Here is a 123,905-nt window from a genome sequence, read left to right on the forward strand (position 1 = left end):
TTGTAAAGGCTATGTGTTAACATTTTAACTTCTTGTCTGGCAGACATTCTAGTAGGTACAAATAGATATTTGGACAAGACACCTTCTAAGAAAATGTTGTACTGAGCTGGATGAATGCTCTTCGCTATGGAATAGTCATCAGCCCTGGATTTACTGTCAGGGGACTGATCGAATTTTAATATCATCTAGGTTCTCCCGATGGCTAACATGACAGCGTGAGGGATTGCTGCGGAAATGGCTCCCAATATTAATCAGTTGTTTCGCTGTTGTCATTGTTGGCCCTAACTGCGAAAATGTAAAGCCTTAAATGTAAATATCGTTTGTGTATCTTATTTTTAACAGAAATGAAATAAAAGGTCTGACCCAAATGAAGCAATAGTTTAATCGTCAAGGCATAATTCGTATACTTTTTCTCCTTCGTGTGTAGGACCTTACTGCCATATTTCCAGTTTCTCTGGTAAGCGGTCATTTTACTGTAGGCTTTAAGCACCACGGTACGCACAAAAGTGTGTGAGTGCGCATGTGGGCTACTTCTGGGTATTTGAAAAGATACGTGTTAATTATGGCAAAACCATTCACTGCGTAACGTCGCAGGGACTGTCGAGGAGCCGCCCATATCCAATTACGCTGAGTACGAGACATTGAACAGGCGACTCGTTAATTCAAACATACGTTCAATTTTCCCAAAATGATGTGTGAGCTTATCACAGATGGTGTGGAACACATGTGACTATCAAAACGTTGTTATTACGCAAGCTAGTGCAAGCACATTCATTTTACTCTATGGCATATTATGTTTTTATATATATATATATTCTTTACTTTTAAACATTTACCCAGAGTAACAAATCATTAAAGTTGATAAAGCGGGGCAGGTAAATGCTACCTTTAGGACCCTGCGGATCGCGCAAGTATTGAGGCAGAAGACTGCTTCCAATCCCTATATTAGCTCGCATTTGGAGAAGATTGCTTATCTCCCATACATCTCTCCGTACAGTGTTAGGTGTTGGCAATGAAAACCTTAATTTCCTCTGCTATGTCCTTTGTTCTCTAACTTCATGTCCCACTGAGATAGCCATCAGGGCGGTGTGACTAGAGAGGATGCTCTAAAGAAATTAGGTCTGGACGAATCTTTGTGCTGTGTGTTTCATCCAATGGACTCTCCAAATGTGTATCTGTCAACACATCTACATTGCACACTAACACCTCGCACAGAGTAGAGGAATGCGTGGAGGAAGCGTGCTGAGTAAACTATAGAAGATATTCTAGGCACAAGGGCTAATTGGCGCGATTCTTGTCCCAACTGAGTGTCTGAAACGAGTTCTTAAAGACTCAATGGTTGAAAACATTTCCGCTATCAGGAGTTTTTTTTTTATCTTGCGTGTGGATATGGGGAGTAACACAATGAAGAATGCTTGAGAAGGGGGGACCACGCTACGATTTAAAGTTTTACAAGAGCCTTGTTGGGGAAACTGTACAATAGGCTACTGGCGGTATGATGGAGAGGCAAGCAGCGGATTTTTGAACAACATTGTAGGCTACGGAACACACTAACGAAATTCTATATCCCCCATGTCATCGCGCTGACCCTGCTCCCCGGACAGTGATAAGTCATTTATTTGAAGTGGCTGAAATCTCCTCCCCGATCCCGATTTGAAGCTATTTGAAGGTGGCACTGTGATTCAACGAAGATTGACGCGTGTTAAGAAACGGCTTAAATCTGTTCATTTAGTCAGCTCATTAAACTCGAGCATCATCAACTTTTAGCATCACATTTTCCCCGAACTCATCACATTGAGATTAACTCGCGCATCTTAAAGAGGATCCTGTGGTCATTCCGGAACTTGTTGAACACTCACAAAGACTGGACCTTCGTACCACGAACACAGAGGGACTCTTAAAAAATGTAAGTAGTCTAGATTATTGCCGTAAATGTTTCAATTTGTATTTGTAGGCTACTGCAATGCATCCGTTTGACACCCTGTGTGGTGCTGAAAACCCTGCCACTGGTTATGGCAGTAGAACTATTCACTGTAATTGTGTGTTATGAGGGAGTTCCTCGTAACTGGCGTTTTATGTTGTATTGTCTGGATTTCCCCATTTGACACCAACTGACATTAACTTTATTTGACTGCAGAATAAATAAGTATCTCTCAATATAAACGTGCATCCCAAGGACCTGCAAATAGGGAAACAACAATTGTATGGCGCATTCACTGCTTTGCTGATTGAGCCTACTCATTTTGTTAGGACTGTAGTTTATACGCTTACATTTATTTAATTCCACGTTCTTTGGGGTACAGCGTTCATTTAGAAAAGCACATTATAAGGCCGATTTTTACAGCGCCCTCTGGTGGGGATAATCATCCTATTTTATATTGTTATTTGTTGTGCATTTGAAAATATCTTTATTAATACGAATGGAAAAATATTTAACAGTATTACATTTCATTACTTTAAATACAAGAACATAGGTAATAGACTGTATTTAGGTTTTTCTCAGCGCACATAAAGAATGTGACATCGTGGCCAACAAGCTACGAGGCTACATCAGGCTACGATATCGGCTACAGTTTTTAAATGTTATTTTGTTTGGGGTTTGACTGAACGAGATTAACTATTTTTAAGAAGAACAGGCCATAGCAACGCCGATTGCAATCGTAATACATAACGCGCAGTCCTTTTTGTATTGGTTGGTATGAAACTTTGTCCTTGAATATACATTGAATTCTATTTTCTTAGTGGCATTGAAATCATACTAATTGATACGATAATACGAGAAGTTAAGACGGGGTATCTACTTGAGAAAAAGGCGAAAAGTTTTCATTCGAACCATTATGGATGCAGGGCTGCCCTGACTGATGTATTGCAATTTGTCCGTCAGTGTTTTAAGAGTAAATTAAAAGGTATAATGGATGTACTGTAGCAGAAAGGCATATTGGATGTAGCAATAACTAGTTGGCTACTTAAACCGCGGGGAAATAGTTAATATATTATTGCCATGCAACATATTAATGTATGTGATTGAATTGTTTTAAAGTTCTACACCAATTTGTATATGTTTATGAAATATCTGTATTAAAATATGTTTCAAGAGAATATCCAGTATGAAATAATAACAATGTTAATAAACGATAATAAACAAGTAGTCAGCTTAATTATATTTTGAATTGCATTTAATTGAAAGTTATAGTTTGGCATGGATGCGTTGGCCTCAATAATATTCTACAAATCAACTGTAAATTGCATTCTATTATTATTATGATGTCCAATGGTGATAGCTCATTCTTGTAGATCTACAAGATCTACTTGTTATCATCAAGGCAAAATTGTAATGATGATGATAATTAGTGACAAACTAATTTTGCCAGTTACCATTATAATACTCTACGCTGTGAATGGGCCTCCATTTTTATAAAGAGTTAATAACTGGCCTGGAATACTTTCACCTTAACAATAGCCAGTTTACATGAATGTGCATTCTAAGAAACCACCAGCATATTTATAGTTTCTACTTTTAAAAAATCATGGTGAAGTTTGGAATGTCTTGTACTAGTTATTGTGAATGTAGGCATTTATTTCAGAGGAAGCCCTTACATTTTTCCCTCTGAATGCAATATCTCGGGTTTGCTTTCACTGAGTGGATGATGTGAACATTTCAAGCAGTCAGCCAGTGTCACCGTGAAAGCTGAATAATATGGTAGCCTTTTAGGAAAAGCGTTTAAATAATGTATACAGTTTTCCGATGTCACCGGGAAGTGTCTGGCTGGTGGCAGGGACAGTACCTTAGAGAGAAAAGAAGGGGAAGGGAAGCTTTTTCCCATCGCTGCTGTTCATATGTCAGAACGAAAGAGCCAAACACCCCACACACACACACACACACACACACACAGCACACACACGCACCCTCTCCTGAGCAATGGAGACACCAGAAACGGTATCACAAGAGTCCTTCTGTCAAAAGGGCCGGTCGCTCACACATGGTAAACTGCATGTGGCAGCCTCCAAACCGTGTGAGGGGAGAGCCTGAACGCAGCTGTGGGCTGAGTCAGGCATGCCTTGGCAGCTGCACTGAGGGGAATGCTTTATTCAGAGGATCAGGGCTTGTCAGGCTCTCGCGATCAGATTGTGTCTAGAAGGGGCCGGGCGTTCTGAGGTGTACCGGGGGCAGAAACGAGCCTCCGCTCTGATTTCACCACTCACTGCCAGGACAAATCACTGAAACTGTTGTTACAGCTACGGATGTTTCTGAGAAGAATGACCATATACAGTATTTCATATGGTGGCGTTACAGGGAAATGAGTCATATTACATCTGTATAATGTTATATTGTGCGTTATTAGAGAGATGTTTCCTATGCTTTTCCTGTTTTTGGGAGAAATTTACAGTGTACTTATTTGGGGCTACTGACGGTTGTGATTCTGTGGCCAAGTATCCATATGAGCTCAGGGCATGAGCTAGTAGTTACGATACTTAAATCTTTATGTGCCTTTACTTTTTTCATAAAAAGCAAGGAGCGCTCACATCACTGGTTTTGTAAATATAAACAGAGACAGAGATAAAGACAGTGAGTTTCAAAGGGTGGGGCGAGACAGTGAGGAATAAAAATACAGAGCTAAACAGTGTGAGCAAGAAAGAGGAATGGGGCAAAGTAGAAGAACAAGAGGGTGGAGAAAAGGAAGACAAACGTGGAGGGGGGGGGTGAGGAGGAAGACGAGACAGAGACAGAGCGGATAAAGTAAGCAGGGTATATAAACACAACCCTTCCCAGAAGCTACTGAAGTGATGCTAACCAACAGCAGTCAGGCATGTCTGTCTGTGGAGTTTTAAACACTCTGCCATGCTCGAGTGACCCGGGGGAAGATATTGAAGTGGACGCAAGGGGGTGTTTCAGAACTTAAGAGATGGGGGGGGGGAAAGGCTTGTCCTGTAGTGTGTTCTTCCAGGTCATATAGATACCGTGAAACATTTATGGCTTTTAATATAAGATGCGCTCGCATGTTAACTCATTGGTGGAATCCTAACCCAAAAATACACCCCCCATCTGGGTCAGTGAACAGAAAGCACTCAATGTACCAAGATCATTGTGCTGATTCATTTCCATAAAGCGTTAACAAACCAGCGATAGAGTAAAATAGATATATATATTCAATGTTGCTGTCATACAACAGCATGGATCCCTTAATCTAGTAGTGTCCAGCAGTGTCTCCATCTTTCAAGCCTCTTCCAAGTAAGCATGTTGAGTTGACCTTTAGTGATTGTTATCAGCTTCAGCTTTATGGTGTGGAGAGTGGCTTTGGAGTTCTGGATTTTCTCATATGTACTGTGCAAACCAATACAAATGACCCTGGTTATGGCTCAGGAATCATCCAGTCTTAAATATCACAGGTCTCACTCGTAATGTGAGACACACTCGATTCCTCTTTCTGTGACACCAAAATCCGAGAGCTGACTAATGAGAGGAAGGACTTGTGTCTAAATTGTAAAAGTGATAATGACCCAGTGCCTGTGATCTGTAATATGCCCCAACCCTTATCTACCCCGGAATCAGTGTAGTCTCATTACACTTATCTCTCCCTCTCTCAAGCAGTCCTAGCTCCGGATCACTCCCTGGCAAGCTCTGACGTTTTCAACGCATTAATATTATGTCTGTAATGTAATGGGAGACTATTAATCACAACAGGTTCTATGCCAAGAATTCTTACCCGTAATTGGCTTCCCCCTGCCCGGAACGTCTCCGCTCCTTCGACGTGCCGCCATTTAACGGAGAGGGTCCCCTCCCTTCATCTCCGTCACTTCTTATTCAGCATGGTGGATCCAATCAAGGTCTCCATCCATAACTGCTGATAATGGTCATTTTGATGGATGTGATGGTTTTTAATAGAATGGCATTATACTTTCAGATTGATAAAAATATCCCTTTTCTGCCCTGGGTGTATTCATGAGCGCTCTTCCGTAAGGTTAAACATGTAACTCGCACCAAGAGAAGAAGAGAATAAGAAAATAATATGGGAAAATAATAATGTACTCCAAGAAAGAATGACATTATGGCATTTTCGAACGTATTCCTTCCGTAGTTGGAAACCCGAGGTGAAAGGAAGGGAAGGTGAAGGTTAATCAAATGTGCACTGCTGATTTGTTTCCCATAAACAGCAGCAGAATGTGAGTAAGAAAGGTGTTATTACACTCCTCCTATATCATTTCCACAGGTGTACTCAAATGTGAGTAAGAAAAATTAGAGCAGACATTTCATTTTTTCTTTTTCTGTGTCTTGTCATTTTTAATCAGCGTAATTACCCCCATGTAAATTCAATGGTATATATTAAACTTTAAACCTTCTTTAATCTCTCCTTCCAGAGATGGACAAAGGCTTCATTATTTTCTTTTCGATTGCTGTGGTGGTTTTAAAGGGCAAAATTGCTTGTATAGTACAATGCAGCTGACAGCGTTGAGCAGACAAACCTCCAATGAGTTTTGGAGACTAATTGATCACTTAGGAGTAGGTGTGCCAGGTCAGCAGTCCTATTGACTTCCCTGACTGATTAACCAGAACTGAAACGTACAGACGAATTGTATCTGCAGAAGTGTTTGGTGAGTCATCAGCAATTACCCCTCTGGTACCAGAGCTGCCATCAAAAATTAAAACCTTTACATTGTTTCGTTTTTCTCCCAGCAGTATAGTGCTGCCTCTGGACAGCTGGAAGCACAGAGAGCATTTGCCCCTAATATTGATTAAATAATCATGTTTTAGATAAACTGTAGCTCTCAATTTACTTAGACCCAAGTAAGTAGAAGCGAGTAGAGCAAACAATCTATGTGGAAGCTGCATTTTTCATTGGTTTTATGGAATTATGTGAGTATTTTCGGAATGGTGCTTCTTTCAGTATTTCTTGTGCGTGTTTGTTTATGTGTGTGTGTGTGTGTGTGTGTGTGTGCGTGTGTGAGAGAGAAGCAGTTTTATATGTGTGGTCCCATATCCTCTGTTTCACTAGGTTATGCAGGATCTGTAGATGTGGAATGGTTTCTTGACTCCCTGCTGAGTACAAACAAGAAAGATGAAAACAGTGTGAGGAACGCGGCTAGTGTTTGCAAATGCATAAAATAAGGAAATACAAATAAAATGCAATGTAATAGTTGTTATAAAAGCACATGAAATCACAGTCATCTCCTCTAAATGCTGCGTTTATTGCATTTTGGGTATCCTTGGACTTATACCAGGCAGAAGTGTGTGGGCATTCAAACTCTAATCACCTACCGTTCAAACTATGCAACAACAACTCCTGATATATATTCCGCAGAACTCCAAACATTCACAAAAATCCATAGAATTTAAATTGGCCAAAATCAAAGCAGCCACCGTGACAAGCATCCCCTGTTTTGATTTGTTCAAAAATTCACAGTGGTGCTTTCAACTGCGTGACGGGGTCGAACGAAAGCAAGATCTGCCAGCATTTATTGGGGAACAGCCACAGTGTCAGAGGTGAACAGACTAGTGTCTAATGGATTCCACTGCCATGAATTCAGCCCACTGATAAGGGAGAATAAGAAAGACCATTACATTTTCCCATTTGAATTGTTTGAAGGAGGAGCTTCGACCGAGACAAAAGAAAGTCAGAATCATGGTGTTAATTTTGAGCCATAGTGGATTCTGGGTTCTGTGCAGTCTGTATTAAGCCAAAGAAACCAATGGTCTTGCTCTCATAAAATTTTACTCAGAATGCAGCTGCAAGGTGCAATTGGAAACTGAGATCAAGCTCATGTCCCTACCAGTCCCCTTATTATGATTCTGTACAAAAGTGACATTCCAGACAGGAGTTCTCATGGCCTAATTTCATGGTCTTGAATGCTGTACAGAATCACTCTTACAGTTGCACTTTGTCAGCAAGAGAATACCTGTACGTAGCACTAGGCTGCCCTATTTATTCTTGTTTAATGTCTGTACGCTAATTTTTGGTTTGTAACCTTTATTCAGTGAGGAAGATCAGCTCAGACCATTTTGTTTTGAAAATAAAATATGTAACATTGTGTCCTTCATACAATGGTGTCTCTGCTCATGTACTTGGTTGCACTGTTTGTGCTACAATCTAAAACACGGATGTGTTTGCACTGTTGTTAGCGTAGGCCATTTTGGCCAGACAAATATGGGTTGTTGACGGCAGCCCCAGAATTTCCATATTGTGCTATCCTACTTGGAACCCGTCAGTCTTTTGTGATGACCTTGGGAAATAAGGTACTGTAGGTAGTGAATGCCTGGATAAGGTGGCCAGTCAGCTGTGTGTGTGTGTGTGTATATATGTATGTGGAATTTGGGAGTTATTATGCAGACAGACTGAAGGGCCATAGTGAGAATTTGGCCTTTTCAAAATGACTGTAGAATCAGATAGCCCCAATGTGTCAGGACCTCTGTGCTATGTCACATGTGAAAGGCTGATGAGACATAATGCCTGATTGTAATTGCATTGGAAACGCTTTGCATTTCTGTCTGGTGACTCAGAAGTCACATTTTACAAAGCATTTTTCAAATTCCACGATTGCAATTCAAATTCAATGCTTATTTTGTAATGCTGTATTGGAGCTTTTTGTATAGCTGTGGATACTGAAGTAGTTGCATATTCGCAAAGATTTTTGGGTATAAATATCAAGAAGCACAAACAATTTGAGGGATATGTAGCCCAAGTCTGTGGAGGATATGACTTGGATATATGATATTTATTTGTGATGTACACAAGACATCTACATAGCATATCTGCATAGGTTGCACATCCTTCTCACCTTGCATATAAATTCTCACTCACTGTCAAAATATACATTGTCATTATACCCCTGTAACATATTCATCTCCTCTAATTGTTTCTTGCAGAACACGGGTGCGAAGTGAACAGCGATGACTGACAGGAAGCAAACCTGAGACGGCTGTCACTCATCACCCGGGGCCAAGTGAGCGGATCACCTGAGTGTCACAGACGGCATTTAATGACCCCGCGCTCTCCTCTCCCCTCTCCCGTTATCACCTCAACAGCCGGGGACCCCCCCCCCCCCTCCTGCCCCTCTCTCCCCTGCTCCACCCCACCGACCTGTCAGCTGAGACACTGGCTCTAACCGCAGAACTTGGGAGACGAGACTTAGCGCAGAATTAGGCAGAGCTAGCAGCCCCCCCGCCCCCCTCCCCTCTGAAGCAGCTAACACAAAGCTGGCATGCCGGCACGGTTCCAAAGCTCTCCACTCAACAGAAGTTGGATTATTTTATAAGATTGCCCGGGCTACTCTCTCTCTCTTTCGTTTGGGGAGCGGGGTAACGTATTTAGAGAGGCATTTAGAGAAGGCTCACAAAGGAAGCAGCAATGCGTCTGCCCGTGCTGTTGACACTGCAGGCCGTGTGGGCCGGCCTGTGCCACGCCATGCAGAACTACCCCGCGGCCTGGGGACACTACGACGTCTGCAAGTCGCAGGTCTACACCGAGGAAGGCCTGACCTGGGATTACATGGCCTGCCAGCCCGAGGCAGCCGACATGACCAAACACCTGAAAGTAACACTCGACCCTCCCAACATCACATGCGGAGACCCGCCCGAGACATACTGCGCTTTGGTGAGTCTAGAATGTTCTTGGATATGGATGGGCTTATTTGGCACTTCTGTTTGATTTATGACATGCGGCTTTTTCACTCTATATGACCTTTAAAGTTCAAAGATTTCACTATTGCTTAAATACTAATGCATTATTGTTGTCGGGGTGTAGTTGCACACACACACACAAATACGCACATGCTTTTCCCCTCTGCATAAATGTAGTGAATACAGAAATGTTGGCAGTTGGCCTCACACCACTATTCATATTTTTTAAATATGGGATGGATTTTATTTTAATATGCACTCAAGAAAAGGGAAAATTAACTTGTTTGTGAATTGCGTAAGCTAGGGGGCTTTTAATAATGAATAATTTTCTAGCCTGTTTTGTATTGAGAAACACCAAATGCATTTTTGTTCATTACTATGCATCACTACATTACTACATAGTTCTATGTTTGTCTACAGGGAGAGGTGCCTAATAACCTAAAATCACATAAAAGTAGAATTGTGTGGAGCATTTCAGTCAAGGCAAAGCCAAAACATTTGAATTAATTCATTTAATTTTGTACAATGATAGAATGATATCTACTGTGCCATTAAAACAGTATTTGCCCCTTCCTAATTTCCTCTATTATTGCATATTCATCATGCTGAATGGTTTCAGATCTCTAGACAAAATGAGATAATAGAAAGAGGTAACCTGGCTAAACGCAAAACATTTAAGTTATTATTTTATGTATTTAATGAAAGAAGTTACCAAACAGGCCCCTTGAGGTTAATAATTGGTTAAACATTTAGCAGCAATAACCAAATGCTTCCTATAATTTGGCATCAGTTTTTTGCATTGCTGGGGAGGAATTTTAGCCCACTGTTCTTTGCAGAGCTGCTTTACTTCAGACAAATTAGTAGTTTCTTGAGCATGAACTACTTGTTTCAGATCCTGTAGAACTTGACTAGGCCCCTCCAAAACTTTAATTTAGTTTCTTTTCAGCCAGATGTTGACTTGCTTTTGTTTTGGATCATTGTCTAGCTGTATTACCTAATTACGCTTCAGCTTCAGCTCACAGACAGATGACCAGACATTTTCTGGAATAATTTTCTTGTACAGGGCAGAATTCACCACGTTTGACTGTTGGGATGATGTTCTTACTTTGAAATGCTGTGTTTGCTTTATATCAGACATAATGGTCATCCAAATGGTCGTCCAAGAAGTTCCACCTTTGGCTCATCTGCCCATAGAACATTATTAAAAGGGTTGGCAATCATCGAGGTGCTTTTTTGCAAATGTGAGATGAGCATTGATGTTTCTCTTGGTTAGCAGTGGTTTCCACCTTGCTACTCTTCCACCCATCCGATTTAACCCCACTCCAAGCCCCCAACCCTCATTTCTACACGTAATTTTGGAGATTTTGGAAGGGATAAAGGGCCATTGCTTCAGTCTCTCTCTCAGCCTAGTCTCTTTCTTTTGTGTGGTGCCATCAACACTGACCTTAGCAGAGGCCTGCAGGTCTTTGGATGTTCTTCTGGGATCTTTTGCGGTGTCCTGAATAAGTGGTTGCTGTGCCCGTGGACAAATTTTGACAGGCCAGCCACTCCTGAGAAGATTCAAAACCATTTGGAGATAATCGCTCTTACTGTGGTTCGGTGGAGTCTGATGGTAACATTCAATATGAGTGAGGCTTAGATTCAGTAGGGCTGGCTGCAGTCTTGCCTGGCTGTGTTCAGTCAGCTAAATCTAATTATCATTTAAATTAGCTTAATTACTTGATTGGTTGAGAAATGTATTTTTTCATTAAATACATGCAATAACCATTTAAGTAAATGAGTTTTGTGTTTTCTCAGTTTCTGTCTAATGTCACATTCTGACAAAGGATCTGAAATCATTCAGTGTGACAAATATACAATAATAAAGGGAATCAGGAAGGGGGCAAATACTTTCTTTCACAGCACTGTATGTTTCTGTAATGGTCATGATTGGAATCTTGTAAAATACACGTTTGCTCAAAGGTATTCCTGTCGGTTTTGAACAAGGCCATTATGATCAGCATAGCATGCTTTATTTGCAGCAGAACAGTGACAGTAAGTACAAGTAAAGCAAAGATTAGGTGTGCAGCTTGTTTTTGAAAAAGAGGTCAAGTTGGTAAAGCATTAATGTAGCTGCTCCATGTTTTGGCTTTGTACTTTCAAAGCCACAGTTAGTTGTCCACATTAAGTGACACATAGACATGAAAGCTGAATATGTCTTCAGTTTCTGTACTGTTCTGTCGAACAATGTATCAGAACGAATGTGCTCTTAAAAATTTCAAAAGCTTTTCAGAAAAATAAAGGAACTACTGTACTACTTGAGTAATAAAAAAAGACAGCAAGCATTGGCACAAGGATAAAAATATGGAGAGCGACCCAAGACCTAATATCTCATGTACAGGGGCTTTGAAAAGTGAATTATTCAATATGTTTGTAGCTAATGTGTTTTATTCATAGGTTACATTATTCAAACTTGCTTCTCAGGAGCACTTTTGAAATCGCTGACTCTCTGTGATAGGTTTTCAAGGTTAGAAAAAGGGTGAACTGGTATTTTTGAGGGTCAGCGTCACACTTGCATTCAGCCTCCTGGTCTCCAAGGACAGTGAACATCATATAAGCTAATGCGAACTGAAGCCAGTGTCTTTATTGGATGGAGGGAAAAAAGCCACCCATAACTGAGTGATTTTTGCTCTTGACCGAAGCGTGAAAAAGGGCTTCAGTCATCCATCAATAATCTCCTAGGCAGTTGTTCAATAATTTTACATTCTGTAAAAATGCTTTCCAGACAAAGAAAGTGCACTCAAAGGACCCTTATCCTTTACCAACAATCACAGCAATCGAGTTGCATTTTCACTCTTTACACCTGAGGAAGAGACTGCAGCAATGAGGAGGTGGCTCTTTATCCCTCCTACCAAAATCTCCAAAAAGAAGAACAGAGAAAACTGTTTTCATAGGTTCTGCAGAAACAGTATTGAGACCTTGATTTATGTTTGTTGATAAATTATGTTTTTTTTTTTTTTTGTCAAAATAACGTCTAGTTAATACATAAATAGTGTTACTTGACAGACATTTTATACTTTTAATTCAGTCTGGTCTGTCAATGATCCTAAGCTACTAACTGATAAATGTGATTTTTATTTTAGTTGTTAATAATTATTTTGCATATTAAAGCAACCAGAAAGAAAGAAAAAACACTCTCTTCACTATTGATTTATTTTCATTCTTTTTTGCACCCAAGTTCTCAGCAGAAGAGATCAATTTTTGAGCAATTAGCTGTGAAATGGCAACTAAAACAATACCAATATCACGATTATGTCAATAGCATTTTTTATCATAAGTACCGCAGTTATTTATGCAGGCAATTACCAAGTCCTTACACTGTGCCCTGTCTGAGAATTCAATCTGGTTAAATTGATTTCTGTCCATTGACCCTCAGGGCATATGGCTCTTTCTGCTGCCTCCGATTGCTTCCTGCGGTTGAGGCCGTATCAGGCATCTCTGCCTGCAGACAGGCAGGTAGGCTTATCTTAGGTCAAGTGCAAACCTTATAAATGCATGATCCCTGTTTCAGCTCAGCTGCCTGGGCCCATGACTCATACGTACAGCACAATCCATCCAGTGGACCTAAAGTTCCTCTGGGCTGTTGGGCTGGGCGGTTGCTGTGTTGATAGGAGCTGTGCTGCTCTGCCGTTTTCCTGAACAAGGCAGGATTCCCCCCTGTTTCTTAGCCGTTGTTCTTGATAGCCGCTGTAGTTAAGTAGTTAGGCTGCACGGGGGACCCTGGAAATGGCGGTTATGTGTTATGTGTCACTGTGGGGGTTCCAGGGCCTTCAGACAGGTCCAACAGTACTCCAGGTTTTTGGGTGCACAGTGAAGCACCGAGACACTGGGTGGCCTTCAGCAGTTCATGCATTGCCTGTGTAATCAACATGATTTGTTTTTGTACATTTTCTTTGTGACGTATTAGACTGATAGAGTTTAATATTACGTAAAATGGAAAAAACCAGCAACATTTACAGAAACGATGCATGTATGATCAGATAGTCTTGAACAAATGCTGAAAAAATATGTATGACTAGAAAGCTTAGGCTGTCTCTAACTATTAACTATTAACTATTAACATTTATTAGTGTTTTATTTATCATAGGAATTTGCTGTTTGTGAAAGCGTGACCCGTTTGTCCGCTCAGTACAATTCAGGCAGGTGGTTTCTAGGAAGAACTCTGTTGTGTGTTAAAAACCCCAGCAGAGATACCTCTTGGAATGGGGCATGAGCAGGCCTGGGCATTGTGGTCTCCAGACGTCAGATTGGGGCAGAGGCAGGGGGCTCCTGTGAAATTATCTGCAGTTAGCTTTATCCCGGCCGCAGTGAACAGCCAGGGGGAGGTTGAACAGAAGACCTGAAAAAGAGCCCCCGGACGGAAGTGCTTGTTTGCGCGACTGTACGGTTTATGGCCAAGAAGTGCTGATGACGGGTGAAATGCGAGCCCTTGAGTGCTGCTATGGATTTCATAGCCAATCAAAACTAAATTAGGAAACAAAGAGATTATTAAAAAGTCCTCCGTGCACCAGCACTGGCATAATATTATGAGACAGTCATTAAACGCATTCCGCAGAGACTCGGCTGATCACTAATGCAACATTGTCTTAATTAAAGGTTCATCTTGCCATGTGAGGACATGCTACGCCTCCCTCTGTGTGCGACGCCGTTTAAATGTTTCCCCCTCGTTTCATTTATTTAACCATGTTAAATGAAGAATTAGAGGATAAAATGACTCTATTAAATAAATGTGCTTGGAGCTTGGTGTCTTCTCTGAAATATACAGAGGAAGGAAACGTATGGAAGGAAACTGAAATGTATGGGTTTCGCGACAGGGCCTTGATGGCTTCGCGGGACAATATTTGAATCTGTTTAAGAGAGTTTTCGCAAATAACACAACTAATAAGACTCATTGTTCTTCTGCTTTTTCATATTTTGATATTCCATTTTGACCTTTCATAATGCCATCTCCTAATATTATACTGCACTGACTGGCAGAGAATATTTCAGCTCATCGCACCTTCCTCGAAGAACCGATATTCCTCAGGTGGTTGCAAGTTGACATTTGAGGGAAATTAGACTGCTTTCAGCAACAATACGGCTTGTTTCACATTTAAATACGCATTTAAATTCAGGAATAAAGTGAAGTTTCTTTTTTAAGATAGTGTTGTTTCAGACAAACAAATGGTGACATTTCATTTTAATCAAATAGTTTATTCATACTGTATTCATGTGGAAATTTTCGAAATAAGCTAGTAGGCAGCTTTGGAAAACTGCTGACTTCTCTGAATAAGAGTGGACTCACGAAAATATTTGCATTTTAACTATATTGAAACGTAATTATGTATTCAGTGGACGTTCACAATGTAATAGCCTAATGTATGCTGTCTGTACCAAACTCATTCCTTTTCTCTTGTCTCATCAGCAGTTCTTCATTTTGAAAATGCAGACAAATGTATAGTTAGGAAACGTAATATGAAAATGAATGAAAATAAAGCAAAACAACAATTACGAGAACCTAAGCGGACATAGTAGTTATGATGCTCTTTTCAGGAATTTCATATTTAATGTGCGGGCCATATAAAATGCTTCATGACAACAACCAGCCCAGAAGGAAATCCTGTTTACACTGGAATATCACATTCAATGAGATGTCTTTATGAAATATAATGTCCTACATTGCACTTGAAACGTCAAGATGTCAGTATCAGGCGTATTACCAGCAATCAGATGCTTGTATTTCACACTAAATTAAAATATATATATAAGAAAGGGGAACACAGTGTGATAGTCCATAAATAAACCCGGCTGTCAAAGATAGTTGATGCTGATCACAGACTTGACAGAGGCGGTGCTGTCGGCGTTTGAGTGCACAGCGATAAAGCTTGCATGAGCGCAAGGCAGTAGACTGGTGTTTCTTTTATATATATTTATAAAACCTCCATCTTGAGCCCGGGCTCTCTTGTCCATCTGCTCTGCCAGGCACTAGAGGAACCCATTAACACGGTGACAGGAAATTTCCACATTTTAATTTTAATGGCGTGTCCCTGCCCGGCCGCGCTCGGACACACACCTCGGCATCTGCGCCGAGGCGGGAGCTGCCAGTCCGCGCGGCACCGGAGAGGCTGCGGCCACTGACCGCCGCGCTCCGCCCCCGACAACGAAAGGTGACCGCAGAGTCACGGCAGATTGGCCGCCGATGACATCACGCCGGCTATTTACAGGACACGCTCATTACGAAAAATCCGTCAGCCGCCGTTGCCGGGGTCGGGGGCGCGGGGTGCGGTGGGGGTGGAGGCGGCGTCAGCTACTCGCTACCGGAGAGCCACCCACCGGACAGGTGTTCTGTCACGTAGATTTCAGCGCCCGGCGACATTAACTGAGCGCTCAAATTTATCTGCGCCGCAAGCGCTGGCAGGAAGTTGTATTTCCATTGTACCTGCAGAGCGTGTCTAGCAGATATCCATCAGGGCATAGGCTGGGCGCCATTCAGTATATTCTGCGACAGTAAGATTAGAAAGTAGTTTCTCAGGTCAGTGTCCCATGGCGTGTTCGTGACACGTTTTGTCAGTGTTTTTTTCTCCTTGTGGACATACCAGCACGATGACGAAGGTGACGGAATCAAACTGTGGAAAGAAGCATTATCTGACCCACACATTGCCATTTTTTACAAGGTGGGCAGAGAAGGTATTTGAACCTGAAAATAGCAGAAAACAATGAAAAACTGGCAGCAGCTGCCACCTTTATACTCCAGCTATTTGCCTTTATACTTCCTATTAAACATATGCAGTTAAAGAAAGTGGTTTCTCCCGCGTCTTAACTTTCCCAGTATTCCTTAATGGTGCCTTCGAGTTACTGTGACTACTCAACTGTGACATTCGTTGCTATTATGAAGCATATCACCTTTACTGAAATGCTCACAAATTATTCCCTTTGCTATTATGCGCACATGGCACTGAATCAGCAGTGTTACACAGTATTTTGCTTTCCGTGTTATTTCTTAGACACAGGAGATATTTAACCTAATTCCATTTGGCCAAGGTTTTCTTTTTACGCCCCCCCACACTGGTTCTCCCTTGCTGTAATTCAGAATGAACTCGGATCCCCCTCCTGGCAGTAGGGCTTTTGTTACATTTCACAGTTCATCACGCATGGAAAATTATTGGTTGAAACCATTTCTGTATACAGCTTCCAAGAATAGCTGTAATACAGAAGTAGCACTTCTTAAATAGGGCTTAGGGATCCATCGGCCTTAATTGCTGCTACTCCTATCAGGCATCCCTATCCTTCTTTGACAGTGCTATTATATGTACTGCCTTTCGATAGAGACAAGGGCTTGGACTTGTCATCAACTGAACTAATATGTCTTACATAACGTACCGGAGCTAAACCCAGACACATTCACGCACTCACACGTACTTACTCTGCTGCAGTGGATGACAAATTGGGATAAGGGGGTCCTTTGTTTGATTTATTTTCGGTGGCATGTTAATTCGCTCATGAAAAGATTAATGCCTGCATTTTAAATGGAGACATCACTGATCACATTCTTCATTCAGATCAATGCTCCGGGGTCACGGAGTGCATTTGAGGAGATGCGGGCTGCGGTGGTCGGGGGGGGTGGGGGGTGGGGTGGGGCTCTTTGATTCTGCATCGGACTACACGCCGCTCGATCTCAGTCACATTAACTACCCATTGGAGGAACGGCACAGGAGGAAAGATTAATGATTGTGTGTGGTCACTGGATGTCAAAACAAACCCATTTACTAAATGGAGAAAGGGAAAATGTATGGGTCACTTCGTTCAAGCGAAGGAACGATCTTATTGATAAACAAATTGATTCCTTTAAATGGGCAGTGGACTGCAACCTGGTGCCGTGCCCATCTGAGGTAGATGCAAAAAGTGAAAATAACAAATGAACAGGATGTAAGCTGTGTTTTCCCTGCTGATGGTGGAGGGCAGAGTAGAATTAATGGGCCTGTCCATTTTGGGGGCAAAAGCAGAAAACAAGTCTCTTTGAGGATGCAGTGCTAGCTTTCAAAGGGTGAAGAAGCCTTTTTCAGGGGGGAAGTTAGCACCTCACTCTTGGCCTGAAGGCCTTGCGCTCCCTCTGGGACTTCAGAAGGGAATAAGAAAGAGCCTGCCTGATGCTGTCAGTTCCCAGACAGCTCTGGATTACTGTGATTGACAGTTCAAAAAATACAATGATCTGTTGTGTCTGGCCTATGCAGTGTTAGGGAAATTTTAAATCAATAACAATGCTATCGGAACCTGAAATCAAATGCAAAATAATTCCCCCGGACTTCCTGTGCATAATGACATTTGCTTCTTTGATGAATTGCTAATGTGTTTTTTTATTGACAGAAACCATAGTCAAGTGTAAGAGCTAGATGGCGGACGGAACTGTGGTTCTCTCCTATCAAAGTCTATCAGAGATAGAATTGCAATACATTTCAGTGCAGAGAAGCACAAATATAAAATGGGATATTAAAGGGATGTGTCTGCGAAAAAAAATAGGATCAATCACATTCAGTTGTTTACAAACTTATGTGTGTGATAGAGGGATAGAAGATATATTTTGCTATTCTTCATACATAAAAGTTGTAGCTAATGCCGAAAAAATCTTTTAGTACTTCAGAACAATTTTTGTAGTCCTGCCTCATTGTGTTTTACAGTACATTATGTGGGAAGTGGGATGGTAGATGCTTTCGAGAGGTGCTTTCATTGACATGGCATTAATTCTTGGAATTGTGCAAACAAGTTCATTATCTCTAGTGGGTGGAGAATAGAATATCAAGCAGCTTGTGTGTTTTTCTGACACTGATATTATATCTGTACACTGGATGACTCAACATCTTCTTCACAGATTTAACTGAAAGCTTTTTGAAGTAATGCACATCTGCACTACATTGTAGACATTGTATCTGATTTCTGACTGAAGAGATTGCTAGGTTTAGTGTAGAGGTCTTTTAAGTAGTGCACTTACAGTATGACAGATGTACTGTATGCAACACTGACACTGGTTGCTTCATTTTTGCTGGCAGATTAATTGTGCTTGGGTATTTTTAGCTTGGTATAATTATTGCATTCACGTTTAAAAAAGGATTCACACTCAACAATTTTGAGTGAATAGAGGTTGATCCTGTGTTCACACAGCGAGCAACTTTTTGGCTCAATATAATTATAGCATTCACGTTTTAAAAAGGATTCACACTGAACAATTTTTAGTAAATAGAGGTTCACACAGTGAATAACTTCAATGGATCACTGAAGTGTACTAGGCTGAGGGAGGGGCAAAAATTATCCTCTTAGTGGTCTCGTCTACATTTTTCTTTTTTGGCATACAGTCAGCTTCAGATTTATTGGCACCCTTCATGAAAATGAAGAAAAAAGGCTACATATCATATACAACACAGGTAATAATCTGTATAGTATGCTATGTTCAAACATATGGGTAAGCAGTGTATCTACTTTTTTTCAATACATTAACTCTCATGTTTCAATGTTTTTTATTAATGTAATCTATTCTTTTCTGACAAGCATAGGCATCAGAATTATTGGCACCCCTAGCAATTATAACATATATAAAATCAAACAAATCAAGTTAAATTGGCAATACAAGTTTTTATCTAATTTAGGTATTCTCTATATCAGTATAAAAATTGGGTTATAAGCACTGTCAATTCAAAAGAGACAGATGGTAATTGACCATCACAAGTCTGGTAATGGGTACAAAAAACACATAAACAGGTATACATACCATTTAGCAATGTAAGGGCAATGTAAAATGTAAATCACATGTAATGCAGGGACAGCTCTAGAAGATGGCCAATGGTGGCCACAGCCACCCCTGTTAAATGCTTGTCACCCCTGTTCTCTTTTAAGGGAGAAGTTTGAATATCCTTAAAGTGATAACGCCACCTTCAATATGTCATGTCAAAACTAGCGTAAAATATCCAATAATTGCCGTGCCATTCATTTCCTTCAACAAGCAAATGCAGCAGGCACTTGGTTATTTTTCAAATAGTGCGACACTGGCCACATCATGCATATAAGACCCCTGCATCCCCAAAGTTGCACAGTGAAAATATAGGCTACATATATGATATGTTTTATGACTAGTGTTTTTCAGATATTTCTGCTCTTTCTGTAATTCTGCGTAGCCTATTAGGATTTGTCTAATAACTAAAATCAGCAGTTAATTTTCTGACTCACTCCATGAAGAGAAATGAGCAAGCTAGTTTTTACCTAGCTACTTAGCTAGCTAGGTCTGCCATGTGCAGTTAAAATGGATATGGATAGCTGTCTAGTTCAAGGAAGCGGCCATTAGCAAGAATATGATCGGATCACACAGTGCAATGGTTGGATAACTTTCTTTCTTTCACGTCATATACCGATACTTCAGATAGCTTAATGTGTGTGTGCTTTACAGGGTCTGTATGCACTGGTCAGAGTTAACGTTACATTATTATTTTAATTTCTTGTGGCTTTCTTAAATGTTTGTCTGCTTGATGCTTCTGTTGGGTGTCAACATTTATTGGCTTTAGGTAAACTCTCTTTGACCTGGAGCTTAGGCTATATGCAAAAATGTGACTTCCCTCCTGGAAGAGATGAGCGTTAATTTTAGGTTTCATGGTATTAGCTTCCAAACTATATGTTTGTATAGTATGCTCGGTGGTGCAAGACAAAACAAAAACGTAAGCTATTGAACACTAACAGAGAGGACACTTACCTTTATACTATGTGCCACCCTCGATCTATGAGAGATACAACAAGAATAGTTTCTCCTGACTAATTTTCCTGTTGAACTCAATGGAATGAATATTCAGGAGAAAAATATTGTTGTATCTACTGCATATAGTATCTGGCACCAGCACAGTGGTTTGAAGCACATTTGATATCTTGGACCCTTGATGACTAAAAGCCATTTAGTCAACAAATGTGTTCCATAATGTATCAGCATAGTTTACCGCTGAATCTTGTCCCATTCCCTAATTCCCAAAGAGATAAACTCTCAGGACAACCTGAAAAGGAGATATCCAGACTCTGATGATGTTGATGGGTCACAAACATAAGGAAGTCACGGCATGCAAAGGATATGCAACCGAATACAAAACATGACTCATATTTGACTGTCTCAAACATTGAAATGGGGGACTACAAATAAACAGTGCTGTAATTAATACAAAATTGAATGCAACCAAAATGATATAAAATATTGTCCTTCAGGGTCCCATATTGTGGAAAATGAATTTTATCTTGCTATGAGGACTATAAAAGAGATGGAGTCATAAAAACACTGAAAGTATCAAAATCCAGTCCCCAAATAAATCCACACAATCCATATAAAGAAAATGTGCATTTAAACGAGCTGTTTGGAGTTCCGTGAATTAGTGACATCATAACGATACACTTCAGCACGGCCCACCTGGTAGTCAGAATCCAAGCCTCTGCACAGACTGCATTCAGTTAGCTGGAGCCAGCCATCCAATCAGAACAGAGGTTCGTTGAGGTCAATGAGCCTTAAAGACACAGTCACTAAAACAGCATGTTCTTGGTAAAGCTCATGAGAGGCGCTGGAGAATGGAATTTAAAACTGGATTTAGTACGTAAAAACCACACAAACACCTTCTTATGGATAACACTTGAAAATGCACAATATGGGACATTTCAAATAAGCCCTGAGTGCGTTTTGAACACGTGTGAATTGTTTGATTACAAACAGAGAAAATCTAATATTAAATCAGAAAAAGCTGAATAAAGGCAAGGTAATTCCACTCTTTTGAGCAGGGGTGTACGTACTACGATTTCATGGATGTGACTATTGAACTCAAACCATTCGAGTAATCATGAAGGCTGATAATCTAAGATAAATACATTCTCTCATTTGTTACCTACTTCCCATGAAAAAATCTGTTTGATGAAAAGTATGAACAAGTTATTTCAAGCTTTACTGTCTGTGTAAAGAGTGAGAGCAAGTGCTGAGCAATTCATTTTGTAAACAAAATCAGCATTCTACAAAATTTTGTACTGAAAATAATTTTTTTTGTATTTTTTTGTATTTTTTAAAAAGTGATTTTTGTTTAAAATTTTATTCATTTACATATGGTGAATAAACATATTTATAAAATATAGTTCTTAATATAATAATTCATAGAACATAATAACTTTTAATATAATGTTTTATAAAAAGAAACTACACAAAACAAAAAGGTAAACCAATTACGGTTAAGTACAATGTCAAGGGTACAAATGTAGTTCCCCAACTGGGATTTCAGCTTTCATGCTTCTTCGTGGGCTAGTGAGAGTTTGCACCATGCGATACAGTAATAATACGTATTTTATTTATAAGGCAATAGTAATGCGCATTGCTGTTCCATAGTGGTGGAATCATTTGCCAGAGCAGCACTTACTTAAATGCATGTTGTTTAATTAAAGAGACAAAAACAAGAGGCTCTCATTAATACTAATTTGAATATAAATTTTCATTGACGGTATAAGTGAAACCACTGCCAGACCAATATACCCCCCAGAGCCTCCCTTTAATAATTAAGACTTATTGATTAGCTGCATTTCTTGTGGGAAATGCAACAAAGGCAAAAAAAAAAAAAAAATGTGAACGTGCCAAGGTGTAGTTACAGAATTGCTACCCACTGATTGCAATCTTTAACAATTTATAAGTTTGAGACTCATCTATATATGGAGTCCACTTGAGGATGGACTGCAGTGTCTGCAGGTCTACCTCCTGGAGGCTGAACCCTTGCATGTCTGGCATTTGAACCAACAACCTTAATCATGCTAGTCCTCAGGACATGAAGTCCGTTTTTTTAATTAGCAGTCACTTTTATGGTTCAAATTAATGAAGCTTCTAAATCAGCTACATAGCCTCCAATGTTTCTTTGTTTTCTATTTGGTTAGAAACTTTTTGGCTTCACTAATTAATCTGAATTTAAGTGATCTCCTCACCCTCTACCACTCCCCTCTTCTGTAAGTGTATGCTGGCACTGTTCATATTTTAAAGGTGCCACAAAAAAAGGGGAAAAGGAAAATCTGGATTTATCAATGTGATGCAGGCCTACCTTCAAATGTTGTGCACACAAAGGCCTGTACTCAATCAACATTTGTCCCTAAGATTGACAAAAAAAATACACTCAAGGGCTGCTTTTATCAATGCATAATTCACTAAAGTTGCAAAGCCATTGGGGAACTTTGTACTGGCATGTAATTGTGAGTCAAAGATAAGGGCCAATGCTCATTGAATCCTGCAAGTATGTTACACATGAGTAGGCACAATAGGTGACTAGGGAAAGAAAAGTTCAGTCTGCAAATCTCAATTGTAAACCTGTTGTAGATTTAGCATTGTGCAAAACTAAACTCTCTCTCTCTCTCTCTCTCCCTCTCTCTCTCTCTCTCTCATTCTACTTAACTGAAGCACATCAAACAGATTAAAAGTGGTACTCATGGATGGGCTCATTCATATATGTTACAGTGGTGTGCAAAAATGTGGGTGCCCCTGGTCAAAAAGCCTTTTACAAATAGTATCTAGGTGAGCAGAAGCGAACCTGACTTCTAAATGGTCAAAGTTAAACATGACACAGTTCTTTACATTTTAAAGCAAGATAATAATGTAAAAAAAAGGGAAAGGGCCCTGAGCAAAAGTTTGGGAACCCTGTCAGTTAGTTCTTTGCAACTCCTCCTCAGGCAAATATAACAGCTTGTAAATGCTTCCTGTAGCTAGCTAAGAGTCTTTCTATTCTCACTTTTTCCCCATTCTTCCTGCCAGAACACCTCTAGCTCAGAAATATTCTTTGGCCTTCTTGCATACATGGCATGTTTCAGATCTGTCCACAGATTTGCAGAAAGGTCTCATGTTTAACTTTTTACCATTTAGAGTTCAGGTTTGCTTTCAGTCACGTGCAGATTCATTGTTAAAGACATTTAAACCAGGGCTGCCAAAACTTGCTGCAATTTGCTGTTTATATTCTCTCTATTATTAGAGGGGCAGTTCTTCCAAAAATGAAATTAAGGTACAGTATCTTTCCACTAACCCAGAGTACTGTCTATTCATCCAGATAGTTTTGCTGTGAGGATATACATTGAAGTACTTAATTGAAGTATTTTCAATAAATTAAGTTCTGTGGTTGTCCGTGTGTAACTGTTGTGTTGTATTTGGGAAAGAGACGTTGTTGATTTTTTCACATGTACATTTTCGGGTCTTTGAGGCCACAAAAGCTAGGTCTGAGCTGAGCTACAGCAACTATACACAAAACCCATCAATTCTCAGTGGAACTATCTGGATGAATAGATCATACTCTGGGTAATAAAGGTAAACATACCTTAATTTCATTTTTGGGTGAACTGCCCCTAAGTGATATAAAACCAGTTTAGAGCCAAATGCTAATCTAATGTAGAACACTCCTTATATAGTACCATTTATTTCCTCTTTAGATGTGTCTTAGAAACCACTGAAGTGATTAGTTTTATTCTCAATTTAATGAATTATACCCAACTAATAATCCTAATTGGTTCTTCTAAAGCATTTTTTCACAAGCCATTCCTCTGGTGTATGTAGAGAGGACAGAAAGCGTTTTTTTTGTGTGCAGTCCGTCCATATATAGCCTTTTAGTGCAATCAGCTCATCTAACATGGAGTGTTTTTTGACCCTGGGGCCTTCATTAGCGTTCCACTAGAGAGATGTGTGTGTGTGTGTGTGGTGCTGGCAATTACTGTGCACGAAGCAGAGGAAAGCTAAAGGAAGAAAATCATTTAATGACTCTAATCAAAAATTAATTTAGAAAGTCTTACTGTTGTTTTACCTTCTACTCCTTTGGCCCTGTGTGGGCACACTCAAATCTTTCTCAGACACTTGTAAAATAAAACTAGTCTATTGATTCATATATCATATGTTGATTTATTGTGTAATATAGATGGCCCAATTAGCCAATGCCCCTGTGTTGCTTATGTGTATTATGCTGATGGTGTACAAATTATAAAGTGTTAAAGAGGGAACATGAATTATATTTTTATTTACTTGTATCAGTGCAACTTCTGCCTTTTTGTTGCTAAATTTTAAATAACGCAAAGCTGTGAAAGTAAATAATATACTGTAAGTGAACAAAGCAATGCTTGTTTCTAACATCTATTTTCATTAATACAGTGTTATAGTACTGTAAACTGAAACTATCTTGTCAGTTTATTTGGTACTGTATAATACTTTATATCCAATGAAATGGTACAAATGAACTATTTCTCTGAAGTAATTTTGTAATTTCACAGCAATTAAACAATACTGGCTGATAAACCTGTCCGGTGTAAAAATACAATTTGTTCGCATGGTTTATGTCCTCAAATTAGTCTGACCAGTTTCCATTCATTTCCCTAATTTTGCATCATTGTTTCCCTGTCCTGTTCTGACCCTAATCAAGATTTCATTGGCGGATTTAAAATAATAAATTAATTACACATACATATATTAGTGAACCTATTAGTCAAAATAAATATAATGTTATGTTGTATTGTTTTTGTGGTTGAAAAATAACATTTGTTAAGTAACATATTTTGTGTCCTCTTTACTGATAATGGGAAAGCCACATAATTGGCTCATTAGGTTCCACATTAAACCAATCATGTTTCAAAAAGCTTTAGACCTTTTGTTTTTCTTCATTGAAGTGTTTCAAGACCTCTGAAGCAGAAGACAGAGGGCATTTCAAATGTTATTGCAAACCTCTCCTTTAAGAAACAACAGTGATTAAAACACTACCCTTTCCATCTTAACATTTTTGGAATAGCAATAATATTTTCTAGATTTTTTTAGAATTAGACCCGCTGTGCTCATACACTGAATTAATGTGATTATTGTTAGGGTAACTGTACTGTAGGTAACTCCACACTATGAATGAAGAGCGGGGGCGACATGGCTCAGGCAGTAAGAGCAGTCGTATGGCAGTTGAGGGGTTGCCGGTTCGATCCCCCGCCCGGGCTGTGTCGAAGTGTCCCTGAGCAAGACACCAAACCCCAAATGCTCCTGACGAGCTGGTCGGGGCCTTGCATGGCAGCCAATCGCTGTCGGTGTGTGAGTGTGTGTATGAATGGGTGAATGGAGAAGCATCAATTGTACAGTGCTTTGGATAAAGGCGCTATATAAATGCCTGCCATTTACCATTCTGTCTGTTGTAACTGCTCCTACGAAAACGTGCTCAGTCATTTGTACCTAGTGTTGGTGGTAGGACTTATCTCGAGGATACGAGAGGTGTCCTTGAGGGCCATGGGGTGGTAGCCTTTTAATGGTATCACCATTGCTTTTTTACTCTTCATATATGATTCATCCACTGAATCTTTCATACTTTCAGTGCAGTACAATTCCCTGTTGCTTCACACGAACAAACAAAAAAATGTATTTCGCAATTGCTATGTCTATAATGCAGTTTTTTTCCTATGTCTATAATTGCATTATATTGAACTTCAGAAAAAGTGGATGAGGTGTTCTTTCATCTTAGCCTGAATCCCGTGTATTTGTGGTCATGTTGTCATTTTTGCCCTTGAATTGTTTAAGGACAAGTAGTGACATTTCACACACAATGACACACATTTGCAGTGCTTTGCTTGATATGGAGCATAGCATAGCCCCAAACAATCAACCCAAATGCTGTGATATACTGTATGTGATATATGTGACAGCACTGACACATCTGCCCTCTTGTAGCCATTTTACACTACACTATCTATATCTACTGTATGCCATGTCCAAGTTTTGTAAAATATTTTGGACGTAGTCAATAAAATATACTGAGGTCCAAGAAGAGAGCAAACAATGAACTGAGCCGTAACTGTCACCATGATAATAATAATAATAATAATAATAATAATAATAATAATAATAATAATAATAATAATAATAATAATATACTTTATTTAAACTCGGTAGCATCATAGGTCAAGACATTAAACTGAAAAGAAAACATTACATGGCAGACCTCTTTTCTGTGATAGTCAAGTGGTGATAAACAACAGTGCTTCACTCTTAACTGGAGAGCTTTTATAGGCAGTGTAGCTAATTACTGCAGCTGAAATAGAGTTTTTTACCTGGTGTATAGTCTAATTTGATGACCATGGCATAATGTAGATTTCTGAAAGAATTTCTGTCTGTAATTTGCCATTTTAAAAGTATATTAATGCAGAAACCAAGCTTGCACTGTGTTTTGGTGGATTGGCTGGCTTTACTTCGATGCGAAAGAGAAACTCCCAGCCAGTAAAATCTTGGCACAAAAGGCTTGGAGGCTGCTGGGGCATGGAAAAGGAGTTTGTGCATTGGGGTTTGTGAAGGGTGGTGTCTGTGGTATTAGCATGGCAGTACGATCACACTCATTTGTGTACACATACTTTTTATTTTTCCCAGTGAAACTCTGAATTCTTTCATTTATTTTATTTAATTTGGGGACCGGATGGATCAATTAGAGAATATTCTGTCTTTTAAGACATTATCCCCCCCCCCCACACTTCACCCAGACAGGGTTGCCTTCGACACTTTTAAGAAATGCCCATGGCTGTCAAAGCACAGCTCTAATGCACTTGGCAGTTAGCATCAGATGTCATCTGATCTTCATATTCACAGAGATGGAATTGAGCTACATACATTACTGCTTATCCAATATGTTCCTTATCTCTCTTTGTTTTCATGCTTCCAATATGTTAACATCCTGCCTTTCAAACCAATAGTTACAGTGAGCTCCATGTTTGGGACATGGACATACTTTTTCATGATTCAAGGCACTGTACTCATTTTTAGTTAAGTAATCAAACAATTCACACGTGGTTAAATGCAGATTTTCAGCTGTCTTCAGTTGCTTCCTTAATGCAGGTATAAGAGATATTTCAGTATCGAGTCATGATTCTGGGACTTTAATTGCCTTTTGATTCTGTTATTGGGATATGTCAACAGGAGGACCAGAGTTGTGCCAATGAATGTCAAGGAATCCATTATGAGACTGGGAAATATAGTTAGAGACATATGCCAAACCATAGGCGGTGAGTGCATTTTCAGCTAGGGAAGGCTACCGCTTGTTGACTCTACCCCCCGACACAAAAGCCTGTTTGTCAATTAATACTCTGCCAATTTTAATTTAATTTAATGGCCCAAGGCTTATGCTGCATTCACATTGATCACAGTAGATGGCAGACCAGCACTTTTGGGATGGTATGGGAAAAAATGGCAGAATGGAACAACAACTAATACAGTTTACGATGATGATTTTGCTTGGTAATTGTCCTATAATACAGGCAGTTTCCAACATGGAAAGGAATTGCGTTTGGTATCGCTCTTTTTTCAGTTTTGCTTGTCCATTTGGTTTTTGTTTTATTTTGTTGTGTCACATCCTGTTTGGAATTCTGTTGAATATAATGGTGAAAAGTGAAAACATTTTCTACTTCAATGGCAAGTGCAATCTGTTGTTCTTTGCCATTCTAGTCATATTTTACAGTTTTTGCTCCTGTCCACTATAATGACATCTGGTTTTCACAAACGGTCAGTTCTTCAGTTATCAACTGTACAGGTCTTCCTTGGCCTACGAAGCCCTGTACAGTTGATAACCGAAGAATTGACCGTTTGTAAAATCTCTGCAAGTCCTGCCCTCTTAAAACAATTGCTGCTACGGTCCAACAAAAGAAGGTGGATTCAGCTGGCAGTATCCGCTTTTGAATTACCCCAACAAATTACAGATGGTTTTTAGAATTAACAATTATAATTCAATATCTTTGAAAAGTACCCTTGTTTGATAGAATCGTAAATTATGTATATAAACAGTAAAAAGTTTGTTTTACAGTGTGGCAATCTTACTCCTTACATTCACATTGTGGGTGAATTCCATCGAATGGTGCTGGAAAAGGTAATCTGCCATGATGGAATAAAAATACTACTGCAAGTTTTGCAAAAAGTACTAGTTAGCCCAGTGCTCCCTAATGTAAAATAGCCTTCTAAAGCTAGTTTGACCTAGCTAGCTAATGTTAGTCCTACTGTTTTGGGGTATTGAAACTGCACAGTGTAACTTTGTGCAATTTTGGGCAGTTTTATTTACACTTTATTCAGTGGTTTCTTGTATCATTTCTACTAGGTTCTCCGCCGCATACACAAGGACGCTCTCAGGCTGACATTTCATTGTCGGCACAACTGCATGTAGTAATGTTAACTGTGCATTTGACAAATTAACTTTATGTGATTTAAGCACTCGGCTAAATGCAGTTCATAGACTAAACATGTTATCTGTTGTTATTAATAGGCAGAGTAGTGTATAAATGTGTGTCCATCTAACATTACAGTATGGGCATTAGTCTGTGAGTAGTCTTATCCATAAGACACCTTTCCCAGTGTGTCTTCAGCTTGGGTAATGCAATAAAAATAACACATCCCCCTTCAGACATTCAGGATAATGTTTTTATTATGTTTTACAAGATGCATTTCAACCACTTTGCTTTATTTCAACTGTTTGTTTGCTTGAGTATAGAGTGAAAACCACAAAAATTGTCAGTGTCCAAATACTAACAGATTAACAAACATTATGGTGCCCTGAAACGGGGGGATACGTATAAGTAGTGATGTCATTTAAATAAAAATAAAAATACCCTTAAATAAACCCTGAGATGTGTACTTTAACCACATGCAAATTGTTTGATTATATATAAATTGTGGAGTACAGGGCCAAATCAAGGAAATAAATATGTCTTTGTCCCAAAGATTATGGAGCTCACTTTATATAGGTTGTTTATTTATTTTTTTACTTATTGAAAGAAGCATAAAGCCCTAAAATGCTCATAATTTGCATCATTAGTTTTCATTGAACTTAAGTTGAAGGTGGACAGTTGAGAAATTGGTGATCCTAACAAACAGTGGAAAGACTATCAACAATGTTGCCTGTGCCTATTGCAGCCTGCAACAAAGCAAGTTGTTGACATTCCCCAATACACGGTCAGTGAATACAATTTTACATATTAGTGAAGATGTACATTAGTACAGATTTACATGTATATTTTGGCAGTGCAGTAGACAATGGCAAATCACAATCTCTGGCAAGCACTTTTAAAAATGTATAAAAATACAAAATAAATCATTGGAAAGGTCATGAGGTATTTATTCATTTAATATATACAGTATACCATATTATTAACTTACATTGGACGCTATGTGTGATACTTGGACCAGACTGTGAAAAAGGCTGGAGGAAATCAAGTAATGAATCCAATCTTGGCAAAGGTGAGAAAATAGATGATAATTACGGGTTGTCAGTGCCTCAGCAGCAGCTGGGATGATAGGGCACTAGGAATATCCAAAAGGAAGAGGGTGCTTGTTATTCATGAAATGCGACCTTTGCTATGTTTTCCTCACTTGTTTTGATTATACGTTGTATTTCTTTTCATCTCACAGGCCAAAGTGATCTGTCACGGATCATATTTTCTGCATCTGACCCAAACAGTTGCATGATAGCTGTTTATCCTGCAATTATATTTTTATTGTTCATTTGAAGGTCCTTTAAAGTGTCAGGCCAGAGTCACACAGGAGTCGAAGATCCCACAGCAACCTTAGATTACCTGTAGGTCAGAATATTATTTTTTTTCTTTCCCAAATCGCTCAACAGCTCTTCTCGCAACTGTATACAAACCAAACCAACCAATTTAAAAAAAATAAACATCTCGCAGGTGCTAATAAACACACCGCTTGGGCATAGCCATTTTGATAAAATAGCCAATGGCATACATTTATTTTATATTAAGCACCAGCTAATAAATATTTAATACTGTGTACTTGAAGGTCTCATGAAATGCTGAAGATATGGTGACTGGCAGCTACAAAACATCTTCAATAAACCCCACCCGGATGTCTCCAGCCTCCAGCATGACAATTAAAAATTCACCAGATAATAACACTGTTATTGATTGTGACAGCTGTCACGGAGTCAGCTCTGGTTTTTAATTAATAAAGATGAATGCTCTGAATTCCTATACAAATTAGTTTTGATATATACTTTTTGAAGTCTTTTGGGAAGTTCAAGAAAGCTTTAGCCCATCTCTCTTTAATTGCATTGTACGGATATTCTGATTTGCCTGCACAATTTTTACTGATATGCTCATTATGTCTTATAACCTTTTCCTGGGCTGGATTGTTACATTAACCCCTTGAAAAAGCAATGCAAATCACCTTATCCTTGTTTGCACGAGGCTGTTCATAACACACTAATTTGCAAAGTCAGATTAAGAGATCCTCATGAGGGAAACTGGTAATATTAAGTGGAGGGATTTAATTGGTCTTGTGAAAATGTTTTAACTTCAAAAACAAAGTTTAATTCAATATGTATTTATTTGGAGGACCAGTAGCATGGCAATCCAGTTACACTTAGGTTAAATCAAGACTGCTTTGATTGTGGGAGCAGTTGGGGGGGGGGGACTTTTTATTCAGAGCACAGTGTATTTTGGCTTTGTACTCCACCACCTTGAATTTGAAATGACAATAACTATAAGGTTACAGTGCAAACTGTTAGCTCTGATTTGATATTTACATCCATATTGTGTGATATGTGCATACATTACAGGATTATTTTATATGTAAGACCTTCCCTCCCCTTTGTGCAGTAATAATAGGCATGTAACGATTTATATACAGGTGTAATTCTACTTTCTATTTCATGGAAATAGTTACATATGGTAGGCTACTAGAAAATGTAGTTAACCTAGCTCAGCCCTGCACTAGGTATACAACAACACACAAAAATATGGATCGGATAGTGGTTGCACGTAATGCTATTAAGTAGACTTGGATTGGCTTAAAGAATAGCTAGAAATCAGTGGTCACGCTGGCCAATAGAATATTATGATCAATAAATAATACAGATTACAGACACAGAAGATGATTGACTTAAAGAAACAGGAGTCATTATTTTGCTATGGTTCATGTTTGGGTCATTGTCTATTGTAATCTTTCCGGCATTTTGGTTCTTTCTCTATGTGAAAAAAGCAGATTTCTGCATTATTTATTTAATAAATAAATTGTGCCCTACATTACATAATATATCTATTGCGTCACCTACCTCCATCCCAACAAAAAATTAAATAAATCACAGTTCAATTATAGGGTAAAATTCCCTTTATTATAAATAGGGAAAGATAGGGAAAATCCTGCCATCAGTCCCTGCTGGCCACTTTTACAGGGACTACTTCACAGCCATGCATTATAATGTTCATTTGTACAGGTTATTGCAACATGATCAACATCATCTAAACCAATTTGAATCAAGTATATACGTATGTATTTATTTAACCAAGCTGTGATATTAATTATTATAGTTCATTCTATAATGCTATGGCTATGTTCACCTTCTGATTCAGGGTGTTATTGAAGTATGATAGTAATTGCAGTATGTGATCTGTATTTTTACAGTATGACAAACCATATGCATGACTTATTATTTTAGCCATTATTACAGTATCTTCAAAGTCCGTTTTTTTGAGTGAGATAGTTAGTATTATATTTTCATCAAATAATAGCCTTAGGAAGTAAATGGCTGCAGTAATGGGTCTGAACAACATTGTAGTGTACTATAGAAACCGAGTAGTGCCAGATCCACAATCCTGTGAAGTAGAGTTCAGGAGTAGGAGAAGAGCGGACTGTTAACAAGGGTCATGACCTTTAAACTCAGACCTCTCAGAGCTGACTGCCGGCTGACGAGACCGCTGCCGCTAAGTGGATAAATGTCAGTGCATCTGGAGGAATCATTGCAGCTGTATAACTACCTATCAGGGAAAATGGGACAAATGGCAGTCTGCTTGGGGGAGAGGTATGGCGGAGTCTGTTACAAAATCCAGCAAACGGGTTTGATTAGGCTCTCTCCCCCAATGGAAAATCTGGGTATCGGTATCATGAGACAGGTCTATTTTACCTCCAATTTTACATATATGCCGTGTGCATACTCATAATCAGTCTCCCTCTCCCTTTCTTTCTATCTTCCTCTCTTCCTCTCTCTCTCGCACACACCCTCCATCCCTCCCCCCTCTCTCTCCCTCCCTCCCTCTCTCTCTCCACTCCATCTGCCTTCTCTCTCCCTCTCCGAATCCCCAGGGTGTGAAACACACACTGAACCACTGCTATCAGGGCAAGCACCACTAGCTTTTTGTGGAGGTCTGAGCCTTCAGAAAGTAATCACTTGCTGTGGTATTCTACCGTTTGTTACAGGCATTGTCTCACATTCACAGTTTAAAAAATGATCATGGGCAAAGATCATCATTGATTATCAATTGAGATATGATCCTACCATATTTGATCCAACCATTTCTGTTGCAATAGGCTTCTAACTGTAGGTTGTCTATCTGGTTCTGCTCTCCCACCGTATTATCATACAGATGGATTCAGCCGTAGAATATAAAATATTAGCTTAACATGACGAGAAATTACTTATAGTACTTTCTCTATTCAAACAAAAACTCTCAAATGTCCTTCTGGCAAATGACAATGGGGGAGATTGCAGGTAGATACAGTAAGAAAAACGAGTGCCAACAAAGCATGGTATTGATCTAAGATTCAGCATAATGCAGTGTGTATATCAATTACAGGGACCATGTGATTTGCGATTATCAAACAACACATCGGTACAAGTTTTTTCAATATTCCATATATGCATGATACTGTATGTCCATTGTTGTTGCATGTTACTCTATGACAGAAGCCCAAATTATAGAATAAAATATACTAATTATAGAGATAAAATTTTAAGAAAAATAGGGATAGGCTATGGGGGGTGAAGTTACTTACTGGAAGTATCAGAAAAAAACTGCGACAAAAGCAATACATTTTTCAAATGCTGAAGTCAATTTTTTCGTCTTTACTTTTCGTCGTACACAGAACAAACAGTACAGAGTAAGCAGTCTTCCCGTAAATTCAGTTGGCGAACTTGCAGGTTACTGATCTAGCTAGAATACTTGCCATTCCACTGTGACATATCATTACCTCGTAACATAGCTGGGTAGCCTTGATGCCAGTCTCACAGTGCACTTATGTCAAGCCATACATCTGACTCAAGACAACTAGCTAGTTAGCAAGGTAGTTTCTGTTTGTTGAAAATCAAAGGTTAGGTAGCTGATACTGTAAGTAAAATTAGGCAGCAACTGCATAACAAATTAGCTTGTTGTTACACTTCAAAGTAGAACTGCAACAAGCTGGGTTCGCAGAGTTTTCTGGGAAAATCAACGTGATGTTATCTAGCAAACAAACCTAAACAACCCAGAAGTATGACACAGCATGTCTTAAGCTCTAAAACCGTTCAGCATCACAAATATGCACGGCACTCTCTAAAGGGTGTACAATATTATTAATTGTTATACCAGTGCACTTGACAAAGGTTTCTTACCTATTATACAGAACTGTGCAGAAGTCTTAGGCACCCTAGGCTTTATTATATATATATATATATATATATATATATGTTTCCTTTTTGGGTGTGTTAGTATAAAAGAACATATTTGAGATTTCCAAATATTCATTTTCCAGAAGATTTAATTTTACAGAGACATTTGTGTATTTAATTTTAAAAAGTAACATATTACTGTAAGCAATTGACTACAAGGAGCCAACCAAAATCTGCAGAAGAACTGTGGCAAGTTCTCTAACATGCTTGGAACAACCTCCCTGCTGATTGTCTTATAGAACTGCAGGACAGGGTTAGCTAAAGGGTGGTCACAAAAAATATTTAATACTGAAAACTATTAACCTTTAATTGAATTATTTTTTTAAAGAATCTTATCTGTACAGAATGTTATACAGGTGCCTAAGACTTTTTCACAGTATTGTAAATAAAATCTTTCTTCAACTCTTGACCAGACAATAATTCCTGGATGCCCCCATGCTTTAGTCTGTAGTCTACTGTACACATCTGATATTGCACCACCAATGTCTGTAAGCAAGGTACATACAAATCCTTGACTCATCGGTAAAGGACACTTCGATGTGGCATCCGATTGCTGGCCAGTCCACCACATGATCAGTCCTTGATCCCATTTCATTATGTTGCATTGATGAGCATAGGTGAGCACTGCTCCTGTGTGGTCCAGTAACTGTACTGCCTCTTCACCACTGCTGATGCTCATGTTTTTGCAGTGTGCATGGCAGAGAAAAGATCATCGCAAATAATAAGGATGTCATATCTTAGTGGCTTGTGACTTGCATTCTCTGGACCTTGAAGCTCAGCTGTAATATCTTGACACATAGGTAATTGCTGAATGGAACTGAATACTATTGATTGTGGTGGTGTGGCAGTTTGGTCCAGCTTCCAACATGCCGATTGCCCAAAAGAGTTCCCTTGAAAAATGTCACCAGGCTTGATATAAATTGGTTAATTGACCTTTTCACCTGTAGCTAAGTCATCACTCTGACCACAATCAGGTTTTCATTGCAAATGTAACACCTTTTCTGGAGCACCAGCGCTGGAAAGAATACATTTTAACTAGTATTACATTTGGGCACGTTGATTGGACAAGTAGGGCCCAAAAGCTGCACTGATCTTATTGTCGCCACACTGGGGCTTGAACCATCAACCATCCCTGGCCCAGTAAAGCAACTTAGCCACCTTAGCCACTAGGCTATAGGCTGATCCCCATTCACATACAATAACACAACACAAAACATAGTTCTGTGAAACACAAATGCACATGAATAGAAATAAAGAGAGAGAGGGAAGGAGAGCAGTTATGAGTATGCATATATATGTTCAATTATTCTAAATGTACTATATCCACAGAGTTAAAAAAAAGCAGCTTGGTGTGCTGTGTATAACCATAAAATCTGACTCAGAAAAGGGCTTGCCCTCAAAAAAACTAAATCCTATGCACATACAGTCTCTTCATTCATTTATGTATTTATCAGTTTGAAGCAGTCAAAAAGATATTTTGGCTTTCATCTGTCCCTTAAATAGACACAAATCGCATGATTACAAATACATAAAGAACCCACATCATGAGGGTAATCAAGTATTTAAATGTGGCAAACTTGTGAATTGTAGCATGTCACACACATGATGTACATAGCACAAGTGTTTATAGGTGCATGTGTGTTGTGTGTGTGAGGGTCTTTTCTGTGAGACTGAGAGCTTGGAGTGAGATCATCCAGGGAGTGCCATCTGATCTGTGTACCTGATGTGTCTGAGGGGTTAAGATTGCCAGGGCAAACAGAGTGATATTTTCTCTGCCAAAAAATGACAGGCTAAGCTCCTTTTGTCGATATCAGTGTGACACAATGTCACAAAGAAATCAATGAACCACAGCATCTAAATTTATTATAAATGTATTTAAAGAACAACAATGTTGCTCATACAGTGCCCTCCATAATGTTTGGGACAAAGACCCATTTTGTCTTTATTTGCCTCTCATTTGCCACGATTTTAGATTTGGAATCACACAATTAACATGTGGTTAAAGTGTACATTCTTCAATTTTATTAAAGGGTATTTTTATACATTTTGGTTTCACTATATAGAAATTACAGCAGTGTTTATACATAGTCCCCCCATTTCAGGGCTCCAAAACGTTTGGGACACATACCTTGACAGGTATTTCTAAGGTCTCAACACCTAGTTCCACTTTTGATTAATCTGTCCATAGAACATTATCCCAAAAGGCTTGGGGATTATTCAGGGTTTTTTTTTTTTTTTGCAAATGTGAGATGAATCCCATTTTTGTCTCTTCCTTATTTTGGAATCATGAGCAGTGATCTTAGCTGAGGCTAGAGAGGCCTGCCATTCTTTGGATGTTCTTCTGGGATCAGTTGTGATTTCCTGGATGAGTTGTCGCTGTGCCCTTGGAGAAATTTTAGCAGGCTGGCCACTTCTGAGAAGATTTGCTACTGTTTCTAGTGTTCTCCTTTTGGAGATAATAGCTCTCTCTGTGGTTCTGTGTAGTCCCACAGCCTTAGAAATGGCTTTGGAGTGGCCTCATCAAAGTCTTCACTTGAGGCAGGACTTGAAGTGAGCAGTTCATGCAGTTCATGCATTTGTCTGAATTAAAGCAGTTCTGCCAAGAATACTGAGCTAAAATTCCTCCACAGCAATTTGAAAGACTGATGTCAAATTATAGGAATGGTTTGGAAAGTATTGTGACTAAAAGGGATGCAACTAGTTATTATGTTTAAGGTGATTACTAGCTAACAGGGGTGATTTGGTTGTTTAATAACTTTTTTCATTCAATATTTATTCACTCGGGTTCCTTTTGTGTAATATTAGCTACATTTTAGCTACATTTTGTCTACTTGGAACCAATAATAAAGGAAATCAGGAAGGGGGAAACACTTTTTTCACAGCACTGAATGTGTGCCTGTATGTATGTGTGTGTGCGCGTGTGTGTGTGTGTGTGTGTGTGTGTGTGCATGCGCATGTGTGTGCATGTGTGTTGTATAGAAGTACTTGCGGTAGAATTTAATGCCCCAAGTGAATGCCTCCATGCCTCCTGGAAAGAAAAGGCTATTAATCTGCCTTTAAAAGCTGTTTGTAATTGTGCAGAAGCTTACATTTATGTATACTATATGAGCAAGAACACAAAAACCACACTTACAGGATTACCGCTTTTATAGCAATCAACATATATTATTAATTTGGGCCGGCCTGGCTTGCTGCCCATTTGCTGCAGTGGATGAAATGTGTTTTGATGCTTGTCATTATCCTAATGTATCTAGTTGCTGAAATTGGAGTGAAGGAAGCTAGGGAACACGATCCATCATCACTGCCAGCTGGGAAAGTGAAGCAGCTTGAATCACGTGATAATATTAGAAACCTAGATCATTCTTGATTACAAAACACACCTCTCCATTATGCAGACGGCCATGTTCTTTGCATGCCGTTTTCTGCATGGATACCCACACAGGTACATCTACACACGTGTACATGTGAAAACATAAAGTTTGAGTTGTTTTTCTGACTGAAAAGCTTGTTGTCAATTCTTAAAAACAAAGGTAAAAGCATAGGATGTTTTTTTTGTGCTGCTCCAAGCTTGTCAAGCCTGTTGGGGTATTGGAATACCACATTAACATTTTACCATTAGTCCTTACGTATTTATTGAGTGTGTGCAGGCTGTTTATATTTTTTCAGTCTTGCTTAATGAATGAAAGTGGTGAGAAAGAGGGAGAGAGAGAAAAAAAAAAAAGCAAAAACTGGCTAGAATATATTTTATTTCTTTGGGTTGAAGAGAAATCTGTGAAGGGTGAGTTTTCCGAGGAGATGAGAATGGTTAAAAACCACAAACTCTTTGTGCACTTCAGTCATTGCTGTCAGAATGATCGATCTCGAGCAGGAGTGTGTCAATCTGAAACGAAAACAAGCGGGTTCTGGGAGCTGAGATCCTCCAAATAACAGACATAGTAGCAGAAAGGAAATGGGAGACTGTACGGAATACAGCCACAGCTAGTTAATGTACGTCTTAAAGAATGTTTGTTTTTTTATTTTATTTCGGCAAGCTGTGTTTTTCTGTGGAATTTCAGGTTTAACTTCATTTTGAATTATTTATCTGTCAGCCATGAAAGATAGACAACCCAGAATAAGAAAAAAACCCTGTAGAGAATCCTTTATTTCCCAGAGTCCTTCTCATACCTCTGGAAAATACGGAGTAGAAATGGACTTAAACCGTGAAATGATTTTTATTTCGATATACAGTCTTACCATAAGCCATGACTAGGCTGTGTAATCAGTTAAAAAGTAATCAATTGAACCATGTTTGAAAATAAAGGGTTAAGCAGTTGTTTCTATTGTAATTAAATTTTAGCATGTAAGCAGCCTTGGCTAACTAACTGATTTTTAGTTCTGTCAGCCATTTCACTTCACATTTCAGTCAGACATGTACATTAGAGGCAGATCATGGTCAGTTTTCTGAAATGCACCTTCTGTGCTTGGTTTGTTTTTTCTTCTTTGGGGCTTGTGCCAACCAGCAAATTAACAAATAGATCAAAGGTCTGTTTACCAATTGCCATCAAAGCAGCAATCAAGCACAAGTCTAAACACACGTTTGTGCAGTGAAATGAGAATTGCCATCTTTGAAGTATCAATTAATCTCTCCTGTTGCTGGCTGAAATACATAGACAACTGGCTCATGGTTCAAGAAATAAATCTCATTTCTATTTTTTACTGCCCTGACTACTAAAAACAGATCATCAAGTGTAGAAGACAGATGTAACCCATGATTTTACCATATTATACCATCTGCAGGTTTTTTCCTTTGTATTATAATTATATTTTCATCCCGAAGGCTCACGTGGGGATTATTACAAGGTACCAGATGCAAGCCACTGATTAAGTACTCACACAATAGGGTCTCCTTGACACAACACTTACCACCACGAGGGCTGAGTAGAACCCTAGCAGCCTAACGCTGAACAATTTGACGTAGGGCGGCCCCCAACACAACAAATGTGTCAGAGGTGCTAATGAAGGCCTTGAGCTCTCCTCTGTCCAGATGACATTGATCAACACCAGTGACACTCTGATGGATTTCTGGACTTCAGTTCTCCCGGGCTTAAACCCCACTGGAAGTCAAAACAGATGCACTTTCTGTTTTTCACTTCCAGAAAGCCAACCCACCATTGGCAGATAAAATGATATATCCAGAGGTGATTTTGTGCTCTGATTTTCATTAAGGGTGTTATTAAGGAAACTGAACTGGGGTGAGTTTCCTGATAGTGGTGTGTCTTGAAAATGCAAAACTTACTTCAGGCCCAATTTCAAGACATCGCTTGGAAATTTCACAATTTCCCCAAAAGAGAATTCTTGTACCCCTTCCAAAACACAAAATATGCATGGGATACTGAGCACAGGTTTTACATGGGATACTGACCATTCACACCGCACGATGGTCACGGGAAAGTTCTTGGGTCCTTGCTGTTTACACTAGATTTGGGACTTCCCCTGGTCTGCAAGAGGAACACCAACATTTTGAGAAATATACCATTTTTCTGTCTTACCCAGACGAGATATTCAATTTCATTTTCACTTTCGTGCATTCACTGGCTCGGTTTCCATGTTAGCATAACGTGTTAGCTTAGCATAAAGACTTTAAGACTTAGAGCCTATAGGAGACAGTAGCCTACCTCCTTCAAAGTGAAGAAATACACCTTACAACAACTCCAAAGCTGTCTTATTTACACAAGGTATAATGTGTATTTGAAATACACGTGCGGGGAAAAAAAAAAACGAGAGATGTTGTTTTCGGAGAAGTTAGATGGTTGGAACTATAACTGAACTGAACTGAAGCTGAACACACATGTATCCTCTTCCGTCTTCTGCTGGTTGAGTGCACTGATCCATGCACCTTCTGAAGGTAGAGCTAGATACATGTGTGTTCAGGAAGGATACATTTGTATTCAGCAATTTCACAGAAACGATTTTCAACGGCAGTTGTCTTGGGCCACACATTACACAACTACATCACACAATTTAGCCAACATAGCCAGGTTCTTGCTATTTTTTGCTATTTTTTGCCACTAAAGGAAAAGATAATGGCTAATTGAGAGTTGTCCGTTTACAAACAACCATTTCAGGTAAACCATTTCAGGATGTCACATAGCAATGCTGGCAATCTAGTCTAACAAAACATTACAGAGCTTACGGCTATTAATATCTTAGCATAACATTATTGTACTTCACAAAACCACTCACAGTTATATCAGATGCCATTTCACAATTTTGACATGCATAGATTTATTAGCATGACAACATTGTGTTCAATAAAAAACACCTTTTAGCTCATATAACACTGCTGGATTTTGCTCTCTCCTTGCAGCAAACAGACAGCATATGAATTTAGAACGGTGATTAGCCTTGACCTGGACTACCTGCCAAACGTTGAAGGATTATACAAATTTAATCACCACCTAGCATCCAATAAAAATCGTGTATTTACCCAGACCATTGGAATACATTTTTATATGACATTCTTTGTGAATTCAGCAAAATGACTTTTTCTATAAGAATCAGTAACATGTTTCATGGCAAACTACAGAAATCTTTGTGACGTTAACTTGGGTCAACTTAATATCTAAAATAATTCATATAATCAGTATGGGTTCTATGTCTTTTGTGAAAGTGGTTAAGTTACTGCCATTGGGATTGAATATATGTTCAATGGGTTGGATTTGAAATACACGATTACATCCCAACTTTTTAAGGCTCTTATTTAGAAACCACTGTGTTTTGACAACTCATTAAAAAAAATGTGTGATCGGTTCAAATAAAAAGCCTGCTATTTTGCTGTGTGATCTCATTAATTGGGTTTCATGGCTTAATTCACCAGTATTGGAGTAGTTGATTCATCTTTTATGTTTATGGAGTGGAGTTGATTAGAGGAACAGTTCCCTGTAGCCTTTTAAGATTTTAATGGCTGCTCATCAACAAAAGAGACAATCAGCTCCCAAAGTGCCCTCGACACACCATTAGGACTTTGATTATGCAGAAGGAGGGTCACCATGCCTGTAAAATACACACAGTGCTCTCAAAATGTCTTGATACTTTGAGCAGTGTTATCATTGCTCAGTGTTATCATGGCTTCCACACTCACAGCAATGAGAGATCCTGCTGTGTCTTAATTTGGAATTTCATTCGGAAAAGGAGGCAGAGTGACTGGAAATCTTAGTCCATTAACTGCTATTCCCAAACTGAACTGGGCTGGAATTTGACTGCTTAAGCACCTTTTAGAACAGTCAATAATAAAAATGATTGTTTTGGAATACTAATGTTTAACTGCCAGCAAAAAAAAACAAAAAAAACATCATATGTCAATATGCCCTTGAGCTGTTGCAGAATGCTAAGATTTATTTTTGTGTGTATGTGTGTGTGTGTATGTGTGGTATGAGTGCAGCGTGCTTGGCATGGGGATAGTGTGTGTTTCTGTGTGTGGTGAGAGGGATGTGTTTGTCTGTTGGTCTCTGTCAGAACATGTATATGTGTGTCTTCATTTTTCAATTCTCAGAAAGGAAAGGACTGAAGTCAGGCTCGAGCGCTATTCCCTGAAGTCATCTGTCAATCACACTTCTGATTTAGCTCCCCACACCCCTGTAAATTCCCCTGTGGAATACCCAAAGAGGACCTCCTGACATCTGTCAGCAGCGCCAAGGCCAGAATTTCAAGTCATATGTTCATACTTTTAATGACCTCATATATACTCATTATCCTTTTTATTAGATTTTTTTAAGTCAGTCGTTTGAAAAGCTAGGAGGTGTTGGTCACGGAGGAAGGAAAAAGCAAAGGAAAAATGTTACTGAGAGCAGCTGATCTTTTTACGCCTCCATCCCCCAGCCTTAGCTAAATCCCCAAGATAATGAAATGGTGCTAAATGTGCCCGAAACTCGACATGGGATAAATAATGATGCCAGTAAAGGCTTTTTCTAGATCTGCTCTTGCCGTGTGAATTCTAATTAAGGCATAGCAATATGACATGCACATCAAAGCTCTGATGAGTTGTAGATTACACAAGGAGCCTTACGTGTCGAGACCTTTACACCAAAGGGCGATATACGTGTCAGCAACAGTATGTACGCATACTGAATTAAGTGTTTTGAAGGCTTTTTAATAAAATAACATTCTGGGACATGACGAATCTGATAAATGGATGCAGTATATCTGATTAGATGTTGAGATATTTACTCAAGAAAATGGCTTACAAAAGGAAAAAAATAGTAACATAAAATTAAATTAATTTCCCCAGTGATCGAAACAGATGCATTCAACTTCCATTCAAAAACACCACGTATATGAATAGTGTTTGTGTGCTGAATGTTATTACTTGTATACCCAATACAAACTGCCTAGCTCAACTCCAGGAAATCACAGCTCATTTTATCAATTTATCAATAGGAATCATGGGGATCGTATCTGTTTCTGTCATATTTTGAATCCGATTTTCGTAATGGAAAATAAAACCCGATAAATTTTAAATATACAATAAACACAGAGAATGATGAGCCTTATGTATACCGAAGTATCTTTCCTCATGACTACAGGTAATGTAACGGCACACTAATGATGTGAAGGGCCACGTGGAAGCTTGTTTCCTAAGAGGTGACTCGCTGCCACAGCAGCCATCTCAGTACTGTGGGTCAGGTTTCTGTTTGGCCCAAGGTGACTGCAAGTCATGCCCACTTGGCAGGCTTTCAGGATCTATATCTTTTTTTTATTACTCAGGTGAGGGAGCAGAAGTCAAGCTTCTCACTAGGAGCCAAATCACTGCAAAGTTATTCCTTAAAAGACCTTTACAGAGTGTTGTTTCTGCAGCTGTTTAAGCTAGCAGGACACAGCTAATGCATTAGCAACAGGCCAGCCTGCACCGCATGAACCGAAGCATGACTGAAGCATCCCCTGCCAGGTCAGGCCGCAGATTGATTTCAGATTCCCCACATTGAAATGCTGTGTGTACATCTCCATCACTAACATCCTATTGTGACAGTAGATGTCAGTACAGCATGCCATAGGATAATGCACACAGCAGTCAGTCTTTACATGGGCCAGGGTTTGATGTCCTTCATGGGGTTCATTAGTTGCGGAAGGAAATTAGCTGGGAAGGTGACAATTTTTAGTTTAGAAACGCATACTCTTTCTTGTGTGGAGAAAATTGATTAAATATCCCTGCCCTGAAAATGATGTGCACTTAAGTGTGGGTAGTACTTGATAGCAGAAAATCTCTCAATCACGAGGAAAATAATAATAATCGTATGTTCTGTCAAACTCACTTACACTATTCGTCATTTGTATCAGGTGGAAGGCTCCGTTTTACTCGCCTTTCTGAGCTCCTCGAGACGCGAGTGGAGTAAACCCTGGGGTTAAGACTCCTGCTCTCAGTTATCGTTAACTGCTCTAAGAAGGAAAGTGAGGATTGAACCAATGACCCTGTTATTACAAAAAATTGCACCAGACAGCAACGCCTCTGTCAGTCTGGAAGACTGACTCACTGCTCCCCACCCACAGTGTATTGACAGAAACATTGGCTTACTCTGTGTCTGTAACCATTAACCAAGCATAAGCCTTCACATGTGAGGTTTTACATCCGTGTACTGCAGTTATTTTAATGTTAGTATTGCAGTATAGCGACGCAGGTCCTGTGTGTCACTGTGATCCAATGAGGTTTGTAATACCGTAGATGCATTCTAGGAGCCACGCAGTTTTGTGTTGTTTTGACAGAAATTTGACAGATGCTCAGTGGAATACAGTGTTACTTTGTTTACTGTAATGTGTTGGTCTTTTTTCTTTGCATCATAATAACAGGTGCTACACCCTGCTTTCAGGTGCCAAATTCTGCATCTTAAAGTTTCCCCTCAATGTTTCCTCTACTGACAACAAAATATTATTGTGGATTCGGTCTCAGTAGATATCTAAAGACTATCTGACTATTTGCACACTCTGCATTATGGCCAAGTGCCACATTAACTCAATGCTGTTTTCAGTGTAGTGTGGTACAGAGATTGAAATGAAATGGTGTGTGGTTAGATATGTTTAAGTGTCCCATATGCGTTAAATGTCCCATACCAGAAATATTCCCTCACTTTCCAGTGAGCAGCAGTAGGGTCTCCAATCCATATTAACATTTTCTCTCAATGGGCTCTTCAATTGTGTTTAAGGGTAATACAGTATCATAATATTTCTCTTTTTACAAGCACGATGAGGGGCTTCTGATGTCCCTAAACTGTTTTAAGCTTCAAGCATCCCACAAATCACGGAAGCTGCGTGTCACAGCCTTTAACAGCTTGAATGTACAAGTCGTCCTGCATCATAACTTCTGAGGTCAGAAGGTAGCCCGCAATGCAGTAAAACACATCTAGACATACGTGGCATTAGAGTGCTATTGAATTTTTGCTGAACCGCCAGCACCCTCAATATTTCATCAACTCACCTATGAGACATCTCTTTTTTTCAGTCCACGTAGGCCATCAGAAGGGTCGGTATCATCACGGTAACTACGGTCGGGCCGGAATTATGAAAACCTGCCTGTAGGGACGGGGAGGTGTGGCTGGGGGCTCCTGAGCTGCCGGCCACTCTCTAAACGACCCCTGGGTGACCCACAGCAGTTTGAAAATGTAACAGTAATCCTCAATGGGATTTAGTCTGGTGTCTATCACCAGTTCTAATCTGTGGTACAGCTTCCAATATTCACGCCACATAGAGGTTAAGCCTGCAGGCCTTTGTTGCTGAGCGAGGGAAGAGAATCCACAAGGAGTTAACGTGAGCAGGGAGAGATTGAAACCGGCAACAGCTTCAATCACGTCCCATGGCAGGCAGAAATCTCTCCTTGCAGACAAGGCCTCATTTAAGCAGGAGCTATGGGTTTAACCCTCGCCTTGCTGGAGAGAGAAAAAAATACTCTTTTTTTCACCAATTCCCACACGGGAACAGAGAATTGAATCTGGTTTTGTCACCAGGATGGTTTCGGTAAACAACAACATAGAGAAGTTTCTCATCTGGTGACACCTGCAAATGTTGTCAAATATGCCTCGCAAACAAATGTCATATCAAGATGTCTCCAACACTGCATGCCTGCTCCTCATCTGCCCACGAAAGAAAAGAGATAAATGAAACCCATTGAACAAAATGAAACTGACTGTCATGTTCCCAAGATGATCCCTCTCTCAGTGGTCCAGGTATATGAATTATAGACTAAGCAGAGCCATCATTAAAATCCCAGTTTTTTTGACAGATGGGAAGTAAATCATGATTATATGGATGCCAAACCTCCCAAAGCCTGTTTGTTTGTGTGTACCATCTCCAAGAAAATGTATGCATCTGCACAACAGGGGATGGCTAATGCATACATTTCTGAGCTGTATTTAAATGTACTTACTGACTACGTGGGGCATTTAAAGCAATGCGGAGGTGGTTGGTTGCCTCTTTCTTTCGGTGGTTTTATTTAGATGTATATGCACGCACAGAGGACGTGTGTGAGAGGGGGTGGGGGTGCCAGGAGTGGGTAGTGCGAGGAGCAATCTGTGATCTGGGTTACAAGTCAGAAACATCTGTCACACAAAAGGATTTGTTTGATTGGTTCGACCCATATATCAGCCATTCCTGTCAGTGGACGGTAAATTTATATTCCCTATCCACATCCACTATCAGTGAATCGGGAGGCAAATGCTGTCATTCTGAAAGGGTATATCTTCTTCCCTTTAAAACTCGGCAGCACTGCACGCATTGGGAAAGGTATCATACCTGTATACATTTCAAGTTTCTGTTAATTCCGTTAAACTGTGGGTCGGGACCCCGTGTCGGGTCGTCTGATTTCAGTATGTGGTCGACTGAAAATCTTTCAAAATATAAAATGTCAATTTTGTCTCTTTAAAATATGTGAATGTAGGCCACTACATGTTTAACATTAGAACAACCCAACTATAATAAAGCAATGAGGCAGGAGAACTTGTGGTATATTTCCAGTATAGTTGGCAAAAAGGTGTTGTTAGGTGCAAGAAGTGTGTGGGTGGGGTGTTGGGGTCATGTAAGTTTGAGAACATTCAAATTGGGGTCACATCAGAAAAATTACCTTTGTTTTATCTGTTGTTTCAGGGTAATTATATGTGTTACTATTTATGGAAAATATGCTATTCACTAAAACATATATGCTTATAGAATATCTCCTATAGGTATAGGGCTAAGCATTAAAGAAGCAGTAATAGTCTAAAACAAGACAAAGCAAATTAAGAAATAACAACACCTCTTGTCTCACTCATTGTGAGGATTAGCTCTATATTTGTTTCTTTATGTGAAGTTACATGGCTAAGCCAATGCTTTAGGAGGCTAGCTGTTATGAAAATGCTTTTAAAACTCACCAGGAATGCAAATAATATCTGTGTCGATAGGGAGAGAAAACAACAAGCATTTAATAGGGCAAGAATGTCATAGTTTGTTATATTACTTGTGTAGCCAGCTGGTGAAATTACCTAGAACGCTTTCAATGGGCTGGACAGTCGCAAGATTAGTGCGGCTGACTGCCTTTCTGAGAAATACCGCACTCACAGAACAGCTCTTTCTCACTTCATCAATGACACAGGATATTGGATTAACCTCGCCTGTTTTGGGGGGAAGACATCATTAGCAGCAATTTAGCATGACCTCTCTGATCAAGCGACTCTCATCATCTGTGAAATACACGGCTTCATCTGATTCCTTGTCTCTGATGATCAGATTAGGATTAATAGAAACATCTTCTATAATTACAGATCTGGTCTACAGCGGTAGTGATGTCAATTATTTTAATGTGTGCCAAACCATTAATCCCGTAATAGAGCACTCAGCGCCGTAAAATAAAACGGAGCATTCCCATTGATTTTCAATGGCTGTGTTCAGCACTTTTCCGTGGGCGCTGGTTTGGAATGACCAGAGAGGGTATCGATCTTCATAAGGCAGTATTTTGTTGTTAAATGAGCACCAGAGGAGACTGTAATGAAAGGTTTTAACGTAATTCTTAGTGTCACAAAAGTGTGTATGTATGTGTGCATGTGCATGTGTGTATGCATGTGTGGACAATATGCGTGTTCATGTGTGCATGTGTGAGTGTGTGTGTGAGGCACTACCACAAAGATAATTTACAGAATTTACTAGAAAAATTGGGCCAAAACCATTTGTAAACCCAGTTGAGAAAACAGTTGAGGTAAAAACCCCAGTGGGAGGGAAACGGTGGCAAGAAAAAACTTCCAAATGGGAAGAAATCTTGGGAGGAATCCAACAATAGAGGAGGGGCTCATATTCCACTGGCCGGCCTGGTGCGATATTCAGAGGTATCTGCACTCACTGGTAAAATAGGCAGTCCAATCGAAGAAATGTATGCAATATAGACGGGGAGGGTCATGCATATAAGCCTTCAGGCTACATGAGCTTGAACCATGAGTGTAAAGGGCTGGAGCAGTCTGTGAACGCAGGGTGGAGAAGGGGAAGAAGCCTCAGGGAAGAAAATTGAGAAGCAAGAGGTTATGACTCGTACGAGCGATTTAAGAACAAATCCGTTCGTATGTGTAGTTCTTGCATGAGGCCCATTGCCCTGCTGAAAAATCTACCTGCGACTATGTCTCAACTTCCTAGCAGAGACAACCAGATTTTCTGCCAACATTTCCTGGTACTTAGTTGAATTCTTTATGCCATTCATCTTAAATAGTGCACCTGGGGCCTGTTCCACAAAGCAGGATTACACAGTTAGTACCTGGCGCAGTTAACTAGCTAACAAATCCTGCTTTGTCGAACAGGCCCCTGGACTACTGGCAGAAAAAACATCCCCAAGTCATCAATGACCCACTGCCACATTTGACAGTAGGTATGAGATGCTTCTCCTTGCATTCCTATTTTGCTGCCATACATGTCGATGTTGTGTATGGCCAAAAAGTTTAATTTTGGTCTCATCTGACCATAGCAATTATGACTCTTCCTGTCATAATTCCAATTAAGTTTGGCAAAATCCACCTCCAAACTGCCACCTTTCCAAAGAGTTTGCTGGTAGGTACAGTAATGTTTCATGGATCTTGGTGACCCCAAGATGCAACCAGTCTCTGCAATTCTTAAACCATGTGCCCAGGGTTCTTTATGGCTTCCCTCATCATCTTCCTCACCGTGCGTGGGGACAACATGCACTTGCATCCTCTTCTTGGCACTCATTTGCAATTATTCCATATTTTTAAAAATATTATTATGATTACCCGTATAGGTCTATGTGGTATGTTCAATATGTATTTTTGGGCCCATTAGATTACTATCTTTGTTCTGTATTATATGCAGTTATATATAATTATTACATATAATTATTATCAAGGGTGCCAATAATTTGGGAGTTTACTGTATATATGTGCACCCTGTGATTACTTTATTAGGTATTTATTGGGTATTAGACTTATTTTTTAGACTTACAGGTCTTCCACTGCTGTAGCCCAACCACTTTGAGGTTTGATGTGTTGTGTGTTCAGAGATGCTCTTCTGCATGCCAGTGTTGTAGTGCTTGGTTATTTGAGTCACTGTCACCTTCCTGTCAGCTTGAATTGTCTGGCAATTCACCTCTGACCTCTCTCATTAACAAGGTGCCCATAGGACTGCAGCTCACTGGATGTTTTTATGTTTTGCACCATCCTCTTACTGTATACATGCACTACCATTCAAAAAGTTTTGAATTATTATTCGTTTCTGAAAGAAATTCATACTTTTCACCAATGTAACATTCAATTGAATACAGCCATGACATTGATAATGTTACAAATTGCTTTTACTGTTTGAAATATGTTTTTAATTCAATATTTACATACAGTATGATTGCAAAGCCCTATTTTCAGCAGCTATATTGCTCCAGTTACTAACAACACACTGTTCGCTCATCCTATACACTCAGTGAGCACTTTGTTAGGTATTTATTAGACTTATTTTTTAGACTTAAATCTTCTGCTGCTGTATCCTATCCACGTAGAGTTTTGATGTGTTGTGTGTTCAGACCAGTCTGGCCCTTCTCCCCTGACCTCTCTCATTAACAAGTCATTTTTGTGCGTGAAAATCCCCTGTTAAGACGTAAACCACCCTGTCTGGCACCAACAATCATTCCATGATCAAAGTCACTTAGATTACATTTTCTCCCCATTCTGACAGTTGTTGTAAACATTGTATGAAGCTGCTAACACGTATCTGTATGATTTTATGTATTGCACTGCTGCCACAGGATTGGCTGATTAGATAATCGCATGAGTAAATAGGTGTACAGGGGTTCCTAATAAAGTGCTCAGTGAGTGTATTAATAATTAAAATGACAGATTTTTTTAAAATGAACAAGAAATTTTAGAATATATACTGCTGATATAGAAGAGGGTAAATCATGGCTATCATAACCTTAATTAAGGTAAACTCAAATGCAGACCCAGACATGGACATTTCTGCCTGTAGTGCGCTGTACATGTAGCTTATTCACAGACTCTCCGTCCAAACAGACTTTGGGGAATTGTTGAATAGGGATATTAATGTAAGTCTCAACAAGCTGGAAGGTTAAATGGCTGGCAGTGCAGCATTTCATTTTCACCTTGCCTTGGAGGACAAGGTAAAGTAAAAGCTTATTAGTGGGAACATATTCCCCCCTTTTTGTCTTCTCCCCACTAGCTCGTACCCTTTTATATCACAGCTAACAACTCCAATCACCATGGCCACAAGTCCCACAAAGACGCTGACATCTCTCGCCTCATCAAGTGGCGGATTATCCTGTCCTGATAAATTGGGCCGACTATCTCATGAAAGGCCTCTCCTTGAAGTGCTTCCCGTAGCCCACAGCTAATAGGCCAGCAGATGTCGGTATGAAGCCCCAGAGGTTGTTGTACAATGTGGTGTAATGATTTGTGGCAAAATGTACAAATGTTTTAAAGAGGACATGTCAGGGGCTTGATACATCCGACAAAAGCTGAGTCTAAAACTTGCAGGTTATGCTTAGAGTTGTTCTCAGCTGTTTCTGTCCACTGCAAGAGAAAGGCTGACAGTATATTTGTATTTTTTCAGAACATACCCTGTAAATACTCTATGTTGAGCTGTGGATATGCCACTAATTTTGCCATAATGATGCAGACAAAATAATTGATTTCTGTCTCAGACAACGTCTTTCATTAATTTCACTGACTGCTAGAGTATGCTATGGGGGAAAAGAAGTAACAATTTATTAAATCTGTTGCTTAAATTGAAATTAAATTTGTATTGTAATGATTATAATATAATAAATGCCTTGTTTTCCCACAAACAGATTAAATGAATGCAACGTGTAGTTAAATTTGTTTTAAATTATGTCAGGGGGATCCACTGTAAAGTCGATGTGATGAAAATGTGAGGCCTTGGTTTGGCTTTACTGTGTCTGGTTGTGCTTTCATGGGAAATGACTCCATAAAAAATAGATGTGGCGTTGGGTATTTTATAACACCTCCTCCTCTGGAGCTCCTCCTTCCACAGCTGGTGCACAAGCCCAGTAAGCACATCAATTTTGGTTACAATCATGTCACTTTCTCAACCCCACTCTGAACATGTGGAGGCCTCCACTGTTTTACTGGAACTCTTCCCTTGAACACCACTGATATCTTTAATCCTAAAAGAAGACTAAACGGCTCATAAAATGAGTATGCAGCTAAATTATTGTCATCTTATAATTCCTCCTTTCTGTGTCTCTTTCCCTCTCCAGGAAAATCCTTACATGTGCAATAATGAGTGTGATGCCAGCACCGAGGAACTAGCACACCCTCCTGAACTCATGTTCGACTTCGAAGGCCGAAATCCAACAACATTTTGGCAGTCCTCCTCTTGGAAAAAATACCCAAAGTTGCTTCTGGTCAACATCACCCTGTCCTGGAACAAAACTATAGAGCTGACAGACGACATCGTAATAACATTTGAGTCTGGTCGCCCGGAGCAAATGGTCCTGGAGAAGTCCCTGGACTACGGTCGAACTTGGCAGCCATACCAGTTCTACGCCACAGACTGCTTGGATGCCTTCATCATGGAGCCCAAGACGGTTCAGGATCTTACTCAGCAGACCTTGCTGGACATCATCTGCACAGAGGACTACTCCCGGGGCTATGTTTGGAAGTATGACAAAACGGTCCGCTTTGAGATCAAGGACAGGTTTGCGCTTTTCGCTGGCCCCCGGCTCCACAATATGGCCTCCCTGTATGGGCAGCTGGACACCACAAAGAACTTGAGGGACTTCTTCACCATCACAGACCTGAGAATTAAACTCCTCAGGCCAGCCACCGGGGCCACCATGGTGGATGAGAACAACCTGTCCAGATACTTCTACGCCATATCTGACATCAAAGTGCAAGGAAGGTAAGATCTTGTGAAAAGGTTTTTCCAGTGTCATATTTTATAGATTCAAGCCTATTTGAAGCCAGACCTTTGATCCATCAGAAATGGCTTTCTTCTGAATGAAATGTATGAACATCCCATCAGTTCCCTCAAAAGAAAAACAGGAAACTTCAAACAACATGAGGCACGTGCTTACTGCTAGGCTAGGCTTTAGTCACTGAAGGTTGCTGTGAGCTTGATTGAGGTACAGTATTCTACATGTGGCTGTTGAACATGCTCACATTTTTACTGCTTCTGATCCAACACTGTTGCAGTGATTTCCATTTGTTTTATAGTCATGCTTGGTGGAATGCCATTTCAAAACAATATGAATTTTAAAGCAGATAAATCGAAAGTGAGGTATCTGTTATTTATTGCAAAAACACATATTTATATTTGTCTGTTTGTATGTGTGCGTGTGTGCATGCATGCGTGCATGCATGTGTGTTTTAGTAATTGAATACTAGATACCAAAGGAGAGGTGGGCTAACACGGTTAGAACTACAGTGTCAATTTATTTTAAAGCAAAGGTAATCCAGTTAACTGCTAGAGAGAAAATGGCAATCAAATGTATTAAGCTTAATGACTCCTTGGGGGACAAACAAATTAATTAGGAAAGATATTAAACATTTTGATAACTCTAAGGATAGATCTATTACCATATTAATGAAAGAGAGCACATATGCTGTAGAACCACTGAGAGCACAAATACACTTTTATTTTAGCCTAGAAAGGATATCCCAGTAAGACTGCTTTATGTTTCTCACTTTGGCTCTTGAATTGAATTGAATTTGATAAAATATTAATTTTGTCTTTCACTTGTAAATGTGTTACATGTATTCATATGAACCACTAAGATACTAAGGTGTGGCATGAAATATATACAAGGCTTTCACAATTTTGACATATCCTTATGTTTGACATTCACTATTGAGATGTATGGACTATTTCTGGGCAATATTGACAATGGCATTACTGTGACATTGTTTCAGATTGATCCCAAGAAACCCAAAGCTTGTGTATTTAAACACTGGGGTTAATTCAGTTCAAACTGCAAAGCAAAAGATTTCTAATAAGCATCGAAATGAAAAAAATGAATGAAAAAATGAACTGATTTCAACTGCCAGGGGCAGAAGTCTAAAATATCCATTTACATTCTTCACCTATCCACAAGGGCTCATTATTAAGCGGACCTCCAAGGGTAGGGCTCACTACAACCGATGGCTCACCACAGGTACTGCCATTTGGGCTGTCGAGCTGCAGTTGTATAGTCTTATTAGTGCAAAGATTTAATAGCCCATTGAACAGATTTTTTTTTCATACCATCCTCTTTGCCAGTCAGGGAATCCCTCCTCTAATCATTTACACAACTCCACTCTTGGCAGGATCCTTAATTAAAGTAATTCCTTTTGACTATATATCTTGCTTTAATTTAGAAACTATGTCATTTTGTAATTTGTTATCTGGCATAAGGCACATAAGATTGCAGAAAAAACATCAGGGCATGCCACTTCTATCCTAACTGATACCTTGCTGACAACGACTCATGAGGCCAGCAAAAATATCCTTAATAATGTACTGTATTTAATAGCATTCAGGAGTTCCTTGGTTTCTTAATAAAGCATTAATATGCTACAAACATGCAACATAAATAATAGAATTCTGTGCAAGCCAAGTTACTATTTCAAAATTAATTAAAAAAAATGTCCCCTCGGTTTCTGCACTTCAGGCTCCAGCTGGTTCATGGTGGGATCACTAGTCACGTTGCCAGTGATGATAGCTTCTCAGCTCAGACATGACGCATCAAAAGTTGAATTCAGAATACAGTAGTGGATTAGAACAATTAGAATTGTGCTTGATCAGAAGGGAACTAATCTCTTGACTGGAAGAGTCTGCTGCAGATCTCATCACTAAAGCAGAGACTAAGTTATTATGGGCTGCAGGGATACAGCACTCCAAATGTCAGACAGAGATCAAAATTCTTGAGCAGTAATTCTACACTTTCCTTGAATATATTTATGCCTACAAAGAGGTATTTCACCTAGGTTGTGGGTATATGACAATCCTTTTGGGGTCAGACGAGGCCACAGAAGTGGATATTTTCGGAGCAGACAGCCTGTTCTGCCTAATTAATTCTTATCTAGAACAAAGTAAAAGGTTGTACTGGGTTGTGGTTATTACTGTTAGCCATCCCACAGAATTGGTAATGTCCCCAATGCTGTAAAACAGGGCTGTGCTTATCCAACTGTTTAGTTGCTGGTTGTAAAAATAGTTGTTGTTATTGATCTGTTGCCATTTTCAAGCGGTCTCGTGGTAAGAGTGTCTTATCTGTCCATTTAAATTCAAGTACAAATGGCTACTGCTGAAGCGAGACACTTAATAACGGGGAGATAATAATGATAATAACGCATTTAAAGCAAAATAGTAAATACAATAGAAATATTATAACCCATTTAGGTATAACCATGCTGGCTCAAAGTCATTTCAGGACAACCTCAGAATTCAATTTGCATCACTGCTAATGAGTTCAGTACTCACTAGGAGTGAAGGTAATGTTATAGTTATATTTTGCATTTTATCATTTTTTCTTAAGTGAGTAACTGTGCATCCATTCCTCCCCATACCTCATGCATTGCAGGAAAAGGTAAACTTGTTAACCTGACATTCTAATCTGCCTGATACTGTGAAAGCAATTTCCCATGGGGGAGGGGGGAGGGGAAGGTGGGAATTCAGCATGAGTCACTAGACCCCTATATCCTTTCTAGTAGGTTTGCATAATACAAGCTGTTCCAACAGTGTGTTGCTGTAACCGTCTACAGCATTTCATTTTTTATCAGTCCTGTATATTGCCGATTTAACCATATTGTGGCTTCCATTATCTCTATTACTGTATGAATAATGATTCCCTTGCATGTTGTGGAATATTTATGAAATTATTTCCCTTCTGGACATGAGCAAACACTGTGTATTTACGCAATGAACAGAACATGGAATGATGAATCAAATACTACACATGTACAGTATGCTGCTAAACATATTCACAAATTAACCCCTTAAGTATTGCCCATTTTCTTGACACAAAATTAAAAATGTTATACTGAAATAGAGAAAGGTTACTGTTCTTGAACCCTTTTGACTACAGGCATAATCCTGGTCTCTTCGGAAAGGTAACAGTTTGGTGTTTGTTTGCCATGAATCAAAATTACTCTACATATTACTATATTACTATAGTAACTTTTATAGCAAAGTTACTAAAGCCCAAACACAGTGAAAGAGGAAGCTTTTATTCTCTATTTTCAGTTTTTGCATGGCTACAGATTATTGTGGCTGTGGCTAATGCAGTTAGAAACACAATGTAGCCACAGACACAACACTGGACAAATCCCTTTTCAGATTTGATGACTATATCACCAAGAATTAGCATTCTGTATAGTTTTTTCTAAGCCATGTCTAGGCGGTTTTCCAAAAAGGATATGTGGAGACTCCAAAAGGACATATGGATATTATGGGCAACCGGTTGAGAAGATTATAAAAAATAAGTACAATAATCACAATAATAACATCTTCTATACTAATATAATAATTGAGGTCCATTGATTGAAATTTCTGTTGAATACCCAACCCCCATCAACAAATCAAACACAATTTCACACATTATTTATTATTCAAAAGCAGGCTGGTTCCTTATTTATAAGCATACTGAAAAATAATAATACATTTTGAGAATGTATTTAGATGCTCCCCCTATGTAAAATGGGTTCACGTCACTGAAAATGTCCTCTATTGTGGAGTCAAAGGTGTTTTCACTGTCTTCCTCAGAAATATTCATTCAGACAAGAGATTCCTTGCAAGTCCTCTATTTAGACGTAGAAATCTCAAGAGCTGTTTTTGCCGAAGCACAATAGTCTCTGCGTGCATTTTGAAAGTGCTACGGTATCGTTACGCAGGCAAAAAAATGCTGTGTTGTTTTAGGCAAGCCTAAAAAACTATACACCCTTGGAAATGTAATGCTTTTCAGTTGTCACTTCAATAACATGCACGTAATCAGTTCTTTGCTGGATAGAAGTTGATTGCGCACCTATACTTAGCAACTGTATTCTGGCTACTGGTCAGAGAAGCTCATACTGTTTTTAGAATTAGAAACTATTATGCATTTGGTTCGCTAGACCCTTGCCATGAAAAGGATACTGACATTACCATATTTATTTTAGTATGTGGATTTCCAAAGTACAACGAAAGTGAGGTCCCCCCACACTTGTTTTGCTACGCACATAAAATAAGGTACTGTTGTCGCTAAAGCAATGGCATCTTAAATTAGGTTACACAGATGGAACCGTTTAGTGATTGAAAATTGCACCGTGAAAAAAGGAACAAATGCAAAAAACCCACACCGGTTCAATCCTGCCAGTGAGACATTAGTAGTTTGGTCAATTAAATATGACTACTAATACCTTTTGTATTTTAGTATATTTGGGTCTATTCTAATCAGTAGATAAAATGCCAACACATGGTTTGGCACTGTTGTTCAGCTGAATGCATATACAGGATGTTCTCTATTATTATTATTATTATTATTATTATTGTTATTATTATTATTATTATTATTATTATTATTATTATTATTATTATTATTTTGCAAAGCGGGTATTCAAAAAAAATAAATTCTCAAACACAATTATCATTCATCTGAATTCCTTCAAAATTAGTTATTTTTATTCCATGGCTGTCCATAGGGCCCTCTCCAAGTCCAGAGAATGTTAAAACCAACCTTTTAAATTCAGGGTTATTCAGAATATTTTGTCATGAGTATTGCAGAAGAGGTTTCCTTCTTTCAAAGGTGGGTCCAAGCCTACTAAGTTTCTCAGTTCATCACATGGGCAAGGCTTTTTGCTTTGGAAAGAAATTCATAAGCAGCCATATTAACATACATTCATATATTTCTGTGGCCATTGATGTTGTTAGGAAACAGAGAAAAGCATGGAAATCTTTCTAGGAACGATCAAAGTAAACAACTACAGTATTTTACCATTTTGGCTTCCTTCAGAATATTGTAGACTAAGTTAATGACGTGAAAAAAATGCATTTACATTATCATCAGTCAGAAATATTTTTCAAGCATGTGGATTTGGAAATGTGTGACTGATTGTGTGTGAGAAAGAATGGGACCAATGTTTCAGTACATTAGTATATCGGTCAAACTTCTTAGTTGGGCAGATGGCAATTATGTGTAATTGTCCTAGCAGTGTTTTTTTTATCTTTTGCCTTTTTGTTGGTTTGTTTTGCCTGCTTATTGAATTCATTGAGAACATGCAAATGTTAAAGTTGTAAAAAATGTTTTACTAGTTTTTGCTATGGTATGGGTTATGCACTCTGCATGAAAGCATGTCCTTGCAATTAGTTACATAACCCTAAAAACAATGGGGAAATTGTTTTGTCTATGAATTGAAACAAAAACTAAACTTGTATGAGATACTGTACATTTTGCTTTTAATTTTTTAAAAGTTATTTTTTACATATCTCAAGAGAACCAATAATACTCTTAAGTGTATTAAAATTAAAATGGAAGTATACAAAAATGTTTCAACTGTACAAGTGTAGCCTGCTTATAAAAAGTATACTTTGGTTTAAGTCATGCCTTAGTGTACTTCAAATAAGTATACCGAATTGCAAATATTTTACTGAAAGATTATGTAGGAGAAGCAGTCAGTATAAGGTTGCAATATCTACTTTCCATAGGTAAATCTGTTCAAATATATGTACACCTGGAGAGAATGTGCTAAAACATGGTGGATATTATGTAAATTAGGCTATACATATTCTGTGTGATTTGCTAAAACATGCATTAATTGCAACTCCCATCTTCGCATGATCATTTTTAGAACTCCTGAAAGCAGACGTTAATTAGCCTTATATTATGAGCCTAGTTATTTTCATCATTTCGAATTTGGCAGATAGCATTTGTCTTTGTAAGGACACATGAAGTCATCAGCAAGCAGTTTGTATAAATATGCAGTACAGAGTTTTACATTCAGATGCTCCGTGGCCTTCTCCCGTTACAAGATAATCTGTGTCTATTCCTTCCAGCCCCAGTATGACTTGCTCATTTTTTATGATTTTTCCACCTATTATTCTATCCATGTTAATATTATTCACTCAGTTACAGCAGTAAAGTATTGGGATATTAGGACTCCCAGTTTCAATGGATTGTGTTATTTGAACATTTTGTTTGGAAGCCAAAATTCCGAATATGAAAGTAAGTTTACCACAGTTTCTTACTTTCCCCACCACTGTGTCTGTTGCTGTTGTTTTGCCAAAGTTTTTGTAGCTAGCTACTGTACCTACTGGAATATTATAGGCTACTTACAGTGCTGTATATTTCCTGACCTGTACATTTTATTTTGTTTCCCTCACAACTTGTGCCTAGTTGCCTCACATCCATTTCTCATGTTTTGAAGTTTGAACCTTTTTTATGGGAATCTCATACTGCAAAATTCCGAATGAGCGTGTCTTGTTTATATGACTTTGTAAGTAGAAACACTGTTTTATAAACTGGCCATTAATATGTCTGTATCTGCGATCGTAAACAGACCAAAAACAGTGTTTTTGCACTGTGACTATTTCCTTAGTAAATATGATCCTTAAAGGAGCACTGTCACTCTTTTTTCAGGTGAGCTTATTCGGATTAAATGCTTAAGTTATGTTTGTAGGCATTTTTAAAATCACCGTCAGTGGACATGTTTGACTTGAATCTCCAGCCTGTTTTACCCATAAGGTTATGGGCGCTCAAACTCCACCCTTGAATGCAGAAACTAGTTTATGGATGGCCACCCATCCAGGCGATCACATGACACTCCAACAAAAATACGGCAACGGTAGCATACCACGGAACCTATCTTGGGTAGCCTGAGCAAGTGTTATGGCATGGCTCCACTGCAGTCATCAACGTCAGCAATCGCTATCAGCCATCATTTCGCCATTCTACCGGCTCCATTGCAGCCATCAATAAATCTGACAGCCTACTGTTGTGTTTTGCTAGTTCACTTTACATTGGATGTCGACAGCTATGATGTTTTCATTAATTATGTTAAGCAAGGATGCTCTGGTTCAGTTGTAACCAGCTAATTTAGCTAGCTAACTAGCTAGCTCCAATCTCTCATAATTCTGTTGAGAGCTCCAATCTCTCAAAATCCTTTTGAGTTGGAGGTGTCCTCAGTCCACCGCCAGACTCGCCTAGATGGTTGGCCATACATAAACCAGTCTCTGCATTCAAGGGTGGAGTTTGAGTGCCTTCTGAGTAACACTGGCTGGAGATTCACGCCAAACACCTTCCAGGACGTGTTTGTTTTGAAAGATTTTGCCCCATATTTAGGAAACGGCTACACTGACGGTGATTTAAAAAATGCCTACACATAATTTAAGCATCCAAATAAGCTCAACTGAAAAATTTGTGATAGTGCTCCTTTAAAGTGGCAATTTTTTTTCTTCCTAGGATATCAAATTACTAGTATACTTTCTTAACTTCACTTATCTAAAAGTGTTTTTGCATATTTGTCACACTGAATAGTTTCAGATCTTTAGACAAAATGTAATATTAGACAAATGTATCTTGAGTAAACACAAAACAAACTCAAACTCGCTGCTGATGTCAAAACAGAATCCCATTCGTAATTTGATTAAGTAGAGAAAAGTCCCCACTTTCCTCTGTTCTGTCTCGATGTTTTCCTTATGCAGCCTCCACTGCAGCTCAAAGAAAATGAATGGAGCTAGGCGCTCATAGTATGTATGGAATCCTAGCTATGCTACTGCTTTAGTTGGCAATCATTCAGAAAAATGTTTGCATTGATATTGGCAGTACTGGTAGTGTGTGCTTTCCAAAATTCCTGGTCTCGTGCAATCTTCACTTTGAGTTTTTGCAGCTCCATCGCAGTCACTGGCTTTGCTAAAAAAAGAGCAGCGTGTTCGCTTACTGATGAGAATGTGAACAACACAAAAAAATGGTGTTGTTAACCATCTGTGCCAACACAATCTTTGGTAGCTTATGGAATATGTAGTCATATACGCATACGTATAGCCTATTAAGCTTTATCTCTCCCAACTTTGTTGTTCTCTGCATAATTTAAACATTGTACAGTTTAAAGATTGAACAGTTATTGTATGAATACATTGAAATTAATTTTTGAATAGAGGTAGGATCACTTTCATCATCCAGCTCCACAGACAGCGATATGTCAGTCACTCAGTCTCAGATGTGCATCCTCAGAGGCAGCATCTCACAAGATGATGTAGGCCTACAGACACAGGCAGCACAGCCAGTAAAATCATATCTCCAGCTGAAGAGCTTCATTTTATTAAACTTGATGAAAACTAAGCTCCTTACACTGTCAGTTAAGCTGACGGGGCAGCCTATGCCCTTATGGTTAACGTACAGGGCCCCGGAAGATTGGTGGTTCAAGGCCTGGTGTAGCCACAATATCTGCACAGCTGTTGAGCCCTTGAGCAAAGCCCTTAACCCCACAGTGCTCCAGGGAGGATTGTCCCCTGGTTAGTCTAATCAACTGTAAATCGCTTTGGATTATTATTTTATGATGATGCGCAATGCATTACATGAATGGAATTTGGCAGACGCTCTTATCCAGACCGACGTACATTTGATTAGACTAAGCAGGAGACAATCCTCTGCTGGAGCAGTGCAGGGTTAAGGGCCTTGCTCAAGGGCCCAACGGCTGTGCGGATCTTATTGTGGCTGGTTCATTGAACCACCGACCTTGCGGGTCCCAGTCATGTACCTTAACCACTACACTACAGGCCACCTATAATACATAATACATGCATAATACAATGGCCATACAGAATTTTAGACCATTAGAAAATGAGAAAGTCAAAAGGGACAGCAGACATCCATTCATGAAATGCTGCAAATTTGTACAGAGCCCAACCCCACCCCCCAGGCTGCCTACCTTTCAGTTGTGGCTGACTACTTCGGAACTTGGAGAACTCTCTGGAATAATGTTGCATGTCACAAAGCATGCATAATTTCAAGCTGGCTCCACAAGCATGCCAGTAGCTTCAGATATACAGTGAGCTTCATAAGTCCTGAGACAAATAGATATATATCTTTAGTTGGCTCTGTACTCCATAATATTAGATATGTAATCAAACAATTCACATGTGGTTAAGGTGCACATTTTCAGTGTTTATTAAATAGTGGTTTTGTAAAACTTGGTATTACCATTCAGAAATTGCCACACTTTTTATACACAGTCCCCCAGTTTCAGGGCACCATAATATTTGGGACAAATAGCTTTGCTGGTGTTTCTGGTGTCAGGTGTGGTTGATCACTTCCTTAGTCAGGTAAAAGAGAGCTTTCGATTTCTAGACTTAATTCTAGGCTTTTGATTACTTCTGGAGTCTGTTTTTGGCATTTGTCAACATGTGGACCAGAGTTTTGGCAATTAAAGTCATTATGAGGCTGAGAACTAAGAAAAAACTGTCAGAGACATAGGCCAAACAATAGGCTTACCAAAATTCTGTTTGGAACATCATTGAGATGCCATTGTTTTGAGCGGACTGCTCCTTTTAGTCTATACAATGTACGTTTTGGTCATTCTTCTCAAACATGTTTTCCCAAAAAGATGAAAACAAAATACTCTTCTGAAAATGAAAGTCTGCACACATTCAGTATTGGCTCAATAATGATCAATCCTGGTACTGATCATATTTCATCACTGTCTGCTATTTTAGATGCATGCTTATTTCTTGCTTTCACCCACACTGCATTTCTACAAACATATTCTTGATGCTATGTTGAGTGTGTCTAGTCCAAAATGAATGAAAATATCAACTTGGAGATTTTACAGTTCATGTGGAAGCACATTTTAAAACATACTGGGATAGCCGTTATGTACTGCTCCTCCTTTTTCTTATTTTTTGGCTTTTGAGAAACCACTTGATTTCATATAAAAATGTAGATTCTTAGAATTACATTGTGACATTAGTTTTATTTTTGTACTGCTATTTCAGCCCATGAAAATCTCGATTACATCATGCTACATAAGTGGCAATTCTGCAGTTGATGCTACCCTTCCAAAAGTTAAGTCTGGAAAAACACCTACAAAGTGGAATTTTTCCTCATTGCAGTACCAGGGATAAGATAACTGCTGTGTTTATTTAACATGTGGTTTTTATATCCACAGCATTGTGATTTTCTTACCTGATGCAAGAGGCATTTTTGCATTGAATAATATGCCAGGAGAAAAAAAGGTTGATTCTGTGGTGCAGAGCTACACTAGTAGGGGAGACTGGGGCACAAACCAACACTGGGCATGTTGAAACATGGGGATGTTGCCTACTTGCATTTGTGCAAGAATGATGGGTTTGCTTTCACCGATGTACTTTAGCAAGGCGCTTCTCAGGTGTGAGTGACTAGACGATTTGAAAACTTCATCAAGAGTTATTAATCAATATGTGTTTTAGCACCATTAAAGTAATGTTTTTTCACCAAGTATTTTTAGAATAACCGAAGATATGTGACCGGCACAGACAAATATACCTAATTTGAATCACTGTCTTGTGGGTTATAAGACTGAATGCTGTGTTCCTGTATGCCCCCCTGCCTGTTATAAATGCATCAGCCACAATAACTTTAATGCAACATTGTTTATTCCATGTAAACCAAGCATTTATTCAGTCTGATTTAGCACTCGCTCTTATCAATTTCATATAAATGGTGTCATATGTGGTTAGTACAGACATCATTATGAACAATTTCTACAAGACAATTTTCAGATGAAAAATGTAAATGGTACGAAATGTTGGATTCACAAGCTTTTGACTTAGATTTTTTTGTGACCGTTTTGTGACATTTCGGAACTTGCCCCATAGCCTGGGCATGTTGGAACAGCTTCACTCCCACTGCTTTCTACTGAACTGTAATCTACAAGAATGTCCTAGAACTGTACCAATGGTCTTTAGTCATAGCAGACATGTATTTTCTTTCTGGATTAAACATATTTGCTCTATGTGTATATAGTTTTTAATTTGGCAAAAACCTAAAAGTGTTTGGGTCTAATCCCTGGACATTTCACAGAGGGTGTGGAATAAAAATGGTTAATCAGTGGCTCAATAATGTGTGCTATTAGTTCTATAAATTTGATAAAGGAACAGCAATTCTTGAAATTTGAAAATTTGAAATGTACACCGTATTGCCACATACTATCATATATGTTGATTTGATTAAATTTCCACTCATACATTATGTAACAGTGTTCAGATAGCCTTCAGTGATACAGGATTTACTGTAAAACAAAGGACTAACTGATCATTTTCACAGTGTGATCAAAAATACTATTATTTTGATGTGACAAAGAAAATAGTTGCAATGTATACATGCATTAATTTCCCTTTCTGACCACATAGTCATTATTTTAGAGGTCATTCATGATTTAAATAAAATGTCTAGGATTGTTGGTGAACATACAGAAGAATAGTTCAACACTTACAGTGAATGCCATTATTAAATACTAAGTAAATACTAATAAAAGAGTATGGAAAGTAAAATGATTTTGTCCTTTTAAATATTCTATATTTGTCTCAATAACTTAATAATGTAAATGATTCGTCAAATTTGTCTTTTCTGTTTTGATCTCATAGTCTTTATTAGAGAGGTCCTCCATTAAAGAACAAAAAGGAAAGTTTGAGCATTCTTGTTTGAAGTACACAGAAAAAATAGTCTGTTCAGCACTTACAAATAGACTCACAGAGCAACTGCGTGCACAATTGGTACTACGATAAATCATTTAGTCCTGAAATGTTCCATTTTTCATGGTGTCACTGCCACACATGCTATCCAAACATTGATTCTTACACAAACAGACAGCCAGGTATTGCCGTTTATTATTTTGCTACACACCTCATAGTTTTCAACTATAGTTTTCAGTCACATTTTATTCAAGATTGACAATCAGATTATCACAGAGCCCCTCGTAGTGGAGATGTAGAAGATCTGATAATATCGAATGCCTATACGGTAGGAAACCATTCACGTACCTATATTTCCAAATACAGGTACCCCCCCGAAAGTTAGGAAACCCCATGAAGAACATAATCTTTGCAGCATAGTGACTGTAAATGTAAAGCAATGACAAACTGTTTTGTTTATTTGCTCTGACTAAAGACCCACGACACTTCTGCTTTAAATGCATTTTTTCTGATTGAATGGTGATAAAATGATTAATTGTTCAACCTGAATTCCCACTTGACTGAGCTGGAAGGGCTTCAGAAGTCAATTTGTTATTTTATTTCTTCTTTGATGGTTGTGCTTGGGCAGGGGAGCAGAGGACATATAATCCATTTGTACTAATTCCAGAATCCCCCCCCCCACATGTGAATAAGCCATTTTGCTTTTCTCCTCAGTCTCCATTTCTTCCATATTTGCGCTTTTTTTTAATCAGTGTTTTTATCGGTTATCAGTTACTTCATTATATCTAATGCTGTGATACACAACCAGCAGGTTAAGCAGATAATTACACAGCATGTTGCTATCAGATTATTAATGATGATTATATGTTTTATTTCAAGCAGAATCTTTATCTACTTACAGTACACTCACTGAGCACTTTATTAGGTAGACCTGAACACCAGCTTGTTAATGCAAATATTTAATCAGCCAATCATGTGGCAGCAACTAAATGCATGAAAGCATGCAGATGTGGTCAAGAGGTTCAGCTGTTTTTCAGACCAAATGCCACAATAGGGAAAAAAGTGATCAAAGAGACTTTGACCGTGGAATGATTGTTGGTGCCAGGTTTGAGTATTTCAGAAATAGCTGATCTCCTGGGATTTTCTTGTCTCTAGAGTTTGCAGAGATAAAAAAAAAACTTCTAGTGAGCAGCAGTTCTGTGGGCAAAAATTTGTTGTTAATGAGAGAGTTCAGAGGAGAAGGGCCAGACTGGTTGAAGCTGACAGGAAGGTGACAGTAACGCAAATAACCACGCATTACAACGGTGGTATGCAGAAGAGCATCTCTGAACACACAACACTTCAAACCTGGATAGGCTACAGCAGCAGAAGACTTGATAGATCTAAAAAATAAGTCTAAGAAATACCTAATAAAGTGCTCACTGATTGTATAATGGGCCTTGGTTAAAATAAGTACACAAAGTGAGCTGTTTAAATGTATGTTACCTTCAATTTACAGTAGATGTTACCTACCTTAAATGACCTTCTCTGGATTTTAAGAGACATCCTCTCTAACCTACTATATTTATAGAAGAGCATCCATGCCTGTATGTGTCATTATATCTCATTCACATCACACTGAGTCATTTTGTCACACAATTTTAGCAACCTTTAAACTGTTAATATTCCACTGGGGTAGCACACAATTACACACCCAATTGATTCCGGCATCAAATTCATCATTCTGCCATCTCATTATCTACAAAGAGTATTTTCTTACATAATCTTAGCTGAGAAAACAATTGAATCTGTAAAAATGTACACTTGCCCGATCAGTTATTCTCAAGATCTGTGAAATTCCATCCCTCGGAGGAAAAAAGATCCAACATCAGTTCCACTGGCCCGAATCTACCTTCTAAATCTGAACTCTTCCCTTGCCGTCTCTAAACTAAAGCCTCCAACTCTTCAAAGAATGCATTAAAAGATTTTAGGATTTGAGTTGTTAACGAAACTTCAGTGAAGGATTTACCTTCATAACTGCAGTAGTCCTCAGTAGGCCGACTCGAGGATTTATTTTTTCTGCTTTGTGATGGATAGTTTTCAACCAGTCAATCTGCACCTCCTCTGTTGACACAAATCTCAAGGAGACATTATGTCCGTTTCCTCCGCATTGAGATTTGAAATTTCTGTCCTTGACTCCCCTGTGACTTTAGCACAGTGATTGCTGTAGCTTCCCGCACTCACCGATGGTTCACTTTGATCTCCCCGCACGTATTTCAACTGCTTCCCTGTAGCTGGCATGGAAGCAATGTCTGGAAAAGAGCTCAAAATATGGCAGATGGTTTTTAATAATCACCGTTTTAGAGTGTGAGGTGTTGCGTGGAAATGTATCGTTTAATTTGGCATCCGCATGCGAGGAAATGACCTGGTGAAAAAATACTCATAAAGGAGCCCTTGTTTGTAAATATTTCTTGTAGGTGGCAGAAAAAACACTCTAGAATAACGGCATAGAAAACATTGTGTCATAAGAAATTAATACAGCATTATACATCCTGAAAATATGTTGTTGATGGTTTGCCAGCTACACAAAAACATTAACATAGTGAATGGTGGCTAGGGTAGCCAGATTGAGAGAATTGCACGCAACATGCACTGCTGAGATGGGAATTTCAGTAATGTAGTCATGATACTGTAACACTGTGTGAAGTTTCTCATTACGGCAACCCAGAACTTAAACTCATATGTACAAATAGTTATTGCTGGACTAATATAAATGGTTTAGTTACGGTAAATTGATAGGATATAGTACAGATATAAGGAGCTGTATCCTATGAAATGGAAGCCATTTGACTTTTCATCCGTCACACTGCTTGCCCGGAAGGTACCATTAATTACAGGGCTTGAACAAGGAGCAAAACTGTATTTCTTTGCATGCAACTGATTTTATCTATCAATATTCAGTTGTTTTACGTCTGTAGCACCCCACACACAAGACCTCTACCTCCCAGATAACTGACAAAAACCTCAGCACACGGGAGTCAAGTAGCTGATGGGGAATTTGTGGGACGAAAATGTCGATTTTCAAGCAACGGAGTGGCGGTATTGAGGTCGAACAGTGTGGCCCACATCCGATTTCGCCTTCCTCTAATTGGATATTCCCTGCACTGAAACCTCCTCAAGCGCTACACCTGTGAACCGTGAAGGTAAAAAAGGAAGAAAATTCCCACCTCTGTGGGTTGGCAGCACTGGAGTATGACGTGCTGTATCTAGAAGACCCAGCTGCCAGATTCCAGTCGTTTGCATATGGCGCCTGGCAGCGTCGGGCCAGCGCGCCTCTTTCTTATCGTGAATTGAAGGGACAGGTTTATTTCTGCTTGTTCAACGAGACGCATGTCACATGCAGACATGTTCCCTGCCAATCATGACTCTGCTCAGATGTTTAATTAGTTCTCATTAGAAGCTTTGCATTTTGGTAAATAATAAATGACTGACTTGATACACTACACACATAAATTCTCCCAGAGGTAAAATCACAAGCATGAATATCAATGCCTCTCGCAGCTCCAAAAATAATTTTGCTTGAAAAAATAAGCCTGTCTCCTCTCTTGCCATCAACAAAAATATTTTGTTACATACAATTGGAATTAACAGATTAGCTGTAGAAATGCTGACACTCTCTCTCAGAGAGAGAAATACTGTCTTTCTAAAATGAGGATTCATCTCACCAATAGTGATACAGAAACACATCGTTCAACACCTCACATCAATAAACTCAACAATCATCACTGTTAAACACAAATGTATTGCCAGTGATTGTTTACTTTTGGTGATTTTCAACATCTATTTGTATTTTTTTCCCCTTAAACTGAGGATTCACTGGCTTCACTTCAGTTTCACTGTATGGTTTCCATCAGTTGCCAACGAGTTTCAAGAGCTTGCTGTTGACACCTTTCATCCCATTTCCTTTTCATGCTTCTTTTTCATGTCACTCTAGTCATTACTCATGCAAGCAGATTTGCTCTAAAATATTTGCTAGGAAAGTTGTTAAATGCGTATTGTTCATTGGGTGAATACAAACGTTTTGCCTGTCAAGAAAAATGGGTTGAAGGAGCAATAAATAGGAAGTTATCTTAAGACGATACAAAGTTACAAACACTTTGTACAATATCTCTTCACTGGTTCTCCGTTGCCCTGTTGAGTTACTTACATTGTTAATATTCATGTACAGTAACTGAAGAAGGTATCCTGTGCTTAGAGCAGACTTCCTCACTGAACCGTTTCAATTGTGATTTTCATTCTCTGAAGCAGTTATTTCGAAAAATTAAGGAAAAGCAGCCATTGTCCGTTACATTAAAAGACCATGGTTACAATTTATTACAAGTGGCAAGTCCGTGGTTAGCTTGCTAAGTGACGGATATTTAATTTCCCTCCCTGGTTTTAAGATGGGCGGTGTATAGGCTAGCTACATACAAGTTCCACAGATACATAGTTTGTGAGGAATGAGACACACTACCGTTCAAGTGTGGGGTTTCTTTTCTTTTCCTGCTTTTTCTCATTGAATCAGAATATTTTTTTAATTTAATATTCTGATAATATTCTAATGATTTAAAATACTTTTTTTTTAACTTTCCCTGATATTTCCCTGGTAATTACCTGCTAAGGGTTGCAATTATTACTTAGGAACAAGCAAATATGTTATGATGTATGACATCATGTCCAGGTGTATAAAAATATTGTCTGGAATGCTGGAAATAAACACATTATACAGGCAAGAAATTACTAATGTAATACATCAACCCATGCACTGAACATGCATTTTTCAAAAGTAGTTTTTTCTTTCTCTGAATGAAGGCTGAAAGGATAAAGAGTCAAATGTTAGTGTGGTTGTCTCCTTGCTGCACAGAAGAAAGGGATAATTCCCCAGCATATCAGAGATTCGTGTTTAGCTCTTGCAGCCAGGTTCGGAAATAATCACGTTCTCCAGAGGAGTCTGTTTGAAATGTACCTCAAAGAGGTGATGCTGACAGAGCACAAAATCATAATACACAATTGTAGTCCGACCACACTTGTTTGCGAACACTTAAATTGCGATAAAATATTATAGTATAATGCTTCCCCGGCTTTTCTGAATTCATTCATGATGCCAATTACACCGCATCTCATTTATTTCACATCTTCTCTATCACAAATAGATGTTAAGTGGCAGAGCAGAGGGAGACATCTCCACCCATGTATGGATACGACCTACAAATTAACCTTTACACATTGGGAAGAATGTTAAGCCACTGGAAAATAGGAGAATAAGAGGAAGGGGGAGCTTTTTATCAGCCCGACCTATTGGAACAGTGCCACATCTGTGTCTTCGGGGAAAGGGTGTCAGATGCAAGTCGCTTGGCGGAAACACTCTGTTTCGGAGTCCTTGGAGATCGGAGTCTGAGGTCCCAGATTAGCGCGGTGAATTCACAGCCTCGCCTTGACAGATAGCAACCTTTCGACAGGAGTTGCAGCCTCAACTCTCGCAGGCTGGATAAATTCAGGTGCTCTCACCGCGTCACCCCATTTACATTCAGCTCACTCATCGAGCCGTTCCCCCCCCTTCTCCTCTGATCAATCTCGCATACAAATGGCAGGTACTGTAGGCTCCCAGCCGTACGCTGCGCGCTTCTTCCTGCCTACAGGCGAACGGAGACACAGGCGCACAAACATACACCCCACGCCTGAAACCGCAGTCACATCACAAGTATCACTAATTGTCTCATTTGAGAAACAGTGGAGTCGATAACAGGGCTCTGATTTTATACATTGATTTTTTTATAGCATCCCACTGTGAAATTAGCAGCGCTCACAGACATTGTAATTGAATTTTTATGTTGTGGGTTTGGGGCTTGAGACTCGATGTGCCCTGAATGACAAGTCTCCCCACACGGAGAATTGGAATCCTCACGCTGGCAAGTAAACAGGAACTGAAAATAGCTGGGGAGGGAAGTCTCTCCCAGCCTAAAGTCAAATAAAACCTTTGAGACCGACAGATTTCATTCAGAACTGCAACAAAAGACAGCCTCCCAGTTTCAGGAAGATTTTGGCAGAAACAAAACTACACAGTATAGATGTTCCATGTTTGATGCTGTTGGAACTATTCGTTTCTATTGAAATTCATGTATAAAGTTTTAATTTTTATGAAAAAGCTTGTTCTGTGAGGGAATTCAGTCAGCTGCTGGCTCATTTTTATAATGTCCTTTAGTCTCTCATTAAAATTGAGCACTTCTCATCCATTGTTCTCCAGCAGGCTAAAGAGAGGGACCAGTCATATTAAAAGAAGCATCACTTTTTTTTTCTTTTTTTGGGACTACATTCAAGATTCATGGAGGGACCCATATAATTAATGGAGAGCACTTTTAGACATGTAGCAGCGCTTTTCCCAGCCATTTCTCGTCCTGTTTCAGACTACATAATGTTCCTTCTTGTCACATATTCATGACTAATCTTCCCATTGACCTCACCTTCACTTTGCCTGCCTTCCCTTCCTCCCAGTAATACACACACACACACACACACACACACATATATATAGTAAGTGCACACAAATACATACACTTACTGTACATTCACAATCCACACACACACTCACATGCGCACGCACACAAATACACACACGCAAACCTGTGCCCATTAAGCCACGTCCTGCCATCACCGTGGCCTCTTGGGAAGATATAGAGTGAGCCACACCAGAAGGCAGGAGAGTGCTGATAATGCGACACAGGCCTGCTCCCTCTGCCCTGGTGCAACACGACAGGCTTTTCTTCTGTTCTCCAATTTACACCTTTATCCAGGCCATCATGTCCTTTTTGGATCAAAAAAATACACAATCACTGAACGAGGAATCGATACATGTACCCGATGATAAATGATTAAATGAACCTTTCGTTTTTAACCAAAGGTCTTTACGCTTCGGTATCGTAAGCTAACCGGATGTAATTGTTCTTGTTCTGGTTTCCGTGCGAAAACAGAATGAAGTGGAGTTTATGAGTAAACTTGTGGCTTGGGGGCAATGGGATGTTAGAGACCAAGTTCTCATTGGCACATGATGCTCTGGGCATCTAACAGAGCTCCAGGGTCCTGTGCATATCTTACAGGTTTTGTGATGGATTTAGTGCTTTTAATCAGAAGAAACGCAGAGACTTGGCTATAGCTGTGTGGCCGAACCAGCTTCCAAGTACATAAACATGACACGGATCTCATGAGATATTATCTTTTATCAGATACAAGTGGAGATACGGCCGTATGTCAACATCTTTACCACTATTTCCAAAGTAATATTCAAATCAGGGGAAGCTAAGAATGATGCTACAATTTTCACATTCTGTTATTTTCCTGGTACACAGGAACTTCTTGATTCAAAGAAGGTTCTATATCATAAAACAGCCACTGCCCTTGAAAATAAGCCATGTATGAAATTATGGTTAAATATCAAACTGCACCCAAATGCATGGTTTAATGCTTACTAAGACACTTTCGTATTTTGCTACCCGCTTTTTTTAAAGTCAAATGACAAAGAAAGCACAATACTTCAATCACATAGTTTACTACACCAAACTAAGTATCCATCAACACAATAAAATGACCAATTTGAGAAGCCAGTTGGCGCACAATGCATTGCAATAACTGTCAGTCACCCTGGCAGAAAATTGCTGTAGAGAAGGAGTTTTTCCCTCCATTGCAGCATTATAACTATGATCACCGGTACCATAGGGATTTATGCCTCCTGCCTTATTTTTAAGAGCTATGTGCTTTTTATGACTCCAGTAAAGCGCCATTTCTTTGTTTTGACACCTCGCAGAAAATCCCTATTTGGCAGGAGTGTGACAGCGAGATTCTTGCCTACCTGAACTATGCAAAGCAATTCCAAAGGAAAACAGAGCCATCTGCATTACAGATCAGTTCACTCGTCTCAGGAAATTAGCAAATTGCTGCCTGACAGCTCCAGGAGATATCAGCTGGAACACAAAGTGGATGCTGCTTGCAGTTCTTCTTAACAAATGAGGAGTTAAGACATGGGGTTCAATGAGAACACTGCTATTTTGACATGATTTAAAGTACTATTCCGCGTTTGCTTTATCATTGTGATAAACTGGAGGTCACGAATATGGAAAATGACGTAATTATGTTCTGGATCAAAAGGTTTCCAATGGTTATTATTGTTGACTTCATTTATAATTTAATGTAGTTGATTATACAGTTGACTAAGATGAAAACAAAAACCAGCAGACCATGTGGCTCTCCAGGACCAGGGTTGCAGACCTGTAGTTATAATGCAAAATTGCCATATTAATAGTTTTTTAAAGCTTCCTGCATCTCTGATACATTTATTATCTGCATTTATATTTTCAGCAGGATGAGTATTTAACCAGCGGTTAACAATCAGCAAGCAAAGAAAGAAGCAAATGGAAGCGCCTTATATGATCATTTCAGTCGCATATTTTTTTTAATATCCAAAAGAAGAACACACTGTAATATTAACCCCCGCCCAGTGTGCATACAGTACAGTTCTAGTTTTAACACAAAATATCAACAATATCTTGAATACGAACAATATGGCACTGACATACTGTAGCAGTGGGGAAAGGAAGCTTAACAAAGACGCTTGCTGTAGAATCGTAAAAACCCCTCCGATGCTCTGTCTGATGTTTGAAGGTTGGACACATAATGAAAATGTGCAGCGTGGTCAGTTGTCACCCAGTATTCAGGGTCTTTAAATCCGGTTCTGTGGTGCCAGTCCGTCTCCCTGATATATGGAGCCGAGAGACTCCTTTTTTCAATCTGTTACCTCTGGCATTGACCTCATTAATCTTGTCACGAGGAGGGCTCCCTGTGTTTTACTCAACAGGACTCGTGCCCCCGGCCCTTCATTTCCTCTTATGAGCTGGAATACGGCTTTAAAGTATCGCCGCCACGGGGAATAGCGGGTGTCGAGACCGCTCCTCCACCATCGCTCGTTCCGAACGATAAGCGCGGCGCTCTGGCCCCGCCGCCTTACCCTCGCGGCGTAACGTGACGCGCGTCGGCGTTTTCCCGGGTGAAGACGCAGCCGTGGCTACAGACTCCCGCGTCCCACCCCAAACTGATCGATGCCCCCCCCCCCCCCCCCTTCAACATGGCAGCCTTACGAAGCCCCGGTGAGACTCACCCTCCAGCTGCGAAAAGCATCGACTTCCTCCGCACTGTTTCCTCTTGCTTAAAAAAAAATAGAATCACAGGTGAAAGCATATAGGTGGCTTACTGTGCCGTTGCTGTGTCCTTCGTTAAAAAATCCAAGAGGTTATTTAACCCCCCAGGTTGTGCAGGCTGTCCCAGGGGGCCATCGGGGAAAGAGGAGACATTGATCTCTTCAACGGTGGAATTGAGCCTCTGTCTCGGTTTGCTTCTCCTGTTAAAGAGCAATACATACAGTATAACGCCATACATTAAAAGTAGTCTGTTTAATGCATTCACATTTAAAATGTATGGGCTAGAATTTTTCATTTGATCCTATCATATTACATTACATTAATTTAGCAGATGCCCTTACCCAGAGTGACTTACGGTGTATGAGAACATAGAGTATGTGCATTCACCTGATTTACGTGAGAGATGTAGTAACATTTGTATATCAGCCAGTATACACACAGTGAACACTTTATTAGGTATTTATTCGACTTATTTTTTAGACTTATTGGTCTTCTGCTGCTGTAGCCTATCCACTTAAGGGGTTAGATGTGTTGGGTGTTCAGAGATGCTCTATATACCACTGCTGTAATGTGTGGTTATTTGTGTTCCTTTCAGCTTTGACTAGTCTGGCCCTTTTCCACTGACCTCCCTCATTAGCAAGGCATTTTTATGTGCACTGAACTTCTGCTCACTGGATTTTCTGTTTTTCACACCATTCTCTGCAAACTCAAGAGACTGTTGTGCATGAAAATTCCAGATCTTCCCCATTCTGACAATTGGTCTGAAAAACAGCTGAACCTCTTGACCATGTCTGCATGCTTGTATGCACTTAGTTGCTGCGACATGATTGCAGATTAAATATTTGCATTAACAAGCTGGTGTACAGGTCTACCTAATAAAGTACCCAGTGAATTTATATGTAACATCATTAAAACACTAATGCAAATTAACCTATTGAATCATGTTTCAATTCAAGATTGATTTGAGGTCTTGCATTGCCTTTGTTTTTATATATAGATCTCTTTTATATATAGTTCTTTTTGTCTTATATTGTATATGGTATTCCACTGAATTATGATATAATCCATAATAATACAGAAACATTTTGCACACGTTCTCTATTTATTTTCCCCTTTAATCATTAACTGCTGAATCCAAAGAGTGGAAAAGCTTAGGCAAGGAGCCACGAAAGTTAAGCTTCATGGTCAACCTTTTATTCCACATGAGATCTCAATTGACTAATTCATTGGACAAGATTTCCAATAAAGCAAATGTAATATTCTTCAAACGTATTAGCTTGTAAATGCTCTCCTGATACTGGTGTGCGCACGTGTGTGTGTGTGTGTGTGTGTGTGTGTGTGTATACATACAGTATATGCATGTGTTTGTGTGTCTCTGCATGTCTCTGCATATTTTTTCACCCAGCCTCAAATCTTCAGATTCAATTCAGTACACCGGAAATCACAGGACAGATCACAAAGGTACCTGAAACAATTACTGTTGCGGTTGGTAATGAGGTTTGAAATGGTTCAGGCTTCACTTTTTCCCTTATTTGAATTGGGAATGAGAGTTGTGAATCTGCAGTCCTCTGGAGATTCTCATGGACTATAACTGCAGCACTCCCTCTGTCAGTCTCACTCTGCAGGGCTGTTTTACCAAATAAATCAACTGTTTTTCACATCCGATCGTACAGGCCACAGGACTGTTCCCAGGAAAGAATTAAGGCTTAACAAAGACTTGTTTATTGTTAATGCTAGCTGAAGTGAGGAAGTGTATGTGTGCATACATGTGTGTGTGTGTGTGTGTGTGTGTGTGTGTGTGCATGTGTTGGGGTGATTGCTGCTGTGTGTGACAAAGCTATAAATATGAAACTTGTTTCAGGGGTTGCCCTGGTAATCACTGAGTTTCTCCACCTCAGTGATCAGCAAACCAAACATCTGAATCAACCCTCAGGATGTGACAAAGCCTTTTAACATTAGCTTTTTACAGTTAATTGTAATGCAGCTGACACTTTTGTTTTCCATTTGCCGGATTATTTTCATGGTGACATGAACAAACATTTAGTTACAGGATATTTGACCTAATTTGATGTCACTAGCTTGATTACAATAACACCTGCATGTATGATTAATTTTAATTGCCAACCACTTAGCTAATTTAAGGACCACATTACATTCACTCTGCTGAATCTGTGGGGGTGGGGGCACCGGGGGCTGTACAGGTATTGATGCAATTTTATGAGTCATTATGTTCATTATGTTCTATAGTGGTAGTGAACTATTTGAGTGTTTTATTAGTCAATGACATCAATCACATTTTAACAAAAATTATTTGTTATCTGTCAGACAAGCTGCAAAGTATTTGTAAGGGAGCGGGGGTCGGAGGACCAAACGCGACCAAGTTGGGTACTAAAAGTTATCCACAAGATGTGAGATAACCACTAATATTTTCTGGGGGGCATACCTAGAGACAAGGATACACTCAAGAAGAGGAAGGGGAAAACAAGAAAGGGATTAAATAACTCCCAGGCAATTAGCCAACCAATAAAACAACCTTTCAAAACGGTCAAGAAGTCTAATCTGACTTGGGCAAGGAAATAACAAACTCAACCTCACGTCCAACTGATTACGGCGGTAGGAAAAATGAGCCGAGCAATAACTGCAGTAACTGCAGCAGTGCCAGGGAGAAAACTATGCAGGCTTCAAACTGCATTATAGCCCACCTAGGACGAGGAACGGCTAACTGATAACGAAAGACACACTAGACAACCTCTCTCTAAATCCACTGACCCAGCAGGAATACTAACCCAAATACTAGCATACACAAAAAACATTAACACTCTAATTCAACTGACGAAACAGGATGGTTTATACATAGGCGCAAAGTGTACCCAAACAGCGACAGGGTCACAGGGGTCTCAGACACAGAACCCCAAGCTTATGGGCGAGTTTGCAAAAGCTCTCCTCTGAGAGGTACGATTCTCCAGTGACCTTCTACACCACTTGACTTTAGGAAAGTCAGCAACTTTGGATATTCACCAGACGCTCACCTAGGCTCAACCGACTGCAGGAGACTTACTAATGTGCCAACTAAATGCACCTACTGCAGGGATATTCAACACAAACCCCCAGGCCGGTCATCAAGTTATGCAAGGCTCTTCAATGAGAAGGTCTCCAATGACCGTGCATTTAGTCTTTCTTCGGAGTTTGTATTAGTACAACATGTTGTACATTGTGAGGTTTGAGTCTTTAATGGAGCACCTGTGTCACTGACGGTGTTACTGTAAAGAGGGAAGGAACTCTGGGATTGGAATCGTTGCACACATTTCTCACATTTCTCACATTATTTGGCAATATTGTTTGAATGCGTAGACCTGCAGTATACACATAAAGCTGTTGGCCATGTTAAGGTTGATAGATACCATCCAAAATCTGAGACAGTACTAAAATTGGGGAAGTCACAGAACTGCTGAAAAAATGATGAAAATCATGGAATCCATGACACCCATGAATTCCTTGGTAGACACCCGGTCTTAATTGTAGGATATCAACTGCCAACAGCTTTTTTGTGCACAGAGAAATTTTGAAACAGAGAAACAGTCTTGAAGTGGCCCATCAAGTTACTGTATATTACTTGAACATGCATTAATCTCCATTTCTAGGGCTTGCATGGCACATTATACCCAATATTAGTATTTACATTATTACCATAGACATAACTTCATACCTACTGTAGTCTGATCAGTGAGGTTTGCATAGATTACCCAGTGCAGCATTATAAAGTGGTTTCAGAATTTAAACCCCTTGCCCTCTCGATCCCCTCCCAAGCACATTTTTTTTAAACGTCTTTGAAGATAAATAATTCTGATAGTTGTTGACTGTTCTTGACTGTTGTTAGGAACTACCAGCCCTTATCACATCTTCCCTTTTTAGAAAAATAGTTTTTTAATCAGCTGAATGAGTTCCTCTGTAGTAGTGATGTGCTTGACACATTGCAGTCTGGTTTTAGGGCGAACCATAGCACAGAGACTGTACTACGTAAGATCATAAATGATCTCAGAATGAACACCGATGCCAATAAACTTCTCCTTGACCTCAGTGCAGCCTTTGACACTATCGATCATGATACCCTTTCAGACTGACTTGAAAAACACATTGGTCTGTCTGGCACAGTTCTACAATGGTTCAGGTCATACTTGAAGGGTCAATATTTCTTTGTTGCATTAGGTGACCATTTCCCTGGAAAAATAAGCATAACATGTGGCCTTCCACAGGGATCTATCTTGGGTCCACCCTTTATTTTTATTAATTTAATTTATATATGCTACCACTGGGCAGTGACATCAGAAAACACAACATTAATTTTCACTGCTATGCTGATGACACTCAGCTCTATATTTCTGTATCCCCAGATGATTTTAGCCCCATCAACACCTTAGTTAGTGTCTGAAAACTTCTTCCAGTTGAACCAAGACAAAACTGAGATTTTAGTCCTTCAGGCAAAAACCCAGAGAGAAGGTACTTGTACTTGCCCTCAACACCAAGGACCAGGTCAAGAACCTTGGCGTCATAATTGACTCACATCAGAAATGTGACAATGTTATCTTTTAACCATCTCAAAAATATTGCCAAGGTTTGGCTGTTTCTCTCTCAGGCTGATAGTGCATGGATTTATTACCAGCAGGCTTGATTATTGCAATGCTGTCTTGTCTGGTCTACAGAAAAAAACAATTAGTCTGTTACAGTGTGTACAGAATGCAGCAGCACGCAAAGACCAGACGGAGAGCACACATCACCACCATTTTAAAGTGCCTGCACTTGTTACCGGTCAGTTTTAGAATCGATTTTCAGATCATTTTATTGGTTTTTAAGTGACTAAATAGCAGTACAACCACTTATTTATCAAAAATGCATTTTAGGTATGTCCCTGACAGAGCCCTTAGGCCCTCTTTTAACTCCAAAGTCCAGAGCTAAAAGGTGAGGAGAGGCAGCTTTTAGCTATTGTGGCCCAATAATTTGGAACAGCCTGCCAGGTCTCTGAGGCCATGGTCTCTGAGGTCTCTGAGTCCATGGACATTTTTTAAAGAAATCTTAAGACACCTTTTTAGCATAGCTTTCACTTGGGTTTTATATTTATATTAATATTTATACATATATACACTCACTGAGCACTTTATTAGAAACAACTGTACTCCTACTTAATCATGCGATTATCTAATCAGCCAATCGTGTGGCAGCTGTCAATGCATACAATCATGCAAATATGGGTCAGGAGATTCAATTAATGTTGGCATCAACCATCAGTATGGGGGAAAATGTGATCTTAGTGATTGCTGGTGCCAGATGGGCTGGTTTGAGTACTTCTGTAACTGTAAAAGTTCATTCAGAATGAACTCCACTGGAAGTTTTGCAGACGGAAATGGCTTTTAGCAAAGGGGCGGTCAATGGAGAATGGCCGACTGGTTCAAGCTGACTCAAAGGCTATGGTAACTCAGATAACCACTCGGCACAATTGTGGTGTGCAAAAAGCATCTCAGAATGCAAAACTGAGATGCAACAGCAGAAGAGCATGTCAGGTTCCAACCAAGAACAGAAAGCTGAGGTTGCAGTGGGCACAGGCTCACCAAAACTGGACAGTTGAATACTGGAAAAACTTAGTCTTGTCTGTTGAATCTCGATTTCTGCTGTGACATACAGATGGTATAGTCAGCCAACAGCATGAATCCGTGGACCCAACCTGCCTTATGTCAACAGTCCAGGCTAGTGACGTTGGTCTAATGGTGTGGGGAATGTGTTCTTGGCATACTTTGGGCCCCTTACTATCAATCAATCATTGCTTGAATGCCACAGCCTGTTTGAGTATTGTTGCCTGCACATATTGTTGCATGTGCATCCCTTCATGGCTACAATGTACCCATCTTCTAGTGTCACAAAGCAAAAGTCGTCTTAAACTGCTTTCGTGAACATGACAATGAGTTCAATGTTCTTCAGTGGCCTTTCCAGGATCCAATAGAACACCTTTGGGATGTGATAGAAAGGGAGATTCACAACATGAATGTGCAGCTGACAAATCTGCAGAAATTGTGTGATGCAATCATGTCAACATGGAACAGAATCTCAAAGGAATGTTTTCAACATCTTGTGGAATCCATACCACAAAGAATTGAGGCTGTCCTGAGAGCAAAAAGAGGCCCTACCCAGTATTAGTATTAGTGTTCAGTGAGTGTATATTATTCTTATTTATTTTATTTATTTTTGTCATTACAATTACCACTTTATTATTATTATTATTATTATTATTATTATTATTATTATTATTATTATTAATGGGGTTTTTTTCTTATTTTGTTTTGTTTTGTTTCCTACCCTCTCTGATTTACTTTTTATATATATATTTTATTTATTTGTACTACTTCTGCTTTTATACATTTTTATTTTATCTGGCCTTGTTTGTCTGTTGTGTTTGTTGTTGCACCACTTTTACTACTGCAGCTGTTTGCCATCATTTTTATCATTCTTATCTTGATTTCAGTTCTGTCCTCTGGTCTTAAATGTTTTTTTGTATCTTTCAATCACCCTATTTGCATTCTGTCTTTTATGTACAGCGCATTGTGTTGTACCCGCTGTAGGAAATGTGCTTTATGAATACATTTTTATGGATTGATTGTTTGATAATACCCTTTTGATGATGACAGTTTACACTATGTTGAATAACAAGCCTGGGCTCTTCTAATATTGCCAAAAAAAAAATTATAAAAAATATATATAAAAAATAAACAAATAAAATGAGCATGAATTCATGTTGCTGTTCATCAACTCTGTTGCTTAGAGTTGCTGTTCTCCAAGGAAGTCCAGAATCCGGAATTCACCAACATTTGTGCGGTTTGTTTTATCTGTTACTTTTCTTACCTTATGTGGGGAAAGTGCAATAATGCTTCCTGCTCTCTCATTGCCAATCAGAATTCCATTACTGTGGAGGTCACAGCCTCCTGCTCCGGGCGAGCGGGGTGTAGGCGTCCTGGCACAGCACTTCAATTTCTAAATAAGTATATAAATAAATAAATCACGCTTTAACAATTTGTATTCCTTTTTCTACTGCATACTGAGGAGGTCTTCTGACAGATATAAAAGCAACATTTATTTAATACTATTTGCTAGGAAGTATTCATGCATTTTTAGAGCCAACAAGGTAACTCATCTTTAGTTTACAGCACACATATTTATGCACTGTGTGTGTGTGTGTGTGTGTGTGCGTGCATATATATATATATATATATATATATATATATATAGTTTATATATTTATATATACAGTATACACTTGATACTATGAGTTAATTGTCCCAACTATTTTGGGGAGGGGAGGGGGGGCAGTGACTCCTCACAGCAATTATTGAGAGGTCATGTGACCCTTTGACCTCCTTACTCATCATAGTTGAAACCATCACAGAAAAAGTTTTATGTCCACAATAAATGTTAGGCTAAGGACAGAGTGGATCTGCATGTGGCACATTCTATTTAACTGGCAGAGGTAGCAGTCTGTATTAATTAAAGACGGGCATTCATTGTTGTAGAACCCATGAGAGGAAAATGCCATTAAAGCCATATTAAATACAGTTTTACAGCGTTACCCATTAAGTTGTTGCTGAGCTGTACCTCCCCTGGCGATAAGAGTGAAATGAGAGCATTTGGTTGCTGGGCTCGGTACAAACATGCCGACGGCAAAGACCTTAGGCCCAAGCCTGCGCGCTGTCATCATTCCGCGTGTATTCCGCTGCATCATCTTGGCCTGATAATTAAAATGTTCCAGGCGTTCAGGGAAAATGTTAAAACAAAAGAGAACTTTGTGGAAATGAATACCTCCCAGCTAGATAAAAGAAATTGCAAGAGCTTTCTGTATTCTGCATCTCCTATGCAAAACTGCTGTTGATTCTTTATTTAGCTGTGGTTTCCACCGGTTGTTAGTGGCTTTCGTTTCTAATTGACAAGATGACTGACATTTCAAAATGCTAATTCTGACTAAAAAGAAAAGGAGAGCACAAGTTGATTACATAGTAGTAAATGATCCTATTAGATTTTGTTGTTCCTTTCAAAATCTCTTTCAAAGACTAGGTACAGTAAGGTTATGGTGACAATGTGAGGGTTTTGTGTTGTGTGGTCTTACTTCATATATTTTATCAAATATATGAACCAATACTGCTTATGACCAGTAGGGACAGTATCTTATTTATAAAAATACAAAAATAAAATGCATTTTGAAACTTTATTTCAGCCATCTTAAGTAGTTCAAATTAAATTTCAACAATTGCATCTGATAATTGCCTAATTGGCTAATCAAAAGAAACATTAACATTGACTCCGGATGTCCAGCAGTTGGTATTATTTTAAAGCCTCGTAATTTATTTTAGCGAGCTTGCACTTTTCAGCGGCAGTCATTATATGATTTCTCTAGCCAGTCTGTCAAGGAAAATGAGAACATTTTTTGGAAACATTTACTAAATGTTCCAGCTTCAAAATCATAGTCACTTTGAGAAGCTTATAAAGAGTGGTCTTTTGTAGGAAAACCCTTGTTGCCTTCTAAGAAGATCTTGTGCTTGATACAGCCTCCTGGAAAACCTTTTGATAATGAGATGCAAATCAGCCCCTCTGGAGAATAATGACCCATCATTTATGCCGTCCATGTATACCTGCAGGGAGACCGGAGTCATTTGTCACCGAAGAGCAGTTCAGTGCATCATGCACATCAATTTCTACACGCTCATCCTTCCACACGGCGCGATAATAGGTTTAATAATGGGCCCATATTCATGCTGTGTGAATTTTACATGCATGGATGAAATGAAATACATCAAGCAACCGGTTATGCTTATAATCAGCGTTGAGCCTGAATCAAGTGTGTCCCAGATAACTGGGATACTAGATCAAAGTCAATTGATTTGGTTTAGGAGAGCTGCTCCTTAAATTGTTGTTGGGATCAGTCTAAGCATTTAAAGCTGGAAGCTAGCAGGGCCGAGCACGTAAACAACACCAGCTGTCACCAAATTTCAACCAAGGAACTTCTGATGATTTAATTCCATCCTTACGTTTCTCCGCTCAGTCTCCTCTCTGACAAAGATATACAGTGGGCTCCAGAATTATTGGCAAGAATGGAGAAAAAAGGTTGCATATACTGTATTAAACAACATGGATAATTAGTTATATTTTATGTTCAGGCTTATGGGAAAACAATATACTTTTGTTTCAATACATTTACTCTCATGTTTCAATATTTTTTATTTAGTAATCTATTTTTTTTTGTTGAAAACTAACAATTGTAAATTAAATCAAACAAAGTGAAATTGGCAAAACAATTTTACTTCATTTAGTTAATCTCAGTTTAAAGGAACTATATTGTATCATTCTATCACTCTATAAAAATGAGGTTACAAGCATGCATGGAAAAAACTAAAGAATTGTTCATTCATAAGACACAGATGGTAATTGACCATAACAAGTCTGGTTATGGGTATGAAAAATACATAAATGGTTAAATACACCACTTAGCACTGTAAGGGCAATAAGAAAAAAGGCATAAAACGTATGGAATGGTTACAGACTTGCCAGGGAAGAGGACGCAAGAGGACATAAGTAATCCAATGATTGCAGTTTAAGAATTGCAGAGATTGGTTGTGTTTTGGGGTCACCAAGTAAAAAAAACTTTAAATGGCACCTCCATACCAACAAACTATTTGGAAGGGTGGCACAAATACAACAATTACTGAGCACAATAAACGAAACCATGCATCTTGAGTTTGCCAGACCTCATTGGGATTATGACTGGAAGAGAGTACTATAGTCAGAAGAGACCAAAATGGAATGTTTTGGCCATACACACCATCAATATGTTTGCTGCAAAATTAAATGCATACAGTGAGAATACCTATTGTCAAATCTGTTGGTGGGTCATTGACATTTTGGAGTTGTTTTGCTGCTAGTGGTCGAGGGGCACTACTTAATTCAACAAAGTACCAGAAAATCTGATTGCCTCTGCTAGGAAGCTGAGATTTGGGCATAGGCAGCTTGTCGACTCCAAAAATACATAATCCACACAGAAATGGTCAAGTTAAAACAACAACCATGTTCTGCAATGGCCATCTCAGTCTCCAGACTTAAATCCCATGATCCCTGTGGTCCGAAGAGGAGGGTACCCCAAGGATATCAATGATTCTGAAAATGTCTGCCTGGAGGAATGGTCAAACATCCCTCCAAATGTATTCTCTAACCTTATCACAAATTGTCTAATGGCTGCCATCATTCCTAAGGGTGTTTCCATATAGTATAAAACCAGGGGTGCCAATAACGCTGATATGTATGGGTCACAGCACAGAAATTAAAAACACTCATGCCCAGAAGAGGCCTGAGTGGATTTTTTGAATAACAAATATAAGTAAACATGTAAGGTATTGCACAGAAGTGAATATAGACACATGTTGCCAGTGTATTATAGCAATGATTTGGTATGTATTTGGCATGTATTTTCAAGGTGAAAATCCTGCATAGTATGTATGCCATTAAGATTATGTTAATATGTCCAATTACTTTTGGTCCCCTAAAAGGGGGGGGGGGGCTCGTTATCAGAAGGGCTGTATGTGACCATATGACCTGATACGGATGTAAAAAAATAAATTCTCCAGGAGTGCTATTCTCATATTTTCTTCCTTCTGGAAATTGGGAATTATTCATCTCTTCTGAAAAATGGCACAAAGGGTAGGTGGTCCATTAAAATGAATTTACCTCCCACTGTGTCTTTAATGTGTCTGTCTCATGTTCACAGTGGGGTGTTGGTTGCAGGTCCATAGTGAGTTAGACCTTCTCTCATCTCCAGTAAGAGACAGGACCTCTATATGTGCTCCATAAACCCCAGTACATACGTTATATTAAACTGTACACAAATTCCCATCAGGAGAGTATGATTACTGATACTGCCAATAATACCGCAGCCACCTCGATTCCTCTTTCTCGTGTGAGTACGTTTGGTTGTATGCAGCAATTGTAACATTAAAATAAAATCAATGGCATGGTTTTATATTTAGAAAGCCAGCATTTGGAATACAAGACCTCTCTAACGTGTCTTTAGGATTTTAGAGAAATACATGGGGTTGTTTTTCTGACCCTAGTAGAATTGCACAGAATAGGAATGTGTCAACAAACAAGAGCTATTTTGTAGGAAGACAATTAAAAAATGCAGAAAAATACAAATACATGTATTATGTTAAATAATGGGAAACAAATTTTCATTACTTTTTTTATTTACATAGAAAACCAATCTACTTTTCAAAACATTTTTTTATCTTTCATGGAAATACAATTTTGGAGGAGTTGAAGAGAAGTTCTCGAGAGACATTCATTTGTCCTATTTTTTACACCTTCCAGTGTTTAGATATTGAAGTAATTTTTTACAAGCATCATTATGTTTTAATTTCTCATAAGGCTCTGACGGCACTAATCTCAGGATCCTCTGCTGAGTTCTTAGGGAACTCAGAAATGACTATGAAGACGCCTTTTCCTGTGCTCTCAGAGTATTTACTGTAACAGTTGCACTGAGCTTGTTTCATTTTGTTTCTCACCCCAAACGTGACCTTACCACAATTATGCCTTCTCCACAGGGACAATTATAAATTAATTATATTTCCCAGTAGAAGAGAATAATGAAGCAAAAACGTCTCCCCCAAGTTACTGTGCGTCCTGTTTGAAGCTATGTAAGGAAACTAGAGTACGCCGCATGCAAATATATGTCCTGTTAAAATGTAAATAACATTGAAGGTCACTGCGGCCTTGAAGTGCATTTGAGACTCCAGTTTTTTCCACTTCCCCTCGTCGAAATCCGTGATACAAAATTCACCAGCGTTGATGCGTTTCTCCTTTTCCTTGACAGGTGCAAGTGCAACCTTCACGCCAACAGCTGCGTCTTTGACAAAGAGAAACTGAGTTGTGAGTGCGAGCACAACACCACGGGCCCCGACTGCGGGAGATGTAAGAAAAATTACCAGGGCCGAGCGTGGAGTGCGGGCTCCTACCTTCCCATCCCGAAGGGAACAGCAAATATCTGTGAGTATCTAGTGTGTCTACCGCCATGATGCAGTCGGCATGCCTGGAAGCCCGTGCTTAAACGGGCTGCTAATGACAGAGGGGGCTGCGTAATCCGCCGGGGCTTTCCCCCCCATTTGCACACTGAGAGGACCCTTACCTCTTCCCATTTTTCATCTGTAGGAAAAAAACATGTACTAAATGAACAACCTTTTCCCACTGCGGTGGATTCCAGCAGACACTGCATGCTCATTCTTCCTGTTTGCTTTTTTCTCTTGTATTCGGACTTGTTTTTCTCGTGTTTTGTTGTCGTATTTTTGCTTATTTCCACCCAACAGTCTTTGTAACACAGCTAAAGGGTTTGGTCCTTATCCCTGTCCTAATCTTGGTGGAGACCAGGGCCACATCTGTCAAATCTGTGGATTCAGGCAGGGGGGCTCACCGCCTTTATAAATCTAATGCGTTCAGGATCCCCAGTGCAGGGACTTTGTGCGTGTGGCCCAGTACTGTCCAGATGGTGGCAAGTGGGCACTATGCCGCCCTGACTGCAGAGTCTTCTCAGAAGTAAGCCATGAAATGACTGCTGTATGCATCTTCATCTAGCACCACAGAGCAATTTGAAGTTTGAGGACAATGATAGAATGTGCCCCCTCCAAACACTACCCTTCACCATCCTCAAAAAGAAAAAAACCCCAACATTTCTATTTAATTATCATAAAGTAAGACCTTGGTTATATGAGGTAATGTATGTCAATTGCTAATTGCATTGCTAAATGCATCTTTTGTTACTTAAATTATCCAGAGTATCTTAGATGTATTTTTGCTTTCATTGTTAACACAGCTTTACAGGATCACATCTTGGTTAGTTTTTTTTCTTCTGCCCGGTAGCATATATATTTCTTCGAGAGGCAGTAGGATGAAGGTTATGGTGCTCAGATTGACAGCACGTTATTAAAAACCCAGCATTTAGTCACATCTGCACCCAGGTGATGAAGCCTAGTCCCATTGCAGGCTGTTATTAGCTTTCTGTCAGAAGTTTATAATGCAATAATGCTGTAAAAAAGCTATCAATGTAATTCCACCTCTAAGGGGAAAAAGTGAACACATGTGTTTGATGGGCGAATATTACTAATGCAATTTTTTTCATTGCAAAACAGATCAGCCAGTTCTGCAAAGCTTTTCCATTTGCTCAGAGGATATTAAACATATGGCACCCGTATAGAGACAAATTAGTCAAAAGTACAAATCTAATTAGGATTTAATGCATTTTTGAGTTACACATCAAGTCATCTGATACGATTATGGGTGCAATAAATCACCTATGTAGAGACAATATCCAATAATTGAAGAGGAAGGAAATGCCCTCCTGTAGAAGTGCGAAAACGTATGAGAGCTAGGGAATAAGGAGAGCGAGGCAGAGGAGGAGAAATTGCTCTCTGTCACGGTGAAAGCTTCCTTCTGCGATGCTGGAATTTTCCTTGACTGTCAGTGCGCCGAAGAAGAAGGATCAGTTTTGGAATCATCTTTGACAGCCCACTTTGCAGGGGCAATGTGGGAGCAAGCAGCTCAGCCGCAGCGGAGCCCGTCTCCCCAGCGGAGGATGCCGGGAGCCGGGAGGCCGAGCTCCCTGAGCTAGCCGAGAATTCTCTGTTTTCCAACACTTTGATTTAATGTGTCATCTGTGAGTTTGTCCGACTGTCTCTCTAGGAGCTCCTCGCAATTCCCTGTGGCTTTTCTGCTTTACTGCGAAACTTCCGGCTGGATGAAAATATGTTAGAGCGTGTTGACTATTTTGAAGATTTAACTGGTCTGGTGTGTTTAGACAGACGGGCGTTTGAATGGCTACGCTAACCAAAACTAGCACAGACGCGTGCTGCACCCTGGAGTTTTCCCATGTCTGTTAAAGGTTGTTATGTGCTTGTGCAAAATACCGCTAACAACCCTCTATGGTGTTTACATAGTGTTAAATACCCTGCCTTTTTCCTGTCATGTAAATTTATGTGACACTTTCTTGGCAGTGTTATAATTGGTCCCCCAGACTAATAAAAATGACTCATTGTAGATTATATCATGGTCATTCGCACTATTGAAGTGTTTCAAAGATCTTATTATCATACAATGAGCTAATGCCTCATGCCTGAACAGGGCAGTGAAGATTAATTATTCTAATGTGTAAATGTGTGTCCTAAAGGGTTGTTGCTTTATTTTAAAAATCATTCCGTTTCCTCTGTGTGGCAATAAACATCTTAGTCCATTTAGGTAGGAGGTGTGTGTATTGAACACAAATCCATTCATTAAATCCCTTTGTCCAAGCGGGATTAAACACCACATGTAGAACACCAAATCAACCAGATTTAACTTCTGAATTACTACAAATAAAAAGTATAAAGACGAGACATGCCCTAGTGAGGATTTTGCAAAGGTTTAATACTCCTCATTGACCTTTACTCCTATCTGCGGGGATAAGAGCTGAACATGATATAAGCTTTTATGTGACTTATTGATTTTACAGCTTTTTAACATTTAATTATTCTCTGTTATGGTATTATTTTTCCACATAAAGTAGAGCTAACAGGATCTATGAAGATTTTTGCTTTCTAATGTGATTCATCACAGGAATATGACCTGTAAGGTTTTGCAGGGTAGGCGAAGGTCATCTTGCCTGTTTGGACACAAGGATATCTCACAAGCTCGTGCACACAAATACAAATCATCGCAACGTTAGCCCCGGCTAAGCGGGACAGGTTTCCTGAAAAGCAGACAGACGCACATCTGCAGAAGACAGCGCGAGCTTGTGCCAAGGATTATGTGCGCTACTATTTTCCGTGGCTGGTAAATCGCTGATTTTGATTAGAGCACGACTACCAGATGTCTTGCAAATTCTCAGCTATTATTATCCCCAGCTCCCCCACCTCCACCCCAGGATCAAGCAGTGCGGATCTGTCACCAACACATACATACATACACACACTGTGGCATATAACCTCTCCCCCAGTTTCACCTGGATGCATTGTAATAATCATCCATATTATTGTATTCATATCATATTGTTCATTGAAATAATATCTTGTGAGGGGGGTGGACAAACACCCACATCATCAGTAAAAAACGCTGTCATACCTGTGTGTTTAAGTCACAATGCACCTTTGAGAATATTTCAGTGCCTTAAACCCTTTTCATATTTTTTTCCTCCCCAAGTATATTTCAGCCGCTACATCCTTTAGTTAACATTATACAGAATTTTCATATAAAGGCATGAACATTCGTATGCCCTTTCCCCTTAAAACCGTTACTTAGTGACAGGTTAACACAATAATTTACCCATTGGACAGTATATGCTTCTAGGGTGAGATCAGGTGTAATTAAGTCAGACTTCAGAGTGGTTTCCTGAGTGACCATAGGGCTCTGTAATTACTATGATGTAAAGGGCAGGTGGTCACCCCGACCAGAGTGAAGAAAATCCAAGTTATTTCCTTTATTAAAGTTGCTAATTATTCCGCTCGCTATTATACAAACAGATGCCGGTCGGCGGCTCATTGTTTATGCTCCTGTCTTCAGAATGCTATTTGCATTTCTCTCCTCCCAGTTCTGATCCTGTGCTCACACCTTTATTATCATGCCATTCTCTTTTTGTTTTGTTTTTTGCTCTTGTTATTGGCCCCATGAGACCTGCCTTGTTTACTTTGTCTTTTGCACATCTCTCCTTCTGCAGCTGAGCCAGTAATCTCTCTTTCAAATATTTGTTTTGCTTCTTTTTTTTTTTGCTTTTTTTTTTTTTACATCTCAGGATATTCCACTCAGAACCTTAGCCGTGTGTCTTACTCTGCAGACCCGTTTCAACACTTGCCACCTTCAATAAAATTTTACCCCCCGCCCCCTCCCCCCCTATCTCAAGACATTTGAACCAAGCCATTTGGTATTCAGGCTAAGGAGAATAGAAGCTGTGCTGAATATGAATTCCATATATAAATTGAAATTTTCAGCACACATCTCCCCAAAAAGTATAGCGGAATAGCAGAATTCCAATAAAACATAGTATTGTATCCTGAGCCTGTTTATTCGGATGTCTGAAAATGAATGAGGGATATGTCCGGAGGTGCAATTTCTCAATGTTCCTGTCGTGAAAAAACCAGCAGACACTTCTCTGGGTGAGAAGACCAGACATAGTGGCCAGACAAGACCCTAAAAAATGAGACAAAGTGAAGGTCTGATCATTTCAGTCGAGACGTGATAAGGCCGTCTGATCCTTTGCAATTAATGCTAATGCCACAGCAAGAACAACCCACTGCTTAAAGATGACCTAGATTCAATTAAATCAACAGCTGCAGTTATAGGTAGTAAAACTACTTTTAAGGGCACTGAACTACATAAACAGAGGATTTGTCATAAAGAAATGCTAAGCATGTGTGTAATGCCTGCCTACATACTGTGTAGGACACGTTGTATATGTATACAGTGAACTTGCAGGTTGAAACACCAGGATAATATAAACCAATGAAGTACATGATGAACACAAACAGCATAATGTGTTCCTGCGTTATTCTGCACAATTAGATTTCGATTATGGAGTTTAATGGAGATAACTGGCAGGTGAAGAGGACTGAAAATGATGGTGATTGAAAATTAATCTAATGAAGTGGCACATGATCTTCAACAGCTGGCCTGACTGCATGTAGTCCATTAAGAAAATAAATATAGAAGTGAGCACTGTATGAGAATGATAGCTGGGGAAAAACAGGTAAAAACATACTTCAAATTGATTGTAAAGCTGTATGCAAGTAAAAATCTAGAAATCTACATTTCAAGTGAAACCAATGTTGCAGAAGTATGCAGTACCCCCTGAAACGTGCTTTTCCCTAAACATAGCGATGATGAAGTACAGTAGGAGCTTTCCTGCACCATTTCTGAAACTATTGATATTGATAAATACAATATAATTTTGAGACCTGTGTTAAATATCTTATTGACATACTATTTGGATGCCAATAAATAATTGTATAATAATAATTTACTGGTGTCTACAGGTGAAAACATTTGAAATATGTATTTAACCAGGTCACAATATCACTTTACCCTTATTCAACTCTAGTGTTCAGTGTCCAGATACACATTTATGATGGCAGTGACCCATAACCAAGTAATAAAAGCTAACGTAAGTAGGGCACTGTGGCCATCAATTCCCATGAATTCAATTAATTGTCAATGTCACAATGAGTAAGTCCAGTATTATTTTTTATGGTGCTAAAATGTGCTATAATGAATCTCTCTCTCTCTCTCTCTCTCTCTCTCTCTCTCTCTCTCTCTCTCTCTCTCTCTCTCTCTCTCTCTCTCTCTCTCTCTCTCTCTCTCTCTCTCTCTCTCTGTAAGTGATTAATTATGACTCCTTTTAGTTGGGAACAGCACACATGGTTTGACTATTAGACCTCCTCATTATGCTTGGACGTGGTCAGATGATACATGGTCCAGGACGTACAGCACTGTACATTTCCAGGTTCTGGGAGGCAGGCAGTGCAGCTGTACATCTTCTGGTTTCTATTAGATTTTGTACAGTTGGCAGTTCCATATTCATCTCTTGCCTATTAGTCCATCTGTGGTAATCATACTTCACATGTCCAGCCCTGTGTGAAACTTCGTCTTGAAAACTCCCAAGGGTTTCTGCTTTTATGAGTCTTTTTAAGCTCATGGAAGCTGTGAGTTTTTTATCAAAAAACAGCTCCTTAGAACTGCTTCGTAGCATAATATTTACTATACCATTAATGCCTATCTATGCTCCAAACCACCTGAACAATTTAAAAGCCGAACAAAGTCAAATCCCACTAGTCTCTTTTTACTGAGCCCAAAGAGAGTAATGATTGGATTCTATCAACACTTGTCCTTAACTTTGGCTAAAATTCAAAGTGTTGCTTTTTTCTTCAAAACCTAGTTTGGAAAGGTCAATAATAATTAACCACTTGATAACAGAGCCCTGTGTTCACTATTTTGAGGAAGCTAAAAATGTAATGCAGTATTTCGAAAGTATGTGTCATGCTGAAGGAAAAATTAAATGGAAAACATAGATATTCATAACATGACACTGCAGCTCACGACAGATGATGGCAAACTAAACTTCTGGCCTCCACAAGAATGAATAATAAATCTCTGTCAAATTCTGAAAGTGGAGTTAAATAAGCTTGCTTCTGAATATATTTGAGCAAATTTCATAAGCCTTGTTATTAGTGGTTGACAAAATTAGTGTAATTACTATTACTGATTTATCATTTTGCATTTAAAAAACTGTTCATTGAAGGCTGACGGTAGTGTAGGACAGACTGAATTCCTTCTTCAGCTAAACCTGTAGTGTTCCTCTTCTTCTGTAGAGATCTTATGTTTGTTTCCTGTGTATGATGTGCCCTAAGATGGATACAGTTATGTAAAGGTAATTTATTCAAATTCATATAACCTCAAATACCTCCTTTAATACTGAAATGATTAGCCCCTCTCTCCTTAAAGTATTATTGCCCACATGTTTATCCTTGGTAATGTATTAATGTTGATATACTGAATTATTTTTCATTTTGATAATACGATCAAGGATACTTATTCAAATTAAGTTTCTGAATTATGCCAACTGACAATCTGACTATTGGGTTGGTTTTCTCCACGGTATATATTTATAAATGAAGGACTCCTACGATAATGTGTTCAGTATTCCTTCCGGTTAACAAAGGATGAAATCAGCCCAGTCTCCTGGAACATATGTACCTCAGCACTTATTATCAGAAGCACGATTACATTTGCACAGGTACACTTTGCTGCAGTTTCACAATGAAATGTCCACTGGGGGTGCTAACCACTGCACTAAATCAGCGGACTGGTTAAGCCTGTCTCCCGAGAAAAAAAATCTGCTCTATGACTCGTGCATATATGTATGGCATGTTTTTTTTTTGTGTTTTTTTGTCATTTTCCTTCCCTTTTAAAAAATGTTTTGTTTTATAATCATAATTTTACCCCCCACCTGTGGGTTTCACCCAGACTAGTTTCACATTCAGTTTTGTTTTCCATTCATATTCACCTAAGTTAATCAAACTCTCAAATCAGATTCATGAAATATTGAGCGAGGCTGCATATGTTTAAAGGACAGTGTTAGATTTTCTGTTGACCATTTAAATATAAACCGCTGTGCTTCCATAAAATTATCATGTACAGGTATGTCAAACCAAAGATCTGTCACATTCTCTTCTCTGGAGGGTTTTGTTCTTCTCTCAGATGGTCTTCACACAAGAAGTTAAATTTGAGCTCTGCAGATCTGTCATCGCTGACAGTTAAGCTGGTACGCCAAGGGAAGTGGCAGTTCCAAAAATAGATGGACAAGTTCAATCTTTGTTCATTTTTGGGGAGGCTCAGTTAAAGCTTACTGCCCGTCCATTCTGAAACCTAAAAGTTCCAGGAGCTTCAAAATATTCACTGCCATCTTTTCAGCTTGTTTGTGCTTGTCTGGGAATGTGGAGAGTAAACTAAACCAAACACATGATCCATCAACTGTGCATGAGAAATGCAACTGTACTAGCTACGTACTGTGTATTCAAATTTACATGGTTACATACAGCTATGGTGTACACTATTGGCAATTCTGCCACCATAGCTGGGTCCATTTTTGTAGCAATGTAGTACTGTTGATGACTTTACACAAGTGTGATTGTAAGGTCTACTAGTTTGAAAAAACGTATAGGCAGAAAAATCTTTTTCAGCATATTCATTTTTCAAGCAAAACTTTTGTATGTGTCTCTTTTAAAGAGAAGAATCTGTCATTATGGGTCATTGGCAGAGTTAATTGATAAACCTTCCCCACGGTTCTTTCAGGAAGTGCAGTTCCTCCATGGTCTCAGAGGAGTTGCATTTGAGTGAGGCCAGAAATAGCATTTCTGCATACTTTCTTTGCCTCGTCTGTTTCGTCTTCCTGCCCATGCCTTCACACTCGACAGTGCACACCGAAGCATCAGTCTTGCAGCGCCCCATTCGTTTTCTTTCCCAAAGGTCATAAATTTGGTTCCCAACCATCTCTGTCAAGCTAGGATCAGAAGGAGAGATTAGCTGATGGGGAAGAAGTGTGTGTGTGTGGTGTGTGTGTGTGTGTGTGTGTATGTGTGTGGTGGGGGTGGGGGGGAGGTGGGCATATTGACTGTGCATGGCAGGGAGCTCTTGCATCTCTGATGATTGTGCACGAGAGCGACAGAGAAGGGGAAGAATTATTGCGAAATCCGCCAAGCCCCAAGTGCTGTCGACTGAACGCCCTGTTTGATGAAAACATTGCACAGATGCCTGCATATCTTCAGTCCTCTCTCTCTTCTCTCTCTCTCTCTCTTTCTCTCTATCTCTCTCTCTCCCAGGGAGAGAGGAAAAGAAAATCCAGAGTTATTTATTTAATTTCTTCCATTTTTTTTCATGTGCTGGTCTCAACAGGCCTCCCATTGCTAGGTGTCATCATACTGTTTCTCTTATTTATTTGGCAGACGCCCTCATGCACATTGACTTGCAAGTGCAGAATACAATTCAAAGCAAGAAAACATCAACATATTTCACAATTACAAGCGGGTGACAGATTCAAAGGCAGTTTTACTAAACTGCTATTAAAACAATTGAAAATGATTAAAGTCTATCTATCTATCATTTGTAATGCCTGTGTGAAAAATACCCTATTTAATTGAGTAGAGTCCCACTGTCTCCATTTTGTCTTTGTTCTGTGATGAAAATGGTCAATGTGTGGCATGCGCTTTGGCAGAGTGCACACTTCACATGTGGCTCACTGCAGGGGGTACAGCAGTAACTCAAGAGACAATTGGTGATTTCAAGTTGCGAAAACATCATAAGTTATTTTGGGTATGTAAGATTGATTTGCCCTGAAGAAAAGTAGGTAAGTCAATTAAGCATTGAAGAGAATGAAACTGTTCTGTATTAAAACATAAACCAGATAACCCCTTCATCTTGAAATGATTTAGCTGAATTAATTTTGCACTTTCTTCCATAACATGTTATTTTCTTTGTTTGGCTGGAGAAAATTGGAGAAATAGGTTAATAATGATGACTTGATAAACAAAGCATGTGCCCTTGTTTAAAGTTCCATTTTATAAGACTGCCTTTCCACTGCGCATGGAGACAACATCCTGCTGTGCAGAATCAATGAGAAAATGAGAAACCAGACAGTCCACATCTGAAATAGCTTCCAAAATGTGTTCTGTATACCTTCACCAGACTTGGTACAGAAGCACCAAGAAGAAGCACTCAGAAGATGGAGAAACAAATGTCGGCTATATGAGGCTGGTTTTATCCTTTGGATAGAAATGATTTTGTTCATACTGTCTGTGTGTGTGTGTGTGTGTGTGTGTGTGTGTGTGTGTGTGTGGGTGTGTGCATTATCCACATTCATGCAGTAATTTGTTAAATAATTCTTCTTGTTTTTTTCTCTTTTGCAGGTATTCCCAATAATGTTGGTCCAGTTAGTAAGTAAATGAAAACAAAGCAAAACATAATAAAATGCAAGGCTTTGCTCTGCTTATTAAAAGTACTGAAAGTCCACTTGGTATTCAAGTTCATTTCTGATTTAAAATTTTTAACATTTTTTAAAGATAGTGATCTCCAACAGTAATGGAACCAAATAAGCAGCTGGTGGAGTTTTTTACCCCAGTAATGGGCTACAGTGTACATGATAATTCATACCTTGACAAAAAGGTCAAGCATGTGTATAATTATGTACATAGTTACAAAATAGTTGTACGAGTAAAGATTTCTTCATCAAATGTAATGACATTGAAAATACCCGTAATTGGTTTATATACATGAAACACAAATTGCAAGTATCCTTATTACAGTCCGAGACCTTTCCACAAGCACAATGCTGTAAAGGTCACCGTAATAGAAATGACACAGTATTATCTTCTCTGGCCAGCACCCCCCGGAGCTGTGCGATGTATAAAGTTACAGTTGCTGGGAGGCTGAATAGAGAGAAGAACCACAGAAGTATTGAACAAGTCAAAGTGCATTTAAAGCCTGGACATTTTTAAATCAATCCGCTTCTCTGGCTTAATCAGAACTTCCTCAACTGGGAAAACAAACAGATTCAGTGGACTGCTGTAGTTGCTGGCTTTCCAGTGATTCGAAGGTGCAATCTGCCTGCACGCCTTTCGGGATTTAAGAGGCATAATGTTTATTTTTCTGTTTGTCTCTGAAGAACTCTGTATACAGATGTTGGTCTCTATACAGAATCAACCAAATTTACTCACTTTGTTCTCAGACCGTGGTGGTGTCCAGTCAACTTTATTTTAACTCATTAGATAGTCACAAAATTTTTAATGTAAGTTTTGACTAGCAATTGCAACAGACAAACAATCGTCAAATTGAATTTCAGCAATGGGCATTGGACTAAGTGGATCTTTTAATCTGCAACACTGCTGTTCTCACTGTTCACTTGCATGAGCTTGTGTTGTACTGCATGCTTTCAATCCCACTCATCATCAGACCATCACCGAATTGTGTCACAAATTCCGCATTGGAATTCCTAATGGGAGTCTCAATTAAACACATTCACGTGTTTTCCAGAAAGGACACAATGCCAGTACACCGTACACAGCTGTTGGTGATTTTGTCAGAAAGCATTTCACAACTGTGCCCCTAGTCCCACACGATGAAATCTTATCCAACTTCTTCGACCACATTCGGAAAAAAAAGTTGGAGGTGGAAAAAGAACGCTTACATGTCTCTAGTCTAGACAATTTTTTTCTTAACTTCAATTAAAAGACAAAGCATTCATAACAGGAAAGAGAACAATGCCCTTCAGGCCAGCAAACCTATACCTAACCTTATATAGAATACCCAGAAAAAGAAAATGCTGCAGTTTTTATTCTGTTGTTTGAAGGTAATTGAATTCTTTATTGACTTTGCTCAATTCGATTTCAAGTTTATTAAGCCAGATAGAATAGCCTAATGCAGCCATTAAGACAAAATTAATATTAAAAAGGATTCTAGCTGTGTAAGATTGCATTGCATTATGGGAATGTCATTGATTAAAATCTGTCACTTCTCATTTCACTTCGCCGACCTGAATTTTCATGGAAAAAATAATTAATAGGTAACAGCTGTGATGTGAATTGAAACCAATCATTCACAAATGTAAAATTAATGATTTTAATTCTAATCAGATCCTGATTGCGTACCATTGAAGAAAATATACCTCACATCCCCAGGTTATCAAATGAAAATGAAAAATCACTTTCTCATTTTAGAATTCAGAAGTGACATGGTTGCTTTCCCTTTCATTATGAATTTGATGGGAGCTGTGTCCTGTGTCAGGTTGGTTCTGTCCTGGCTGTAATATTGAGATACCCATTAAGGTCATGGCTTATTTACTACTCAATATCATAAAACTATGGCAGTGTTCAACATTTCTTCCCCATTTATTCATAAACACCTCTAATTCTACCACTACCGAAACTACAATTAATGGTACTTTGGCACTGGAGCTTGAACTGAGAACCCAGAGATACAACAATATCAGTGAATGGATTGTATTGGAATAAATGACATCCAAAACAAAACATTTAAAAAATGTTCATTCACAATATTTGACATAAATTATTGTTTCTGGTTGACAGCACAACATAAATCAAAAGGAATAAGTTAGCTGACATACACTTTTACAGTTTTTATTTAATTTGTTAAGTTTCCAACCAACTCAAATGTTCAATATACTAACCTGTATTCTTAGAATACTAAGATCAACACCTATTATCATATTATCATCATGTTTTACTGTAACTACTTTCTAACATGAAGTATTATTTATGGGCTTTACAAAAAAAAATAGAAATACAATTGTTCAATGAATGTTTGTATGCACTATTCCAAATACTGCACAATCATCTCACAAAATGTAAAATATATTTCAATTTCTTGGACATAATATTCAAATATCTGAATTTTATCGTCTCGTCACTTGCATAAACATTTTGGCCTGGATTCAATACATATTTATCCTTAAATTTGACTCACAATTAAAAATAAGTGTCTTGTCACAAAAACAGTTTCTGGATTTCACAAAAATGTCACTTGCCCAACTGTGTTTGTGAAGAAAGAAAAAAATACTTGTATTTTGACTGTAAGCCAAAGTTAAGAGCAAATTTTGATTAAATCCAGGCCTTGAAAAAAGAGGCAGCACCCACAGAGTGTGAGGGATATATTTTTTAGGTAGATGGGGACTCACTTTTATCCCTGTTTTTATAACTCTTCAATGCTGCCTCTGCTTGACATGACATTGAGAAGACTCCATCTCAGGCTATTTAGCACTGCCACTATTTCCCATCAAGGAAATAAAGAATTGTATGTAATTATGAGGTTATTCAATAAATCAATCACCGTTTTCCCGAATACACATTATTATCATTATTATTATTATTATTATTATTATTATTATTATTATTATTATTATTATTATTATCCCTGTTCCTGAAAGTTTAAGAGAATCTCAATAAGCAAATTGTAATTCAATGTAAATAACTCGGTTTTAATACAGATGTAAAATCAATGCACTTAAGTTCATGAGAGAAAAATCACAGATTGTTGTTTGATTCATCATCACCATCAACGTGAAGACTCCCATGAAACTGCACAATTACATACAATGTTTAAGAGTGTTACTGGTCTTGGGATGCATCAATTGCTTGTCTTCGTCAGGCTTGGCATCACATGTTGTTATGCAAGAGAAATAGAAGAAAGTCCAGCTAGAGGTGAATGTCTAGCTGTCTGTGTCCACTAGTTCACCCTAGACCCCTGAGAGCCAATGTAGACAGTGCTTTTAATAACTCCTGATTTCTCTCGATTGCATGCAGTTCGGCCGAATGTTTCATCCCTAGGGGTTGCTAACCGAAATCAAGGTAGGATATCCCAAGCTAAAATTAAGTGTTTATACAGGTATAATTACAATAATAGCCTTGAGAGTGGAATGATAGTAATTACAAAACTTTATAAAACTACATATTTAGATTTGAGATTTTATGTTTGTTAGACATGATATGTGTTTTCCTTGAAACCGACATCTTCTGGATATATTTAGAAAAACTGTTACAAATTAGATTGTACACGTGCCCCTTTCCCATAGATGGGTAATTCTGTACCCGCAGATAAATTAAAATACCTTGTGCATTTCACAGCCGTAGAATGCACCACGCATGTGATTTCTGTGCAATTCAGTGTGGACTACATCCACGAAACGGGAAAGATTTAGATGAATGCTTCCGCCAATTACGACAGCCTTTGATTATCTCTTCCATTTGGATTCAGGCTCCATCGACAAGTTGCCACGGAGGTTTTGTGTAGATTGATTTCAGGCAATCTCTAGTTAATCCATCGTGCAGATGTGCCATGCAAACAATTTGAATTTCGCTGGCGGATTTCTCCATCCTTTCCGGCTGAGAGGATTCTTGTCCTCCCTGTTAGGAGTTTTCGCGAGAGCGGGCAGGTGGTTTACATATAATTATCCCATTTTTTCTTTGTTGGAGTTGAGGGAATAGCTGGTGGTGCATTGTGGGGGTCTGTTGTGTGCTGCCTTGTTAGATCGCCTTTGTGGACGCTGTTTACTGACTCAAGGGAAATGATCTGTGGCTGAGTCATGGAGACAGTCTTGGCTTTTAGAGAGCTGTTCCACCAGGGGCTGGCCAGACCAGATGACAGTGCAGCCTGTCATTAGGAGTCAGTCTTCCTGGGGCTCTCGCCGATAGCACAGGGGCATTACTTGCTCACAAGGAAGTAGGCGTACTAATGAAACGGATGCAACAGAACCTGAAAATCAAACATTGGGTGAGTGCATTCATGGCCGTACCGTCTCAGAGGAACCATATTCGCAAAGGACCGGGGTCAAGTACATTCTAAATCATGCCTTCGGTCCTTGTCAAGCTTGAGCTGAGACAAATGGAATTAAATAGATTTTGAAGAAATCGGCGCTTCAGGAATTCAGTGTATTGGTCCAGTACAGTCAAATATCATTTCACGGCTAAAATTGTATTTTACGTTTCATTTAAGTGCATGATCAGGAACACCTATTACTGTTTTAGTGAAACAGTCCCTGCATCCCTGATTTTTTTATTTGACTCTGTACTCCACAATTTTAGACTTGTAAGCAAACAATTCACAAGTGGATAAGGCACAGATTATTAGCATTTACTGAATATTGAGTATTTCTCTACATTTTGGATTCACAATGTAGATATTACAGCTCATTTCATACATAGTCCCTCCAACATAATGACAAATAGCTCCACAGGTGTTTCTGATGAGTCTGGTGTGTATAAGAGAGCAGGTATAGGAGATAAGAGAGCTGTCAGTATCTAATCTTCTAGGTGTGATGGCATGAGCAAAGTTTGGCAGAGAAAAGGAACTGCCAAATATCCAAAGCACCCCCCCCCCCCCATCAACATGTTGGTGGGGTGTTGTGGTTTGAGCATGTATGGCCGCCACAGGTACTGGCTCACTTCATTGATGATGTAACTGCTGACAGCAGCAGCAGAATTAATTCTGAAGTGTATAGACGCATCTTCTCTACTCAAGTTCAACTAAATGCCTACATCCTACAGCAAGACAAGGATCCCAAAAATACTGCTAAAGCAACAAAGGAGGTTTTTAGAGCCAAATACTAGGAAATTCCTGACTGGCAACGTCATTCACCCAAACTGAATCCAATTGAACATGTGTTTCTTATGCTGAAGAGAAAACTTAAGGCGACTAGCCCCTGAAACAATGGGTCACAGACTTCAAACAGTCATTGTATAAACGGATATATGTAAGTACTCTCATTTATCTCATCTTCATCCCTCAAATACAGTCTGTTAATGTGTACTTTAACCACTTGTGAATTGTTTGAATACAAATCTAAAATTGTGGAGTACAGAGCCACTATTTATGAAAGGCCTTTTTTTCTTGAAATCACTGATGTTCATATAGACATTTAACAGAACAGATGCGGTCTTGTCATTATTCTTATTTACTGTTGTTTTGCAGTGTCTCGACTATCGTGATAAATAGACCACCTGCACCATGTTCAAAAGTAACTATGACTTTGTGAACCAATAGGCTGTTACGAGAATATACTGCCTATCTTAATTTATGTTTAGAGCTTTAATATTTTTTTGTTTGTTTGTTACTATGGCCTGGATTCAATCAACATCTGTCCTTAATTTTGATTCAGAATCAGTGATTCTGTGTTTCTTTTTTTATCCCAAAAGTAATTAGGCTGTTTCAGAAATCACATGTATCCATTGGCTGTACTGAAAAAAGAAACATTTGCATCTGCTTAATGTCAAAGTTAAGGACAGATATTGACTGAATAAGGGTATATATTTATTTTCTGTTGCTTTGTTTTAGGTTGTGTGTGTGTGTGTGTTGGGGGGATGTATTGAAATGCAAGCAGATAGCAGTTATTCAGGGCAGGAGAGTCTGGGTTTCCTCTTCAACAAAGCCAGTGGGGCCCCATTTTGTCAGTTTAATGGACATAATATATCATTTGTTTTCTTCTAACTCTAGTTTTTCCACAAGTTGCTTTGTCAACTGTCCCTTCTGTTCAGCTTGCAAACAGCAAGAAAGGTAGGAATTCTACGATTCATACAGTGTCCCCCTCAATCTAAGTAGTTGAAACTCCCACTGTATGAATCTAGAATCACTTGTATTTTGTGGTAGACACCCAACCCATGCCTCACCCTTTTTATAATTACCCACAGCTATACCATAGATTGTATCTTCCTGAGAAATGTGTGCTCTGTCCTCATACTCAGGAGAAGGGATTTGGGAGTTTACTATCGTGCATGTCTAGTTTGTAGTTAACTGTATATAAACACAGGAAACAAATTAAACACGAACAGAACTTACAAAGTGATGAACTTTATGTAGAGTAAGCTCTATTGGGTGTTTTGTTCTACATTCATTTCACCTAGTTGCAATTTCGTGACTCAATATCTATTGTAAGCATAATGGATATGATCTTGACTACTCAGTCCAACACTGGTAACCTTTCATTAAGGAAGTGAAAAATATCCCATTGCAAACATGATTACTAAACTAATGTCACACTTATAAAATATAAAATTGTAAACTCACATTAATATGAAATAGTGATACAAATGGTCTACAAAATCTACAAAAACAAATAGAAAGGGACAAAGTAAACATTAATACTGTTGTAAAAATTAAACTTTCAATCTAAATGTTGCATGAATATAAAATTTATTTTAATCCTCAGCATATTTTTCTGAGTCGTTTATTTAAAGAAACATTTTCTTTAATGAATCTATAATTATGATGGCCCTCATTTCTATTTTCTGGAACCTGTGAGTATCAATTCTCATATTCACATTTTCATTATTAATGTCACTTTGAGACTAAGCACCAGTCAGATTTCTCAGTCACACTGTGAGCTGTGCTTAAAGCATAGTTGCATATTTGCACCTTCTAAAAAAGTGTTACATATACTGACATGGTGGTATTTTTTTCCACATCGACAAAACCTGAAAAAAAGGGATACAGATACAGTAATGTAAAACTTAACGCAGGGCATTGGATGAATATGGCACTGTCCCTATTTCTTAAACAGTCAAATCCAGACCTTGCTCTGAGGTCTCCATTTTGATGGACTCACCAGATAGCCACTCATTTTCAGAGTATCTTTTGAGGTGACTGTGAATCGCACGAAACAGGCCTGACCTCAATCCCGGGTCTGAACCGTCCAAATATTTTCAGAAAGCGGGCCGAATCTGGCCTGAGCTCAGAGAGGCACGTGAGGCTTTAATGCGTGCCTGGCTCTGGGACGTGTGGCAGCCGTTGTTCGCAAAGACAGATTTGACACAATTCACCGCTTGATCTGGGTCTGTCAGCTGTTGTGTGTGTGCTATAGGAGACTAGTGTGTTGTGATTATCGCAGCCTCGTCTCTATCCATAGTAAATCAGTCCTGACACTTGCCCTCGGATGAGATGTGCTGAATCCTTCCAGGATTGAAGAAATCGGCCTCCTGTAAAAGAAAAATACTGCCATCTAGGATGGCTGCAAACTAATTTCAAATAGTCCTAAAGCTTTACTTGTCTACTGTATCTATTCACAGTTAGTCTGGTACATCAACACATCATTTGTAATATTTATAATATATGATTCACATTCATAATGTGCTCATAGTTTATTTATCATCGATGTAGGTTAAAGGCAGTTACACTCTTTAGGATTCAGAGGTGTTTGAAAGTTCTAGCTCCTTACAATCCATTATCTTTGGTAAAGCTATTGAATTGGACTAGCAGTATCTGTGCAATGAACTGTCCAAATTCATATCGATGTAAATTTCAAACTGTGTGGTATGCACATGCCTTTCAGAGGTTGAAAATTACATCCCCCCCCCCCCCCCCCCCGCCCCAGAAATGTAACTGTTTCTGTTTTGTGGTTGCTTTTTTGCCGTGTTTCCATGTAACACTGCTTTTTGTGTTGTTCTGGACCGTGTGGGCCCCCCTCTCCCCTTTCCATTGTTCTATGCCTGTTGCAAAAAAAAAAGCTTTTAACAACATGCTGTCCATGAGTACAAGGTGATCTGACATCTAAAACCACTGCCTGACTCTGTGCCAACATCCCGTCATCTCTCACGCAGCAACTAGGCCGACCCTCCCATCCTAACCACGCATGCGAGTCCGCTCTCCACCGTTCTGCTTTCTTACTGCGCACCCTGTCACACCCACGTCTCTGTTCTTCTTTGCAAGACTGCGAATGCTCCGGCCACTCCAACCGCTGCAGCTACATCGAGCTGCTAAACACGGTCATTTGCGTCAGCTGTAAGCACAACACTAGAGGGCAGCACTGCCAGTTGTGCAAGCTGGGCTACTACAGAAACGTCTCAGCAGAGCTGGACGATGAGAATGTTTGCGTAGGTCAGTCCCGTCATTGTAATTGACGTCGCGACTTGTGACGGTCACCAGCCCCTCCCCCCGCCACACTCCCACCCCGTCAGCCATCAGCCGTCTGTCTGATTCATCTTCCACAGCCTCATCCCTCATTTTTATTTGTGTGCTCTTTTGCCTCAGTCCATTTACCCACCACCTGACACAGTCATGAACATTCGTCCATTACACATCCATTCAAGAGAATGGGAAAAGGCCACTAAAACCACAAGCGAAGCGATCTATTGCGCACACATATTTCTGCATTTTTGCATTCACATCTACGCTTCGCATTGGCTCACCGGGCTAAATGGATTACCGTCAAAGGATATCATTTTTAATGTTATTTTGGAGCACGAACGTAGAGCTACAGGGCATGTGCCACGCGGAGAGCGGCTTTTCAAAGGCTGCGTTCCGGTTTGCTTGGACGTGGTGTCGTCACCTGTTGGAGGTTCTCAGTTGTTCAGCCTGTGAGCAGACCAGCGCTGTTTGCTGTGCCATTTCGCCTGAAGAGACATCTCCCTTCACAAGAATTTCCCAGCGTGTTGAGATAAAACATCGCACCTTGAGAAGGTGCCATGTTGCACATACACTATGTCTTCCGGCCAGTTTGTCTGGGTAAAGATAGTGCTCGGAGACCCGTTCGCAGAGATCGGGGTAGAATGATGATGTACTGTGTCCCAATGTAAATCCACTGCAGTTCCTACAGAATGTAAATATCACACGGTAACATCAAAATAGAAATGGGAGAAAAAGCAGATGCAAAATACAAAATGGATGAAATGAATCTACCAGAGCCCATCAGAAAGAATCTCTCCACTATCTGTTTCATTTTCCCTCATATTTTGCAAAAGATGGTAACCTACTGTGGTAGAATGGCTCTGACAATGGTCAGGCGAAGTCTACAGAAATTCACACCAGCAATTAACCTAATTGTGAACCTTCATTGAGAAAGTCATGTTTATGCATGAAGCAAAATATGGAGAAACAAAAACTCATAGCAAGTCAATGTTTTTTGACAATAGAAACCCTGTGCAAGTCTAATCACAATGTCCCTATTCATTAAGTTTGAGAAAACACATTGTAATGAGTGTTGTAGTTCATTTTGTGCACTCACTTCCTTCATTAATTTCAGTGACCACCAAAGTAATGCAATGTATGTAAAGGAATGTACCTTCAAAATCGGGTCATTGTGACAAAAATATTAACATAAATCATATTGGCAACTGTTGTGCTTTCTTTCTTTTTGCTGACTGCTGTGTTAGATAAATAATAGGATTTACATTTGGTTTACACAGTCATGGTAGATTCTGCTGTTGAGAAAGAGCTGTCTGAAATAGGCCAGGATTGCACAGGAAACTGCCAGGTTTTCCCATACCTGATATAGGGATCATTATCCATTTTCTAACCTAAATAAGGCTTGTGCCAAGGTCTCTTCAGCCAATCAGGAAGCAAAGTGTTAGGGGGTGTGCATGTGTGTTGGGGGGAGGGGGAGGGGGTGTCATTACAGTGTCATTTTCTCTCAGTTCACTTTCCCCCCTCATACCCATAAAGTTAATTGGACAGATGTCAGCGGAGATAAACTTGTGGTTTATTGGCCTGGCTTTCTTCAGACCCAGTTTCTCTCCTGACTCTCCAATGTTTCTGTTCTATTTGTGTCAGTCTGGAAAAGCCAGCAAGTGACAGTACAAAATGTAGTACTAAGAAATACAATTCCAACCTTTCATTTTGCACTCCAGCTAATACTCATCATAAAGGTGAATGCACTATTATCTTCTTGTTACCACAGTCTTCAAATTAATATTGAGCTTCAGATTGTGTTTCATTTTATATTCCATTTTCCATATCCCCTTCATAACCCATACATATATACATGACCACACTGTCCTGTTAGTTTGACTTATTGATATTACAGTGACAAAATTCTGCATTAGGGCCTGATTATCAACATCTGTCCTTAACCGACAATTAAATGAAATTATGTGTTTTTCCTTCAGAAACAGTTTGGCAAGTTGAACAATTGCTAAAAGTAACATGCCAAACTAGAAAACAAGAAAACAAGAAAACTTAGAAGTATACTTAGTATTTCCCATGAATTTACTTGTAACACACATAAGGACAAATGCTGATTGAATGAATAAAACACATTTTATAAATGTAATGTAATATAATTAATGAGGTGCTGTATAATATTATATAAGATGCTTAACCTGACAGAAACTATCATTCATGTTGGTTACCATCTTCAGCAAAACCAGTAATATCAAATGAACTGTTGATGCATTTATATTTAGCATTTATATTGATTACAAATTTCAACTAAAAATGAAAATTAGCTTGATAATGTTAACATAATCTGTGCTATGGTCATACTTAAATATGTATCTCATTATATGTGATGAGTCTTGCTCATGATTATTACGATTGTTATTATTATTCATGGATTCACGAGACATCGGTGCTCTTGGAACCAACCTAGTTCCTTAGAAACAATAGAAACAGCAGCCATTATTTATTTATACGTGCTTTTTAAACTGGTAAACTAGTCTCCAGTGTCTATCTGTATGTGTCTTGTTTCTACAGACTGTAATTGTAATCCCTTTGGCTCAGACAGTGATCGCTGTAATGGCACAGGATTTTGTAAATGTAAGGAGGGAACAACAGGGGCTAAGTGCCATGACTGTCTTCCGGGATATTTGTGGGACAATGGCTGCAAATGTAAGTAGAACCTCTCCCTTGCAGCGCCTGTGCCCGCATTTTACGCCTCTGATCCTATTGGCTGAAACTGCTTCACCAGCCTACCCCACTGCTTCAAGCGCCCTCAACAACAAACAGTCAACCTGCAATACCTTAAAGCTACTAACAGGCTGAGGAACGATTTGTCTAATTCCAAATTGTCAGAATTCCATTACTTTTCTCTTTTTTTGAGATTTAATGGACCTTTTTTGATATGCGAAGCGAAGCTTTTCATTTTCTTTAGTTCTCATTTGCTGTGTCCAGAACTAGGCCGTATAGTAACCTCTGCATGCACACTGTTCCTTTTTATCCAAATTATTCAGCAGTTTGATGTAGGGAGAGCATAACAGCTGACCAAATATTTACTGCCTGCAGCATGCTGTTGATGAGTGGCAGCGACAGGATTATTTATTCAGTGCCAAGTCTATTTTGTTCCCTCTGCCTAAATGTCTAGATAATGGTGTTCAAAATACCAGGTTTTTTATGATTATTCTTTTTTTTTTTTTTTGCAATTCCTCTATTTTTAATTTTAATTAAAATTATGTCATTGTGTTATCACATTGTTTTATATTAAGCAGCAGAAAGCACATCAAAGACCTGGACATCAGGTTTGTATTGGCATTCTGAGCGAATGCAGTGGATAAAGTAATAGATGTAAATATAATGTAGATAAAATGCAGTAAAATATTGATCTTATTCCAGCTGAGAACTAATGCCAGCATACAGTATTACAGATCCCATTACCCAATACAGTTTCCCCGTATGGATATGATTGATAGGCATACGCACCATAGCAACTGTAGAGGTTGATGCAAAGGTACATTCCCATCTCAAAAACAATGCATTTAAAACGTATCAGCGCAAACCTCACTGCTCATTATTAACACGCTACCATTACATTCTGACACACTGGCCTAAATGGATTGCAGATAGCCCTGTTTAACTGACTGTTGACAATTGAGAGCTCCAATGTCAAAGTCGGTGCGGTAGTGCCAGCACATCCATTCGGGTGTGCTTTAAAATCCATTTCCCTGGAGCCTGCTCACCCTGCGTACCAATAACACCTTTAATAAGACAAATCATGTTGATGCTCTTCTAGAGGACAGTGCACACCAGCATAATCCTTCAAAGCGAACGAGGAAAGCTCAAAGTGTACTTTGTAGTTTAATGTTGGGAGTGGGAATCCGAGCCAGTCGAATCAAGCATTAAAGGGATCAGGTCCAATCTAGCCGCAGCTGGTCTGCAGAAACATTGTTTTTCGGCGAACTGGATTTTTTTGCTCTCAATATAGCACTGTGAATGGGAGATATTTTTAAACCGCCAGTTTTTGTCACTGATGCTCAACACCTCAAAAAATATAATAAACACAATGTAAAAAATGCAGAATAATAAAATATTGATATAAGTAGGGAAAGACATTTTTGGAAAAACAAAAATGAAGACGCAAACAACATTGTGCTGTCATGACAATCGCAATCGCAAGTTGTCGCTCTGCGAATACTATCAGCCAATCAAAATGCAGGGGGTGGTTAACTGGACAGTGCAGGCAAGATATTCATGAGCTCCTTTAACCTCAATTTTCTTGGGCTGTGCCCTATGAAAATTCAGTGCTGTCTCAGTAGACATAATCCCATGAAAGCCCTTGCAGAGAGAAGAGATATCTGTCCTTACCACCCACTCTGCGTGTTATCCCTGGCCTTCCATTGGTAAACAAGCCGTTGTAGAATCAAGGTGGCGCAATCTCGAAGCCAGTCCGATTGTGCTCACTCAATATTGGATCAATATGAAACCCATCGCCATGTATTTAGAAACTGTGTAATGTTCGCCATATGACTGATGGATAAGAAGGGCTAAGAAAACATTGGATTTCCGCACATGTGATGGCTACAAGATCAAATCTGTTTATTGAATGAGCAGTATGTGGCATCTGGGCCTGATACAGGGTGTGGGAAAAGAAATGTGGAAACTGATGCTGGTGACAGGGAATGATAAGTGAAGTGTTTCTTTGCCGCTTTTGCGTGCGTGGAATTCTTGTATTAAAAGATCAATTCATAGCCTTAAAAGTGTTTTTTTGTAAACATCTATTGAAATACACCGTGGAATAAGTCAGATTTATGCAGAGCGTCTGGAAGTGACTGACGGGTGATGTCGTTGATCTCGTACACTCAGGTTGCCAAACATGCATGAAAATAAGAACCCAGTAGAGCACCACAAACCAAACGGAAGAAAAAAAAAACATGGTCCATTGAAGGGCATAGTAAAGATGTGCCTCAGAAACATGCAGAATAATGTAACTGAGCTGTTGATTCCATTTATATTAAACATTTCAGATTCCGTAAAAGTGCAAAAGTGAAATAAAAAGTTTGACTTAGAACCTTACACTGGTATAGCGACAACTTAATGCAAAGTACCATTGTCAATAATCTGACAATATTTTTTTATATAAATACTATTAAACGCAGAACACAGGGAGCTTTGTTATGTTATGTAAATGTTTGAAAAGTGTCTCATTTTAAAACACATGATGTTCCTTTTTAAATCTAATACTGATAATGTTACACTACAATGTACAATGCAGAATACCCTAAAATGGCCGCTCTTATAATCCCTTCTATGCTCAGCAGATTGTCATTTAAAACATGTTGGACCTTATGTCTTGTTTTTTTGTTGTCCCCAACTCGATGATATATAGAATATAGTGAAGTCCATAAGTATTTGGACATTGGTACAATTTCTGTTCTTTCGGCTCTGTATTCCAGCACATTGGATTTTAATGAAACAAATAATGATGATCCATGTAAGAATTACATCCCAATTTTAGAGGACCAAAATGAATTGGACAGTTGGCTCAGCTGTTTCTGACTAGTCAGGTGTACCTAGTGTGGGTATAAGAAAGCTTTCAGTATCTAGCCTTGATTGTACCTTTGGAATCTGTTATTGGTGTTTTTCAATATGAGGACCATAGTTGTGCCAATTACAGTCAAGGAAGCCATTATGAGGTTGAGAAATAAATACTGAACAGGGGCATCTATAATTTATATGTAGCCATTTAATCGAAAATGTGGGGATTTCAGATTATATATATATATATATATATATACACACACATATATCCCCACATTTTCGATTAGATGGCTTGAAATGAGAAACAGTAGGTGGCTTACCAGCCAACTGTATGCTGGTCAATGGCAGCAAAAACTAGCTGGAACCAGTCAGATTGAGGAAACCAATTTCACAAACCATAACTTCCCTTTCCAGTTGCAAAATGATACAGTATCTGGAAGTGATGAAAGTAATATATTATAGGTTGTCATATTCCCCAGCCCTTTACTGTATCTGGGGAATATGAAGAACCATAATAGACATGGTGTCCATGTTTATGCACAGACCACCAAGCACTTTGGGCTAGTGTTATTTCTGTGCAATACAATTTTAAAATATTGTCTTGGAAAAATGCTACAATTTTATATATGCTTGGATTTTTATAGAGCTTAGGCTATTGCCTTTTACCTAGACAACAACTAGATGAGTGCATTTGTGTAACTCTGCAGTGGAACCTATTCACCCTATACTCTTAACCTTTTTGAACAGTTTGTTCAAATATTACACATTCTGTACTTAATTTGAAATTAGAAAACATAATTTTACTGCACCCACAATGGCAATCATTGTGGCTGAATGCCATTAACCATGTATTAGGACTAAGAATTTAGTTAATTTTATCTCCTGGTTGTACGACAGGGCAAATTATATCACATTACATGACCATGCTTTAACATATTCCATAAAATCCTGCAAAACTCTCAATATGTACTATTTCATACGTAGACAACTAGGGTAAAGTTCTGACATACAGTATAATGCATACTTTTGGTGAAAATAAACCATTTTCTAATGTATGTCAAATTGCATTAAACACAAATAATTTAATCCTGGTGATACGTTTGCATTATTCTATCCAGTGATCAAAAAGCAAGAATTCGAATAAAACCTGACTCAGAAGAAATGCAACATCTGGTATGTTCCAACATGAACTATTTTTTCAAATAAGTTTGGGCAGTGATAAAATAAAAATGCTTCAAAAATAAGAAATGCTTTTACCTCTGTATGGGTGATGCTCTTACCTCATTACTAGCCATTGAGTACATCCAATACTTTAAAACTACTTTAAAACTGATCTCTCAGCTTTTTTAAAGACTCTGATCTGTCAGTATATAACTCTGATAGAGCAGAGAATGGAATTCATCTGTATGCAGATAGGAATAGGCAATTAAAACAGAAATCTCTCCTCAAACAATCCTCACTCACCTGGATGCAACAACTACTCTCTTCCTTACTTGATAAATATTATTTCTCATAGCAAAAGTAAACCTAATAAATCTCGCAATCTATTTTTTTATTGTGTCTGTTTACGCTAGGGAAATTGTGAACGTGAGCAACGGCAAATTACTCCCTTACATGGTTCAATCCATTCCAAGTTCCATTGTTCTGGGATATTCCGTAAAATAGAATGTACAATTAGGACAAAGGTATGCAGGAACCTTGGTAAAATATATTAAAGTTGTTTAGAGCTAATGTTCTCATATGCACCGTGTTGACCCCTTTCCTGATGTTTTTTCGCACACAAACTGGCTAAGACAACATTCTTGGCCTGAAATATGAAACTTGTGTTGGGGGAATATTGTGTGCTTTGAATATTATGATAAGTGGCAGTGAAGCACACTTTTACTTAAATTGAACAGCTAGTCTTTAACAAGAGGAGGGAATAAAAACAAAAATACAAATAAATACTGGTCTGCAATAATAGCTAGATAATACATCACCGTGGTAACAGGGCCACAGTTTGTCAAGGTCTCTTAACCAATTTAAATGAGATTCAATCGCGTAACATATTTTTTTGGAACATGTGAGTGGAATAGTAGAAGTGGTTTGGAATAGATCACAAGAAGGCACAAACACAAAGGGTAAAAGAAAAAAGTTTATAACCTATTCTGTAGCCCAAACAACTAAAATTATATTCTGCTTCATATTGATGTTACAGGTGTGTGAATGAAAATTTGCTGTCCATTAGAGAGAGTAATGCACTTTAATAAATACATTTTCAGGTCTCCTAGTCTTTTATCATATCGGTCATCCAATTTAAAAAGTTGTCTTGGAAAATGTAAGTGATATAGGCCAACTGGCAGTTTCAATACCAGTAACCTTGTTTTTGAATGAAGTGTATCCTAACCGCTTGTGAGAAACAGCAATAGATTCCAGTCTCCGACAAATACTAGGGGTCGACTCAATTTAATATGAACCTAAATAAAACGATATGGAGTTATTTATTTAAAAATTAAGCTAAGGTGTTTCAGGTGCATGACAAAGGCAACAAATTGGGTGAAAACCAACCATCCAACACCTTTCACTGCTGCAGTGGAGTTTCTTTTGTTTGTAAATGTTTCTAAAAAATGTTATAGACTTCTACTATACACATACTAAAACATGGCTGCTTGATGTATATACACTGGGCAGCAATATTGATTGCAGTCTTGGTTCTGGTGTTATCATACATATACATGTACAGTATATACCATAACTTTACACAACTAGGTTCATGACTAAACACATAGCTTGGCTACAACAATATAACGTAGCTATATTAGATGAAAATGTTGGAAGATGTGTTAGAGCCAAAATGTGGATAGTTTTGTTGGTTACAACAGTACATCCCTCCTGGTACTGCTCAAATCTTCAGCTCATCAGAATGCATGCTTTGGTTGCATGCCCACATTCAAAGCAAGCAGAGTGAAACTTTAAATCAATTTTTTTAATCAACACTGCTGTTCTTGTAGGCTTGAGTTTTGTATTTAGGATAAGTTTATGCAACAAAAACTTGTGTAATATTAAAATATATATTTATGAAATCATGCTGACAGCCATATGCTACTGTAGCTCTTAGCAATATCAGTATCAGTATCAGTATCAGTATCAGTATCAGTACAGTCATAGCCAGTGACTAGGAGCTTAGCTAACCTAATTAACTTTTTGAAAATAACATTTTAAAAGAGCATGTACTCAGCCACACAGCTCTGGGTCTGATTTACTCAGACCTGTAAAAAGCTTTTAGCACATGCAAATCAAAGAACACAAGCCATGATTGATGCAAAACAAATGATCAATGAACAAATGAATGGTCATGACCAATCATTGATCATGTTATTGGTTTTGTATGCTCAAGTTTTACACATGCGTAAGATCTTAGGACATCGGGCCAATTATTAATTCTGTCAATAAAGTAAATCATTGTTAATGATTCAATCAATAATCTACTGAATCTAACTATTGTCAGCCAGCATATCCTATTGACAGCCAAGCTGGTCATAAAGCTAGTATAGCTCAGTTTGAGCTGGTCAACCAGCTAGCGCTGGTAGCTTGTCTGAGCTGGTAGCTGGTCAACCAGCCAGCTGTTTCAAAATATTTCTTGAGCTGGTCAAACCATGTCAAGCTGGGAACCGGTGTGAACCGGTCAACCAGCTGCCAGCTGTTTCAAAACCCAGCTTCAGCTGTTTATTTTTCAGCGGGGCACACACACATACACATACACACACACGACAGCAGATGGATTCAAAGTCTGTTTCTTTTTGAAAGGCCCGCATCAAAATGCATTGTGTGCACTCTGTGCGAGGACCGGGAGTCCAGGGACGACTCTCTAGGGTAATGTGTCATGCTTTACCTGAGCTCAGCAGTCTCACGGTGAGGCCAGGGGACACAACACAGCGGGCGGGGCCGGGGTGGGGGCAGACGAGACGCCGACTGTGACCTGGAAAACAGTACAACCCCCCCTCCCCCTACCCGCTGGCTCTCTCTTACCACATCGCCTCACCGTCATCTGTTCCAACAGGGCTGAAAGATCAATGCAGGCTGATAATCTATCCATCAGGTCCCTGGTCCCGGAGTTAGGTCTAAAACTATCATGATTGAGCTATCTCTCTCCTTTCCTTTACATTTTGCCTTTCTTATTTTACTTCCCCTCAGTAACACGTTGATAACTGGCAATATTGATGTTTCACTTTAAGAAATCAATATCCCCCTTTTCCAGCATAGTTTGCTGCTTAGTGCAAACCTCAGAACTAGACCAATGTAATTCTACACATCCATGCACAGAGACCAAATTACTCAGTATATTAGCATTAAGCATGATCTATTAGGCAAAAATGGCACATCCATCAAATCCAAAAATCTAATTTAATTATATTTATTGTTATATATAAGTATATTTTATCTGTGAATTTTGGTAGCAGTAATGTTCAGTCAGTTTTGCTCATTTATGAATAATAATTCATAACTAGTAGGAAAGAAAATATATTTATTATTGTGCTGTCTACTGTATAAGAAAATTAAACCATCAATTTAAAAACATTTTACTTGCATATAATTTTGTGGAGGCAATTTAGGTATTGTATTAGGTCACATACACTCAGTGAGCACTTTATTAGGTATTTATTACACTTATTTTTTTAGACTTATTGGTCGTCGACTGCTGTAGTCTATCCACTTAGAGGTATGACATGTTGTGTGTTCAGAGATGCTCTTCTGCCTACCACTGTCAGATTTGACTAGTCTAGCCCTCCTCTGACCTCTTTCATTATCAAGGCATTTTTGCCCCCAAAACTGCTGGTCACTTTACGTTTTTTGTTTTCTGCAAACTCTAAAGACTGTTGTGCATGAAAATCCCAGGAGATCAGCTGTGTTTGGGATACTCAAACCACCCTGTCTGGCCCCAACAATCATTCCACGGTCATTTTTTCCCCATTCTGATGGTTGATGTGAACATTAACTGAAGCTCCTGACCCGTATCTGCATGAGTTTTTGCATTGCATTGCTGCCACACGATTGGCTGATTAGATAATTGCATGAATAAGAAGGTGTACAATCAACTGCTCAGTGGTGTACATTTCTTCATAATTCAGTCTTTAATATTTAAAATATTCTTTAATGATTAGATCTATTCAATATAGTCACATTTTAATCACACTGTTCCGTTATCTATATTATAGTGATCGCCTCAATAGAAAAGTTAAGGAGTATTATTTAATAAATGATGAATGTAATTTTAAGTGTACCTGTTTCTCACGCTAGCAAACAAATATCAGCCTGCCACTTAAAAAATGTCAGCGTTTTGTCAGCATGCATAATGAGAGTTTGTGATCTTACATTTGCCTGTTCCTCATATTTGAAAAAATGAAATGTCAGCATAGCACTTGGTAAATGTTTTATTTGTTTTGTGCCAGTAATCAGTCATTGGGTAAATACAAGTAAGGCACCTTTGCCGAATTAAGCCTGTATCACTCACCAGTAAAGGTGCTATATATGCAGCACATTTTGAGTATCCTCCAGTAGCTTAGAAAATAAAATATTTTTGACTTTTGATTATTTCTATATTATAACACATTTATACACTATATTATACAAAACATTTGTGCTCATTATCCTCATTGTTTAAATATGAAAAGGTTACTTGGTCCTAATTCTTATCAACGGTAATAATAAGATGACATTTAAAAAACGTTATAAATGAATACCCATACGTCCATTTATTTCTGAATTAAGTTCATAGTTTAAATGAGTGCAATCAATATGTGATGAGATTTTTCATCTTATAAATGTTTTTAGTAGTCAAATAACAAGATATAACATATTTTAGATATATTTAATACGCTAGTATTTCTTTCTGCATAGGATAGGGACTGTATATTCAGTTGGACTGAATTAATTCCATGTAGGGTTGTGCTGGCATCATTCTCACACGTCTCCTCTGACTATTAATATTGTATTTTGTAAGTAAAGAAAGCTTAGTATACAAAGTGATTACCAGATTAGTTGAATTGAGCTCGATTTCTTCAAAAGGAATGTATTATCATCCATCTGTCAGTATCCGGGGTAATGTCGTTCACATTAGTGTCTTATTCTCCTGTTATGATCTCATGCATATCCCCCAAAAATAGCCCTGTGAGGCTTTAAGCTAGGCATAATTTCACAGTGCTGGGTTGCACTGGGTAAGACAGACTGTTAGTTCCAAAGGTAATTTTTATCATGAATGTTGTGCTAATATGCCACATTCTTTCTTGTCAAGGAAAACAGCAGTAGCTCTTTTGTTTGTTTTGTTATGTGTGCATTGTTCACCTACAGCTTGCTTGTCAGCATGCTTGCGGGAGAAATAACACTGGCCTTGGTCTATGCATTGCAATATATATTTTGTTTGGATGACTTCTATGCCGGTAGTACTCTCTTTCTTGAACAGTTTCTCTCCTCCTCCACATGAGTTAAGGACTTTAATATAATGTCATGATTTATGAAGTGTAATTCTTCAGCCGAAAGGAAGAACTAAACGAATGAGTCTAAAACAAAACCTAGCCGTATACTCAGATTCTTATAACTGTGTCTGAAACAAAAACAGTTTGTAAATAATTGTCAACAAACAGTAATGATCAAGTGCAAATGCATTGTTAACGACTTCCTTTGAAAATGTGCCCATAACGGTGCTTGAAGCTGTACTGAGAAGTTTGTTTGGGGAAGGGGGGGGGGGGGATAAGATAAGGTGCAGGTGGATATTTAAATCTGCATTTGGCTGAAAGCTTTCCCCCCAAGAGACTTCATTTGTTATGTGCAGCCAGAAGAGGATTATAAACTGTCTTTTAGTCAGACTGGAAATTAAGATACAGCCTCAACATTTTTGTCAACATTTTATCCATTGCGTTCTCGTGATCTATGTCAGTTATAGATGAACTCTGACCTTTCCCTGTTATCATACTCCTCACATACTTTCCTATTAACCCTTACCGTTTTGTTTACAAACCTATTTTCCTTACATCCTACTGTATATAATATGCTACTTTACATTAGTTTCCATCAGGTTGTGCAGTCTTCACCTCACAGATTCCTAAACTGTCAATCATAGGGTGAAACTGACCTTTTTTGAACCCTGTTCATTTTGACAAAGAAACACCTAACCTCATCTAGTCACAAACAATATGTTCATGAACATCATGATTGTATCACTAGAGTAGAATTTGCTTTGTAGGCCTTTTTGTTTACTCAGACAAACCCTACTGAAAAATGATTTTAACAATGCACCCTGTGACAATTACATTTTGTGAGCATTATTACTGTATCATGATTAATATTTCTAGAACTTAGGCTAGCAGCTTATCCAGTCATAAGAAAGTGTTAAACCGTATAGCCTCGAGTAACCGAATGCAGTTGATGTCAGAGGTGGCGTTCGACCCTGGTTCTCACCCTCTGCCCCCCCCCCCCCCCCCCCTCTCTGCTTGACCCCCTCCCCCCTCTCCTCCTCTTCCTCCCCCCGCAGCCCAAGTGTGCAACAACGAGCTGATGCGCTGTCAGAACGGCGGCGTCTGCCACAACAACCTGCGCTGCCAGTGCCCGTCGGCCTTCACCGGACTGCTGTGCGAGAAGCGTCGGTGCGAGGCCGAGGCCGGGGGCTGCGGGGGCCCCGACTCCAGCCGGGCCTCGCTCCCCCGGCCCCCGCGCCTCCTCCTGCTGCTGCTCCTGCCCCTCGGCCCCGCCCTGTTGAGAGCCGCCTGCTGGCCGGCGGCGCTCTGAAGCCGCAGCGATGGAGGAACCCCCCGAAAAACACCACGAGCGTACGAGCGGCCCACCCGACCCAGGCTGTCAATGTCAATACGGAATGTGCCAGAATGAAAGCAAACTATAATTTGAAACAAAAAAAAGAGTAAGTAAATGAATAAAATATTGAAATGATACAAATAAATACATTTAAAAACAGAAAAAAAAACTAAAGATATATTTATCAAACTATCTTGAGCCTTTGCTTCGTAAAAGCCGACGAGCGAACAGAGACCAGTGAACTAAGCCATACTAGATACCATTCCCCAAGAGAGGATCCGGAGATGAAAGACTGTTTTTCCTCAATCTTGCCACGGCATCTGCAGCTGCAACCTCTCGATGGCGGTCACGACAACGCCAGAGCACTCTGGTGCTTTTGAATAATGTGTTGGCTGGGTTGCTTCGGGGCTAATCTGACGTGAAGCAATGTAGAAATGTCCAGTTTGTGTGGACCGACACTGAAATTAAACTCAAGCATTCTTTGCTGTCAGTGCATTGTGGATATAAGGAAAATCACAGTGACTGCCACTTTTGAACTGCGACCTGCGACCTGCATCAGTCCCGCCCACTTCTTCCTCCGCCCCCGGTCTCCCTCCCCGCCCCCTCTTACCTGTGCTATTGTGAAAGTTACTCCTGTAACCCTCGTTGGTTGAAAGATTTTTTGTCCAATGTTAGTGACGCACATGTGTAATAGCCCTGCCCCCTCCCACCCAAAAAAAGTAAAAAGAGCAACCCCATGTTCTTCTTTTACCTTAGAAGCACTGCATCAATAGAGATCATCGCAAAGATGCTAGTGTCCACATGAGCAGAAGAGCTTAGAAAAAAATCAGTGTATTTAATTTTTGTATTTAAAGAACAAGTTATTTTCTTGATGAAGCAAAACCATGTAATGCATATACATTTTTGTATTATTGCCGATAAGTGTTAAAAGGCAACTTGTTAATATATTTAATCATTATGAGAAGGAAGAAAATAAGAAATGGTTTAGTTTTTATTTCTATTTAATTTGGTTGTGCAGAGCTTCCTCTGTATTGGCAACGTGCTGGCATCAAAGAATATCAGTTTACATATATACTAAAGTGTAATAAGATTCCACCAAAGGACATTTAATTGTTTTCTTGTTGCTTTAACACTGGAAAATTTAAGTGAATAAAATATATTGAGGAAAAACTGTGTAAGTCTTATTGGCTGTTGTGTGTTTTGTGGTTAAAACACAGATAAGTTTATTTAAGTCCAATTCTAGTCTATGTAAAGTAGGGTTTATTCAAATTCCCTGGAGGACCATGTACAAAATGCAATAAGAATCGAGACCAGGGGTGGCCAACCTTGGTCCTGGACAGTCGCAGGGTGTGCTGCCTTTCGTTGTTACTCAGCAGTTAATTGGTCAATTAAAGCAGTTGATTACGCAGTTAACTCACCTCACCTGGTTCTTGCGTCTGAATCGGTTGTTAATTTTAGGGTGAAAACAAAAGCCAGCACACCCTGCAGCTCTCCAGGACCAGGGTTGGCTCTATGACCTAGAGGGATAGAGATTACAGTCTGAAAACCCATTGAAATACTTTATGAATGAAATATGGAACAAATCAAGATTTTCTTAGAATAAATCCAAGCAAAAAGTGGCTGAAATACATGGGGAAAATGGGACATCTGGTCACCCTAATATAAAAGGGTATTTGGTATTCCATCCAAGATTTAAGTGAAGTTATATTTTATTGACCACACGGGGTAATTTGTCATTCGAATCTGACCCATCCAAGCTACTTCAGAGAAGCGGGCAGCCACCACCATCCTAATGTAAAGAGCATTATTTTGGGAACTGTTATTACAAAAAAACAGCTTTGCCAGTACCCTCGGGTGACATTTTGCCATGGTTAATCCTTGTCAGTAGAAGGTTACAAGATTGATTCCCAGGTTCAGCTGTCCAGCAGTATAAAATAGAGTCAAAGTCAATTGTTTTGCATAGGTGTCCACTGTGTAAGTAAGCAAGCAAATTAATGAAGGATTAAATTAATGAATTTATTAATAAAGTAGCAGAAGTAACAGCCAAAAATAAAGACTTCCCTGCGTCGTGAAGAACTTGTGATTATGATGGCAGGCTCTATATATACACGTGACAGACACATCATTAGTTTCAAATCTTGTCAACGATTTATTTAAATGCCACTGCGTGGCTTGCTGGGAAACACGTGGACGTGCTCCATCGGTAGTAGATCTCACACAGTGTTTGCGGCAGTCCAGCACTCCACGCAGGCTACTTGATTGTAGCTGAGCTCCAAACACAACAGGTTAACTGCTAACAGGCAGCTGTGATGCCCGGCTCAACCACAGGCTCCTCCTAAACAACGAGCTGTACATTTGGCTCTACCATGCCTTCAATATTTTCTCCCCACACACTCCAGAAAAAGCCACCTTTCTTGCCTTACCATTGCAGGTAAGTATCTGTATTTGTGGTAAGTAATTCCATTTGTTGGCATGTCATATGTTTGTTGTCACGCCTATAAGGCTAGACTTGTAGAGCTAATAATTGGTAAGGTTAATAACTGTCCTTGTGCTGAATATTCCTTGTGTTCGTAGTGATTTGTAAAAAAAATCACTGTCCGATAAATTTGCATGTGATTAGAATTTTCATTTTCAATATCTTCTGTTGTCCAAAAAAGACACATAATTGCATAACATGTCCTTGCTGCAATCCGACTCTAAGAGAACATAAGAAAAAACTGGGGAAGAGTGCTTAAATCCTAATCATTATTCTTTAAGTTCATCAAACACCCTTTGAAGACAAATTACTGCAGCTTTTAAACATCAGTCGTGAACTCTTTGTACTTCTGAAGGGAGCTATACTTGGGAAATGTTGGAGAACGTGGTGAGCTTCATTGGTATTTATATGCTATTTGTCTTGAATTCAATCCGGTAAAGATTTGTTTCAGTGGAATGCATTGTCAGAGGGGCAAATTAAATATTAAAAGGTATTGACGTCTTGCTGAGAGGCTGTGTTCAAAGTTTATTCAGTATAGTAGGTCTCATCAGCCAAGAGACAGTTTATCCATAATGTAAAAAAGTCAGATCTTGCAAGGGGGATATTTTTTGTTTTTGTGTTTTCTTCATCCGGATTCTTTAAAATGTGTCAACGTGTATGGTTAATTGTGTGCTGCCACTGGTTATATGATGAAGTGTCATAGAATAAAGGTGTTTGTGCTAACACTTACATACAAGTATGCCATAACTACACCTTAGATTTTGAACTCACAGGATCTTATCGACTTTCGCAAATCTAGTGATGTGAAAACAGGAACGACGTTCTGGGGGGAAAACGAATTACTGGAACGCTGGTGGAACGGATTGCCTGATGTGATCACTCAAATTCTCATCCCGAGTTCCAGATGTTGAAAGTTGTGTGTGTGGCGCAAATCTTCCTAATTTCACAGTTAGCAGTTTGTTAGCCAGTGTTTCTCATGAAGGCCTTAGGAAATCCCTGCCATACCAAATACTGCGCAGAGGGGTCTTCTGATGTGTGAAAATTATGCAGTCATGCCCCCAAAGGGTGTGCGGTTTCTATTAAAAGTGTAAAAAGTCTAGTGAGTATTAGATACATACCTTATGTACAGCTCTTAAATTATAGTTAATGAACACTTTTTTTTAAATGAGGATATTTCCAGGGGATAAGTGATGAAAATGGGGTAATATATGCAAAGGAATGCATTGGCGGGGATCCAGTGGGCTTACTGATTAAATTATTTCACTGTCTGTTGAGACCCCACTGCAACCATGAGCCAGGAAATCATTTTCAAATCCCACAATGGTTTTTTATGTCCAGCCCTGCGAACAGCCCTCTATCTCCACTCCCCTCCCTCCGACACACACACACACACACGCACACACAAGTACAGTTATATGCACACATGTCCACATACATTACACACTCATACACCCACACACCAGGAAGTAGATGGCACAAAGGCTTTCTTTTTTTAACTGAAAACCTGTTAAAAGAAGGTTGCGTTTCTCTGCATTACTTATTCAGAATGATTTCCATATGAAGAGTGCTGCACCTGAACTTCATATTCATTGTTTAATTTCAAATCCAATGTGCTGGAGTACAGAGCCAAAACAAGAAAGATTGTGTCACAGTCCCAATATTTACGGACTGTATATACACTATTAGTATATGCACTATCATTACTTCTGTTTAAATAGAACATATTTCAGTCGCAAGACTTACATATAAAATAGGATTGTAGTGATTTTTGCCCTGCAGTTGTATTACTGCGATTAGAAAATTCTCCATTTCAAATAATAAAAAAACACTTGGTCTTAAAAATGAGAAAATCTTTATATTGCCAATAAAATACAAAATGCTATTTGTCAAGACATGGTATATTTTCCAGGAAAAAATGAGATTCACCATAGTCCTGTAAGCGATCTTTATGTCAACCCACTAAAACATTTTTTTTTTATCCAAACAGATGTGCAATGCCTGAATAAAAAGCCAGTCTCCTCTTCACCTGTTTCAATTACAAGTGCAAAGAGAACAGAATATGCACCACTTCCAGATGGGATAATCTAATTCTGATGGGCTCGACACAGCTACGTGACAAGCATCGCTTTGGGATACGTGAACGTTTATGCTGAAATACGGGGGAAATTCTTCTATATTTCTACACTCCTGCTAAAAGCAGGATAAATACACCTCAGTGCTATCAAACAATAAACCCCATGTTTATTAATTTTAGCCTCCAAATGTATTTTCTTCCCCTGATGAGCAGCACGGAATGCAAATCATCTGGCTCATTTGTTCTATAATTTGTCTGAATCCCAATTTGCAAAGCAGATCTAGGAAAAAAAGCTGCCAGGGTGTAGGGAAGGAATGTACCTTATTAACCGGAGTCTGTACATCGGGAGGGGCAGGGCGTCCCTTATTAACTCAGAGGAATGGTAAGAGCGTTTTAAGCAGATAGTGTACGTGCATGGTGTCTCTCTGCACCCGGAAAGCAATGGCCATTTTGAGAAAATGTGAATTACAGAGGCCCAAACCACATTCCCCAGGCTGGGGTTTTTACATTTAGTTTGGAGGTCTGGCTGTGTCAAAGACATTGGTCTCGGCTGGGTTTCCCCTGCATGTTTTAATGAACAGCATCAGTGTTGGTTTTGTCAAGATTCCTCATTATGGCAGTATTTTAACTGTATATTCTCCCCTGGTGTCAAGCTGCATGCTGGGTGGTGAATTAAAATAGGCACATGTTGTTCAGGGGGAGAAACCTTATCCAAGATTTCTCACCTTCAAAAGACGCTTACATCTGTTATTTTATTGCATTGCACAACCAGACCAAGGAAAGCAGCCATTTTGCTTAATGATTTTAAGATGAAGCCCAAACTTTTATTGATAAATTGTGTCATGGTGGAGAATGTGAAATGAAATATATTTTCTGTTCAGGTGATTGTAACATCATAATACAAGGCTATATTTGTATATTTATTAATGTTTCTTTTCTTTTTGTGTTTAAAATAAATGTAAAATAAATTCTTCCCGTCAATTTTTTTTGTGGTATTGAGATATTTCGTAGCTCATTGGAAATACATGTTTGGAATTGGAATTTTTTTCTCATGATTAACATTCTCATGATTGCTTCATGATTAACAAAGTTACTCATTTTATGTCTCATTGTATTTTGCAATGTTACAGGAGTATGGAATGTTCCAGAATGGGTAGTCAGATCACTGAAGGCAGCGTGTGGATGAAGGAGCGCAGGGTCTTTCACACGTGAAGTGGATAGTTCTGTGAGTCGTGGCTCTTCAAGCCCTAGTGCAGCACAAAAAAAGACATCCAGCAGCCATACAGGCGACTGACTGGTGCACAAGTAAACGTAGCGCACGTGCAATCTTTCTTGGCATTCGCGTATTGATTCGTGACCTTGGTCAACATTCTGTTTTACTGCATTATCACAATGCTGTTCAGTGTACGAATCGATGCGGAGAGCGAACCGGAGAGATCAGACATTGATTTGTTTTTCTTTTGAAGCAGTCATATTTATTTTTCAAGCCTCCCAACACTGCCTCTGCCATGGCTTGATACTAGCCAGATCACATGATCTGTCGAGACAGCTAAATTATTTTTTAAATGACAGCATCCAATATAGTTTATCGTTTTATTATTTTAGCAGCATTTAGATTATCTATCACAAAGACACATACACCCACACACACACGTTTCAGTCTATATTATCCTTATGAATATTTCTATAAGAAGGAAGAATATGTAGCTTCTAAAGCCTTTATCATTTGCCCTAAATTTATCCCTTCGGATGTAGCAACAGCATTATCTTGGTAATATCAATGGTTCGGTGACTAATGAATGTATTCTAGACTTCATTTTTCAAAGTAACAGACTTCTTTGGAGGGTAGGACACCCGAGAATATCTGAGGATGTTGTCATGGCAAAATGTCTCGTACTGTGATTAAGTGTTACGTGCCAAGCATTTTTGCAGTACTGAATTATGGAGCTGCAGTGAACGATTTCTTTGGGGAAATGGCCTGGTCATTTTCTCAAGTTTTAGGGAGCACTTTTTTTCTGGTACAGTCTGAAACACTTGAACATAGATCACCCAATGGGCATCCGTGCACAGGCCACTAAACTAAGTCTACACTAGACTGCTTAATTTTTTTTAAGTTCAACACCAGTTCTGGAGCAATGGACACAAAAGTAGAGAGAGACGCATTTACTCTGTGGAACAAGAAACTATCTTGAGCATTCAAAAACACATTCAAAAGGATCATATTATGGAAAATTGCACAAAATAATGTACAGTAATTGGACTGCTGTTCATAATTTCTTGAGTTCTTGTGAATGTTTCTTTCTTGAGCCCAAGGGAGTCACAGTTTGCAAATGCAGTATTGGATTAGAAACAAAAGGAATATTAGAGTTTAGGAATAGAATAACAGATAAAAACGAATAACACATTTAAAAACACTAAGATTTATTATTCATTAATTCACACATAAATTTATACCAGATCAGGGGCCTCTTAAGGATAAAACCCGGACCCATGCTCAAATCAGGATTGGACTGAAGTAAAGGGCTGTTCTAGGTTTTACTTTGTGCGGTTATGCTTTGTTGATCCGGGCCCAGATTAATCTTTCTTATGACCACCGTGCTTCACCACATATACGTGGAGGAGATGAAGTTCCATGTGATCACCTAACTCAGGGATACTCAGTCTTTCCCAGAAAGGCCTGGTCTGGGTGTAGGCTTTTGTTCCAACCAAGCACTTACACACCGGATTCTGCTCATCAGCCATTAGATTCTTTGCTAAGGACCTTGTGTATGGTGTGTAACTGATTGGTTGGAACCAAAGCCAGCACACACACTGGCCCTTTCTGGTTAAGAGTATCCTTGACCTAAGCCATGTTTAGCATGGGAAAACATGGCTGTAACAATGAACAATAAAATGCAGTAGGATTTGACTGTAGATCCTATGGGTGGATATGTTTTCAACTTCCAACAGCTTTTTTTTTTTTTTTTTTATAAACGCTGTTCACGTCTAACGCCCCAGAAAAATACCAAACATTATTAACTGGTTGGAGAGTACCTGCTGTTTCCAAATATGTCTCAGTGCATGCTGGACCCACATCATGTCATATTACTGTACATGGTCTTTTTTAATTCACCTACCTATTCACATTGTGATTCCTATGGTATCAGTTGGGCAGTTTTGGGCAGCTGTGGATTCATATTGACTTCACTCTTGCTGCTGAGCTAAATGTGGAGTCAGTAATACTCTGCCATTAATGCTTATCTTCAAAAAGGAAATGGTGTTTTATTTTAATTATAATCAGTTACCATATGAGATGAGTCATAATTTCTGGTCAGTCTTATTCAGAGAATGTCATCGAGCGGGCTAAAAATAAAGATGACTGTGCTGTTCAGGAAATCATTATCAAGGTCAGTAATTTGTAAGATTATGATTTGTTTAATTATATAATTATATTTGTCTACATGCCAACTGTTTCAGTTACAGTTTGCAGCTAATGATTGTAATATGGTAAGAACAAATCACTGCAATGAAAAGTTGCAATTTACCAAACTTCCCTGGTCAGTCATCATACAGAAATTACCATTGTCAGAGCAAGGTGACAATTGAGTGATAAGGGAGCAGTAGTAAATAAGTTACAGTATCACTATGGCTATATACCTGTAACTAGGGGGAATATATTTAACTCTTTCCA

General features: G+C 39.0%; 1 protein-coding gene across 2 annotated transcripts; it reads left to right on the forward strand.

The window, feature by feature from the left end:
* Nucleotides 1-9,264: 9,264 nt before the first annotated feature.
* Nucleotides 9,265-116,855, forward strand: ntng1a (netrin g1a). Of its 2 annotated transcripts, XM_061240069.1 has the most exons (8): nt 9,265-9,587; nt 50,786-51,429; nt 84,241-84,413; nt 93,842-93,868; nt 97,250-97,294; nt 102,144-102,311; nt 104,904-105,038; nt 115,408-116,855. In XM_061240069.1, exons 1-8 carry the CDS (start codon nt 9,342-9,344, stop codon nt 115,659-115,661), a joined length of 1,692 nt encoding a protein of 563 aa, XP_061096053.1. In that variant the 5' UTR covers nt 9,265-9,341; the 3' UTR covers nt 115,662-116,855. The 2 variants fall into 2 exon arrangements, with proteins under 2 accessions (XP_061096053.1, XP_061096052.1); XM_061240068.1 differs by lacking the exon at nt 97,250-97,294.
* The last annotated feature ends 7,050 nt before the right edge of the window (nt 116,856-123,905 follow it).

This window comes from Conger conger, chromosome 4, assembly GCF_963514075.1.
Source record: "Conger conger chromosome 4, fConCon1.1, whole genome shotgun sequence".
NCBI classification, from domain to species: Eukaryota; Metazoa; Chordata; class Actinopteri; order Anguilliformes; family Congridae; genus Conger; species Conger conger.

Excerpts from the sequence above, each read along its gene's own strand:
- ntng1a (XM_061240069.1), top strand. The coding sequence starts at position 9,342 with ATGCGTCTGCCCGTGCTGTTGACACTGCAGGCCGTGTGGGCCGGCCTG. Across the intron at positions 51,430-84,240 it reads GACATCAAAGTGCAAGGAAG|GTGCAAGTGCAACCTTCACG; the intron begins GTAAGATCTTGT and ends TTTCCTTGACAG. Across the intron at positions 97,295-102,143 it reads GGTTGCTAACCGAAATCAAG|ACTGCGAATGCTCCGGCCAC; the intron begins GTAGGATATCCC and ends CTTCTTTGCAAG.